The 130,394-nt window shown below is 36.2% G+C and overlaps 9 protein-coding genes and 2 long non-coding RNA genes across 16 annotated transcripts; 8 read left to right on the forward strand and 3 right to left on the reverse strand.

Annotated features, from left to right (window-relative positions):
• The first annotated feature begins 3,641 nt into the window (after window positions 1-3,641).
• LOC140770832 (WPP domain-interacting tail-anchored protein 1-like) lies at window positions 3,642-27,448 on the forward strand. The gene is made up of 5 exons (XM_073112124.1): window positions 3,642-3,838; window positions 5,561-6,081; window positions 8,539-9,707; window positions 21,502-21,666; window positions 27,175-27,448. The coding sequence occupies exons 2-5, from the start codon at window positions 5,577-5,579 to the stop codon at window positions 27,373-27,375; spliced, it is 2,040 nt and encodes a 679-aa protein (XP_072968225.1). The 5' UTR covers window positions 3,642-3,838; window positions 5,561-5,576; the 3' UTR covers window positions 27,376-27,448.
• An 11,414-nt stretch (window positions 27,449-38,862) lies between these two features.
• LOC140770340 (uncharacterized) lies at window positions 38,863-40,094 on the reverse strand. The gene has a single exon (XM_073111490.1). It carries the CDS (start codon window positions 40,076-40,078, stop codon window positions 39,038-39,040), a length of 1,041 nt encoding a protein of 346 aa, XP_072967591.1. The 5' UTR covers window positions 40,079-40,094; the 3' UTR covers window positions 38,863-39,037.
• Window positions 40,095-49,548: 9,454 nt separating this feature from the next.
• LOC140771191 (uncharacterized) lies at window positions 49,549-56,478 on the reverse strand. The gene is made up of 3 exons (XR_012106120.1): window positions 55,790-56,478; window positions 51,004-51,102; window positions 49,549-49,757 (listed from the first exon to the last, which is right to left on the reverse strand). It is a non-coding gene; the product is annotated as an uncharacterized lncRNA (long non-coding RNA).
• A 5,904-nt stretch (window positions 56,479-62,382) lies between these two features.
• Window positions 62,383-64,520, forward strand: LOC140770214 (phosphatidylcholine:diacylglycerol cholinephosphotransferase 1-like). Its single transcript, XM_073111278.1, has 4 exons — window positions 62,383-62,631; window positions 63,040-63,494; window positions 63,629-63,766; window positions 63,855-64,520. The coding sequence occupies exons 2-4, from the start codon at window positions 63,228-63,230 to the stop codon at window positions 64,155-64,157; spliced, it is 708 nt and encodes a 235-aa protein (XP_072967379.1). The 5' UTR covers window positions 62,383-62,631; window positions 63,040-63,227; the 3' UTR covers window positions 64,158-64,520.
• A 3,005-nt stretch (window positions 64,521-67,525) lies between these two features.
• Window positions 67,526-68,134, forward strand: LOC140769885 (uncharacterized). Its single transcript, XM_073110773.1, has 2 exons — window positions 67,526-67,663; window positions 67,769-68,134. The coding sequence occupies exons 1-2, from the start codon at window positions 67,526-67,528 to the stop codon at window positions 68,132-68,134; spliced, it is 504 nt and encodes a 167-aa protein (XP_072966874.1).
• Window positions 68,135-68,787: 653 nt separating this feature from the next.
• LOC140769886 (uncharacterized) lies at window positions 68,788-69,186 on the forward strand. The gene has a single exon (XM_073110774.1). It carries the CDS (start codon window positions 68,788-68,790, stop codon window positions 69,184-69,186), a length of 399 nt encoding a protein of 132 aa, XP_072966875.1.
• A 4,891-nt stretch (window positions 69,187-74,077) lies between these two features.
• On the forward strand, window positions 74,078-81,201 carry LOC140771476 (uncharacterized). Its single transcript, XM_073113053.1, has 4 exons — window positions 74,078-74,267; window positions 79,754-79,871; window positions 79,951-80,185; window positions 80,777-81,201. The coding sequence occupies exons 1-4, from the start codon at window positions 74,116-74,118 to the stop codon at window positions 80,803-80,805; spliced, it is 534 nt and encodes a 177-aa protein (XP_072969154.1). The 5' UTR covers window positions 74,078-74,115; the 3' UTR covers window positions 80,806-81,201.
• A 2,264-nt stretch (window positions 81,202-83,465) lies between these two features.
• LOC140769942 (F-box/kelch-repeat protein At5g15710-like) lies at window positions 83,466-91,998 on the forward strand. Its single transcript, XM_073110864.1, has 3 exons — window positions 83,466-83,604; window positions 83,979-85,973; window positions 91,434-91,998. The coding sequence occupies exon 2, from the start codon at window positions 84,009-84,011 to the stop codon at window positions 85,263-85,265; it is 1,257 nt and encodes a 418-aa protein (XP_072966965.1). The 5' UTR covers window positions 83,466-83,604; window positions 83,979-84,008; the 3' UTR covers window positions 85,266-85,973; window positions 91,434-91,998.
• A 1,785-nt stretch (window positions 91,999-93,783) lies between these two features.
• Window positions 93,784-97,207, forward strand: LOC140769943 (uncharacterized). Its single transcript, XR_012105966.1, has 3 exons — window positions 93,784-95,247; window positions 95,344-95,390; window positions 95,479-97,207. It is a non-coding gene; the product is annotated as an uncharacterized lncRNA (long non-coding RNA).
• A 481-nt stretch (window positions 97,208-97,688) lies between these two features.
• On the reverse strand, window positions 97,689-101,049 carry LOC140769940 (phosphatidylinositol 4-kinase gamma 5-like). 6 transcript variants are annotated; one of them, XM_073110862.1, is made up of 3 exons: window positions 100,862-101,049; window positions 100,499-100,626; window positions 97,689-100,257 (listed from the first exon to the last, which is right to left on the reverse strand). In XM_073110862.1, the coding sequence occupies exon 3, from the start codon at window positions 99,991-99,993 to the stop codon at window positions 98,050-98,052; it is 1,944 nt and encodes a 647-aa protein (XP_072966963.1). In that variant the 5' UTR covers window positions 99,994-100,257; window positions 100,499-100,626; window positions 100,862-101,049; the 3' UTR covers window positions 97,689-98,049. The 6 variants fall into 6 exon arrangements, with proteins under 6 accessions (XP_072966963.1, XP_072966960.1, XP_072966961.1 ...); XM_073110859.1 differs by having other exon boundaries at window positions 97,689-100,263; XM_073110860.1 differs by having other exon boundaries at window positions 100,499-100,648.
• Window positions 101,050-111,763: 10,714 nt separating this feature from the next.
• LOC140771376 (transcription factor BIM2-like) lies at window positions 111,764-124,333 on the forward strand. The gene is made up of 7 exons (XM_073112891.1): window positions 111,764-111,982; window positions 112,254-112,368; window positions 115,050-115,119; window positions 115,216-115,308; window positions 115,917-116,329; window positions 117,610-117,745; window positions 123,912-124,333. Exons 1-7 carry the CDS (start codon window positions 111,913-111,915, stop codon window positions 124,011-124,013), a joined length of 999 nt encoding a protein of 332 aa, XP_072968992.1. The 5' UTR covers window positions 111,764-111,912; the 3' UTR covers window positions 124,014-124,333.
• Window positions 124,334-130,394: the final 6,061 nt, after the last annotated feature.

Raw genomic sequence — 130,394 nt, forward strand, 5'->3', positions numbered from 1 at the left:
AGATGGTGCTTTATTTAGCATTAGATATTGACAAGATGTTTACTCTTATATATAGCTACTATTTTTCACCTCTTTCTCTCTCTTTTCTTTATGAACTAACTGGTGCGTGAGTTTTTGATACATCTTAATATATATATAGCTTCTAGGCTCTACCTAATCCTTGTAGATTATTCTATGCCCTTTTGTTTTTATCAAGAGAGAATCTATATCCCTATCTTTTAAATAATGAATCATGCAACTGAAAATCTTCTATCAAAAATAAATAGAAGTAAATAATACCTATATATATTATAATAAATTATGAATTTATAAGCTAATTATTATAAGTTAGACGAGAGATTAGCCCTCGGTGATACACGTAGATTAGACAATTAGTCTAAAGATTAAAATCTAGGATCGATATGGTGTGCATATAATAAAAGCTTGCCTGATGGTGTTTTTTTAAGCCATGGCACTAGTTTCCAGAAGATGTCACATCGGTGTTGGAAGCGGAGGTTCGAAGTCGTAGAGTGGGGTTGTAATTGTTGGTATTTACTATGTACTTTTGGAAAATTGCAATCATTGCTTCCACTGTGGCAAACTTTTTTTCAACTTTGACATATATATTTCGAAGATAATTCTGATTAAAAAAAATTATAAGAGGATATAGTCGTAGAAAATTGGATCTATCTCCGTGTGATTTAGTTCAATTTTTATTGTTATGTATTTTTAACTTAAGAATTTAGTATTCTTGTGCTGTAATTATTATTATTTTTATTATATTTGATTAAAGTTACTATCGAATTTATAGATCCTCGTTAATAACAAATAAATTTATAGATGATTAAATTAGCTTTCGAATATATCTATTTCAATTTCAAATGATAAAGGTATAATACATATATTGAATAAATATCTATTTTTTTGACATCTTTAATTTTTTTTAAATTAGATTGATATTATTTTAGTTTTTAATAAGGATAAAAATTTATCTCTAATATTAATTTTTAAACTTGATACGTGGTTTGGTCAAATATGTTATAAGGGATTGAATTTTATTCTAGAACATGAAGGGTAAAATGATATAGATAAAACTATAAAGATAAAAGTGAATTTAAAACTAACTAGAGGATAAAATATAATTTTTCTAAATTATATATAATGCTCTATATTTATATACTTTTTGGAACATAGGGTCTTGCATATATACATTACATGAATAATCCTTCAAGTTAAAATTTAAAAATGTAAGTATAAAAGAAAAATATCCTTGTTCTAACTTTCATATATTACTCTTAATTAAGAGTATTTTTTATATATTTTTTAGTAAATTATTGAGATTTAACTTGAAATAATAATCGGAAAGGTATATAGGTAAATATAATTTTTAGAGAGGAATAGAAATAAATAAAGAAGTTTTTTGAGGGTATACTTGCAGAAAGCCTTATTTATAAATAGCCTCTTATTTGCTAAAAACTAATGAGCAACACTTTGAGTTAATTTGATAAACACCTATTGAAATGGAATGAAAAGTAGAATATTTCATCTATTTTAAATGATATATTTTGTATTCCTAAAATATATTACTCTTATTTCACTCCTCTAATATAATCTTTGAGATTAAATAATAATAGTTTTGAATTCTTTGATTGTGAGATTAGTGTTTGGATGTAATTTTAGTATTTGAATGATTGATTTGATACTCCATATTTTGGTTTTGTTTCCTAGTTGCTTAATAATTTAGTTTTAAAATTAAATTAATCTTATGGTCGGATTAAATTATATCCATCTAGCTATCTACAAAAAGAGTGTGTTTTAGTAGTTTTGGATAAATATAGGGTTGTATTTATAAATAAAAAATGGCTTTATTTATAATATAGTTAAAATATAGTGTGTTATTTATAATTTTATCTTCTAATTATTAATTCTACGCAACACTAATAGTGGAATGGGGATCTTATTCGTGAGGGGCAATCAAAGTATCTCATAATATATAACTAAGGAGTTCTTTTTAAAATCAGTTGACCTTTTATATCAAATATATGGATCAAAGTCAAAGAGCTGATATAAAAATCAAACAAAAAAGTTATTCTCTTGCTCTATGAATGGAGGAATCACAATGATATATTCAATTTGATGATGGTATTTACCACATTTAAGTTTTGCAACTCTATATGGTAATTTTAACTTAGTTTAAGTAGGAGGTGTCATTTAACCTATCATAGTTTACTTTTGGGACTAAAATATCTTTACAATAAGGATTAAACTAATTTAATATTAAAGGCACTTAGATCCTCATTATGCACATAACAATCTTTTTAAAATAATAAAAATATCATCATATGATTTAATAGCTTAATGCACATTATATGTATTATATCATTTTATGTCCCGTAATGCAGATGAATTTTTTTTTGTTCATTATATCCATTTGGTTGTTTAATTCTTAAGTATTTTTTTTTTATATCACATCATGTATTATATTTTTATTATATTTACATATAATGTTCTATTGAAATTTTTTAAAAAATTTAATAAAAAATATAGGATATAAATTATAATAAACACACAAGGAGTGAAGTAAAGACGTTCCTTCTCTTGTAAAAGATTTGTTTGCCCAATTAAATCCTAGAGACAATTCACTTGAACTACATCTATTTTAATATACATCGAATATTTTTTTAATACACATAACCCTTATAAACTATTAAAAATATCACATATTTTTTTTTTATTAGTTTAAGATTAAGTTTTTTTATCCATAAGCTATCATATGCAAATCACGAGTGCTTTTTATCTTTATTGTTTGGAGAGAAGAAGAAAAAGAAGGTTTAATATACTAAACTATAGTTATCTTTGTTCTCAAATAAACATCCCATTTCCACATACAAAGTCCAAAGTCCAACCAAATCTAAGATCGTACATATCACGTAATGTAATCCACCCATAACTTCGTCTAAGTTAGAAATATATTTGCTCATCAACCTCTCCTCCTCTTCATGGACTTCACCATCCTTTAGGAGAGGCGTTAGGCAGTGGATTTAACCTGGGATTAACTCCAACTATACTTGGCAACACACTACCATTTTTCTTTTCTTTGTTGTGACTCTTTTGGTCTCTTAGAAATATACAAGCCTCGATCTAAAAATTTATTATTCCATTAAGCTAATTCAAAACCCTATTATTTCACTAATCATCTAAAGATTCTACATAAACTGCTTTAATTCGTTATGCTATATAAAATTTATACATATATTTTTATCTGTATTTATATAATATCATCTCACCACCGAGCCTATTTAAGCTAAACTCGAATGAGTTACTCTAACTCGGCTTTGCTCAATTGAACTTTCAAACCCAAAAATCCATCTTGGCTTGTTTCCTTTTTATTTTTTTATTACTAATAATGCTACACTATGAATAAATGGAAACTTCTTTTAATTTCATTATTTGCTCCCATTTAAACTTTCTTCTAAATAATCTTTTCATTAAGAACCTACTTTAATTTCCAGTATGTAATACATGCATACATACATACATATTACATACATACATAACTTGGTTGAAGCCCAACGAGATCCTAACTGGATCCAAACCAGTCAAACCGGCCTAACTACAAATACCTTACCACCTTCTCCTCCAAGAATCGAGCGGGGAATGGACGGTCGGTCACCCTTCCGTTCTCCTCTCCCGCTACCTCCTCCTCTCGGCTTCCCTACCATCTCTCCGAACCCACACGAAGCAATAAAAAAATACCTAATTTGCTTCCCTTCGATCTCTCTTCTTTCCGCTCCTAAATGCCGCAGGAATCTCGTTATCACCTTTAACTTTACGGAGCCGTAAAAGATTTTTAAGACACGTAAGTTTTCTCCACTTTGCGTTAATTTTTCTTTTTGGCTAAAATCTTATAAGTAGTTCTCATACAAATAGGTGAAATATCTGGAGCCCGTTCACCGTGTAGTAGCTCTCTTCAATCACGTTGTCATGTTTTCGATTTGGGTCCGATAATCTTCTATGAGGTTTTAGGACGCATTACATTATGGCATTGTACCTCTGATATCGTGTGCCAGAAGTATTCGTGAATTTTGATACAAAGAAGAAAGAATCGTGAGTGCATTAATTAAGAAATATATAAACCGTAGAACGACGAAATGATTGAATCTAGGTGGAAGGCTTTGCAATAGAGAGAGGTATTAGATTTTTGCCCTCATTGTTGGAGAGGATTTGTGACATTTGTGTGTGTGATGACTTATGCAAGATTTCTCATCCATCATGGTTTTCCTCAAACTATGTAAAAAAAGTCAAAACAACATGTTGTTTAGCTATGACTAACAAATAAATTTGCCTGTTTTTTTTTGTTTTTTGACGTTTCCAGTTTTGATGGTTATGATACTAGTAATAGTATTATTTCAAACATGCTGCACTTTAACTTGGTATTTGCAAAGGTACCTCATGTTCTTACATCTGTTGATATAGATCTCACTTTGGAGCCATATTTCTTCCCACTATTCTAATGGTTCGCCCTTAACTATCCTTAATTTAGTAGCTTTATGATCAAGAAATTTTGAGCTTCATGGTAACGGCTACTTATAAGTTTCATTCTTCTCGAAGCTAAACTGAACATAATCCTTTGAGACACCATTAACTATCAATCAACTTGCAAATCTAGTAGACTGATTTATCATGGTAGCAGTTGACAAAGTCTCATGAATATATAATACCCTCTAGCCTGACGCCTTTTCCATATCATTGATCTTAGTTTTCTATGCACTTTTTCTATATTTAATGCTATCTCTTGGTGGGTTTTACTTACATTTCACAAGTCACAATCTCATAGTTCAATGGATAAGTTGATACTAATAGGACTTGTAGGTTTTGTTGGAGTTTCATCTCTTGCTAAGCTTTCATCCATTGTCACCACATGCTTAAGTCTATTAGCCTATTTTGTTATGAAATAACTCGGGATTTAATTAATTAAGTCCTACACCATGCATTATATGGTCATGAATTCGATACATGGAGACATGCTCTATAGTAATCTGGGCTTGGTTTGCCTCCTAAGAAGTAAGAACCTGCATTAGCACGAGGCTTGTGCAATGGGGCACCCTTTGTATATTTACGGAATGGAAAACTAATGTCTCTGACCATTTATTTAACAGTTTGTCACTTAGCCTTGCACAATAGAAGTACCTGATAGACTTTATCAGCAACCTATTTGTATCTCAAATGAGTAAAAGAGATTATTAAGTAATATTTTTATACTAGATACTTTCAAGTGATTTCTCATCAAAATTCTACCAGGGATCTGTCATTAGTACAGTTGTTGCTTATCATTTCAGCTTCAAAACAAATTGCTATTTTTCCTAAATTCACTATTGTTCTGTGAACTTCTATCTGCGATTAGATGATTATCATTTCAGCTTCAAAACAAATTGCTGTGCTTTCTTTTTATGAAAAAGCGCAATTGTTAGCTTCAAATAAACCTTCAAGTATTTCTGAATCTCCTTCCGGTTCTATCTTGAATTTGTTTTATCATACTCGCTACATATCAATCGTTACATCTGCTTATCATGATGTATAGGAAGGAAAACGTGATAATGGGCAGTGATGATCAAGATAACGGCTATTGTCAAGAAGAGATGCCATCAAATGGAGAGAGAACAACTAGAGGAGGATCTCCTATGGAGGTTTTAACAAGAGTGGAACTTGACCTGGCATATTCTTCAGAAAAGTTACTGAACCTGGATATACTTTTGATGGAAGTGGCAGGCAGAGGAACTGAATTTGATGCCCTTGCATTGGGAAATGGCGATATCTCTAGTGCATCTGTTGTTAAGGCCTTTGAATTTGATATCCTGTCCGGAATTTTGGATTCTGAGGTTAAAGAGTTAGACAACTTCATGACTTATCTCCAAAAGGAAATTGTGGATGCCTGCCAGAAAGTTACTGATGATGACCACATTGAGGAATCATCAAGCAAAATAGAAGAGAAGTTGCATGATGCTGAAGTATCTTTAAAGCAGTCTCAGGACCTAGTAGCTGATATTAGGAAACAATCAGCCAAAATTGAAAAAGTCCTAGATTCTGGTTGGAACAAATCATGTAAGTTCTACACAATTACTTATTTTGTAGAGGAAGATGGCTACTCAATTGTTTGATTATGAAGGACTTAAAGTCCATTGCTTGATGCCTATTATTAATAATCTATAGAAGGATTCACTGTATATGCCATTCTTCACTAATGTGAACTGTACCTTGCGCTTTGTGTACCTACTTATGACCACATCAGATAGCAATTGTAGTAGCTTCCTTGCTTCTTAAGGAATAACTCATTTGAATTCTTCTTTGTGGGAAACGACTTAGGAAACCTAACTCTCAAACTACATTGAACCAGCCATAGGTCTTTCCAAAATGTTACCATGTTTCCTTTACAAATTTTCGTACATAATTCCAAATTGGTGATCCCGGTCCTGATTTTTTGGAACCTTGGTTATGACGATTTAACAGAAGTGTCAAACAGTGGTAGTTTCTGCACTTTCCAGTTCAATAGATCGATAAAAAAAATTCTTTCTTCTTTATCTTCTGCCAAATACACATGTTGCTCTTATTGAAATTAATTTGAAGTACAAAAGATTTTCTAAAGCAATACCGCAATTCTAGAGTTCTCCTACTCCTGTAGTACTTGATGAACTGTTAATCCTGTCATACTTGAAGAACAGGATATCATCAGTATATTGTACTATTGTGGATTGAGCAGACTATTATTTATAACTCCAGTATCCAGTCCTTTCTAGCCCAATTCCTTCACCCTCTTACATTATCTCTTTTAGTTTATTAGAAATCAAGCAAACAAAGGGAAAGAGAATCTCCTTTCTTATCATTTTCTGAATCAGAACTATTTCCTAATTTTCCATTCATAGCAGCTGTCGTTTGGCCTGATGTAATTGCCATCATGATCTGTTCCATTTAATGTTTCACCTAATCTCCTCAATCTCATTATTTCCTTCACATATTACCATCTCATTATGTTGTAAGCCTTCTCAAAGTCCAAGCTTAATATGTTCTTATTACTTCCAAATGAATAATATTTTATGTTCGTGAACCTTACTACCTGGAATTAGTTTATGTTTGATGAAGGCACCTTGGGACTTATCAATTAGCTTATCAATCATTTTCTCAATCTTATAGTTAATTAAAAGTGCAATTCAGTAGACTGATGGGATTGAGGCCCTCTTTCCTTTCTGCTCCTTTTGTTTTGGTATCAGGAACACAACATTGCACAATACATTTTTGTACTTTTAGTTTTTTACTGTCTAGTGTGTGCCACATTTAATAGTTTATTCTCGACCAAATGCCAGAATCTCTTGTAGAATCTCATTGTGAGGTCATCAAGTCCAGGAAGCTTTCTGTGTTCATTTAATAGTTTTTCTAGTTGTTCATTACTTTGACCACTGAGTCTAATTTATTTTTCCCATGGTTCTTTCCGACATCAGTTTGTGTTTTGTGACTTTTATCCCTCTTGACCAAACACGCTGGAATAATAGCTAACCGTGCTTTTCATTTGCTTTTGTTTCCCAGTCATCATATCTCTTCAGATATACAATCTAATTTTCATTTTCAGAACCAGCATCTTTCCTAGATACTCTTCTCCAAGTGTGGAAACTCCTTGTGGATTGCTTTTGTCTACCACTCTTTCCAGTTTTGCCACTTTTTTCTAGCTCTAAAGAACAAATGGATTGAATATATATCATTTCAATTGCTAGTAGAATGGATAGGTACCACTTTTATCTCTTCATCTTCTTCTCTATTTGATTTTTTTATTCGCATCCCTATCTTTTTCTTTCTTCTACACAATCAGTTTCCTGAGCCATGTCTCCTTTCCACCAGAATTACCCTCCTCTGGAATGACTCTCAAGTCTCAAGTACTACATACTCAATCCTCCTCACTTTGGGATTTGCCTGTCAAAATTATTGTAAGTTTCTCTGAACTTTTTTACTACCACCTCACATAGCACTGCAATCACTTTCACTTATCTTCTCTCCTTGATCTTTTATTTTTTGTATTTCCTGTAATTTCCTCGGATGTTTCTCATTGATAATTTATCTTATTCAATCTGTTGCATCTTCTGTGGTATCTTTTCCTCTCATATATTCATTTCCTTTATTTATTTTATTTACTACCACCTCACGTAGAACTGCAATCACATTTTCTCGTGTTTTTCTTTTTTTAGTTACTATGTCCATGATCCAGCTATATTCATTTCCTTAACCATCTCCTTTTCTCTGCTTCTCTCTTACCTCCTTGATAATCTACTTTAGATATCTTGTCTCCTTCCACACAAGAATACTAAATTGGAGCCATTTCTTGGATCTCGAGCTTTGCATTTCCTCCTTTTCTGCTTTCTTTTATCCTTTTCTTGGCCTCTGCACTTTCTTGTCTCAATTCTGAAACCAACATCAGGAACACTGTAACATTGGTGTAAGCTACAGTTAATTACACTAAATTAATAAGAACAATAAGGCTGCACATAACTGTTTCAAAGACATGTATCTTTGCAGGGAGCAATGAAGATGGGGGAGTTCAAAATGGTCACTTTTCATCAAACAATACTAAATGGACATTGCAGAATGCGGATCAGCGGAGACATGTTCTCCAAATGTTGGAAAAATCTTTAGCAAGGGAGCTGGATCTTGAAAAGAAGCTTTCTGATTCAAGATCTGCCGAAGAGGAACTCAAACTGAAACTGTGCCACGCAGAACAGGAAACGTACTGTCTGGAAGAGTCATTGCATATGATTGCAGGAAGGTTGTTTGAGACTGAAATTGCTGCTGATGTTCTTCTGGCAATTTCTAAAGAACTAACAGGAATACTTAATTTTGTCCAATGCAATCCTAGTGCTTTCATACACCAGGAATCGGAGATGCAGCTGGAGTTAGGGGATAGTGGTGCTTTGGAGAAGTTGAAAACTAGCTGTGCAGCACTTGATAACATCATTTCATGGCAGGAAAATGGTCTAAAAGACTCCCTCGCTGAATCTGCGAATGAATGCATGCTAGCTGCTCTGAGAGATAAGGTGCTAGCATTGGAGGAACGGCTAAGGGAATCTGATATCCGGTTGCAGTTGGAGAAAGCATCCACTGAAGCCAGTCAAGAGCAGCAGAGTATGTTGCATTCTGAACTAAGCGCCTTGGAAAATGTCATTGAGGTTCTTAAAGAAAATGTCTTGAAAACAGAAGGTAGGGCTGAAAGGGCAGAAGCAAAGTGTACACGGTTGACTAAAGCTAACATGGAACTAAATGAAGAGCTTGGTGTTCTTCGAAATAGTGGGTCAGATAGGGCAAACCTTTTAGAAAGGAAGCTCAAGGAATCAGATACTCAGATAGAACATGCAAAAGCATCTGTGGATGCAATTGCAGAACAACAGAATATTTTAAGTGCTACGATGATTGATATGGAACATATAATCGGGGATTTCAAGGAAAAGGTTTCAAAAGCTGAAAGTAGGGCTCTGAGTGCTGAAGTTAAGTGTACTTTATTGACTGAAACAAATTTCGAGCTTAATGAAGAACTGGGTTTTCTGAGGAGCAGAGTTGAATGTCTAGAGACCTCATTACACGAATATGATGATGCAAAAGTTTCCGCAGCCAAGGATATTGGTATCAGGAGTAATGTCATAGCTGACCTGGTCATGAAACTAGCATTGGAAAGAGAACGCCTCCATATACAGGTAGGCTTTCATTGTATTATTTCTGTGTTTCCATTTTTCATTTTCTTTAGCTTTTATTTTGGTGAATGGTTAGTACATTGTGGAAACAGGAAAGCCAATTTTATTTTGTGGATCATCAAGCATTCTTGAAACTTTGATTATCATATGTTGATGCAGATACTAGCTTGATATAAACTTTGTTAATAAAGGTCTTAGTTTTGTGCTTAAGGATCTATTAACCATCTCGATAAGAAACAAATATATCAGCCTCAACAGGTTAGTTATCTTCAAATTTTGAAATTTACTTTAGGACTAAGAACACAATTGATGCGGACATCAGTAATATATTACATGAGCACAATTTTAATGCAGTTCCTCCTTCATTAAATTAGTTTTAAGTCAATTATTTTTAATATACATTTGCTATTTATGTTTAGGAATATTTACTTTTTTTAATTGTTTAAAGTGTTATTTGATTATTATCATTTGTAAGATTTATATATAGTCAAGGTTAATGAAGAAATGAAGATTTTTGATATTTACTCTCATTTGTGAAATTGGTGCAAAATCATTGTTAAGGGTGGAGGTGTGAAACCTCGTCCTTCTCTTTTATTGTTGTCTCTTCTACCTCATTCTCTTCACCATATCATTTTGCATCATTTTGGTATTAGAGCAACAGTTTTTTGGAATTCAAATATTCTCCAAGTCACCTTTTTTGCCTCTATTGTCCATTAATCTACTCATGCTATCCATCTTCCCAATCTCATCACCATTTCCATTGGGTATAGACTGTGAAGCATGGATATGGATATGGGGATACGGAGATACGGAGATACGGATACAAGGATACGATAAATTCTTAAAGTAGGATATGGATATGGTATGGATACGCCAATAAATAATATATTTTTAATTTGTTGTCAACCAATATGACATATGGCAAAAAAATGATTATCCCATAAATGATAAGATAAAAGGAAAGAAAGCTACATATTTAATATCTACATGCCTAAAACTTTAAAATAATATTGTAGTAAAAACTGATATGAAACTTAAAATGTTAGTGAAATTTTGAAACCTAATTTAACTATTAGTCTACAACTATTGGATCTTTAAATAGGTTTCAAGTTATATGTTTAATTCATTATCAAATAAGCAGAGCCTTAAAGTATCATGAAGGATTAGACAATCGTATATACATATAAAGTATATGTTTTATATCATCTTTTAGCACAAAAAGAAAAAAAAAGGGATTGGATGATCAAGAAATGTATTGGAGTCGTATCCCACCGTATTGAAAAATTAAAATCAAATTTTTTTTTAATTTGGGTACTTCTCCAGCCGTATCCGATACATATCGGGCCGTGTCGGTGCCTTATTGGTATCTGATTCGTATCGGATATAGGTAAGGAGGGGCAAATGAAGTATCCGTACTTCATAGGGTACAGATGACTAGCCTCACGGGTTCTATGTCGCTCTACACTTTTCCTTTGTTCAACCACTTGCATCACGATCACCGGATCAACGGGAACTCTACCGAATGCCGAGTACGATGAGTTTTAAATCGCATGAGGAGATTACTGTTATAGAGAAACAAGAAGAACCCGTCATCAATGCGAAACCACGAAGCAAGATTTGACAGTCACCAAACGTGGAGTGTCTGTGCATCATCCAATAGTCCATCACCACCTAAATCAATCTTCTTCTCTGCTAAAGGTGAGCTAAAAAAAAAATCAAATTTCAAAGAATTTTGAAATTCAAATTTAGTGAATTTCAAATTTTGAATTTTATGAATTTTAATTTTTGAATTTCAAATTCTAGTGACTTATTCTTTCTTTGAGGTTTCAACGGATTTTTTTTCCTAATCCTCCCAACAAATCCTAACTATCCAAAAACTACCCAAGCTTATCTCAAAGTTAGCATCATCACCTCTAACATCGTCCTCCGCTGCCACCAACACCATCTTCTTTGAAGTTCACCATCTGTTATCGCTTGCTTGTAGTCAGTCGCCAACCCTCATCCACAACTGTCGCGTCCTCATTGACTTTTTTTCTCTTCCTTTCTATGAAAAGTACCCTTTTCGAAATGAAGGATAAGTCTTGACATCAAGAAAATCTGAGTGTGAAACTCTAGCTTGAGGGTGAATGTGTGAAATTTATACCTAAGTATAATGATACTTAACTTAATTGAAGTGAATTAGAACAGTAAGAATCTGATAGGCTAGAGCAATAAGAGGAAAGTCTTAATCCACTGCTCAAAATCACTAAGAACAAGTCTTATCATTAGGAAGATTTGAGTAAAAACTCTAGTTTGAGGGTAGAGGTGTAAAATATATCCCTAAATATGATGATATTTAGCTTGATCGAAGTGATTTGGAGTGACATGACAATATGGGACTGGAGCAATATAAATGCTGTAGGGGACACACTCGATAGAATTGACTTCTCTCCCACCTAGAGAGAATGACGCGGACATTAGTAATATATTACATGAGCACATGTATTAGTGCAGTTCCTCCTTTATGGAATTAGTCTTAAGTCAATTATTTTTATTATACATTTACTATTTATGGTGTTTAGGGTTATATTTACTTTTTGCAATTGTTTAGGGTGTTATTTTCTTATTTTCATTTGTAAAGTCAATATATTGTCGCGATTAATGAAGAAATGAAGATTTTTAATGGAGGTATGAAACCCCATCCCTCTTCTTTCATGTTGTTGTCTCTTCCATCTCATTCTCTCCACCATGTCGTTTTGCATCAACAGTTCCCAACCTTTCTAGATGAATGCAACAATACATAAAGCCCAAGCGTGATAATGGTTCTTCAAATTCTAACAGAACAGATTCCATATTATTATATTCGACCAATCTTTTTTTCTTTTGACATGACCTATTCTTTATAAAAATCAAGGTTCTGATAACTTTTTCATTAAGGATTAACAGTTTTCTTACAACCAGGATTCCAAAACTCCTGACTGTGATCGAGATTGACTGCTCAAAAAAATGATATGGTTTAGCCGTATTGGTCGTCCGTATTAGATTGGACTATGTTTTAATTATGTAAAATTCGAAATAATATTTAAAAATACAGAAAAAATTTCTAAAAAGTTAGAAAAAATTGACTATAAATTAGAAAATAATAATTACTCACATATAAATCCTAGAAAACTAAAAAAATTAAAAAAGTACTCACTTACTCAAGAAAAATTAAAAGAGAGAGTGGAAGAACTGAAAAAAAGGAATAAGAAATAAAAATCATGGTTTTGCTTCTGCTGCGGTGAAGAAGTAGAGGAGAGAGAGACAGAGTAGAACCAAAAATAAATAAAAAATATTTATGCTTCTACAGTGAAAAAGAAGAAGAAGAGAGAGAGAGAGTGGAAGAACCAAAAGGAAAAAAAAGAAAAAGAAATTGTGATGCTATGCAGTGAAGGAGAAGAAGAGAGATAGAGAGAGAATGGAAGAACCGAAAGAAACAAAAGGAAGAAAAACCACATTTTTTGTATCTACAGTGAAGAAGAAGAGAAGAAAAAGAAGAGAGACAAGAAAAAGAAAAAAAGACAGGAAAAAGAAAAATAAAAAAAAACAAATACCCGAGGTCGCTGAATTTTGTTGGAGCTGGATTTGCATCGTTGGAGTTCAAAAGACCTTGTTGGAGCTAATTCTTTGTGTTGGAGAAGCACTGGGTTTGGTTTGGAGAGAGAGAGAGAGGAAGAGGATGACAAGGATATCAATTATTAATGTCTTCGGGTTGAATATGGTCAGATCCGTTACGAATTTGACTTGACCCAAATCTACCGATCCTGACCTGGATTGGCTGATTGCCGGATTTGGATAAGGTTTTAGCCAATACATCCAATACCCGCCTGATACTAGTCAATTGATTGGTATCGAGCCTAGATCAGGATGGGCTAATTTTTGGATCCATGCTTATATCCCTTCCATCATTAAATTAATGAGATCATTTCATTTTTGGCAGTATTCAATTTTGCACCCAATCCTCTAACGATGTCAAGCTCCATAGTCCACAACTTATGTTGTTGGGTTTTTGGTTAATTTGCAACCCCTTCCAAAAGTTGTACCATTTATGCAAGTTTTCAATCTTTACACCACAATACGTGAGTTGCTGCTGTGTAAGTGCCACATAGATGACTGTAGGAGTATAGATAAATTACTAACTCGAAAAGCAAGTCAATACTTTCTAGACAACGATTTACATATAACCCCCTAGTATTATAGTTTACCAAAAGTTGCATTTGATGAAAGTGACTACCACAAGTGGTTAGAGTTTTACCTCCCCAACATAGAGGTTGGGGGTTCAAATCCTTGTGAGGACGAATTTGTGCCAAATACATCAAAGTTGGTTTGTTGTGGACCTTTTGGCATGTTTCTATAGGAGGGTTGATTTAGTTATCCAACTTAATTACCAGGAAAGGTTTGTTGTGGCATGTTCTATAGAAGGGTTGCCAATTACTCATTTTTGTGAAGCAATTTACTATGCTAACGGAAAACAACTTTTCATGAAATGGTAGTCGATTCTGCTAAATGAGTTACAAGTTACTGACGGTGAGAGCGATTTTGTAAACTGATTTCACTGAGAGCGATTTACTTACAAGCAAATAAAACACCTATGTGATGCTTAGCCACTTATGTATCTTAGTAAAAAAAGATTGAAACGGTAATAAATTTTGAGGTGTGGCACTTACTATCAGAATTCATGTTATTTCAGTAAATTTTTGATATAGTAATAAATTAACTGTTTTTACTCGCCAAACTACTCCAAAATATAAGCTATTAGAGAAATGCAGTTTTTTTGCCGTGGTTTCCAAAATCGGCCTATCTCAAGTCTAATCGATCAAAACTTGATCGAAAATAATTTTTTAAAGATTCAGGTTGAATCTAAAATATATCTAACCTAGAAGACATTAATAGTTGATATCTTCAGCAACCTTATTTTAAGTTTTTTAGTTTTTACCCTCTATTTCTCACATACTCTCCTCCCACTCTTCACACTTCACCGAGCTCATTCGGCAGCAGATCCGATAAGCCTCTCCAGCTACTCCACACTCTGATGAAATCAGGTATTTTTTATCATAATTTCTCCTCTCTTTCTCATCTACTCTTTAACTCATCTTTTCTTACTGTTGTAGAACAATAATAAAAAGAGAGATCTCTCTTTCCACTATTATTCTACGATAGCAATTTATTAGTATAGAAATTTGCTAATTTAAGTCAAAATTCATCATACTTTTAAGTGAGTTTTTTCTTTTGTTTTTAGATTTCATATAAGACTAATTTTTATTTCTATTGTTTTTTCTAAATTTTTAGAATTTTTTTTGCATTTTAAAATAAAATTTAGAATTTTTCTTAAACAGGTGGCTAATACGACTACTGCGGTCGACACATATCATTTCTTTTTTAGAAGTCAATCCTGATCTTGATACTGAGTTTTAGAATCTTACTTTTATCTATTATATTCTAACATTCTCCCTCAGAATTAACCCAAACATGCTACGTGACTCCCACATGAGGTGCACATGATGTCCAAGAGTCTAGCAACATACCACCATTGCTACTAAATATCCAAAAGGGCGGAAGTAAAAAGGAGGGGCCCTCAAAGGCCACAACAAATCCATCCATAATACAACTGTAAGGGTAGAGTCCCTAAATACAAGAGTATATACTGAAAGGAAGATACAACATGGGTAACATATTCCTACCAAAAAGTATAATAAGAGGACAAGATATAGCCCTAATGCCTTACAAGTAAAGGAACTGCTACTGAGCTCCTGTCATGATGGAATCAATCTGCATCACATATCAACTGTAAATGAGCCTAATGCCCAGCAAGTTGTACTATAACTAACAAAACAACATGAGCATGAAATATACTGATAGGAAAATCACCCGCATGAGCAAATTATAGGTCATCATGGTGTACAACGAATCATGCTCATATGTATCTAATGATAAACAACACAATAACATCATTCTAGACTATCTAGTCTTCAACTTATGCTCACGCAAAACCATGCCTATAAGTTACATTAACACTTACCCCTGATTACACAAATACCCTCAAGGGAGGGTAGATCCTAAAGGTAAATATTGCTTGTCACTCACCTGCGAATAGCCTGACCGATTGTCTGTTTTGCAGACTAAGGACTCCAATCGACGGCCTATGATTCGAAGACACTATTGCATCCTGATATTGCCTTATCTGAGTCATCAGCTCAATAATCATCGCACCGATGTGCGGAACACATGAGTCGTCACTCAAGGACGCAGTCACCTTGTGTCATTAGATACCGCTAGGTCTATATCATGATACCCTTAAATCTCTACTTAAATGTCCCCAAAGGGTTTGATTTTCGTCGATCGACAATAAGTCGCCCATTACCTGGAGAACGATATGTCTCAGGCATGGGATCTAGTACGTAAATAATAATAATATTTTCGCCCTTTACCCTAGCTAGGGAGGTGTTGGGTATTGTCAAGACACAAAAATTACTCCGTTTATGGTCGTGCACGTGTACGAGTGACATGGTATCATATAACACAACAAACATAATAGAACAGACGTCATCATCATGAAGTAGTACGTGTTGTCAATATAATCATGCCCATGGATATGCATAGTAATCAAGATATAAGAAGTTAAATCAAACTATAGATCTACATGAGCATATGCCACTATGCTAGTCAATCCATCATGTCACAGGTAGTTATTCTAAGCTATATCATATCATATCAAAAGTGAAAGCAAGGGTCTGTAGTCCACTTGCTTGGAGGCACTAATTTTCCCCATGTCGAGCTTGTGCTATCACTAATCCTAGTCCGCTCTAGGGCGGGCACTAGCTCCAGGGAGACTTGAGGAAAAGGTTAGGTCAAATATCTATCATTTCTAAAATTAAATTAAATAAACTATGCAAAAGGCCCACGAAAGGAACTGACCCAAGCTCGATTGGCTACCCCAAAATGAAGCCCATACGGTCTTAGGCTAGCCAACCCATGGCCCCAAGCTTAGGCTGGGCCAATTCAGCTCCGCCTGCCAACTCCCAAAACTTAGCCCGTTCTCGGGCTCGGCTCAGGTCTAGAGGGGTTCAACCACCCTCCTTACCCATCTTCCTTTGAGGGTGGGAGTCGCTAGAGGTTGGCCTATACCGGACTGCCGTATTCGAGGAAAGAGGGACGATAGGGTTCATCGCAAAGGTGCCCCCTCCCCCCACACTTTGTCGACCCCCAAGGGCTACGACTGATGAACAATGACCCGAGGGAAACATCCTGCACGGCCGAGATGGCTCCGACGCCGGGGAGAGGGTAGATGACACAGAGAAGCATCGAGCAAGTGCGGCGACGTCCTGGGAAGCTTCCCGAAGGGCTGCCATGACCCACGACAAGCACCCGAATGGTCCAACCTGCGAATAGGGCATCAGTCACCGGGGCTGCTCGGACCTCATCGGAGGTAGAGGGGCTCCACCGTGTCCCACTGCCTAGGGTGCTCATTGACCTTGAGGGCTATTACTCCCGCCACTGCTCGCTGACGAAGGGGCTTTCCCTGCTCCCAGCAGTGGACAGTTGAAATTGACCTCCCACCGGCTAAGACAATCTAGAAAAGAATGAGATGGGACGATGACTCACCAACAAGGACGACGACTACACCAGCCACGGCCATGATGACGGTAGAGGTAGGTATAGAGAGAGAGAGAGTTAAAGAACTAAACCCTCAGCCCGAGGCTACTCCCCTCACTCTTGTACATGTTGCCGACAGCGTGTGCAGGCGATCGACTACCACCTCCCTGATAGAGGATTAGATCCTCTATTGGGCAAGTGGAAGAAGATTGGAGCACGTGCCGTGCACACCTTACCCGCACATTTTCTTTAAGGGTGTTACAGTTTTAAGTGGGTTTTTTCTTTAGTTTTAAGGCTTCATATATGAATAATTTTTATTTTCTTATTTTTCTGTTATTTTGTTTCTAAATTTTTAGAATTCTCCTACATTTTTAAATAAATATTTAGAATTTTCTCTGATACGAATGGCTAATACAACTTATACGGCTGATACGTATCATTTTTTTAGCAGTCAACCCTGATCTCAATATCAACTTTCGGAACTTTACTTTTGTATGTTATATTTTAACGTTCTCCCTCACTTATAGGCTTGAGACATATGTGAGGCCCAAGAAATAGATTTGACTTATGGCCAATCTGACGGTATTTGAATTTAGGACCTCTTGCTTATGTTAACCAAGGTTCTAAATATTAGTTTTGAGATTTGAGAGAGTGGAAAAAGGGATGTTTTCAAACATAGAGAGAGAGAGAGAGAGGAGAGGGGAATGTTGCCAGAGATGGGAAGAAAATAAAAGAGGTTGTCAAAATTCCAAGGAGCAGGTGGTAGAGTTCGTCGGGCTTCGCAATCACTTGATTGAGTATGGGAAGAAGCATAAGAGAGGGGAAGAAAAATCAAAGAAGTTATATTAGCTGTATCGGCCGAAATGTGCTTGATATGACTCAGTTTTGGCATAAACAACTAAAAGCAAGGTTCCAAAAATCGGTATCGGGATCGGGATCGGCCGTTCAGAAAAACGATACGTATCGGCCGTATCGGCCGCCTGTATCGGATTGGACTATTTTAATTAAATAAAATTCTAACTATTATTAAAAATGTTGAGAAATTTCTAAAAATTTAGAAAAAATTATAAGAAAATAAAGAATAATAATTACTCACATATAAAGCCTAAAAAATAAAAATCTCTCTTCCTCCCTCTCTTCTTACCTATCCCTCTAACTGTTAGTCTGAAATATCCATTCTCTCCCATACTTTTTTTTCCTATCTTTCTCTCTCTCTCTTTCTCACCCTCTTTTTTTTTATCTTTCCCTCTCCCTCTCTCTCACCCTCTTTTATTTTAATCTCTCTCTCTCACCCTCTTTTTTTTTAATCTCTCTCTCTCACCCTCTTTTTTTTAATCTCTCTCTCTCTCTCTCTCTGACAGCTACTGTAGCTAACTGCTGTCAGCAGCAGCTGTCTGCTGCAGCACCCTGCAGCAGCAGCTGTCGAAACCAGTCGATCCCGGCTGGTTTCGGCCTGGATCGGGATCAGTTATAGCTGATCCCGATCCGTTTCGACCGATCCCACTCGGGATCGGCCAAAACTGGAATCCTTGACTAAAAGCTTGAAACTAACCTAAAATCAATTTTCAAAGTTAGATCGGGGTTAGCTATGGTCGGTCCCAATATATTTCAGTCAATTCTGATACGGATCCAACAAACATCAGATCCATAATGTTAATACTAAGGATTGTCGTGCCACGATATATGTCGACCGTGTTGTAAGAATAGTAAGAGGGTTGCCCTTTGTTTGTGTCTATATATTGGAGACTCACTTACCTCTATAGCTGCCCTACCTCTATATTGATGTAATAAAAGATTGGCCCACATCTGCTGCTACTCCTCTAGATCCACGATCTCTTTGGACTCCTCCGAACCAATGATCTCTCAAGTCCAGCATCAAGTGGATCGTAATTTATACTTAGCGGATCCGCTTGTTTTAATGTGGATTGTGCCAAAATTTTGTATTCTCTTAACATATTGTCTCCTCCAATGGTTTGGACGACCTAGGGTTTGGAATAATAGGAAAAAACAATGTGATTTGAGGGAGGAACCAACACCCAATGCCTTATGTCAGTACCTCTTCAACAGGTCTTTTGCCAGTTGGCATCACAATCTATAGTTAATAAACAAACTACTCTAAAAGCTTAAGTTGTTAAAGAACAATGACTTTTATCTTTTATATTTAAATAGCAGTAGCAGCAAATTAGTCAACAAAGATCATTTTCTTTTCATAACGAGGTTGTATCGAGCCATTGTCCTTGGCCCATGGGATGGCCCCAATATGAACATAATATAGTCCTTATACCTTTAATAACCTTAAAGTAGGTTTTCAAAGCCAAAATGAAGTCTTTTAGCACAAAATATTGCTACATTTGCTTGAATCATACACCACTTAGATTCTAATTTGATTTCCCTAGTTTGTATTTGAATTTTCCAAACTGGGCAATGAACTTGGGGAATTCTAAAATTTCTCTTTGATTCTTGAAATTTAAAGTGCCATTTATATATATCATACGTCAAAAGACAAAGCGCTGTCAAAAGGGATGCTTATTCCAAACTGACCAGCACATCAAGCCATGGTCCTATCTTTCTCTTGAGCATTCTTTTTTCGAAACCTAATTTGCTACTTACTTGGTATCTAAGTAGGAGGTCCTGAGTTAGAATCCTATCAATCATATTTGCAATTAAAAATATGAAAACCGTTATCAATTTAATCTAAAACAAGGATGGTCGTGTAGGTCAGCACGCCCTGTGCCGGTGGTCGCGCAGCACCTGGCACAGGTGTGCCAATGGCACACCCCTGTGTTGAGCCGTGCCATTCTAGTATGACTGCGTGCTAGTCATTGTGCCTATGTTGAGCCCTTTTTTTAAAAAGAAAAATTCTATTGTCATCAATTATCATTAAATGAAATAGTTTTAGTTATTGAACTATTATTAATTAATATTATTTGTTGAATGTATGTATTTAATTATATTATGGAGTATTCAATCATATTATGGAATGTTCAATTATTAATATTAGTTTTAATGAATGTATTCAATCATATTATGTGTTAAATAATATTTATATTTAACTATTATTTATCTTTGATAAATTATGTCATTTATAAAAATAATCTAAAGATAAAACATTATAATATAAGTTTTAATATATATATTTAAACAAAAAATTAAAGATTGACACGTTGAAGACTCGAAAACATCTCTAGATATCTTAAATTTTTTATTAAAAATATGTTAAATGCATGCTAGTGGCACGCAAGGGCATGCCACTAACACGCCCCATGCGGACCGCCATGGCATGGCACGTGCCACTGGCACTACCATCATTAATCTAAAATTCACGTACTTGAGTCTATGAAAATATCTCAAGTCTAGACATGAAAGGAAGCCCAATCTTTAGTGCGAGTATTAGAATATAAATTGAAATCACCAATCTTTATCAACTTATGTTTTCAGAATAGTTGGTGAGTTATAATGCTTAATACAATCAATGGAGGTCTGTAAAATCCAAATTTTAGTGAAATTTATATTTCTTATTTGTTTCAACTTTATTAAGTTTACTAAGCCAATGCCATATTAGATGCTTAGCTTTTTTTTCTGTAGGATCTGAATGTGAAATTGTGACAACTTGCCCAGATATAGACATGAAAGCAGTTGAGACATGAAGCAGAAGAAAACCAAAGTTTCACCTTTCAGTTCATGTGAATTGTAGAAGTTCATGATTCATGAAAATAATAGTCATGACCTTATTACTTAAAACATTACACAAAAGTGGCATATGCAAATATCCTAGAGGAGAACATGGTCACATAACTACTACTGTAATAAACTGATCGGCCAAGCACCAGACAAGAGGTGTTTTTAGGTAGATTCAGGAATTGCCGACAAGTATTTATTTTAACTCGTTACTTTTGTGGCTTTCAACAGATTGTCCATCTTTTTGTTTCTGTGAAGTTTAATATATATTATAGTCCAATCTGCAATACTGCTATTAAATTGTCACGTGTTTCTCTTCCTTCTTTTTCTCATCATGGAAATTTAAAATTTAAGAAATTATGTTGCATGGGTTTGCTGAATATGTCGATCAAAGCTTATATATTGTAGAATCTATTATATATCTAGATGTGAGATGGCATTAGGCAGATTAACAATTGTCTGCTGAAAGTCTGTTCCCTTCTAAAGGCTTATCTGCTTTCATGCTCAGATCTTTGCATTGAAAAAGCAGAACAAGGTCTTGGCCCAAAAATGCAAAAGAATTGAGGTTCCTGGTGTTACTACGAGCCAAAAGGGAAGCGATAGTAGAGATGACTTTGGTTCTATCAAATCATCTAATGAAGCTTTGGAAGAATGTTCATCTACAAATTTTCAGGTGGGTCAATTATAAGACTAATGTATTTTCTTTTTAGCATAAGAACTTTGTGATCTTCAAAACATGAACCAAGTTATCGCTTTCTTCAGTTTGAAGATGTTAATTTTGTCTGGTTTAACTCCTGAGAGGTTTTAAATTACTGAAAGTTATCTATTTTATGTGAAGTTTCGAATGAATATCTATAAAATTGTTCTTGGTATATTCTTATGCATATATGCATGTTTATGTAAGTTATATATGGTTGCACTTGCACATGAGATCAATTCATAAAGGCACTGGTTATGATCACTGTCCATTAGAAAACAATGTTCGCCAATTGGATTAAAAAGATTCAGGACAAATAAAGGAAATCTTCTGAGGTGCATTCAAATTATCAGAGAGATAGTTAAGGTCAAACTATTCAGTTGCATTTTCCTAGTTTTACCAATTTTGATCAAATTTGAACTCCAGTATTAGATATTCCTGTGCCATACGTTATAGGCATATTATGGTGAAGGTTTGTCTAAACTCAAGGTCTTCCACCACTAGTTTCTCTGGAAGAATGTGAAGCTTCCACCTTATTTTATTTACATTTAAATTGCTATTATTGGTAAGAGAATTAGAAAGATTATTTTCATAGTAGAAGGATTCATAGGTGCCTTGGAAGCTATCTTTTGGTTTAGGAAATAGGGTAGCAGTTTCTGATTATATAATAATGAACAATGCTAAAGATTTAGATCTTGGAGTTTGACTAAGACCTTCTGATTCAATCAGGGAAGATATTACTTTGCTCTAAGTTTCTGGAGGATGGAAGGGTTGGTTTTGGTCTGTAATATTTCCAATTCTGTAGGTTTAATTTGCTAGAACTGTAGCATCTCTGATTTAGGACAATTATAGGAGATCAAAGGATTCAAGAAAAAGATCAAAGATAAGAAGGAAAAAGAAAAATTTTATGTATTGCTACAGTACCGATGTTTGTACCACTGTAGCAGAACTTAAAAATGTTATTTTATTCTGGTTTTCTTGGGTGGAAAGAAAACTAAACAATAATAAAAGAGACATTGATAGAAAAAAAATAGAGCATAGACAAGGAAGAGAATAAACTAAGGAAGAAAAGAAGAAAGAGGAAGTAAACGATAGATTAAATGAAATAGATAACTACCAGACACTGTGGCTCATTGGAATCACACTGAAGGGTTGCCATCACACCAATCTACACTTCACGTGAAGGAAAAAGAAGAAGAATAATGCCACCTCTGTTTCTTTCTTTGAAATAAAACCTTAGCCATCCTTACAAAAGACCTCCGTCCCTTTTTGATAAGGGGTGGATAAGAAACCCTAAACAAACTCAAATTTCTAATTGGATTAGGTCAAAATTGTCCCTAACCATATAGGTACCAATACTAAAAGGCCTCAAATTGAGCCCAGACAAGACCCAAATGCATAAGTTACAAAATTACATAAAAATATGTCAAATAAATGATGAGATAGAAACTTAACCAAAATAATCTTAACTGTAACTAAATTTGACTCAATAAAAGACAACTAAAGACTGGTTCTCAACTCTCTAATGTGAAATATTTCTTTAGTCTTTATGCTCATGCATCAATCTCGGACAACACTATAGTAGCATCCTAGCAGAAGATATATTGGAGGAAAGGAAGAAATCACAGTGTGATGCATCACCAAACAAAAAAATCCTTGTAACTGTCAATTTCTTGAAGAGGCTATGTTAGCCTTCTCAGTAATAAATGTTCATGCTTAAAGGGTCATTACCTATTTCACTTACATCAGTGACTACCTCATAAGAGTCTCAAACAATATATAGAATAATAGAACTTTGTAATAGCCAGGAAGTGAGAATTTGTGGCCTCAAAATGCTCAGTGAAGCTCGCATACCATGATTGCACAGATATTACAAGAGAAAACTGGGTGTGCGACTGTGCATGACTTGAGCTGCCTTTAGAATAAGGTTTGAGATTTAGCATTATTTGACTATTAAGAATTACCTTGTCTATTCTCAGTTATTTTCAGACAAAGTAAATATATGTCTCTCTCTCGGGAACTTTTTGTTGACGATAAACAAGGAGTAAATATAAATTTTTGGTAGCAGCAAATCTACTCATTCGAGAAGAATGACAAAGCCCCTAATCTTCTGTAATTGGTCAGAGATTTCTTTCTGAAAAGGATGGATTTATTACTGCTACTTGAGATGCTACCTTAGGATTTCTTTTTTTGCCCAAGATATTTATAACTTCTGTCTTTCTTTTTTCTTGTTGCTTAATGAAGCTTATGAGAAATTGAGACTTCACCTAATCTTTTTTTAATTGGTCAGGGATTTCTTTCTGAAAAGGATGGATTTATGACTGCTACTTGAGATGCTACCTTAGTATCTATTTCTTGCCCAAGAAATTTATAACTTCCATCTTTTTTCTTGTTGCTTAATTATGAAGCTTATGAGAACTTGAGAACCACTTTGGTGAAGTCTAACCACATGGTTTGTTTATCAAAATGAATGACTGTGATGGCAGAATTTGAAATTGAAATTGAATAGCTGAGCAGTTAACACAAATTTCTTAGGGTGGAAATTTTGGAACATTACAAGAAGATTGACAAATGTTAAAAATTAAAATTGAAAAGTTGGAAACATCTAATATAAAGAAGATGTCACCTTAATAGCAACTATCAACCACTAGATACAACAAAATAGTTGATTTCATCTTTCCAAATGTTCTTAATATTTTTCTGTTAGTCCTTGATAAGTGGGAGTTGAAATTTAAAAGTACAAGTTTATCAAGTTTCCTAATTTCATGTACAATTATCCAAGATTTGGAAACTCAGTATTGGTCGTATCTGTCGTTCGTATCGGATATGATTATTTTTAATTACATAAAATTCTAAATATTATTTAAACAAATTAGAAAAAATAAAATAAAAATTAGTCACATATGAAGCCTAAAAACTAAAGAAAAATACTTATTCAAAGCCATAATGAATTCCAAGCTAAATTTAATTTTTTGTGCTCGTAAATTACTATTGCAAATGTGAGATGAATTCACTATTGTTTTGCACAGTAAAAAATGGGAGTTAAAGAATGGGTGAGAAAGAAAGGAGAAATGAGAAAAATAAAAATAAAATAAAGAAAAAAACACTCACCTAAGTTCACTAGAGTGTAGAATAATCAGAGAAACTAATCGGATTAGCCGTTAGATGAGCTCAGCAGAGTGTGAGGGGAGGGAGGAGAGTGTGTGTGATAAATAAAGGGTAAAATTGAAAATTTGCAAATAATGCGGCTGGGGACATTAATTACTAATGTCTCCTAGGTTAGATCCATTTTTTATTCAATTTGAATCTTTAAAAGATTTAGTTTCGACCGAGTATCAACTGATCTTAGATCGAAACCAATCACTAAACTAGTTTCAGGTGGGGATCGGGATCGACCAATTTTGCGAACCATGCAATTTTTTTATTTATTTATGTCTCACATACTTTTTCTTTTATAACGTTTTAAAAGACATTAAAATCTTAACATGACAGTGATTCTTTGAGATTTTTTGAAGAGACCTTTTTAGCAATTTAATCTTGTTATTTTTCTAATGGAATTTCTATTTGCAGTACAAGTATCACTTTATTTGGCATACTAGTACCAGCAATAGGCCGACCAACCTACTGTTATTCATGCTTATTGTCGGTACCCTTAGTTGGCATGAAGATATTTATTGTATACAGATTAATCTATTTTAGTCATATGAACTTGGAATTCAGTAATGGAAAATCTCCTATAGAAACTTGACAGACGTTGATTCTGGGATGATGGAGATATGTTTTTCTCAAAGGCTTTGTCAGATGGAATTAAGATCATGAACAACAGCCAAAGCTTTCTCATTGCATGCATATCCTAGTAAGTTGCACCCAGATACCTCCTAGTCTGATCCTGGGGATCCCTTAGAAAATATCCAAGCTACAAAGCAAGGTTTGATCTTGTCGAACACGACCTAAAGTACAATAGTTTACTAGTTACTATTTGAATGAATTATCATATGACAATGAAAGGTGCCAATGCTGTAATTCTTGATGTTTATGCATGAGCCATATCTTCACTTGTTAGTAAGTTTATGCTTAGTAATCTTCTACCGTTAACACATGCCTGATCAAGCAACTCTCGAGTGCATCATAATATTTTATCATAGGTTTTGGATAAAACACTCGTGGCAAAATATTTCCTTAACTATTTTCTGGATTTCAATATGCTTTTGACTCTTTAACTTGCAATGTTCTAAAAGAGTAGAAGGCGGTTGCAATATGCAGGCAGCCAAGGATGGCATAGAACATTGTGGTTTTGTGAGACAAAGTGTGGAGCACATGGGTTCGATAGTTAGTAGTTTTGAATTGATAAATATACAAAGCAAGTCAGAAAGCAGAAGAAACAAAAGATCTTGAAAAGAAATATGGATGATAAGACCTCTCTCCATACAAGGATATGTGTATACCTTGTACTACCTGTGATTAAATGCTTAACATACTAAGGTTCAGTAAATCATATGCAAGGCCTAACAATTGGCACAATGTGGGGCAGAATACTGACTGAGAACCCATATGAATAAGTTCTTGTAAGTGGTTAAGGAATCTACATCAGGAAAAATTATAGTTCAGCTCCTCCTATTATGTGCTTGTATACTTCATTTTTATATCTAAAATAGTAAAGGGTTGAATATGTATGGTCTTGAAATAACTTGTTAAGTTCTTATGGGTCGAGTAATGGGTTTACAGAAAAGATTCCAATGCCAGGGGCATGTGGGTATCAACATTCAGCGACAGATTTATGTGTTGTGCCGACTAGTGTGATGCTTGTAGACTGTATGGCCTAATATGCCAAGAAAACAATTTTTAGAGCTTTTGAAAAGTTTTAGGGGCTAAATTCACGTAGTATTAAAAAAGGTAGTTGTCCTTCAAGAATGTCCTAATGATTAGTTGTCTTCAACTAAGGAAAAAGATTCAAATGTCTTTTTTGTAGAAAAGTAATATCCAGAATTTGATCCAGCTGATGAAGGTTAATATATATTTCTATATACAGTACCCTGTTGGCTGCAGTTTAATGAGATTAATAATGGTTTAAACTGTAGGTTTGCATGAGTTAGTGGCATTAAGTGTCCACGTAATGGGTTAAAGCTCTTATAATAGGTTCCCCCTGGAAAAGTGCCCTTGTAAGAATGTCTTAACAATTTGTATTCAACTAAGGAAAAGTATTCAATTGTCTTTCTGGTAAAGAGAAAAAAGTAGTTTTCCAGGCACTTCTGGCTAACCATTGACTTGCAATATTAGTTTAGTTGAATTGATTTGGCTCTGCACCAGACGGTGAGAAGGTTAGCATATTTTTATATATACATATGCTGCTAGTGTGATTTGATTTGGCATGTAGATTTGCATAAGTTATCGCCAGTATGTGTCCATTTTTTGTTGTATCATCTGAAGTTCATTAAGTTTGTGGATATTTTCATAGATAATAATCACATCTTTCCTTCTGATTAGGAGGATCAGTCGTCTGCAACTATGCATGTTGGTGAGAGACGCATGGAAACAGCCATTGCGGGAGATGACTCCTTGCGTGCAAATTCCAAGCTTGGGACGGTGAGAGCTATCAAAGCGATACAGCTAAATTGGAAATACCTTTTAAGTGCAATACTTGTGTTGTTCGTGGCTATCCTTGTATTCTATGTTTATCAACAATAAACGATGATGATTGAGAGTTACTATTATATCTCATATGCTTGAGTGGTACACCTCTACTTCATGAGATGTTGATTCTTTTTGCGCTGTATATCCTTTCTTTGAGTTTCAAATTCCTTATATTTAAATAAGCTAACCTCGACAGCAACCAAGCAGGTTCTAACTTCTCTTTGGTGTATGTGTTAGAAATACTTACACACTATTACACGGAAAGGCAAACAATTAGGTGCTTAGATAGAGAGGCAGATAGGTTTTATCAAGCTTTAACTAATATAGTAAGCTTTCTAATCTAGACTTTAAGCCATATGTGTTGCTGAACAATTGTTCCGAACTAAATGCTATTAAGATATGCTCCAAGCCTTTATGTTGTCAGGTTATTTTTCCAAACCAACTGCACCATCGAGCTATCAATCGAGTCAAATCATTGAGCCAAGCCACCAAACCACTAATCAATTTTCTTTACAATAATTGTTTGATGTTAGAGTAGATCTTATGACTTCCTTGGTCATGAAGATGAGTATCTACCAACTCTACTAGAGTTAATTAGTTCCTCTTGGAATATTTAAAATCTTGACACAATTACTTGCTATAGATGTTTAATCAGATATGATGCACATGGCTTTGTTGAAAACTGTAGCAATTTGTTTATTAAGAAATAATAGGTGAAGCCCAGTTATGAATTAAGAGAGAGAATGTATAGAGTTAAAAAATTATAAAGAGAAGAGGAAAAGGAACTCGAAATGCTACAAGAGGATGGGTAGTAGACTACCATTTCCTTCGTAGGCCTACTAAATATAGGAGGAAGTTTATCATGGTAAGAGTTTTGGAGTTGAAGATTCTATTATTACATCCACGCCGCTTTTTCCACTAAATGATAGAAATTCATAGTTCCCACGATTTGCGAAGGAAAGGGGGAGAAGGATTCCGCGTGTTTAACCAGTAGTCATATCTCGAAAGGTAATTCGAGAGGAATCCAAGATCCAAGCTGAAGCTATTGATTATCCTCATGGAGGAATCTTGGAAGAAAATATAATCTATCGATTCAGCCTATTTCATCATATAGAGCACAAATAAGAGGCTCTAAATAACATTTTTTTGGCAAGGTTAGATATAGTGTGTCGCTCATCTAGCCGGAGTAACGAGGCAAAAAAATTTAGCTTGGACGGAAGAGGAGAGTGTTGTATCCGAATGTAGTTAACAAATCTCAAAACCTAAGAAGTTCAAAAAGTTATAATAAGATTTTATGAAGAGGAGAGCGTCATATCCTAATTTACTTAGCAAATCTCCACCTAATTTAATCAAGTAGCTCATGACATACAACATCTTTAGATCTTCTAAATCCCAAAAATGAGGAAGAGACTTCCGGAGAAGTCACCCTTTAAGTCCCTCTACTATAGTGATATTTAAGATCCTAGCAACTCGGAAGGTTGTGGGAAATTGAGATTTGAGAGAGATCTGTGGTGTTTATCTATCTATCTATCCAAATACGAACTTGAAGCTATATTTTGTCTTGAGGACTCCTCTTTAGAAATGAGAATAGGGGAAGTAAGAAGATTTGGATGTGCCTCTTATAATAATAAAAAAAAAAGACCAAAGTTTCCTAGCAAGGGGAAGCAAGAAGCCCTAACAGCTTCCCCCCCAATTTTCCAAGAAAAGCCTTGTCAAAGGTTGAGAACCTTTAACCCATCTTCGTTCTTATGCATATAGTCTTCTAGTTTATCAAGGAGCAGAATCATAGGAGTGTTGTCTTCTTTGCTATTAGAAGAATTTATAAATGTAGTCAATCTTGTAAAGGATGCCAAAGAAATTCAAAACATCTAAAGGAAATAAGAAGGAATGGCCAAAAGGATAGAGCTAAGAAGTGTAAGCCTTCTACCTATAGAAAGGGTTTTGAAAGTCCAGCTTCTATTTCATTTAGCTAGCTTGCTAATCACTAGTAACCGGTCGTTCTTTGTGAGGGGGTTGTGCCTTAAAGGGAGTCTAAATTATTTGATGGGGAAGGAGCCTATAAACAACCCAACAAAGAGGCCCACCGATGAAGATTATAATCGTCCGTTGCTGATAATATGCAAGATTCCAGAACTTAATCTTTAACTCTGAAATAATTTTTAAAATGTGGATGATTGTTTTGAGGTTAGAAACTGAAGAGACACCGTCTTTATAGAACAGGATCATGTCATCTGCATATTGAAGGATGAAAATAATTTTTTCAGATCCCAACACCTCCAGGAAGCTATTAAGACTAGCCAAGTTAACTATATGTGAAAGGAGGTTGGTAAGGATGATGAAAAACATCGAGAGAGAGAGGGTCTCCTTGTCTAACCTTTCTTTTCCAAGAAGCTAGAGAGGGCGCCATTAACCAGCGCTACATTTGAAGCCGAAGAAAGCATTGTAAAGATCCAATGAATCCAAATCGAGGGAAAACCCCTAGCATGTAGCAAGATATAATTTACACAATTAAAGACCTTGCTAAAATTGAACTTTTTCACATTATATTACTAATCATTTTCAACATAAATAGCTCTCTATAATTCTTTCACATTCTTCATGTAATTACAAAGATAAGATTTAAATTGGATGGAGATACTATAGATTGCAATTCTTGAGAAGAACATATACATTGCAAGTTAACTGCTAGAAAAATAAAAGAGGTGTAATTATAACTTAGGAGCAATTAACTCTAAATATAGTTATTTGTAAAGAATGTACTTTTACATACAAGGCATTTGTACTAGAATATTTGTAAGTTTTTAAAATAACAAGATTTTATTCTTATGCATACTTCCTATATAACTTATACATACTCTATTATATAAATATATATATATATATCTAAAATAGGAAATGGACGCACTTAGTTTTTAAGAGTCCAATCTTACTAGTAAAAAATTGTAGAGCTTTTTGATGCAAATGTTGTTTTACATATGTACATATTTTGATTTTTTATTTTTTATTTTGAAAGATGATGTGCTTGAAATCGTAGGAAGAGGTAAAAATTTGATGGGATGAAAAGAATGATTCCATAAATTAGATTTTTCAATTTGCACTTTTTTGAGTTTTTACCTAATTGCCTTTGAAAACTTTTAAAATATTATAATTCATACTACTTTGTCTAAAATATTATAATTGCCGCTACTTTTTTTAAAAATATTATAATTGCCATAAAATCATTTTACTCTTTTTGTCATTATGGTTAGTCTTTGATGGAATATTCGTAGAGAGGGTTTTCTCTTTTTGTCATTATAATTGCCGCACATTCCCTTCATCATGTCAAAGAGAGGGTTTTCTCTTCTAGAGATTGTATTTTAGTAGAAGAGAAAGAAGAGCACAAAAGAGCTAGGGTTTGGATTTCTTGGTTTAGAGAGATAGACTATTGATATGCTGAAGATTTTGAGCATTATCTTCTTACTTGGCTATTAAGAAGAAAATGATGTCATTTTCTCTTGTGGTGATAGGTTTCTTATCATTCTTGTAATCTCCAATGAGGTAACCCTAAATATTCTCTTTCCAATTTTTTTTAATTGATAGTAAATACGCTTATCAATAAACCATGAATGTAACCTAGATTTGGATGAACCATTAAAATTTTGTGTTGTGGTAGTGTCGTGATTCTCTATTTTCATTTGGAATTGGTTTGTTCATAATATTGTGTCAAGCCTGATCTAAATGGGTTAAAGATAAAGATGTCTCTTTTTTAAAAAAAAGTGGTATAAAAAGCTCAAAGATTTGCATATTTAATTATCAAATATGACTCTCATAGGTCTCAGATAGAGAAATTTGATAATAAGAGAGTTTGAGTTATGAAAGATAAAGATACATAGTGAAGAGCTTGACTTGAAATCTTGTTTTACAATTTATTTGTACTTGGCAAATGAGATTTTATTCAACATAATTGATAAGAAAGTGTTAAAGATTTAGGGTAAGTTGGAGAGTTTGTACTAAATAAAGTCACTAATAAATTAGATATTTTTTAAAAGAAGATTGTATTCCTATGAATGAATGAGAGTACAAAAATCTTAGAGCAGTTGAATAGATTTAGCAAAATCAAACAGTTAGAGAGCATTAGATGAAGATTAATAATCAAGACAGAGCGATTATTTTATTTTGTATGTTGTCGGATTCGTATGACAATTTTGTCACTATGTTGAGTTGTCGCAAGAAATATTCAATTGATTATGACTCATTTTATAATATTATTCTCCTAGATAAACTTTGAAAGAAAGTATATTTAGGTAGTTCGTTTTGAACTAAAGATGAAACACTAATAATAATAGGAAAATAATTGGTAATAGCAATTCATTAAGAAGTCAATCAAAAGTCATCTCTAATGCTCGGTCCAAGTCTAAGGCCTGATAAATTAGGTGTATGTTAGTTTTGAGGAAAATAGGATCACATGAAAAAGAGATTGTTTAAAGAGAAAAACAGGATCACATCAAGAAGTCAAATAATGAAGCCAATAATGAAGCTAATCAAATAAAAGAGTAAACATCAAGTTTTATAAAAATTAAGCACTTAGATAGTGGAGCTACATATTAGATGTGCTCACATCAATCATAATTCACCACCTATGTTGTGATGGAAATATTTCTACAAGGAACAATTATAAGCAAGGTCATTGGTATTGATTCTATAAGCCAAAGAACATTTGATCGCTCGAAGGATTGAAAATGTTCAGCATGTATCAAAATTGAAGAAAATGTTGATATATCTCTCATCTCTTGATGTGTGAATGGTTACAAATTTATCAGAAAAATAGATTCATCGATATTTCTAAAGGGGTTATAGTTGTAATAAAAAGAGTCAAGTTGGAAATTTATTTAGATTATTAAAAATTATTATCACTAATAAAGAAACAAATGTTGTAATGCAAAATAAAGAACTTACTTTCCAATTATGGTATCAAAGATTGGGGCACACGAGTGAGAAGGGTATGGAAGTTATGACAAAAATGAAATTTAATTTCTATGCTCAATTTGGAGAATTCGAAGTTGTGAACATTGCAATTAAAAAAAAAATATCATAAGAGGGTGTTCAAGACTAGAAAACATATGAGCAAGGGTATATTTTATTATAATTCACTTGAATGTGTGGAAGCATTTGTCGATGACATCTTATGGTGGCACACTACATATATTGTGACATTCATTGATGATTTCTCAAAAGATATGTGGATCAAGACTTTCAAATTAAAGGGTGATATGTTCTGTGCTTTTAAGAATATCAGGTGAAAGTAGAAAACTCTACGGTTTGGCTCATCAAAGTTCTTTGGGTAGGTAACGGTGAAGATTTTATATCTACGAAGCTTGAGAAATTTTACAAAAATAAGAAAATTATAAGACATTATACCAATACTTACATTCTTTAGTAAAATAGCATGACGGAGAGGATGAATCACACTCTTATTGAGTGTGTTCAATGTATACTAAGCAATGCCAACTTAGAGCAAGAGCTATACGTGAAACCTGTATCAATGACCTTTTATCTCATATCATTCTCCCTTGGTTGCATTAGTGATAAAGACTCCAAAAAAAAGTTCGACCTAGAAGTTAAGTGATTATTCAGACTTAAAAATTTGGGGTTGTAATGCATATGCACTTGGTCTAAATCATCAAAGGAACAAATTAAATCTAAGATTGACGAGGTATATTTTTTTGGCTTATATAAAGGCGTAAAATGTTATATCTTGTAATTTAAGTACAAAGAAAATAATCACAAGCCGAAATGTACATTTTGATGAATCCTCTATGCTAACATAAGAGATTGGAAACAGGTATAATGATTAAGAAGAATATAATAATTCTCAAGATTTTGAAGTTTACCAAGAATTATCTCCTTCAACTGAATTGCATTTTGATCATATTCCTATAGATTAATAGGCATGATGAGGAAAATAAAAATGATCAAGCAAAAAAAAAAAGTATTATTACTCCCAGGTGGCATCAAGACTATATAGATCCTATTATTTTGCATGCTTTAGTTGTTGGAAATGAAAATTCAACATTATATGTAAAGCCACAAAGGGATGATTATAGTTATTAAAAAAAAAGAAATATAGAGGAAGAAATGATAGCACTTTATAGTAAGAAGGCTTTGGACTTGATTAAGTTACTGAAACGTGAAAAAGTAATTAGTCGTAAGTGGTTACTAAGACAAAGAAAGGGCCACCTAAAAAACTTGAAAGATTTAGAGTAAGATTGGTAGCTTTCAAAAATAAGATATTAATTTTGATGAGATTTTTGCACAAATGGTCAAGTTAGTTTTTATTTGTTTAGTTCTTATGTTGGTTTCTATGCATGACTTAAAATTGAAACAAATAGATGCAAAAATAATATTTCTATATTGGGGAGCTCCAAGAGGAAGTTTCATTGAGAAAGGCAAGGAATGACTAGTTTGTAAGTTGAAGAGATTATTATATGGACTCAAATAAGCTTCAAGACAATGGTACAAAATATTTAATATATTTATGGTAAATCTTGGTTTCAAAATAAGCATGTATGATCATTGCTTAATGATTCTTACTTAATTTAGGTTTGATAATATGCTTCTGACATTTAATAAAAAAAACTAAAATTGATGAGCTCGAGACAAACTTGAATAAGAGGTTTGAGATGAAAGACCTTAAGTCGGTAATGCAAATTTTTAGTATTGAAATTTCAAAAGACCAAGAAATGGCTGTGTTGTCACTTTTTCAAATGGCATATATTAAGAGAGTATTAGAAAAGTTTGGCACATCATTTCAAATTATTATCAAAACAATATTCAAAGACTAGAGAAGATGAGCAAGGTATGGCTAAAATACCTTATACTAGTATAATTAGAAGCTTAATATTCGCAATGTTATACACAAAACCGTATATTGGATATGCGGTAGGTATGTTGAGTAGATTTATGAAAAATTCTGAAAAAGGCATATTAAGAGGCTACAAAATGGGTGTTTTGGTACTGCGAGGCACTAGTGACAGTGATATTACATATAGCAAGTTTTCATCTTTTATATATAGTTTTATTAATGCTAACTTTACGGGTGATCTTGATAAAGGAAAATCAACTACCACATTTATATTTCAATTTGGAAAATGATCAGGGAGTTGGATGTCAAGATTGCAAAGCCCGTTGTTTACTAGGGAGGCAAAGTATATAACGACTACAAAAGCATCAAAGGAAGTAATATGGCTTCAATGCTTAATATATGAGATCAGTGTTTTAAGCAAGCCTATGAAAATAGTGTGACAATATGGGTGCAATTTATTTAACTAGGAATCTCATTCATTACAAGAGGATAAGACACCTATTGGTGAAATATCATTACATTCATCAAGTTTTAAAAATGAAAAAAATCTAGTTGGTGAAAGTGAAGACTAAAAAAAAATTAGGTAATATGCTTATGAAGCCGGTGTAAATAAAGAAGTTAAAGCAAAGCCTCACTTCTCTAGGCTTTAAGAAAAATTGATGGAAATGCAAGCATGTTTTTTTAATCAAGATGGAGACTGTTGTGGGTGATTTAAAACTCATGTAAGGGGATAATTGCCTATTTTATTTTAAGCGCTCTTTGTACATTCTTTAAAACTTGTAATAGGATTTTCTAACCTATTCCTTTCATCATGTCAAAAAAGAGAGTTTTCTCTTCTAAGGCTTGGGTTTTAGAATGACAGAAAGAAAGAGGGCAAAAAATCTATGTTTAGGTTTCTTGAGTTAGAGAAAAACTATTGATATGCTTAGGGTCATGAGCATGATCTTCTTGCTTATCAAGAAGTAATTAATGTTATTGTTTCTTGTGGTGAGGAGTTTCTTCTCATTTTTATAATCTCCAAGGCAAATACAATATTTGTAAATTTGCTCTAATTGATAATCAATATGCTTGCCAATAGGCGATAAATATAGCTCGAATTTGGGTGAACTACACAAATATTATATTGTGATGGTGTCATGCTCCTCTATTATTATTTTCTTCCAATTATTATACATTGAATGTGAATCTTAGATGTTCATTTGGAGGTATTATGAGAAGCTTAATCTAAATAAGTTGAAGATAAGGATGTCTCTTTTTCTCTTCACAGGCTCAACCCTACTCAACATAATTAACATAATATATATACATATATAAAATTTTATTTCTATAATATCTACAATACTATTTTAAAACACTCATGCTTGGGCATGTTAATATTCGTTGGATACGAAAATTTAATGTTAGTAGAGCAGCTCAAGCCTAAGCGTAACACTAATCCTATTGTTCACTCGGTCGATAGGTCTGAGTATGAGTTGAAGTACAAGTACATAAAAGAGTAATAACTATAGATTGGTTGCGGTCTTGTAGTTGAGTTCAAACCAAATCAGACCGAGCAATTCTCAAGTCTACTAATCAATTCAGTTCAGAAAACATCGAGGTATAATAAATCTAATCAAGTGTCAAATAAGAGGTTAACCATGCAACTATTTTTTTAGTACTTTTTTAGAGAAAAGAGTGCATTTTGGATAAGATAAAGAGATATACGGACCCAATGTCCTACCCCTCCCACCAATGTCCAAATTGTACAAATGGATTGGCTAAGTTTAAATTTGTGTTTGGATAAGATAAAGAATACGGATTATATAACTTCACTAAATATTCCCTCCACCAGTCTTACAGGTTGAACATCACATCTAGATTGTGATTTCTTCTACACCTTTGATTGGCTAAGTTTAAATTGTACCCATACCACCAGTGTCCAAATTGTACAAATAGATTGGCTAAGTTTAAATTTGTGTCTGGATAAGATAAAGAGTACGGATTATATAACTTCACTAATATTCCCTCCACCAGTCTTACAGGTTGAACATCACATCTAGATTGTGATTTCTTCTACACTGCTGATGCGACGTTAAGCCAATAAAGGAGAGTCTAATATTACTTCTTCCTTTTTCTTTTCTGACCTAATCGTAGCAATAGACCGGACGAAATAGCACACAGAATCAGAAGGTTTCAAGTTTCAACCCATTAATCTTCCCAAATAATCTTACTTCCAAACTTATTATCTAACTAAGCCTATTTTAAACATAAGACAAATATTAAATTTATTAGCGTTTTATATAAAATATAATGTATTAATCTTTTCACTACTTGTACATCAAACTCATCCATTAGGGAGAGCATTTTAGTTGCCCCATAAGAAGGCACATATAATGGATTAGCTAATAACACTTAGCCAAAAAAATGAAAAAGAAGAAACACGGAAAATATTAAAAAAAGATTAATCCCAAAAACAGTTGTCTGTGTTAAAACCATGTACTTCGTTAATTTGGTTTTGCACCTATCTAATTCAGGATAAATTAGTTCATATAAAGTAATCGTTGAAAATCTAACCATATGACAACCAACAGAGTGGACCATTAGACAAAAAAACAAAACAAAAAAAAAAAGGGAGTTGAATTAGATGAGGGAATATTCCACAGATTCAAAAGTCAAATTATTTAATCCCCAAAATGCCTTGTGAGGATTTTTGGGTTAATGGAAGATAGTGTGTAAAGCTAAAAGGAGGGTGCTTTCATGCATATATATATATATATATATATATATATATAGATCTAGGTAGGCAATAAAATTCAAGCAGATTTACCTTGAACAACAAAACAAACATGAATGAAAAACTAAAGATCCAATTAAAGTAACTGACATCTAATTTGATTTGCTTGAATTTAGGCAGCAAACAGAGACAACAACCTTCTACTTCAAATCTAATTTAGATTTCTCAAAGTTAAGCTAATTGTCAACAGATGAGATTCCTGCAGATTGTGCTCCACAAAACACTTAAGATATGCATATGAACATTCAGAAAAACATAATACTAATCAATCTAAAAAACAGAGTAAACATTATCAATGTGCAAGAATCCCGCAGAGAATTATCTCCTACGGAACATTAAAAGAAGTCAATGTGCAAAAGCTACAAAAATGATCTCCTAAACCAGTACTTCAACCATAGTGGGGTTGCACAACCCATAACATTTTAAATCTCAGAATGCACCTTATGTCTACTTTGTCTACCAAAGAATAGATCGTGATGCGAGTGTAAAAGTTGTATCCCAAAATAGCAGTCTTTACAGCAACACATAGTTTTACAATGAATAAATAAAAATTAAACTGCTCTCTTCTTACTATCTTTCATTGTATTAAACATGCCTTCCTGCTTTCTTTACCCTACATGCTTCTTTCAGAAGTCCTAACTAAAGAGAAGTTCTTAAAGAAGGGAAAAGATGCCCCATGTTCCATCAATTAAATGCTTCTTTCAAAACACTTCATTACTGAAAATAGTTTCCAAGATTGTATTGAAAAATCTTAAGATTAGGCTCTGGTACTAATGACTTAACTGTTGATGGAAGGAACTTCACTTAGGGTAAATACAAAAAGGTTGGAAGTGAACAAATATTCGTAAAAATGTTGGGTAGGAAATATAACTTCCCCTAAAATCTTAAACTTCTTCTCAAACCCTAATTGTTAATCAAGATATCCAAGACTACTTCAGCTTTTCCTTGTTTCATTTCCTTCACCATATACATTCCACACTAGTTCTCGACTTGATCACTTGAATAGGCAGTATTGGTAAAGCCTTACAGCTTTACCAATACTGCAGTATTACGTCAATATGGCTCCCTATACATCATATTTAAAGTTAAAAGTTAAAATTCCATACAAATGTTCCCTCATCAGTCCATTACAAAGTGACAGAAGGAAAATTGCGTCTAGCATCAGATATGATTGGAAAGGAAATTAATTACCCCCAAAACACCGATCTGCATTCATTTGTTTTCCTCCTTCCTATGCATAAAGCTGAGATAAAGAATTAAGAAAGAGTTAAACTACATTTAGTATAGCTAGACTATCGCAAGCTTCACTCTCTTTACCATGAAGATAATTCGATGTCCATGTTTTGCAATACCTAGAAACTCTCTGATTCACAAAGTGAAAGAATATATGGCAGAAAATTAAAGGATGCTAGGAGGACGGCCACACTAAGAGATTCAACTGCAGATGGAACTCTCATAAATTGAATCATAAAGGAAAAAATCACGCAGATTTCTTACGCATAGTACCGACAATAGGAAACTTCCAGTCCAATAAAAATAATATTCTAAAACATATTAACTACGCTGACCCAGGACATGAAGGACACAAGAGCATGAACGCCCTAGATATGAAAAGCACTAGGCAAACCTGATTATGAAAAGTTGTTCTAAATGCAACTTGAACAATCCAATTTTTTCTCCACCAACAAGATAAAAGGTTACATCAAGCCACTTTCAGATAGTAAAAGAGAAGAACATAGTTATCCTCGAAATATAGGTGCTTTGACGGGCATTTATCAAATAGTATAACTTGTTAAACAAAAAGATACAAGTTAAACCCATTTTTCCCTGAATGCATAGTATGCTTGAAAGATTTCACAACAGGACGAACCGAATTTTGCAAACCTTACAGGGTAGAAAGAAAAATAAAAAAAGAAAAAAAAAAGCGTATAGAATAGCAATTCAAATATCTTTATCATCCAATGTAACAATTGGAGAACCTTTGACTCATTCACAAGCATGACTGGATTTCTTCGGTCGTAAACAAACAATAAAACATGCATGAACTCTTTTTTTTTTTTTTTACTTTCTTTCTTTCATGACCTCGATATGAATCACCACCATCACTCAATAATTGTGATATTCCTTTGCACCTCGACTAGATCAGGAAAGAATTCGAAATCAAACCTGTCGGCCGACTCCTGTGTAAGTCTGGCGGGCCCCACCCTTCTCACCTTCCAATCCTCATACTCACGATCATCTGTCGGCAGCTCGTAGCGGCAAACAGGGCACGTATTCCGAATCCTGAGCCACGGCAAGATGCACGGCCCATGGTAATGGTGTGAGCACGGCAGCTGCTTTGCCGGCTCCTCCAACGATATCTCATCCTTACAAATAGCACAAAGGGTGTTGCTCCGGCATAGGTCCTCCACCGTCAGGGCAACCGAAGGGAGACTCTCCACCACCGATTTCGCCGTTGGAGGATGCGCTCTGGTCGGGCTATCGAAGTACGCAAACTGCCGGGTCAGGAATTCGTGGTCCGACGCATCAAGGAAGTCAAATTCATCTCTTTCCAATCCACCGAATTCCCATCCGTCTACTCGAAGCATTTCCTCGTCAAGGGATCCCAATCCCGAGGCCGATGCCGAATCGATCTCATCACTGCCGCCGCCGACCAAAGCGATAAGGGCCTCCCTCCCATCGAGTCCGCCGTCGACGTCCTCCCAGTCCAAGTCGTCGTCATCGGAGTCCAACCTCCTGCGGTGTTCACCGTCTAGGCAGAAGCAATCCCAGCAGAGGGGAGAGTCCAGATCGCCCCGGTCACCGGAGCTCGAGCTAGCGGCGGCAGAGATCGGATCGATCTCCGAATCGGAGTCCGAATCCGAGAAGAATCCGGCGATCCGAAGGCCCGATCTCTCGTGGTCGGGGGTTGGATCCACGGGGACAGTACGGGGCGGCGCATGGGCGCGGCCGGGGAAGAAATCGTGGGGTTCGAAGGGAAACCCTAACCCTAACCCTAGATTGAGGGCGAGGTAGTCAGGATTCACGTCGTCTAGGGTTTCGTCGGGGACTCGTTCGCCGACGACTCGATCGTTGTTGTTGTTGTATTCCGCAGCGAAGACTTCGTCGAGGGAGTGGAGAAGGAAGTCCGCCATCTCCGCCATTAGAGACCGAAAAGAGAGAAGAAGACGAAGGTTTCGGGGGATTGGTGAGTTTAAATAGTTGCTATTGACGTGGAGAGAGATGGCGGACAGTGGGCACGTGGGGGGGGGGGGGGGACACGTGGAATTCTTCCTCAGTGAAGTTGAGTTAGTTGAGACGGATGCAGGATCACCTGCAATCTGGATTGCGGTACATCTTACATCTATCTGCTTGGCAGTATAAGATTGGCTGCAAAACAAGGTTTTGACTAGACTACGACTCCAAATAAAAAAGTTATTGACTAGACAGCAAGATAGCGATCGATTGTGGGACATAGATTTTTCTTAAACCCGTTCAGCTAATACTAACCATATTTAATAATCAAATGGTAATAATTTATCCCTCATTATATTCAAAAGGTTAGAGATAAGGATAAAAAACTGAGTCTAAGGTTGAATTTTTGCTAAATTACCTATAAATATAAATTTGGAAAATTTTGCATATGGCACCCTGACTTTTAATAAAATTCTGATTTATACCCTATATTTTTATGATTTATAAATTAAGTCCTATAATTTAATGAATATATGTACAAAACATATCTATTAGCTAAACTTAATCAAACATTTAAGTTCAGTTAACTATATTAAGAAGTTAATCAAACATTTAAGTTGAGTTAACTATATTAAGAAGTTACTATATCCTCTCAAGCAAACTTCTTTATTAAAATAAAAATATATTTAGTTACGATAACATTCCCTGAACTATACGTAATATCGAAATTGTACTTTGATATTTAAATTGCCATAACCAAACTTCTTAAACTAATTACAGAGTTGCAAAATAGTTACGTGTGATTTACTTATGGGATTTGTGACAAATATGCCCTTAGAATTTTTAAATATTTTACATTAGGATAAAAATAATCTTCTGCTACCCAAATTTTTTTATTCTTCTTTATTTCTTTTATTCCTCTTTCACCCCATTCGAAATATGTCAATCTTCTTCGTCCTCCTTCTTCATCCTCCTCCTCCAATCCTTCTTCTTTCTTCTCCAACCATTCGTCTTCCTCTGCCCCTTTCTTAAACTAATAACGTTTTTCTTCATCAACCCAATCAAAATATAAGCTCTTCTTTCTCAACTCAACTCAAATCAGATATCACATTCTTTTTTCTTCTTCTGTAGCCAAACAAATCATTTTTCTACAATATCTTATAGTGATAATAGTATCAATAGCTATTAAACTCAGATGTTAGATGCTATTGTGGAATCAAAGATGCTCTTAGGACTTTATTTACAAAAAGTAATCTTGGATGGAGGCTTTTTGGATGTATTAATTCCAAAGTTAGTATAGCTTAATGTCAATTATTACCAAGCTTAATTAAAGCTGCTGCTATTTTTTAACGTATTTACAGCTGCTACTTTTTAACTTATTTTTAGCTATCATTATTTTTACTTATTTTCAGCTACTGCCATTTTTTTTATACTTATTTTAGCTACTGTCATTTTTTCTCTAATTTTATTCATTTTAATTTGCAAAATAATAGTTCATGTGGTTTTTTCTGTTGGGTTGATACTCTTCAAAGCAATGAAATTCATAAACAACATGCAAACAACATCCAATCAGTATCAACATAAACATACAAACATTATCCAAAAATATTAAAAACACATTCAGAACATCATGTCCAACCCAGATTGCCATCATATTAACATCTTATTCATCCAAGACATTATCTTAAACACATCTAGAACATCCAGTCAGTATCAATATAAATCATTGTTTTAAACATATCCAAAATACATCTAAATAATATATAAGACCTTGTCATAAAATCTAACACACTCAATATTAAACATCCAACACATTCAAACATTTAGAAATGTTATTTCTTTGCAGTTGACTCTCGAGTTTCCAAAACATTTTGTCTTCCACCTTGGCTCCTCTAGGTACATCGAGATGTTTGAGAAGGCTTCTTAGTGCTCTTTGATTTTCTTACAATTCTCTTTCTTCTCCACCTTGTATATTTAGCCATTTATTTTCTTTTAGAAAATTCTTCACCCTAAGATAAACTATTGTACAACTTAGTTAAAGTTGCAAAGGATAGTAAGATAATTAATTAAATAAATCATTATCACATGTAATGTAGAAGAACTAGGTGCTGATCAGCCAAATAATCTACATGTTCTAGAATTGTGATCAATCTATTCGCACGTATTGCATTTGAGTCAGGCAATTTGTCTCCTAGCTAAGTAGGGTTTTCTTTGCTCATCTTCAGCTCTTCTATTTTTCTTGGGTTTGCCAAACTGTCTTTATAATGTGGAGGTTGTACATGATCTAAGTTAGTATATATACAAACTATTTGAATAAGGATCGAATAAATAATTTGATTATATATCTTAATAAATGCATCCTAATAATAGTACTCACTAACAAAATTCTTTGGCTATCTTTTATCTACAAATATTGCTACAGTGTCCTATGTACATGGAATACCAATTATGTTCCACAACTTGCATGTATATTTTATCTCTAATAAATTAACAATTTTAGTATTAAAACTACTGGTAAATTTAAAGATATTGTAGTCTACATATAATGGTTTACATTTTCTTGCTTTCATCTTTTTTGTTCTAATTTTTTCAGAAACTTAAGACAAATCTTTTATTTGTAGTTAACTCTCAATTGTATCTTCTCCTGATATCTAGTCATCAACTGCCTTCTAATATCTTTCACTATTATGATGATTCGTTTATGTCTGACATCTTTTAAGGATATATTGAACGTCTCACTCATGTTCACAATTTTGTCACACTTAATTCTAGGGTTGTGTTTGGATCTGGCCCAATAAGTATGGTTATCTTTTATCAACTAATTATAAGCTTCTTGTGTGAGACTTCAACTCATCTATTTTTTTTAAAATTCATATATTGTGTAACCCAATGTAATTATCCACATCATATCTTTAAATTCTTTTTCTCTAAATATTTTGCAAAGTTTATATATAGGAGTTTAGCACAATATCTATGCTCTACTCTACGCATTAGCTCTTCAAAAGTTTGTACAAGATTCTACAATAATAGATAGAAAAAAAACATTAAATTCTTAACTCTTATCAGATAGAAATAAATAATTAATTGTATAAAGTATATCTTTTGTTTATCTAAGATAAAAACCCACATTTTATCCTTAGGCCTTCAAATTATATAGTAAATAGATTCTCTAGAAATCATGTCTAACTATCTTTGCATTCTGCTTCAGCTACTTATATAGCTAATAGATGTATCTGATTGTTCTTATTTATCCCTACAGCATGCAATAGTTGCCCACATAATGAAAAGCCATCTAAACACTAGCTATGCATCCATAGTAGGCTTATCAACTTATATCATGGCTCTACCTTTAGGATTCTATTTTTTTATCACTTCACAATAATCTCACAGCTTACCATACTACTCCACTTGACTTCTTTTATATTTTACAAAGTTTTTTTCTTTGCTCTATAAACTTGTATTCTTGATATATTTGATATCTAGTCTCTCCTAACTGTCTTATTCATAAATTTAACTTTTCAATCTGGATTGTCAAGTTGTTATACATATTTTTTAGAAAGTCATAGACTTATTGTTGTCGCATTTTTATAAACTCTTCCACATGAATGAGGCCCTTTGAGACATTTAATTTGATAAGTGGAGCTAGCTACTAATAGTGATGCATGACACCTAAATCCACATCCTCTCTTACATATAACAATCACTCTAGATGACTCATTTTTAATAAATTTGTATTCATAACCTTTCTTGATATAAATTTTTTTAAGTAGCATAAATGCTTGCATATTAGGAAAACTCATACCAATAGATAATCTAAGGCTCTCGAAGTCCTTCTCACCTATATATTTTTTATAATCAGGTTGATCATCATCGCTTGAGCCCCTCTCAAAATTTTTGTCTATTAACTACTGACAAAGTCACAAAAACTGTACAAGTTCTGGGCCCTTTTTTTTAGGTAAAAGTAGGGGCAAATTACTAACATCTAAAAATTTACATTCACTTAGTGATTCCTCTAAATCTGGTTACTCTTCATTATTACCTGGTTGTTCGTCATAATTATCATAACTATCATACTCCTTATCACTAGAACTTTCATCATCCCACAAACTATCAAAATATACATTAATTCCATCTTTAGATGCATATGTTTCTGGCTCAAAAAGTATATGTGTTTCTGGCTTAGTAGGTTATTCTAAATTCTTCTACTGGCTTATATGGTTCATATACTGTCTCCATGGGTTTTGTTGGGTTAACTATATATAACAGTACCACATTTAAATGTGAGGCAGAATGCTTAGATGAGAATGGATGCTTAGATGAGGATGGAAAGAGATTAACTTTCGAAATAGAGAAGAGAAAGCCGGAAAGGTAAAGTTGTTGCTATTTCTTTTCTAATCAAATCACATCCCATCAGAGGGTAAAATAGATAATCCACATTTATTCTAATAACAGTCAATAGAAATAGAGATTAATACCATGTGGATAGGAATAAAAGAGTAATTCAACCATTTCCTATTAGTACTGTCCACTTTGTTACACCCCTAGTAGTTCCAGGGGTCTGGTTGTAGTGTTTTAAATGTCAGTGGGTAACTTCGATATTACCTTATAGTTCAAGATGTCAGAACTAGAAAAAAAAAGGGGTTGAAAGAGAAGGGTGCACGTGCTCTACACGTGCAGCCCCTCCCCTCTCCCTCTCCAGCACGCATCGAGGCGCAGAGAGAGAGAAATCACGCCTAATCCGGATCGGATTAGGTCTAGATTTCTCTTCTAATCTATAAATTAAAACCCTAATCTCTGCTTAACCATCTTAACCCTCTTCTCTCTCTCTTCTTCCTCCCCTCTTTCGTTTTCTTCCTCCTTCACCGACGGAGTCACGCCGTGGAATCGGCCTGTCGGAGCCAGCGGAGACCACCACATGACTCCTCCGTAAGCCTTCTCTCACCCCTCAAAGTTAATTTAAGAATAATAGGGTTTAGTGAAAATACCTAATTTGGGGGTTCTTCGGCTTCATCGGCAAATCTGGCCAGACGGCGGCTTCGAGTCACAGCTGGTACCTCTGGAAGCACCTTGTCGTTGGCCTCGTGCCGTAGGCAGTCATCGTTGGAGCCCTCATGGCTCCGGTCGCCGTCGGGCATAGGATCGACCACCGTTCGCGGGTTCTCCTCCACCTCGCGAGGACGGTGGCACCGTATGGGTGTTAGGGAGCTGAGGGTGCGCCGGCGAACCTTCGCCGCGGCGGCCGCCGGCGTCTTCTTCTTCTTCTTCTTCTTTCTCTTTTTCTCTCTCTTTTCCTCTCTTTTTCTCTCTCTTTCTTCGGCTTGGAGAAGACAGACTCGGGGTCTGATCTTCTCCCTTTTAGTAATTGGATTCGGGTCGGGTTGGATCCGAATCCAAGGAACCCAACCCGGTTCCATTATCTAATTGGATTGGGCCTTGGCCCAATCCATTTAAGAATTTGTTGGGTGGGCTGCGGGCCAACTGCAGCCCAGCCCAACTGATTTGGGCTTATTTTAGCCCAAATTAATTATTCTTTGGTTAAATTGTAGAAAGATTTTTTTTAATAATTATTTTAATTAAAAATGTTATTGTTATTTATTATTTAAGGTAGTGATTTTAGTACGTGAGCTAGAGATTTGAGATTTCGGTTGTCTTGCCTAGACTTAGGTGAGTGGATTCACTCACATGTTTATTTTATTATATTTCGTATCTTTGTCAGACCATGTAAATTTTCTGTGTGTAATTTATTTATTTCACCCTTATGTGTAAAAATTAAATTGTTGCAATTTCTATGTGCAAATCTATTTATTTCATCTGTACGTAAGAAATTTAATTGTTATATTTTCTGTGTGCATTTAATTATTATATTCAGTGCATCACCATACTTCGTGCAAATATTAAAATTTGTGAAAAGAAAAATGAGACTAGTATTGATACGACTGAGAGAACAGTCCCGGTATAAATCGTTTGCGATTTTTCGTGGTGACTCTAGTCTATCTGGAAGTCCAGAGGAAAGTCCTAAATTAGATCACTGTGGTGACTTTGGTGGGGTTAGAGAATAGTCCTAGGATGAATGAGAAAATTTCCTAGGTGACTCTAACTTCTCTCAACGGTTAGAGGAAAAGACAGAGTGTGTTAATCACAGGGTGATACCCTTTGATGACTATAACCGGATCAACTATGAAGAAAAGTCTTGAGCGTCATCTCGAGGTGACTTCTAATTGATGTGGATCCACAGGGTTTAGACCCATTGAGACATATGACAGTATAAATATCAAAAAGATGTTAATATGTTGAAAACGCGCAAGGTTACAAGTTGTGACATCTCTCTATTGTTATCATTGTTATTATTTAGAGAGCATACCTATTGCATATTGTGATGAATATTGTTGCTTTTAGTTTAATTTATTCAGCATTAATATGAATTAAAATTTAATTGGTTTTCGGGATTCCACTCACTGAGATATAGTTGTTGGCTCATGGGTTCTATTGTTTTTGTATTTGTTTATTTATTTTAGGTAATAGTCAGCGGGGCGACTGAGCGAGATGTACCCGGACTCCACCTCCACTTAGGATTCACCTATTTACCTTTCCACTCTTTTGATTTTATGCTTTAGATTAGATGTTTTATTTATTTAGTTTAGAAACTCAAAAACATTAACATTGTTTTTATTTTGATTGTAATTAGTAATAAAATTTTAAATAAAGCATGTTCTCATTTTATTTATATATTAGAGAGTATTAATAAGGCTTCGTGCATCTCAAGCATATTGAGATGCATGGCCGGTCATGATTCCTATTTTGGGTCGTGACAATGTATAGTTCAAGAGGTGTTACTATAATTAAATCATAAACATATTACCTTTACTTGTGAGCTAGTAACCATGTGACTTACAAACCCACAAATCCGTCGGTATGCAACCATGCAGACGTCTTTCCAAGGAAAAAAAATATCATGTAACTAAAAACAGCATGAGTATTTCTAAAAAATAGTAAAAATCATCATTCTCTAACAAAAAGTTTATAATAAAATTTTGACCTTAACATACTTCAAAATCAAAGGGTATTTTAGTCTCCACTTACATAATATATACTTAATTTTTCTTTAAAACTAATATTTTTTTAGTTTTTATGTCACACTAAAATAATAATGATACTCATAGCCTAATTCATGACTAAACACTCAATTTTTAATGTCACATTAAAGATAATAGTGATATTAGTTTCACATCAAATGTTAGGCTCCATTTGTAATATTTGAACTCTAGCTAGTTAGACTCATTTCCTTATATAACTTAAATTAGTTAAAAAATTAAGCGTTCGTTTATGAACTACACTATGTGTTATTATTATTTTTGATCTAAAATTTAAAAAAAAAAACTATTAGTTTTATTCAAAAATTGAGGAAATTTAAATCAAACTATTATCTTTTAGCAAATTGGAGGTTTTTTTACAGAAGTTGTGGACTCACGGGCCAGCAAGCTCATAAGCACAGAAGCGACTTATATAGTTTTTTGGGGATCGTTGCAAGCTTGCAGGATCGTAAGCCCACAAACAATCTTGTATAGTTGCTTAGTGGCCATTGTGGGCTTGTAAACCGGTAATATCTTATTAATCTTTGTTATTTATTTTTATTTTTATTTTGTTTTGGTTCTGAAAGATTTCTCAATATCGTTTGATAAGATGATTGTAGGTAGCATTTGGCTCGAGCTTAACTCAGCTCAGTTTAAAGTGAGCTAAGCGTAAACTAAAAACACTTAAACGAGCCAAGTCTTAGCTAGAGCTCACTTGCTCAAGATCGTCTCGATAAGCTCATAATATTTTATTTTTAGTAAAAACTATATAGGTTTACGAAACAAAACCCTGCTTTGCTTTACCATTTGGATTGGTAAGCCAACTATATAATTAAAACCGAGATATTTTACATCGAAGATTTTAAAATTACAATCCTTGCACATCACTTTCATAAAAAATATATCCAACTAATAGAGGTTACATAACAAAGCAAAACACACAACTAGTGCTAAGAAAGTTTTTTTTTTTTAAAAAAAAAAAAACACCACAAGATAGCTTTCAGCATAAGCCCTTCTCATTCTACATTTTGTTTTCCCTAGCCTACAGTATTAGCTTCGCCCTCTTCTTTGTTTTAACATTTCTAATCTCTACCTAGCAAATGAATATGGCATTAACTTGGTAAAGCAACTCAATAGGCTTTTTTCTTTTGTGGTTAAAAAATATTACAATTTCCAAAAACACTATATTGCAAGCCAATCACCATAACCTCCAACAACACTTCTTATACTTTACCATACTTTAGCACTTACCGGCAGTTCAAATGTCCACCAAGGTCTTTGGAGTCAGAAGGGTACCCATCCAGCAATCTTTAGCCATTTTCACCACTTCCTTGGTGGTATAGGGACATATAAGGAAGAAATGAGCCACACTCTCTTGTCTAGCACATTATACACATTTTAGATCCATAATCTAATTTTATTTTATTAAATCATTCTTACTAAGAATTCTGTTATTATAAGCAAGTCACAAGAATACTTTAACTATTAAAGACACATGATTCATCTATAATTTAGGGATGACTCCTCAAAATTCTCTCCCCATTATTTAAACTTTATAAAACAACCTCACGGTATATATTCTAGCAAATTCAAAATGCCACATAGACCATTCTAGGGCAGTAAAAAAAGCTCATGGACTCATGAGACTTACAAACTCGACTTTAAGAGCTTGACTAGAGCTCTAAATGAGTCGAGTTGAGCCAGCACTAGGCTCGACACAATTATGCTCATATTATATATATATATATATATATATATAAGATTTAGAACCGTTGGATCTTAGATCCAACGATTAGTATAATCTCTATAAGTGAAAGAAAAAACCCTAGCTTGCTCCAACCTTTATCTCCCCATTGGTGCCAGACCATCACCAAACCCTCTCCATCAAAACCCAAAAGCCAAAACTCATCTTTAGCGGTCACCACTCACCACCAAAATCTAAAATCCATCTCCATTTGCACCATTGAAATTCATCTTCACTGCTCAAGCTCGGGTCATTTACACCATCTTGAAACTTCTAGTAAGCTTAGCTCGTGAAACCCATCTTCACCACCAATGACCATCTCCATCTTCACCACTGAGGCACCGACCATTTCCATCTCTCGACGAATGTCTCTCTTCACTTGCCCATCACCACCTCCATCTATGTGACACCCAACTCTAAACACGTGCATGACACGAGCCCACACGGCACGTGCATAGCACCTGACCATTTGGTTAGATACCAACAATCAAGATAAACCTGTAGCAACATCATAATTTTATCCACAACCTCTAAATTAAGAATAACTCAAGTCTAACTGTCAACAGCATACAAGTAACTCTACATGGGCCCTACACAGGCCACAACATATTATCAAGAGCTTTTCACAACTATATATCCACAACAGTAGATTATACAGAATTATACAAGTACAATGTCACCTGCTAAAATATAAGACAAGGATACAGATACACTTTGGAGGATGTCCACTAGTACATTGGATAAGATAACTCATCTAGCAGAAAACACTAACCACCCTCTACTCCTCACTCACCGGCAAAACCTCTAAGGGAGTATCCTGCTCCTCTCGTTCACCTGGGTTTTTGGAAGGGAGAAAACAAGAGAGTCATGAGCAAAAGGCTCAGTGAATAGATCTTACCCCGAATCAGTGAAACCAAATAGAGAGTAAATCAAGTACTGGATAATATGAATCAGAAAGAGTATCATGTTATGAATGAGTAAATGAATGTGTCCTCAATACTACATAAATGAAATATAGATAACATGTCATGTCATAATTGATAAAATACATAATCCTCGACAATGAATAAATAGATCACCACGTCATATGATCATCATAACTCTCTATCAAATATGAGACATGATGCATGCCGACTATGACAATGCTATGATATCAGATACAATCATATATGATGTATATTGACCACTCAATAATCATGTATGTCAGCTAATAATGACATCATATGCATTTCTTAACATCACGATCATCACCGACATCTCGGTATAATACCATCATACTAGACCACTGTGCACAGTCAACATCCAGTACCCAGTCTCAACATCATGCCCGAAGGCTCAGAGCATACTCTGCCATCCGCAAGGAGTATCTCAAATATAACCATACCCTGCCATCCGCTAGGGTATCAACATCCATCCAGACCGGGCACCCTTCTAGCTGATAGAAATCTCATGAGGATAACTCGCCACATATGCCCTAGCGAACGGCATGTGTCCGAATGTCTGCTGCGCACACAGACTAACGACCTCGGACGTAAGGCCAACAGGATCGCGACCATGTCGAGCGATCAATCATCCACCAAGCGCGTCCTAACCCTCGCGCCCACTCGGGTATCCTCACGCTTTCTATCAACTATCCTATCAATCACATTTCATGCTTTCCTTCTAAATGACAGATCATATGCATATATCCAGTACAATAACAAGCAATGCATAACAGGAATTTAGGTGGAATAGGAATCAAGAGCAAAATGATGTAATGCAACTCCAACCATGTATCTAACACATGCATACTCATGCTAATCTATCACATGCATACTCATGCTAATCTATCACATCCATACTCATGATAGAAATCATCCCGACATAAAACCATAATAGCATAATCATCTCCAATCATCTCTATATATCACCAATATACTCATATCCCAGATCAGTCTAATCAACTGCATGATAAAATATGCTCGACTGAAATCATCTTTATATAAAGTCATATAATCATGCTGGAGGCCAAAACATGCATGTACATAATATATAATATAACCTAATTTGAGAAAGGGATCTAGGGGATAAGACTACTCACCCCACGGCAAATACCAAACCACCACTCGTTCACGCTGTTACGATAACGATCAAGCCTCGATAGCTAAGTCCACAGGGTCTTGAACAAGGGGGTCGGGATCTGAAATTATTTGTAACAAATATGTCAGTCTTTTTATTAATTAAAATTAACCCGACAAAAGATAGTATCTTGTTGTAAGTATGTACTCTTCATTTCTATATTTGGTTCATTATTTATTAACCATAATTATATTATTTAATAGTGTATTTAAAATATATTTTATCTGTCAATTATTCTCTTTGATAATTAAGAAAATAAGAATTAAGTTACTGCAAATAATTACGTAAGAATATACGTATATAACCCTAATAATTACTATTACCTACTTAGGATTAAAATAATAATTTATATTGCAGGTATTTTACTAAACATGATATAATTAGAATGATATACTAACTATGATATGATTGTATTTAATTTGTACAACTTAAATACATTAAATTACTAAGCTAAACTAATTGTGCACACACACACACACACACACATATATATATATATATATATATATATATATATATATATATATATATATATATATATATATATATATATATATATATATATATATATTTATATAGTGCTGGGCTCAGTCCAGCACCATGCACAGCAAGGCGCTGGGTCGAGCCCAGCGCCTGGCGCTGCAAGGGCGCTGGGCCGAGCCCAGCACCACTTGCAGGGTGCAGCCAGAGGAGAGAAGGGAAGAAGGAGGAGGAGGAGAGGAAGAAGAAAGAGAAGAAGAAGAAGAAGAAGAAGAAGAAGAAGAAGAAGAAGAAGAAGAAGAAGAAGAAGAAGAAGAAGAAGAAGAAGAAGAAAGAAAAAGGAAGAAGAGGGTTGGGCCATGGGGGAGGGGTGCGGCCGCTGGTGGCCACTCAGCGGCCGGCCTCTCGCCGATGGCTCAATCCTCCGGCGGTTCCGAGAGGAAGCCGACAAGGAGGAAAAGAGAAACAGAGAGAGAGAGGTGGAGAGAGAGAGAGAGGGAGAGAGAGAGAGGAAGGGAGGCTCACCGGAGCTAGGGGAGGTGGCGGCGGCAGTGGGTAGAGAGAGAGAGTGTTTGAGAGAGAGAGAAGTAGAGAAAGGTCAAAGAGAGCTCGAAAGAGAAAAAGAGAGAGAGAGAAGAAGAAAAGGGAGAGAGAGGTGGTGGGGAGGACGGCTGCGGCGGCGGCGGCGGCAGGGGCCCACCGCGCTAGTTGGCTCGGCCAGGTTGGTCGGGCCAGCGATTGGGGCGCGTGGCGCCCATCTCCGTTGCCACTGCATGGCACGACAGCTCGTGCCATGCAGTGCAGAAATCTTTTTTTTTTTTTTTAACCTTGGGTTATTACATTTTCCTTCCCCCCTTATAAAAATTTCGACCTCGAAATTTACATACCTCTAAACAATTCTGGATATTTGGATCGTATCTCATCTTCACGTTCCCAAGAAGCCTCTTCTACTGCATGGTTCCTCCACAGGATTTTTACTAAGGGTATAACTTTTGTTCTTAGTACTTTATCTCTTCTAGCAAGGACCTTCACAGGCTGCTCTTCATATGATAAATTTTGCTGCAGCTGAACTGGTTCATAATGAATCACATGTGAAGGATCTGATATATATTTCCTTAGTACTGATACGTGGAATACATTATGAATTTGTGCTAAATCAGGGGGTAAAGCTACTCTATAAGCTACAGGCCCCACTCGTCCAAGAATCTCATAAGGTCCTATATACCTAGGGCTTAACTTTCCTTTCTTTCCAAAGCGAAACACACCCTTCCAAGGTGAAACTCTTAAGAACACTTTTTCTCCAACCTGAAACTCCAAATCACGCCTCCTATTATCAGCGTAACTTTTCTGTCTACTTTGTGCCACCTTCATATGTTCTCTAATTATCTTTATCTTCTCAACTGTAGCTTGCACTAGTATTGAGTTTTCAACCTTCTTTTCTCCAACTTCTTCCCAATCGATTGGTGATCTGCATTTCCTGCCATATAATGCTTCATAGGGAGGCATACCAATACTTGCATGATAGCTGTTATTATAAGCAAACTCTATCAAGGGTAAGTATTTGTCCCAGCCCAAACCAAAATCAATTACACATGCTCTCAACATATCCTCTAATGATTGAATAGTACGCTCAGATTGACCATCTGTCTGAGGATGATAAGCTGTACTAAACTGTAGTTTTGTTCCAAAAGACTGATGAAACTGCTTCCAAAATCTAGACACAAAACGAGGATCTCTATCTGAAGTGATACTAACAGGAATTCCATGGTGAGCAAAAATTTCATCTCTAAACAAGATAGCTAACTTTTCCATTGAATCCGTAGTACTAATAGGTAAAAAATGTGCTTATTTGGTTAATCTATCAATAATCACCCAAATTGCATTCTTCCCTTTCTGTGTCTTTGGTAATCCTGTCACAAAATCCATATTAATATGTTCCCATTTCCATTCAGGAATCTGCAAAGGTTGTAATACGCCTGCAGGCCTTTGATGTTCAATCTTGACTTGCTGACAAGTCAAACACTTAGCCACAAATTCTCCAATATCTCTTTTCATTCCTTCCCACCAGAATTTCTTCTTCAACTCATGATACATTTTTGTTCCCCCGGGGTGCATAGCATAAGCAGAACTATGAGCTTCATTTAAAATTTCAGTTCTAAGTCCTTCACAATTAGGAACATATAATCTGCCTCTAAAACGCAGTATCCCGGTAGAGTCTATAGAGAAATCTGGTTTATTGGAATTCTGTACTTGTTTCACAATTTGCATAGCCTTAATATCAGTCTTCTGAGATGCACTAATTCTATCTATCAATGTAGGTTTGACAGTAAATTGTGCAAGTAAACCAACTCCACCACCCATGGCCACAATTGGAACTTCTAGCCTTTGCAGATCCTTAAGTATCATAGTTTGTTGAGTAATTAAAAATGCTAGACTCCCAGCTGACTTCCTACTTAAGGCATCTGCAACAACATTTGCTTTACCGGGATGATAATTTATGGTACAATCATAATCCTTCACTAATTCCAACCATCTCCTTTGCCGCAAATTAAGTTCTTTCTGAGTAAACAAATATTTAAGACTTTTATGATCTGTAAAAATTTCACATTTTTCTCCATATAGATAGTGTCGCCAAATCTTTAAAGCAAACACTACAGCAGCCAACTCCAAATCATGAGTAGGATAATTCTATTCATAATATTTTGACTGCCTAGATGCATAAGCCACTACATTACCATTCTGCATTAAAACACAACCTAATCCTTTATGTGAGGCATCACAATACACTTGAAATCCTATTCCACTAGAAGGAATAATCAGAATTGGTGCACAAGTCAATCTTCTTTTTAATTCTTGAAAACTATTTTCACACTCTCCATTCCACTCAAACCTTTGATTCTTCCGAGTCAACCTGGTAAGAGGCATAGCTATCTTTGCATATCCTTCTACAAACCTCCTATAATATCCAGCCAGACCAAGAAAACTACGCACTTCCGTGATATTAGTTGGTTGACTCCATTTCAACACAGCATCTATTTTGGACTAATCCACACTGATCCCTTCCTGTGATACTACATGTCCTAGGAAGACCACCTGATCTAGCCAGAACTCACATTTTGAAAATTTGGCAAATAACTTCTTTTCTCTCAAGATCTGGAGAATTAACCTCAAGTGATACTCATGTTCTTCCTCACTAGTTGAATATATTAGTATATCATCAATGAAAACTATTACAAACTGATCCAAATAAGGTTGGAAAACTCTATTCATCAGGTCCATGAAAACAGCTGGAGCATTTGTCAATCCAAATGGCATGACTAAAAACTCATAATGTCCATACCTAGTACGAAAAGCAGTTTTAGAAATATCCTCCTCACGGACTTTTAACTGATGGTAACCAGTCCTCAAGTCTATTTTAGAGAATACTCTAGCTCCCTTTAACTGATCAAACAAATCATCAATGCGAGGTAGAGGATATTTATTCTTTATTGTCACTTGATTCAGTTGTCTATAGTCTATACACAGCCTGAGTGTCCCATCCTTCTTCTTAACAAAAAGAATAGGAGCTCCCCAAGGTGAGACACTAGGTCTTATGAAGCCTTTCAATAGAAGTTCTTCCAACTGCACCTTAAGTTCCTTCAATTCTATTGGTGCCATTCTATAGGGAGCTTTAGAAATAGGTGAAGTATCAGGAGCTAGATCAATTGAAAAGTTTACTTCCCTGTCCGGGGGTAATCCAGGGAGATCATCTGGGAAGACATCAGGAAAATCTCTAACAACTCGGACATCTTCTAATTTAATCTGTTTATCAGTATCCCCTGACAAACTAGCTAAGACACCTGTACATCCTTTCTTTAGTAACCTACAGGCTTCAAATGCAGAGATTATCTTCATAGGATTGCTGGATTTATTGCCCTTAATTCTATATTCTGCTCCATCAGCTAAATTCATTACAATTTCCTTTCTATAGCAATCTATGTTGGCATGATATGCAGCTAGCCAATCCATCCCCAAGATAACATCAAAATCTGTCAGTTCTAGTGGCAAAAGATCTACTTTGAACTCTCTATCACCAAAACTAACTGTGCAAGATTTATAAGCAGAATCAATAACAACTATCTCCCCTACTGGTGTGGCAATCAATAGAATATCCTCTAAAGGTTCCATGAGTATATCGGCATGGCAAGCAAAAGAATTTGAAATAAAGGAATGCGTGGCACCCGGATCAAATAAAACTCTTGCTGTATGAGAAAATAAATTCAGAGTACCTGTGGCCACATCATTGGATGCCAAAGCATCGTGCTCCGTCATCGCGAAGATCCGGCCACCTCTAGACTTTCGCCCAGGCTGAAAGGAACCTGCCCCACTAACTCCTCTGCCTCGGCCAGCTGTAGCAGAAACCCCAATAGATGCAGTTCTAGAAGATGCTGCAGCAGCAGAAGTGGGGGCGGTGGCAGCACGCGGTGTTACGATCCTTCCTCGGCTATAGGCTCTGATACCAGATTGATACGAACCCTCTTTTGGTGCTATGGCTCTGATTCAAGATTAATACGATCTTGCACGGAACTTTGAGATCAGATCCCGAAATATCCCGCCGTTGGATCGCTGTGAAATTTTGATATGTTGTAGGCCCGGAAAAGACCTTTCCAACGGATCTAGTTTCAGGCGAATCGGAGATGGGGATCTCGAAATATCGTTCGTTTAGTGGACGAACATCAGGATACTCTGTTTTGGATTCCGTGGATGAAGGCACGAAATCCTGGGTAATGGTGGATTGTGGAGGGCCGGTGTTGATGGGGTGGCACCGGTGTAAAAGTGATGGTGGAAGGGTTATGGATGATGGAAAGGTTAGGGATAGCGATGGATAAATTGGAAGAAGGGGGAGAAGAGGGCCACTCCTAAGGGACTAGGGTGATTGGCCTGTCGAGGGAGATTAGAAGCGGCGTCGCCGGGGAGATTGAGGGAACGGGAGCGAAGAAGATGAAGGAGGCAAGGCAAACTCAATTCTCAATAATCAATCCTAATTTTGGTTGCCCTACACATACTTTTATAGGCTAACCAACAACTCAATCTTATCCTAAAACACAATCTTATCCTAAAACTCAATCTTATCCTAAAACTCAATCTTATCCTAAAACTCAATCTTATCCTAAAACTCAATTTTCCCCGATCGCATTCGAACTCGCTCGACCGCGTTCGAACGCGACTTACAGAAAACCTATTTTAATGAAAAATAATTACTAAAACATGAAAATAAATCTCTCCTAAGGTAAATCCAAGCTTGAGACGATGTCGGTGAAGTCCGAATCGTATCACGCGGACAGTCACGACGGATATGACCAGGCTGCCCACACTCATAGCATAAACGTGGGTTAGGGCAATCTCGAAGATGACGACCAAACTTCCCACACCCGAAACAGCTACGACTCCTCACTGGTGATCCACCAACAAATCCACTTCCTCTGCCCCCGGAGAGTGGTCCAGTCACACTAACCTGAGATACTGCTTGGCTAAGTCCTCCAGATCCCCGTGAATCAGATTTGTGAGTAGCTGAACCAGCACTGGAACTTCCCCGATAAGGATGGTAAGAAAGGCGACGCTGTGACTGCGAAGGCGGTAGGCTCTGGCTAGTAGAAGGAACTCTAGAACTCCCGCCTCGCCCAGACTGTGTCCCAGATCGCCGAGCTTCCATAGCCCTCTTCTCCTGAATCACCCCCTCCAGTGCCATAGCCCTCTCTACTGTATCAGCATAAGGGATGAGGCCTGCTGCCTCCAAGTTCTGACGTATAGCATAATTCAGCCCATGCTTGAAGCGTCGAGTTCTGGCTGCTTCATTTGGAACTTGATGGGGTACAAAACGGGCTAAAGCATTAAATTTGACCTCGTACTCTGCCACCGTCATAGGACCCTGACGTAAATGCAGAAATTCTTCTTCCATCTTTTCTTTCCTCCAGGCTGGAAAATGCTTTTGATCAAAGGCATCTAGAAATAACTCCCAAGTGATGACAGCATTCCCTATCCTTGATTTTATCAGTCTTTCTGTAGCTTTCCACCATTGTTCTGCCTCACCTCTGAGCATAAAAGTAGCAAAGGCTACCTTCTGCTGATCATTACATCCTAAAGTATCCAACATTTTCTCTATGTCCAATAACCATCCACTAGCCTCCAGTGGATCAACACCTCCACTGTAAATCGGGGGGTTCAACTGCATAAACTTATTTAAGGTGACGCCCGCTGTAGGAGGCGGCTCAGAACTCTCTGCTGATATGCCAGCTCCTCTACCCCGAAGGATTTCCTCAATAAGTCTTTCTTGGCTGTCCAAGAGGCGCGAAATAGGATCACGCTCCTCTACAGATGGAGGAACTTCTGGGCCCTACACAGGATTATACAAGTACAATGTCACCTGCTAAAATATAAGACAAGGATACAGATACACTTTGGAGGATGTCCACTAGTACATTGGATAAGATAACTCATCTAGCAGAAAACACTAACCACCCTCTACTCCTCACTCACCGGCAAAACCTCTAAGGGAGTATCCTGCTCCTCTCGTTCACCTGGGTTTTTGGAAGGGAGAAAACAAGAGAGTCATGAGCAAAAGGCTCAGTGAATAGACCTTACCCCGAATCAGTGAAACCAAACAGAGAGTAAATCAAGTACTAGATAATATGAATCAGAAAGAGTATCATGTTATGAATGAGTAAATGAATGTGTCCTCAATACTACATAAATGAAATATAGATAACATGTCATGTCATAATTGATAAAATACATAATCCTCGACAATGAATAAATAGATCACCACGTCATATGATCATCATAACTCTCTATCAAATATGACACATGATGCATGCCGACTATGACAATGCTATGATATCAGATACAATCATATATGATGTATATTGACCACTCAATAATCATGTATGTCAGCTAATAATGACATCATATGCATTTCTTAACATCACGATCATCACCGACATCTCGGTATAATACCATCATACTAGACCACTGTGCACAGTCAACACCCGGTACCCGGTCTCAACATCATGCCCGAAGGCTCAGAGCATACTCTGCCATCCGCAAGGAGTATCTCAAATATAACCATACCCTGCCATCCGCTAGGGTATCAACATCCATCCAGACCGGGCACCCTTCTAGCTGATAGAAATCTCGTGAGGATAACTCGCCACATATGCCCTAGCGAACGGCATGTGTCCGAATGTCTGCTGCGCACACAGACTAACGACCTCGGACGTAAGGCCAACAGGATCGCGACCATGTCGAGCGATCAATCATCCACCAAGTGCGTCCTAACCCTCGCGCCCACTCGGGTATCCTCACGCTTTTTATCAACTATCATATCAATCACATTTCATGCTTTCCTTCTAAATGACATATCATATGCATATATCCAGTACAATAACAAGCAATGCATAACAGGAATTTAGGTGGAATAGGAATCAAGAGCAAAATGATGTAATGCAACTCCAACCATGTATCTAACACATGTATACTCATGCTAATCTATCACATGCATACTCATGCTAATCTATCACATCCATACTCATGATAGAAATCATCCCGACATAAAACCATAATAGCATAATCATCTCCAATCATCTCTATATATCACCAATGTACTCATATCCCAGATCAGTCTAATCAAGTGCATGATAAATATGCTCGACTGAAATCATCTTTATATAAAGTCATATAATCATGCTGGAGGCCAAAACATGCATGTACATAATATATAATATAACCTAATTTGAGAAAGGGATCTAGGGGATAAGACTACTCACCCCACGGCAAATACCAAACCACCACTCGTTCACGCTGTTACGATAACGATCAAGCCTCGATAGCTAAGTCCACAGGGTCTTGAACAGGGGGGTCGGGATCTGAAATTATTTGTAACAAATATGTCAGTCTTTTTATTAATTAAAATTAACCCGACAAAAGACAGTATCTTGTTGTAAGTATGTACTCTTCATTTCTATATTTGGTTCATTATTTATTAACCATAATTATATTATTTAATAGTGTATTTAAAATATATTTTATCTGTCTATTATTCTCTTTGATAATTAAGAAAATAAGAATTAAGTTACTACAAATAATTACGTAAGAATATACGTATATAACCCTAATAATTACTATTACCTACTTAGGATTAAAATAATAATTTATATTGCAGGTATTTTACTAAACATGATATAATTAGAATGATATACTAACTATGATATGATTGTATTTAATTTGTACAACTTAAATACATTAAATTACTAAGCTAAACTAATTGTGCACACATATATATATATATATATATATATATATATATATATATATTTATATAGTGCTGGGCTCAGTCCAGCACCATGCACAGCAAGGCGCTGGGCCGAGCCCAGCGCCTGGCGCTGCAAGGGCGCTGGGCCGAGCCCAGCACCACTTGCAGGGTGCAGCCAGAGGAGAGAAGGGAAGAAGGAGGAGGAGGAGAGGAAGAAGAAAGAGAAGAAGAAGAAGAAGAAGAAGAAGAAGAAGAAGAAGAAGAAAGAAAAAGGAAGAAGAGGGTTGGGCCATGGGGGAGGGGTGCGGCCACTGGTGGCCACTCAGCGGCCGGCCTCTCGCCGATGGCTCAATCCTCCAGCGGTTCCGAGAGGAAGCCGACAAGGAGGAAAAGAGAAATAGAGAGAGAGGTGGAGAGAGAGAGAGAGGGAGAGAGAGAGAGAGAGAGGAAGGGAGGCTCACCGGAGCTAGGGGAGGTGGCGGCGGCAGTGGGTAGAGAGAGAGTGTTTGAGAGAGAGAGAAGTAGAGAAAGGTCAAAGAGAGCTCGAAAGAGAAAAAGAGAGAGAGAGAGGAAGAAAAGGGAGAGAGAGGCGGTGGGGAGGAAGGCTGCGGCGGCGGCGGGGGCCCACCGCGCTAGCTGGCTCGGCCAGGTTGGCCGGGCCAGCGCTTGGGGCGCGTGGCGCCCATCTCCGTTGCCACTGCATGGCACGACAGCTCGTGCCATGCAGTGCAGAAATCTTTTTTTTTTTTTTTTTTTTAACCTTGGGTTATTACAATCTATCCCCTAATGACTTTCCTACTTCACCCACAGGCGACTGCCTCCATCTTTTTCCGATGTGTCTTGCTTTGCTTTGTACTAAATGGTCTTCAATCTTCTCCACCCCCTGCCCAATACAATACCAATATCTTATTTTTTGTTTTGCACTATTGCCAAAGTTGGCGAGCCGAGCTTGAGTCTCATCTAGTTGGGCCTGAGTCAAGCTAAGGTGAGCTTTTCCAACTTGAGCCAGAAAAAAATTACCTATCAAGTTAAGTCGAGTTGGACCTAGCTCGCTTAAGCTCCACTCATTTACACCTAGACCATTCCTCACATTTGCCTCTAAAGGACAAGAGTCATTGATAAACTAAAACATGTGCTTCTCCTCAGCCTTGGGAGACTTAGCAATGGTAAGTTAATAAGTCCCCCACACATACATACATACATATTAAGGCACTATCAAGATTTTTTGTTCTTCAATTATTTTGTAAAATGTTGGATGTAATTTATAATTAAAAATATGTAGGAGATAATTTACAAATAAAAACACATAAGTTATTAACCATGAATAGAGGAAAATGTAGGGTTCAGCATATAAATCTTTCTTTAGTGTAAATTGAAACTTATTTAACATTTTGTAAGTTCCCCACTCATCCAGTACTCTTTAATATTTAAATGTACACATCTATGTGTTTCACTACAGTATCATGTAACAGTAAATTATTACGAATTACTAATTAAAATTACTCACAATATCTCATTCTTTGTACTCAAAACAAAGTACACTTTCTCCCTCTTTTATTGTCTCCCACCTAAGATTACAAGCTTCAAATATTCTATATCCCTTTATCACTATGTATTTTCATTTATCCCGTTCGGTTGAAGAATAAAAACCTCATCCATACATTAAAAATATCTTATTCATGATTTATAGTAAAATACTCTCAAATCCAGTATAATTAATATCATGATTAACATTCTTATGGATACCAGACCCCATGTTTTTGTTTTCTTATTCCAAACTTAAATAATCTAGAGGAAGGAAAAGGTGGAGACCTTTTACTTGTGTTGCGGAGATCTCTAAGTCTTCTTCCTTTGCTTTTAAATCCCCTGTTTCTTTCTCTTCTTGATCTTTTCTTAGAATTCCTTTCTCGTATTATTTTAAAACTTTTTGATATTATATTTTAGGGTGTCCAGTGAGCGTTAATAGCTGGGCTCCTCAGTGCAGGTGCAGCAGCTGTGATTGGTTTTAGGTTTCTTTCAAGCTACAATTGATGGTGAGTTTCATTTTCGTATACCGTCGGTTATAGCAAAGAGGCATTGAGAGAGTTCCTACTTCCTACCGACCCAAATAGAATTAGCTAGGCATGGGCGGTGGTTTTCTTTCTCTAAACTCTTCCTAATGAATGCGGTCATTAATTAAGTAGAGTCGATAAATATCTTTCTGAGGGCTATGAGTTCGATTCTAACCTTAAATAATATTATAGAAAAATTATTTAGTGATTTGATTTAATTCGGTTGATGGCTCGATAATGTGGTTAGCTTCGATGAACAGCTTGACAACGCGATAACTTAGAGCAGATCTCGACAACGTTTGATTTAGAATAATTATTCAACAAAATATATGATTCGAAATCTAAACTGTACAACTAAAAGCTAAGAGAAATTTATAAACTTATAAAATAAAAGAAAATAAAATAGGAGCGTAGCTGCCAGCTGGTACCCCTCGTCCTAGTGATCTGATTAAAAAATTGGGCCCACGCATTGGATACTCCGTCCTTACAGTATGTATAAATATACCAAATCCGTTTCCGCTCATCTCTCTCGCCGTCCACTCTCTCTCTCTCTTATCAACTTCTTCATCCCTTTGCTTCGAAACCCTAAGAGTCGCCTCCGGTTTCTCCTTTCTTCCCCTGTTTCTCTGCAAAGTCCCGTCCTTGACCCCGTCGAGGAATCGCAGACGTCGGCGTCGCGGTCCTCATCCATCACCGGCCATGAACCCGGAGTAGGTGCTCGACGCCGTCGGAGCCTCGTAGGAGCTAGCCGGCCCCGCCATCTGACTCGTTGGTGAGTCCTGTTTTCCTCCCCTCGTTTAATTTTGTTTCCATTTACTATTTAACCTTTCTCCGGCGAAATCACGCTTTACCTTCCTCTTGGCTTTTCTATCTCCCTCGCCCGTCGGCCACCCCGGCGGACGAATCCTCCGCTCTCTTTAGTAATTGTTTTATGTTACCTTGTCGTAATGTACGTCATCCTAGTTAATGCTTTGCTATGTTGGTTGAAGGAATTAAATTTAAGGAAAATTGATTAAAATTACCATGCGATTTTGCTTTTATTATCATCTATTTTATGGATATTTATCAATTCTATCCTATATTTTGGGTTTAACCCTTCAACCACCCAAGTATGTGACTAAGTAGAGAATATTATGCCCAAGTTAAATTTAATAGGTGACGAAATAGAAAATATTTTTAGGTGCATAATTGCTGGTTTGTATCGACGACTTCAAGATCGTGGACGAGACAAGAATTAGTCAGGTTTCACTCCAGCGAGGGACACGTGTATCTTGAGATTAAGTGTTTCAGAGCGTGCAGCCGATCCCTCTCAACAAACAGCCCCACCAGCATCGACCTTTCTCCAGAGTCCTTACTCATCATTCATCCATGGGGCTTCCATCTGAGAAGGAGAAAGGCAAAGGTCCCTTCTTCGCAAGCTGCTCCATAGAGGATGCTGTGGGCATGGTGAGGCACCATCCGATCCCTTGCATGTTTGGCCTCTCCCTGCTGTTCTTCATGGGGGTCGAATACACCCTTAGCATGGTCCCCTCCACTTCAGCTCCCTTGGACATTGGCTTCATCCTAACGCACCGTCTTCACACCATACTTGCCTCCAGGCTCGCTCTCAACTCTTTCCTTGCCGCTCTCAATACCGTAAGTATCCATTGCAATTTCGTATCTATCGTCATCATCCTCTAACAAGAAAGAGGGAGTGATTGTGGTTTCTTTTATTGTTTTTATCTTGAGAGCTCGTCTGGCAGAGTGATTTTATTGTAACTATTTCACAGGTGTTCGTGGGCATGCAGACGATATATATCCTGTGGACCTTCCTTGTTGAGGGGAGGCCGCGTCCGACCATTGCAGCTCTCTTCATGTTCACTTGCAGAGGAATACTTGGGTACTCCACCCAACTCCCGTTGCCTGAGGTAGCACCAGATTGGACAACTTGGTTGCCCTTTTTATTCCCTTATCGTGGCACTAACAAATTGAACTTCTCCAATGATCGATTGGTAGGGCTTTCTGGGGTCCGGCGTTGATTTCCCGGTGGGCAATGTCTCCTTCTACCTTTTCTTCTCAGGGCACGTCGCAGGCTCCATGATCGCATCGCTAGATATGAGGAGGATGAGGCGATATGAGATGGCGTGGGCATTCGATGTCCTCAATGTGTTGCAGGGGATTAGGCTTCTGGCCTCAAGGGGCCATTACACCATTGATTTGGCTGCTGGCGTCGGTGCCGGTTTCGTTTTTGACATCCTTGCAGGACAGTATGAAGAGAGCAAGAGGCACGTCGTCGTCCAGCAGCAGAAAATTCAATAATGCTGCTGCAAGAACAACGCTCAATTACACTACCATCTGTTCCATTCTGGACCGACCTCAAACCAACTACCATTGATACCAGCAACTTTATTAATCCTTCTTTCTATATTGGTGCTGCTAGGACATCGGCTCAACCGTGCGTTTCCTTTAATTAAATTTCCAGTTCTTAATTGATCCTTCTCCAACCTGCTAGATGATCGCCAGATCAAACTGGCCTTTTTCTTTGAGTATGCATCTAGTTTATGTGGAGCCTTGTCAATCCTTCTTTCGCTGCTTGTTTAATTGTAATATCAACCAACTAGTCTTTTTGTTGAATATCTAGTTCATCTAATGTTCAATCAATAGCTACAACAATTCTTCGTCCATTTGTCTTACTATTGAATTTTTTTCCTTTGGAATATAACTTCCAATATTAGATAAGAAACCAATATCTGCCTCAGAATTTTAAGTTCAACACTTTTATTTCCACAGTAAATTCAAAAGTAATAAACCATGATCCACATATTACCAGTTACAGAGTTAAGTAAAGATTAACCTACTTTTGTCTGGGTGTCCAAAATCTAGTACATAAAGATTTATAACTTCATCAATGCTCTTAATTTTTGTCATGTTGGTTACTTGGTATTTGGTGAAGTGATGCTTTTTGAGAGCCCTCATAAATTGGCATGTTTGCGCTACGATTTTAGTTGCAGTGACAATTTTGTGTCTGCATTGCCAGCTTCTCATTCGCGAAACAGTTTCAGAATTTGTGGATTGGAATTGAGCTTTAAACAAAAGCAAAACAGTGTATGATGCTTACTCCGAAAAACCAGGCGTAGTACACAAAGAGAAAAGGTTAAATCTAGGGAAACTTATATTTTACCCCTCGTTAGGCTTAAATTTATTTTACCCTCTTATAATTTTATTTGTATGGCTTTTACTCTGCTATGCTCAAGACTAAAATATAACCATCATTTTACTTAGTTATGATCTACACTAAAATGCCCATTATATTTTTTTGAATATATTTGGCCAATTTAGAAGTTGAATTTGAAAATTCTCGTCAGAGGCTAAGTTTGTAAATGATTTAATAAACTTTTTAACACATCTAAAATAATATAGAGCAGATTTTAGATAATAAAGATATAATAAATATTAAACATATGTATATTTTTATGGTATTTTTGTCATCTATAATTCAATTAGTATTATTTTAAAGATTTATTATATTAGCCCCTTATACTTTAACACAGTACCATTTATCTCCTTTTATATTAAAGTGTACTGATATCTTTTTATACTTTTGAAAAGTTATAACTAAGTCTATCAGATAACTTTTCTGTGAAATAAAAGTCACATATCAAATAAGTAAATTGTAAGTTATTTTTAGATAGGCTAGATTAATCTCGTGAAGGTCAAAAAATAATTCTTACGCAATTTTTTCCTCTCCTCCTTCCTTAGATAATTTATAAAAAGAAAAAAGATTTTGCTCTCTTCTTTCTCAAGTCATTTTCTTTTAAACCTCTCCATCCCCATCTTTAAACCTCTCCATCCCCATCTTCCCCCTTATTAGGAACAAAATGGGACAAAAGGAGGACCTTGCATCTCTCATTCTTTCTTTTAACCAGTAGATGTGATAGCATTCGGTGGGTTGAGAGGCAGAGCAATACATTTAATATTATCTAAAGTTAGATTGTTAATTTTAATTTGTAGGCTAATAAAATCTAATATTTTACTCTAATTATAGAAGAACAAAAAAGTAATTTTAGAACATCCGTTAACAATATCTAAAGAGTTGTAGCTTTTTAAAAATTTAGGATATATTTATATACTTTTATAGTATAAAAGGGTAAAATAATATTTGGTCAAAGTATAAGATGACAAAATATAATTAAATCTTATTTTAAATGTGTTAGAAATTTATCTAATATTTATAATTTTGTCTCTATCGAGAATTTTTTCAACATTTAGTTTAGTCAAATATTTATAAGAAAAATATCTAATATTTATAATTTTGTCTCTATCGAGAATTTTTTCAACATTTAGTTTAGTCAAATATTATAAGAAAAATAATGGCCGTAGTTTATATATATAATCATAAGAAGATAAAATGACGGAAATGAAACTTTCGGAGTGAAGTAAATTTAGACCTAATCAAAATAGTATAAAATATAATTCCTTCTTCAAGCATAATTATAAACTATTTCAAAAAGACAAGAGGTGGAAAAGCAGACAGTATTAATGTGATTTGTTGACAAATTCCAGGAAAGTACAAGACGGTGGAGATGAACATTTCCAAAATTTGAGCCATCTACAGCACTCCAAACTGTAGACTCCAGTAGACAACTCCACATCGTGATAGCAGGATTTCTGATGGTCCGTCTGCATTAACTATCTCCACCACATTGATAGAAGCCTGCCATGAAGTTGCCCTGAAACCCTGCTCCACCTACTCCTCTCCTTGATTTCTTTCTCACTTCGCCCCCACCCAAAGGTTGGATCATAATGCCATTATTCTTAATGGGTTCCTTCGAACCTCGAGCCTCTAAGATCTACTGAACATTAACAGCCTTGACAAAGTGATGGTTTTATCAATTTAGGACACCTCTCACTGTTGTATCCGACGTCGGCAACGAGGAGAGGAAGGAGTGCAAGAGTGCAAGAGAGAGTAGAGTGAGAGAGTGACCGAAAGAGAGATAGAGAGAGAGATTTAAAGAGAGAGAGGGAAGGCGGTGGGGCGGGGGGGGGGGGGGGGAAGGGGTTTGGCGGTGGCTGCGGCGACGCGAGGGGGTGTTTCATTTTTCTTTTTTCTTTTTTATTTTTTTATTTTTATTTTATTTCCTTAAGGCTGGGTTGTTACAAGTACACTTTAGGGAGGGAATGTGTTTTTCGGAGAAATGGTGCGAATGGGTGTATGCTTGCATCTCCTCCCCCGGTTTACTCTTCTCATAAATGGCAGCCCGTCGAACTGGATCGTGCCCCACCGAGACCTCTGACATGGAGACTCTTTATCACCATACCTCTTCATATTAGTTTCCTAGGTTCTCACCGGAATGATCAATGCAAGGGTTGATAGAGGGGAGCTACACAGGTTTAGAGTGGGAGATGTCCACCTGTCCCACCTGCTTTATGCTGATAATCTACTCTTCATGGTGGAGGCCTCTAGAGAAAATACCCACTGCATGCTAGATTGCTTAGGGCACTATAGGTATTTCACTAACTAGAAAGTCAACTTGGACAAGTCAAAGTTGTACCTGCCAAAGAGGATCGGGGTAGATGTTAGGGAACATATCAGTAAGGTGCTTAGCCTCCAAGTTACAGAAATGCTTTTCAGATACTTAGGGGTGCTTATCTCCAGCAAAAGGGTGAAAGTCAGGAATCACCGAGCAATGGTGGAACGCATTGAGAAGAGGCTAGCGGCATGGAAAAGGAGCCTCCTCTCCCAAGCCAGCAAAGTAACTCTTGTTAACTCTACCTTGATGCGGATTCCAGCGTACTGGTTAGGCAGCTCTTGGTTATCGGATGTCGTGCTGGAGATGATGACAAAGAGAGCTTGGTCCTTCCTGTGGAATAGAGGATCATCCCATGGTTTACATTTGATCAGTTAGGACATGGTAACTTGTGTAAAATAGGAAGGAGGGTTAGGTGTACGAAGACTCAAAGATGCTCGAACGGCAGACCTTGGCAAGCTTGTTTTCAAAGTCCTCAATGGTGAGCAGACGTCGTGGGTGAAGATCATCAAAGCAATATATGGAAGTCTAGACCCACGGGAGACAAAGGTTCCCATTACGACTTCTTGGTTCTGGAGGGCTCTAGTCCGCACATCTAGCAGGCTGAAGATGGGTTGCCACAAGTTAATGGGAAATGGTCGGAATACTAGAGCAGCTTTCGAGCCATGGCTGTCCGAAGTCCCCTGGTGTCTGCAACCAAGGATCATGGCAAACAAGCTAATGGATGAACAGCTGATGGTGGTAGATATAGTCGATGGGCATCACTAGACAGTGAAAAGGCTCCTCAAGGAGGCAGATATGGAGCTTGCCTTTGAGATCTCTTCTCTCCCCATGGGCATTGCCACCATTGAAGATACGTGGATGTGGTGGCTACACCCAAGGGGCGAGGCCTCGGTCAAGTCCATATATGCCTTTCTCCAACCTCAGCGGACAGAGCAATAGGCCGGATGGAAGACCTTATAGCGGCTCTCAGTTGCACCGAGACTGAAGACCTACTACTGAAAGCTGTTTTGGGGTAGGCTTCCAACAAAGGATTATCTGTACAGAATACATATAGGTCCGAAGGGGCAGTGCACTATGTGTGGCCTCGTTAGAGAAATTGTTGAGCACCTCTTCTACGGATGCAGATATAGCCTAGCCATCTAAGAGGAACTACAAGCAACGAAGGGCATGGAAGGAGGGATTACAACCGGCACAAATTGAATAACAATGGACTGGGGCAGAGGTGGAGCAGAAAGTCAAAAGACTAAATGAGTGATCGAAGCCACCTTATGGTATATATGGAAGCAGAGGAGTGCTATTGCTTTTGGAGGTATCGCGGTCACTGAGGTTGAGGTGGTTCATCAAGCTCTAGCACTTGCAAAGGAGTACAAGCCGCCTGATAAGGGCCCTTCTCAGACACCCAGCAGGGACAGGAGTAGATGGCACCCACCGAAGCATGGGTGACCAAAGTGAATGTGGACGGGGCATACACAGCAGGTGCCTGCCAAGGTGGAGTGGCGGCAGTGGCAAGGAATGCCAAGGGAGAGTTGGTGCAAGCAGTGCTAGAACCTTGTCCAAGTATATCGGCTTTATTTGCGAAGATGTGGGCAATTAGGCTAGGTCTAAAGATGGCCAAAGGAACCCACAAGTTGGTCACCGAATCTAATTGCCTAGTGGCAATTAGCATAATGAACAAGCAAACCCAAAACTCGTGGCTTGTTAGGAACGTGGCTCTCGAATGTCTTAGCATGGCTAGGAGGTTTGGGGAGATTAAGTTCATGCACGTAAAAAGAGATTGTAATTTTGTGGCTGATTGGGCAGCGGCAAAAGGTGGTTAGATCTCCGGGTGTTGAATTATCACCCCCAAATTCACCACCTACCCAAAATTTTGTAAACTTTTGGCTACCGATGCTTTAACGTAGAGGTAGCTATTATGAATTCTAGCTGAAAACAGCTCCTCAGTTCCAAAAAAAAAAAAAAATTGTTTGGTGGGAATAAGTGTAATACCCAAAAAGAATTAAAATAAAATAGGTGCACTAATGGTGGGTGGTGTAGGTGCAAGCCTAACCCTGTTCTTATCCTTATTTCTTTTTAACTATCTCTTTTCTTCTATCCCTTCCTCTATCGCTATCGTCTCTTATGACTCCTCTAAAAAAAAGTTAGACTATTCAATTGCTTCAAAATTGGAAGAACACAATTTTTCTAAAAATAATTTACAAATAGCACTTTACACTTTATCTATTTTGTGGTTCACACCTCATCTTTGAAGATTATATATTTTGACTCATTCTTTTTTCCTATAGTTTTCATTTAACATCATGACGTGTATTATAATATAATATTTCTTTGTTAATACCGTTCTAACTAGTTAACTTAGGATATTAAATAAATTATAGAGAAAAATAAAGTGTCAAAATATAAAATCTTAAAGATGAGGTGTGAATCACAAAATAAATAAAATATAAGACACGATTTGTAAGATTCCTCTTTTACAATGATAAATCGTGGACAAAATCACATTTATTTGAATTGTACAAAGTAGACTAAGATATATCATTAAGTTACATAACTTATAGAAGATCATATCATGCAAAGAAAACTCAATTGGTACAAAATTAACTTCCGCAAACAATGTTGGATGGAATGAAAAACATAAGGTAACTTAAGTGGCCTTCCGACGACGTTATCAAAGCTGCAAAGTTAAGTTTTATAACATTCATCTAAGTGAGAACTTAAAGAGAAATTTATGTCTCGACTTAGAGAGTTATCTAATTTTCTCAGAGTTTATTTTCATCATTGAGTGAGAAAAGCATATACACATGTTCAATTACTTATACAACAACTAAGAATGATCCACATGCGTTGGAAGAGCTAAATTGTTCATTGATATCTACATTATTGACATATACTTTTGAGGTTTAATCCATTATTTGGGTGCTTACCAAAGTGAGACGATCTTCTTCGTAGTGATGGTTAAGTTCATGTTCAAAAGATTATGTAATTATTGCAACATTAGAGTGTCGAGAGAGATTGTAAGTAAATTTTTTTTATGACTTAGTGAAATAAGATCAATCAGCTTTGGATATGTTTGCAGTTTTTCTTTTCTATGTGAGAGATTTTTCACATTAAAAAATGTGTCATAATATACCATATTTTTCTTTTCTTACTAGTAGTTGACTTTTGATTTTCTACTCTCAGATTTTTTACTTACTGACTTGAGTTTAGTTTTCATAGTTAGAGTAGTATTTAGATTTCATTTTCCTACTTGATTTGAGTTTTCAAGATGTAGCATATATAATGTCAAACAAGATATCAATGTAAATAGAAGTCTTATATCTTTCATGTTTTTTGTTAATAAAAGGTTGAGAGAACGTGTTTTCACATCCAGCTAGACGTGATCATCGGGCGAGCCAAGTTGGCCACTATGTTCGCTAACCCGCCCGCTAGTGGGTTGGGCTAGGCTAGAATTGTTTAGTACGTTATCGCCCGTCGGCCCATGAGAGAGCGAGCTAGCTTGGCTAGGCCAGGCTAGCGCAAATTTTTTAATTTTTTTTCTATTAACTTTTTTTTAAATATTAATGTTCCTCCCTTGTTTAGAAAAAAAAATAATATGTTAAAAGTTTAAATAGTACATAGTACTAAACAGGTGGGCTTTCATGCATGCCAAACGGGTGGGCTTTTGAACCAGGCTGATGGACGAGCTTCCGGGCCAGGCCGGGCAAGTGGGCAAAGGGCTGGCCAGTGCCGCCCATTGGTAGTTTGGGCTCCAACCGAGTCAAGCCCAAAGCGGGTTCGGGCTGGGCTTAGCCTAATCCAAATCGGGCGGATTCGGGCTGGGCCGTTTCATCAGGCCTACATCAAGCTAATTAAAGTGGATGTCATGATGTTTCATGTGGATTATCAACTCTAGGAAAGGATATTTCATAGGTTTCATAAATAAAAAAACTATATTTATATTATACTTTATATGTGCAGATACGGTTTTTCTAGATACATGAAGCCAAACTGCCACTCAAAATTTTAAAACATAATAGTGAGAGAGAGCTGAGTGGGGGGTGGTGGTGGTGATGGTGGTTAGGGGGTTGTCGCAAATTCTCTAGCCACAATGCGTGGCTCATTCGTCCTCCATCGTTGAAATAAGCTTGTTGGCTTGGTGCAGGGCTTTGAGCTTGGGTTCAAGACAACGACAGCATAGGTGCTAGTTTGTGGGGCTCATTGGTCAATCAGAGTCACATGGGAGAAGCAATTATTCGGATAGAACCAAGTTCACAACAAAAGAAGAGCCAAGGAAATGGCGCCAGATAAGAGATTGAACGAGAGGTTCAAATCTTGAAGGTGGAAGAAGAAGAAAAAGAGGAAGGGAAAAATGAGGGAAGATAGTTGAAACACCTAAACCTCCAAATACACGTGTAAACTGCGTGGGTAAATCCCCCCACACAGTGCATCACATGACGTGTCAGTATAAGAATTTCATAAGGCACATAACAGCACAAATTTACTATAATTAAACTCAACCATAAGAGTCCGGATACAAGTTCCACAGGCCAAAACAAGCCTTCCTAATATACATCCAAAATACAATGCTAAAGTCCAAAATACATCATCAATCATAACACCATCGCAGGGGCTTAATACAACTAATAGACATACTGAAAAGAAAGGCAGCTACTCCTCACTACCCGCACCTACGTCCCCTAGCTCAAAAATAATGCCATCAAGAGGTGGTGAGCTTACAGCCTAACGAATAGGATCCATACCATCTAAAATAATGAAATCATATGTGTATATACATTGTATGCTTATATTTGCTAGCAATAACAATATGCTTGTTGAGATGGCTTAACATGAGTTACTAAATCAATGCAATCGATAAAGATTATCGGTCATTATCCTGGAACATGCTAGTTCCTAACGTATCAAGATAAGTCCACATAAATATAAAGCTTGATACAATATCTTATCCGTACACATCTCAATCATAGTGTTTGCATGTTATGTATAGCAATAAAAGAGCAGTTTAGTCATCTCATGCCTACTAAAACATTAATCATACTTATCATCGCTCACCGAGCTATTCACCTCACAGGGTATATACTCTCAAGAAACAATCATCCATCATCTCATACATCGATGGGGGATATATACACATCTAGCGGTAATGCCATCTACACGTGTATGGCGACACTACAAGTGACCGGTTGTTTATGACCATCAGACTAAAGACCCCGGTTGTAAGCCTATATCTCACTCTCTCTAAATCATCACCGAGTCCTATGTTATTCTAAAATTCACATGATAATAAATTGTCATTACGGGGGTTAGGCTAATTAAATCAGGTGGAAATAGATAAACGGGGTTATAGGGTCCAAATGGCCCCAAATGGGCTAGGCTAGAGGTATTAGGTTAGGCTCAAACCTAACCCAATAGGCAAGAGGGCCTTGGTGGGCTGGGGGGCCCAACCACAGCCCACCAGGTTGGGTTAGTGGGCTGCAGTCTGCAGCCCACCCAACATTGGGTTAGTGGGCTGCAACATGCAGCCCACCCAAGTCCAAATGGGCTGTGGCCTACAGCCTACTCGAGCCCAAGTCCAGGTGGGCTGCAGCCTACAGCCCACCCAAACCTAAGTTGGTGGGCTGCGGCCTGCAGCCCACCAACACCTATCTCCCCCATCTCCTTTGAGGGAGGGAGACAAAGGGGACGAGAAGCGGAGGCTCGGCGCTGCCGGTGGCCCACGTTGCTGGCAGCCCGCCCTCAGGTCGGCGCCTTGCAACCTACGCCGGGGAGGGAAGGGAAGAAAAGCAAGGGGATAAAAAGAGGAGGGCGCGTGGAGGTTCGACGAGCGTAACCCACGTCGCGGAGGAGCCACCGTTTGTCCTCCCCGCCTATAGGGGAGTGGGAGAAGCTCGCCCCGCAGCCAAGGTGGCCGACGAGGCAGCGAGGCGAGCTCCATGGCCGGCGGCTATGGAGGTCCCTCCTCCCAACCCAAAGGCCCGAAGCCCGTCCAGAGAGACCCCTTCCCTAGAGCTCTCAGACCGACGGCCGGACGCGGGGTCGTGGCCCCACCGAGGATGATTAAATATTGAATTTTAACGGGGCTGAGGCTTACCGCAATCCGCGCGCTCGGCTTCGTTGGCTCCGGGGCTGAGGCGGCTCCGAGGCTTCGTCGGCTCTGGCATTGGCAACCCACAAGAAAGGGAGAGAGGTAGCGAGGTGGAGGAAATGGCGCGGTCGGGGAGGGGAAGATGGGGATTAATGGAGGTGGGGGGAGGGTAGCATGCATGGCAAGAGAAGGGGAAGAAGAAGGAGAAGAGAGGACGGGGGGTGGCAGGCACCTGTGACGCACGCACTCGGCGTCAGGGGAAATTTTTTTTTTTATAAATTGTGGTGTTACAATAGTGGTGGGGTCCATCGTATAGGACAGAGAAAAGGAGAGAAATGGTGAGGATATTTTAGTAATTTAATAAATAGAGTATTAAACTAAAAATTACTAAAATATAAAAGAGTATTAAACTGATAAGAATAGAAAATTACTAAAATATTCTGAAATAACTATATAAAATAGTTTATATTAATTAGTTAAAATAATATTAGAGTGTTAAATAAAAATTATAGAGATAAAAGAGTTGGTACAAAATTCTCAAAAGTGGGTGTAAATCACAAAATAAGTAAATGTAGGGTGTGATTTGTAAATTTCCAAAGAAAAAAACTTTGGTCGGCTTCCTCTGGTCGACTAGTCCCTCCTAGAGAGTGGAAACGGGCGCTCGAAGATGGGGCGGGAAGTGGCGGAGAGCTGCGTCGACGGCCTGATCACCGAGATGGTGTCTTCGTACTGCACCGGTTTCTACGCCACCAAGCCCGAGCTCGCCGCCCGCCGGATCGAGGCGATCGGCTTCCAGGTCGGCCACCAACTCTCGGAAAGGTACCCCCACCCCCACATCTCTCCTCTCCTTAAATATTTTTTTCTTTTTCTTTCCGATCTCAGTTTCTTCCTCTGCATCTGTTATTAATCTCGCAATCTGCACTGCAATGGGGGGTCTAATAATTGCAACGTATATGATTTTTCTGCGAATTAGAAGGTGTTTGTGTTGCTTCTGTCTTCAAGTTGGAATTTTGAGTTAAATCTGTGGTGGCATGGAGTGCAGAGTTGTCATTTTTGTTGTTCTTTTATTCTGGCCATTGCGTTTCCTTTTCTCGTCAATCCTCTCTTGCTATCTGAGTTTCTCGTTCTGTTTCTCTTCTAGATCCCTTAGTTGGCACAGGAATAAGGGCTAATATTTGTAGAATTTATAGTGAATCTCACAAGTATATGATTTTCTTTTTTGAATTAGAGGGTATTTATTTCAGGCTTTCAGATCTGGCATCAAGTTGAATATTGGGTCTATTTATGATGTTGTTCTGTTTCTATTCTAGATCCACAGCTTGCGCAGTAATTGGGTCTAATCTTGGAGAATTTACTGCATATCACATGTGGGTATATAATTTTTGTATCAATTAGTTAGTATATTATTTCAACTAGGGCATCAAGTTGGAATTTTGGGTCTAATTTGTGGTAGAATAGAAATGTTTTTATTGTTCTTCTGATTCTGGTAATTATGGTTCACTTTAGGAAACAAGCAGGAGATAATCTGTGATTTTTCCTGGACTGATATCCTCAATTTGGTGGGGACTGGGGAGATTGGTAGAAGGTATTGGGATTTCTAAATGAAAGGAACTTCTCAATAATTGATTTTCTTTTGTTTTTTGGGGATAGTTCCCCTGGAATTTTTTTTTGAACTTCTATGGGAACTCAATGATGATAGTCACACATAATTTTGAGCAGCTAGATATGTCAGTTCCAATTTTGAGCAGCTAGATATATCAGTTCTAGGATGGTTGAGTTGTGTTGATAAAAGAACAGAAGAAATAATACAGCTTTATTATCAGGGAGGGCAAAGTAAAAATTTCAAATCCCATTGATCTATCATTCTTGCAAACAACCGTTGGTCCTAATTATAGTTTATTTCATGGATTGATGCCTTTTGCCTGCATTTGGACCTTGGATGAGCTGCTCATATGACGACCTTGCATTATGGACCTTTGGCTCATTATCCTTTTTAAACACCCTCTTTAAGCTTATAAGACAAGCACCTATAACCTTAGTTGGCCAGGAAATATCGAGGTTTTCTATCTGATTCCATTTATCATTATTTGGTCCCTAATAAGGGTTTTATGCATGAATAAAACTGCCTTCTCAAACAAGCCTACATAAAAGAAATGAAGAAACAAGAACTTTATAGTACTTTTTATTTCTACAAATTACATATGTCTACTATCAAACAACTCTCTTGAAACCCAATTGAGTAACTATACTTGTAAGTTGTAATATCATTTTTAAATCCTTTAAGTGATGCAAAGGTTTAGACATATGTTGATGGAGGAGCAAAAAGGATAATTTTGTTCTATTCAAAGGATCCAAGATTAAAGGATCCAAGATTAAAGTCTGATTTATTGATCTATCCAAGAGTTATTGATCAGAAATCAAATATTATGGAGATATTTGTTTTAAAAAAGAAAAGGAAGTCTACTTGGAATAGAAACGGAAGTTGTGGCAAGTTCGGATTTGAATGAGATCTGGTATCCTAACGGAAAACGTGTCTTTGATCAAAACACATCACAACCAAAGATGTTATGATCCAAGATGGATTTTGATCAAATTCCATCGTCTCAGCATCAAAATCAGCGATTTTGCTATTTGAGGTAAGATTTGTTTTGCTTATATCTTTCAGTGTAGAACTCTGAATTTGATTCCATTTATTCCAGTGTGCTTAGTTTAACTTAAGCAGGATTTCATGAGTGTAGGTTTAAACTTTCCGTATATGGAAAGTTTTATCTTTTTATCGGAGTATGTTTTTGATCTTTTGTTACTCTATAAATAGTTATGTAGGCCTGTGGCCAAAGGGGAATTGTTCAATTTGGTTTATTTTCTTAAAGAAAATCTAGAGTATCTTCTGACTTTTGTGGTTTTTTTTTATTTTTGAGAAAATCTTCTTACTTTTGTGTTTCCCCAAGAAGTTGATGTCTTTGATCTGGTATTCCTTAGAATCAACAAATTAAGAGTTTCTTTCTAATATTTGCGCACGAATCAACAGATTGAGGTTTAATCAATCTCCATTGATGCTTTCGTACATTAGTTGGTATCAAAGCCCACATTTCATTACTGCGACTTGTCTAGGAGATGTGCCGCTACTGTTCTTGTTGCTTGTTGTTGTGGATAAGAAGAAACTGTTACTTATCTACATATGCATGACGACATGAAGCAGATGAAGAAACATATTAAATGAATGACACAAGTACACAACAACTCGTTGTTTGGATGGCTAGAGATCAACATCATCTTGCCGTCAATAGTCAGTAAGTAAGGAGATTGTTGGTAAGGATTTTCATAACCTTAGTGCAAATAATCTTTCTACGGTAGATCATCGAGCTGCTAAAGGTATCATCATGTAGAGGTTGATTCACAAGATTTGGAAGTAACTTTAGAGATTGAGTTTCATGATGGCTTCTATCTAAAAGGGTTTTCTGATTGTGAAAAAGATGATGATATTGATATAATTAAAGAACCTAGGTTTGGTGATCATGAAGGTGAACAACTTTTTGAGATTGGAAAACCCCTATTTGATGTTTATCATGAGGACCAATGCCTTGAGATTAATGAAAACAAAAGCACAAGTCCTTTGATTCAGGAAATTATGCTGACTTTTTAAGTTGAAAAGAAGAATCTGACGCACGACTTCATCAATATCATCCATGCCACATATCTTGAAGTTGCAAATTTGAAGTGTGGTACAGTTTATCCTTTGGTCGATAGGGAAATTTTTTTCTTTGAGTAATAAATATGTTGCTAAAAATCAAATAGAAGAGCCAATGCCGATTATTTGCATCAAGTTGAGGTAAAAGTGAAGCACCATCAAGACTTGAACTCGAGGGCAATGAAGTAGCAAAAAATGTAATTTTGTTCTCCTCCAAGGATTCAAGATTAAAATCAGATCAATTGATCTATTCAAGAGATATTGATCAGAAATTATATATTATACATATTTGCATTCAAAAAGGAAAAGAATTCCACTTGGAATAGAAAAGGCAAGCTGTGACAAGTTTGGATTTGAACGAGATTTCTTTCCCTGATAGAAGATGTGTCTCTAATCAAAACTCAATACAACCAAAGGTGGATTTCGGCCAAATTCTCTCGTTTAGACGTCAAAATCAGTGTAGAATTTGGGCTTTGATTTCATTTATTCCAATGTGCTTAGTTTAACTTAAACTAGGATTTTATGAGTCTAGGTCAACTTTCTGTAATGAAAAGTTCGTCTTTTTTGTCAAATTAGATTTTTGAGTCTTTTGTTAGTCTATAAATAGTCATATAGGCCTGTGGCCAAAGGGGAAATTTTCAGTTTGGATATTTCTTAATGAAAACTTTAGAGTTTTCTCAATTTTTTTACTTTTGTGTTTCTCGAAAAGTTGATGCCTTTGATCTGGTATTCCTTAGAAACAATATATTAAGAAAGAGCTTTCCTCTAGTATTCATGTGCAAATCAATGGATAGAGGTTTGATCTACTTCCTTTGATGCTTCCCCACATCATATGTAGGGGTGTAATTGAGCTAAGCTTGATCAAGCTCTGATCAAGCATGAATTAAAATTAATATTGAGCCTATATTTGCGATCAAGCTGAATTGAAATTATTTCAATTCGAGCTAACTTTGAGCTAATTTTAAGCTCAAGCCTAAACGAGCAGATCAATAAGCAATTTCAAGCTTAATCAATTCAAACTAAATTTCGAGCCTGATCTAGCTTAAATTAAATTAAGCTTTTGATTTAGGTTTGAATCAAGCTTAACATAACGCTTATTCAAAAATATAAAATAATAGAGATATTCATGTGTTTAGGAAAGATATAATAAGATCAAAATTTAGAACTAAACTCTACAAGATCAAAGTACGTAATAATCCACTTAAGTAAATTTTAGAATATAACAAAATTATTGTATAATATAAAAAGTATTACTCATATATATATATATATATATTATAATTATTTCGAATCTTATCGAGCCGGCTCATGATCAAGCTTGGCTTGAAATTATATTCAAGCCTTAGCTTGAGCCGACTTGATTATTTTGATAGCCCTAATCATATGTCCTATTATGCATATCTTGGTTTTTGTTAGAATCTTTGCTAAGACTCCCAATTTTATCATTCAGAGACTAGTAATGGGATATATATATATCACTCGTACTATGTGACAAATGTACATTTATATAAATGTGTACATTATATGGATTCTTATAGATAGTAATATGTTGATTGATACTGTTGACTCTGACCTAGAAGATTTGAAATTCCTAGAAGCCAAAAGTCTCAATCTATCTGAAGTACATGATATTAGCCCTCTTCATTGATCATTTTTGAGCTAATCTAAGTTTAACTTCTTTAGCCATAATTTATTTGGTAATCACCTATGTAATGGATATTATTTCTAGTTTACAAACTAAGTTCTAGCAGAAAGTTTATTTGTCTGAGACATATCATAATTTCATTGGGGCCAGTTTGATCATGAAGAAAGTATGGATGAAGTCTAAACATCATTCGTTACGTACTCTTGAAGCTTTATAGTTTGATTTGTCTCAAAGAGTAGTATGGCAGTAAGTTTTAGAATCATTCAGCTTTCATCACGTTGTCTCCCATTCAGCACAATGCATGCCTCCTGACATGTCATGCTTGCAAGCTGCCAGCAGGATACAAGAAGCCCTGCACATCCTAGTGTTATGTAAGGCATGCTTGATAGATAGGGTTTAGGTTTAGGGTTTATGAAAGATAGAGTTCACAAACAGGTAGATAGTTCCTACACTCCTACTTATTTTTTTCAATAACTGTTTTCTCGCTGTCAAGCTACCTAAGCAACTCTGCTTTTTTGGGTTTATTACCATCTATGAGAGGACAGTGAGTACAAAGAGGAATAGAGGATAGAGGGTCCTCTTTTCCTGAGATAGAGCTGGATTGCATAGCAGCATTGGTATATCAGATGCTGAATGGCTTGCATTTGAAACAGTCATCTGTCATAGTTAATCTAAAGCTTGAGTGTCATTTTTATGGAGAATATGATTTTAAACTATACCTCATTAAAATCATTTTGTCTCTGAATATACTATATTGACTATGTCTTCACATTGGATTAGTTTGTGTACCTGTATGGTTGATACTAGTTCTATGTTGTACTTTTGCTAATGCTCCAAGTACCAGTTAAATGAAGAGTATGGATTTGTACTAAATCTTACTTCTATCCTTTTGTTTGTGATCCTAAATTGACTTTGTCCTGCTTTTGAAATGAAAGAGATCTATAATCTAACTATGTCATTATCATTATCCAGGTACACAATGGAACGCCCTCGTTTCAGTGATCATCTAGAGGCAATTAAATTCATCTGCAAGGATTTTTGGTCAGAACTATTCAAGAAGCAGATAGACAACTTGAAAACAAATCACAGAGTAATTGAAAGAATATTGATAAGTAAAAATTTATCTGTATTTTAGAGTTACGAGTTTAGATGCGTGTGCTATATTGCAGGGTACTTTTGTGCTGCAAGATAGTCATTTCCGCTGGCTTACACGTGTATCTATTGATTCGTCACTTGAGGAAAGAGATGCATCTCAGCAGGAATCTTCTGCATCAATGCATGATAATACAACAGCTCAAACTGCAAGCCTGCATCTCTATTTCCCATGTGGAATCATAAGGGGGGCCTTGTCCAACTTGGGAATTCCATGTGCTGTCTCTGCTGATATATCTAGTCTTCCTGCATGTGAGTTCTTCGCTATTTCTTATGGTTCCAACTTGTGGGAATTTAATGTTCTTTTTTAGAGGTAGTGGAAACTTATGGTGTCCTAACTAAACCATAAACAGCCACCAGGAGAGTCGACCCGACCTCTCAGTGGAGAACTACGTGTCTCGGCCACTAAATACTAATCAAGAGATTGGTATTGCGTGCATGACTTCGTCCTAGTAAAAGCCCACACTCCAGTTTAGTCTTCCTGAGCTGTTAATAATGCTTATTAAGCATTTGCTTTGTTGGAAGATCAGCTGGACAATCTCCATTCCACTTAAGTTTTCTTTATCATGAAATGGTTGGAGAAGCAATCTTGTTATTTTTCTGATGTAATGTAGCCTTCACCAACAAAAAGTTGTTTGATTTTAATTTAGGTGGTGACATGCCTATTTGAAATAATTTCATGAATCTTGTGATCCCAGTTGCTGTCACCTCAAAGGATTTGCATTGTAGATTTTGTTTAACATGGTAGCTAATTTATTCTTAAAATGTGGTGTTTTAATCAGCTCCTTCAGAATTCTCTTATCAGACGATAATTACTTGAGAATCAAATGCAATTATATACAGGTTCTTTCGTGATACGGGTAAAAGCTTAATGCGTGGTAACTCAAGGCATGTACAAAAACGTATTCTTGTTGCTGAAGCAGATCGGAATATATTCCTTGAGGAAATTCAAGCACCGAGCATTGTGAGTGAGAAGCTAAAGTATAGTGCTCGGAGAAGAAACTATATCCATTGTTTTTAGTAGTGCTATTTTATTTATGCTTTAAAGAAGAGCCTTATTGTGGAAATAAGATTGGGATGCCAACCTTTACCATCACTGTTTGTAGAGAACTCTTACTGGTAACAGCTTGAGCTTGTTAATATTTGATTTATAGATAATGTTGAACCATGACGATGTCCACTCATACAAAAGAATTCTCCTTTTCAAAGTGTTGTAACATTTCACTTCTTATGTAATTAAGGTGTTGCTGTCTGGCTTGAAAAGGCAATTGATGCCAAATCCTTTAGCTTCACTGTTAGCTTGGATAGTTTTGTGACAAACTTGGGTTCTAATTTCTTGCATTCATGTTGTTGGACTTCTCCATTAAACAATTCAGCAATTATGATTTGGGGAAGCAAGAAACTTCTCTCACCCAAAGATCTATTTCTCTTGTGATAGTAAAAATGTATAAGAAGGGCATAGATCGACTTTTATTATCTCTATTTTAGAGAGAGAAATGCATCACTCCCTTATTTAGCGACCAACCAAACTGACTCTAATGCTAACCTTGTAAACATCTAATACTCATTCCAAGAATCTCTTGACATCCATGTATGCTTACTAGGAACATAGATATTGTAGGATGATCCCAATTTAGCAGAGCAGCTTGAGGGTTGATTCTGGTAGAGTTTAGTGATGGCAAGAACTGAAGGGTAAAGTAACTTTCATTCAGACAAGAGGGGTTAAAATATATTTAATTATTTTCTCTTTTGGCAAAGAGGCAATACATTTTGTAGGTACAATATTTTATAATGACAAATTTGTAGATACAAAAAATATTAGTAATTATATTATATAATCTAAGGTTTTATGTATGATTAAGTCGCACTACTTAGAAAATTTGTGCGAATAAATTAAAGAACAAATTGTAAAATACCAAAATTCAACAAATCGGTAGAATCGATTCAAATCGATTTGGACAGGGAACATAAGTTAGGTGCGAACCACAACTCAAATTGGTTCAAACCAATAAGTCAGAACTAAAATGAGTCCTTTTGTAATTCACTTAATACGAATTAAAAAAAAGATTCCAAACACTCAATATAAGGAGCAAACCAAAGGCATTTATCCCATTCAAGGATCCTTCATTATGTGTGAGGAGTTGTTTGTCTAAGTATTAGTCTTCTTCTATATGTCTTGAAGCATTTGAAGAAGCCAAATCAACTCGTCATAAATCATCTACAAATTAACTAAAATTAAGAAGTTTTAAGTTCATCATCTATGAGTTTTTGGTTCTCTTATAAAGCATACTTTCTACCAAAATATGAGGAGAGCTATTTTATATATCCAAGTACTTATATTACATCATAAACAGATCTAAAGCATAGATTGATTTGAGCTAATCATCGACAATCTACAACGACACGTTTTCATAGATGGTCGGATATGAACTAGGACACAAAAGCAATATAGTTTCACGAAGATATTTATTGAGAAGGCGTTTGAGCAAGAAAGAGACTTCAATTAATGATTGTTGGTGGTGTAGTTGAACCGATTATAACTGAGCTTATCCTTCTCTTTTTTTAATTTAAGTGAAATAAATTGACCCAATTTCTTTTTCTTTTTCTCTCGGCCGACTGTGATGTAAAGTACAATTCATAGTAAACTTTCATAGTCCTAGTAGGATTATGTTATAATTTTAACCTTTAGCCTTTTATTTTAATCTTATCTTAGTTGGATTATGATTACTATCTTCCTCAAATATATATATATATATAAAAGGTTTCAGAATGTTTCATATTTCTTAAGTAAAGCATCATAATGTATTCCTGTTTACTGTTACCTTCGTTCTTCCCTTCAGCATTTAAGATTTCCATTACAAATTTGCCATATTTTAAACCAAAACCAACACCCCCCCTAAAAGACGAGGCCAGAGACAAAGCCCACTGTTCGAACTCGTGCAGCACATCGGAGGTCCATCTAACCAATAATTGCTCCCCACGTAGGAAGAAAGACGGTTTTTGAGCTTTCTAATGCCGATTAACGACCGTTAGGTATTGAAATATATATATACAAAGAAAATTACACTCCCAGAAAAGGAAAGGATAAGATAGTAACCCACTAATCAATTTATTATTCCTATCAATATATTTATTGCCAGGTAAGCAATCATATAAATTTATTTAACTAAATCAGTCTTAGAGATATTAAAGTCGCTCTCTATTAATTAAAAAAAGTGTTTATCTTTATAAGATACAATATTGAGTAAAATTACTGTCTCAAAAAATGATTTATTAAATTAATTATTTACCATCCTAATAAGACATAGCTTAAAAACTAGGAATATTTTCATTTAGATCCGTTTAATTATTATTATTATTATTATTATTATTTTCATATACACTTTTGAACCTCCGAACTAGAAAAAATAATAATTATATGAACTTAATTTAAGATCTTGCCTTTCGAAATAATAATAATAAAAAAATTATGAAAAATATTGAAAAGTCTGCTGTTGGATAACGGAAAGGAGGTTGGTAACGTCAACGGAAGCTCCGCTGTATGAGATGACGGCGTTATAGAATTCAGGGTTACAGAAATTAGAACACAGAGCTCGGGAGAGAGGAGAGAGGAAAGAGGGGAAAGAGCGAGAGAGAGACTCCACCGTTCCATCGGCTAGGCGTCGCCAAAGGTATCTCTCTCCTCTGAATCCTTTCCGAAGTTTTGATCTTGGGAGACGATCATGTGATATCTTTCTTTCGGATCTATCTGAAATCGATGAGGTGGCTTATTCTCTGGTGTGTTTAGATTTGTTCTTTTTCTGCTTTCGGATCGCCTGTTGAGCTAAGATTCGCCATCTGTGAACGCTTTGGTTTGGATTGTTCGGTGGGTTTGAACTAGGGCTGGCTCCTTTAGGGTTTAGACTCATACATTCTTTTGCTCCTTATTTACTATTATCATCTGCATCCTGAGATCGTAATTTTTAGACTCATAGCTATTTAAGTTTCTTATCTTTTAGTAGAATGCTAGTTGTAGCGATTTATATTGTTGATGTTGTGGTATTAGGATTTCTACAGTCCTTGGGCTTCCAAAGTCATGGATAGAATAACAGAGGTTGTGATGCAGTCGGCGAAAAATGACATCTTTACTGAAGATGATTCCATGAAGCATGCCATTGCTGTGACACGATCAGGGGTTCGAGCCACGAGCCCATCTCGACAGAAGGTGATCAAGACTAAGCCTAGGGGATTTGATGAGGAGACAGTAACTACATTCACTAAAGTTATTCATACTGATATCCAAATGGAAGACAGCATTTGGGCTCTATTGCCTGATGATTTGTTAATTGAGGTTCTCGCTCGGGTGCCTCCATTCTTGTTATTTAGGCTGAAATTAGTTTGTAGAAGGTGGAGTTCCATCGTTCATGACAATAGTTTCCTTGCTTCGCACTCCAAAGTTCCTTCCCATGGGCCATGTCTTCTTGCATTCTGGAAGAACTCGTTAATCCATCAATGCTCTGTGTTCAGTTTGCCGCTGAAGACATGGTATAAGATCCCATTTGGATTTCTGCCGGACTGGGCATTCTGGTTGGTTGGTTCTTCAGGTGGTCTTGTTTGTTTTTCAGGGTTCGATGGACTTAGTTTTAGAACTCTCGTCTGCAATCCCTTGACTCAAACCTGGAGGACATTGCCAAGAATGAATTATAATCAGCAAAGGCAGCTGGTCTTGGTTGTTGATAAAATGGACCAATCATTCAAGATCATTGCTACAAGTGATATCTTTGGAGATAAAACCCTGCCTACAGAAGTTTATGATTCAAAACTTGACAGCTGGTCTGTTCATCAGATGATGCCGGCAGTTAACCTTTGTTCATCAAAGATGGCATTTTGTGACTCGAGACTGTATCTTGAGACTCTCTCACCTCTTGGTCTAATGATGTACAGGGTGGATATTGGACGGTGGGAACATATCCCGGCAAAGTTCCCACGTTCTTTGTTGGATGGTTATCTAGTTGCTGGTGCACGTAAACGGTTATTTTTGGTTGGAAGGATTGGACTTTACAGCACTCTCCAGAGCATGCGGATTTGGGAATTGGATCATGCTAAGACAGTGTGGGTGGAAATAAGTAGGATGCCGCCCAAGTATTTTAGGGCTTTGTTGAGATTATCAGCAGAAAGGTTTGAGTGCTTTGGGCAAGATAACTTGATCTGTTTTACATCCTGGAACCAGGGGAAAGGTCTTCTTTATGATGTGGACAAAAAGTCATGGTCATGGATTGCTGGTTGTGCTATCCAGTTGTGCAATAGTCAAGTCTGTTTTTATGAGCCAAGATTCGATACTTCAATCTATTGATGAAGCAACTTGTGTTTCAGGTGGAGTACGCATGACAATTGACAGCTAGTGATCTGAGGGTTTATCTGCACCTTACTTTCTGGAACATAATTTTTGGTGCTTGGAAAATAGCTTGAGATGACAACAATTCTCAGAGATTGCAAGTCTTTCCATATGCACAATTGCTGATCCTAATTGTTTGCATTAATCACTATCACAGAGATGACATGGTCATACCCAGATTTAAATGAAAATGCTATATTATTGAAATAGATGCTCACAAGACTTCAGTTACATGGTAATATATTGCAAATGTCTCATTGAACTGTCAGCTTGAAGGGGAATATAAGCATTGAATCTTTTCTTGGACAGTACATTCTTGCCATATGTATGTGCAGCCCATACCAACTTTGAGAGTAGATTGGAGCTCTACATGACTTTATTGTTGTATTTGCAAGAAAAACTTTTAAGACGAGCTCGCATTTGTCAGTAAGAAAAGGTTACTGCATTTTCTAAAAAAACTGGAAATTCTATATGAGCATCACTGTGAAGGGAATTTTATCTTTATTATTCAGTTTTACCTGAACCCAGATAGAGCCCTAGAGTGGGTGGAGTTTATCTCCTTAACAGATCTCATTTTTCTGACGCATCTATCGTAACCGGCCTGAAGAATGGGGACTTGAACCGGCGCTCAACTGATACAATATTTTCAGTCATATCTGTACATCTGTAAGTTGTAATTTTAGGAGTAGTATCATAATTAACAATTATTCCACTTAGTTATCTAATAAATATTCCTTTCCGGTTGTCAGAAAAGTTTAGTTCTCATAAATTGGCATTGTTGTGCTTGATGCATGACGTATCTTTGTTTTTCTCTCTTTTAAGAATTCTTGGATGCTTTCCAGAATCAATGTAAGTATAAGAAGGTTTTCTGGTTGTAAAATTAATTAATTATGTCTTTCATGTATGGTTTGGTTTGATCTTTTCAATGATTGCGGTGAGTGACCCTATCAGGTGCCTTTTTCTCCCTCATCTGTTCAAATCTTTGCTCTAAAGTATACACTTATACATAAAGAAAAGGATATAGTCTCATTAAGGAACAATACATGTGCTTTCTTGGTCTTGATTGGAGGCTGTAGGAGCTGATTATTTGAGTAGACCAAGTCTAAATTTCATTTCTTCAGTCTCCAAATTTCTTAGTTGATATGCCATGTTTAGATGGACATTTGGGACATCTGTTTTTTTGTTGAGGAATAATGTTCTGTACTCCATATGTAGATATTAGTTGTGTATTTGCTGATTTAGCATACATATACAGCTAGTTACAAGAGAAGTTCTTTAAAAGCAATTTGTGATGTCTCATCGAAATTTTGGTCGAAATCGCAATGCCAAAGATATCAGCAATACAAATGGCTAAGCTGGACCCGAAGGACACTACAGTAATTCGACAACTTGATCTTATTCACTATTAGACAGACCTCAAGCTTATCCACTATTTAGGTAAGATATTTGTTAGGGTAATTTAGTAGTTAAGTTTTCTTATCTATATAAAGGGCTTGAATTCACCTCTTGTATTTTATCTAAAGTTCGAGTAAATGAAAAAGAAGTGAGATTTTATTAAGATATATTCTCTCTAAGTATTAGTGAAAGCTTTCTCTTTTTTCTATATCCATACTGACTTTACTTTGAGGATTACTTTATCTTACGAAGAAGTTGTCGGACTTGCTAAAACGCTAAAAAACGTTAAGTCCATGACAGTTGGTATTAAAATCACCATCATGGACTTAACGTTTTGAAGCGTTTTGGTAAGTTCGTGTGGTGCTTCAACTTCTTCGTAAGATGAAGTAATCCTCGAAGTAAAGGCACTATGGAAGTAAAAAAGGGAGAAAACTTTCACTAACACTTAAAGAAACAATCTTGATGAAGTCATTTCTTTTTCGTTTACTCAAACGTTAGATAAAATACAAGTGGTGGATTTAAGCCCTTTATATAGGTAAGAAAACTTAGCTACTAAGTTACCCAAGAAGGGAAGGGATAAGATCGACGATGTGTCGTCCTTTGCCCTTATCTATCTAGTAATAGATAAGCTTGAGGCCTGTCCAGCAATAGATAAGATTAAGTCGTTATATTACTGTAGTATCCGTTGGGTCCAGCTTAGCTATTTGTATTGCTGATGCCTTTGGTACTACGATTTTGACCAAAACTTCGATGAGGCATCACACTCCCCCACAGAATGCGTAGTCAACTCAACTGTGTGACGGTTCTGAAAATTTGCGATGAGGCTTTTGTATTGCCATAGCAAGTCCATCTTTTTTCAATTTACTTCACTGCATGACAATCATTTCCAACGCACTAAGTTATCAATGGTTAGGGGGATTCCTTGACGTGGCATTGTTCGAGAGTCACTGATGGCTTCAACTTCTTTGTCAAGAGCAGATGTCATCATTGTTAGAGCATATCGCGACACTCCACAGTTGCGGTCTTCTAAGTCTTCATGGTAAGGTTTGAGGCAATCGACATGAAAGACTGGGCTGATTTTGAGATCTAGAGTTAACTCCAATGTGTAGGCCATCTTGCCCACTTTCTTGACAACTGCAAATGGCTATTCGTATTGACGAACGAGCCCCTTGTGGACCTTGCAAAAGGCCTTGATCTGGTGCAATTGAAGTTTGATAAGAATTTAATCGCCCACTTCAAACTCTAAATCTCAAAATCTACCTGATCTTCTATGTCGTTTTCATCAAACCTTATTATGAAGGCTTAGAAGACCGCAACCACAGAGTGTCACGGTGTGCCCCAACAACGATGACATTCGCTCTTTGACAAAAAAGTTGAAGCCATCCTTGACTCTCGAACGATGCCACGTCGAGGAGTTTTACGAACTATTGAATACTTAGTGCATTGAAAATGATTGCCACGTTGTGAAGCAAATTGAGAAATGATGGACTTGCTATGGTAATACAAAAGCCTCAATAATACCAGTTATCATGGACTTAACGTTTTTTAGCGTTTTGGTAAGTTCGTACGGCGCTTAAAACTTATTTGCAAGATGAAATAAGCATCGAGGTAAAGTCAGTATGGAAGTAAGAAAGGGAGAACTTTTACTGACATTTAGAGAGGTAATCTTGATGGAGTCTCCTTTTCTTTTTCATTTACTCAAACTTTAGATGGTGGGTTTAAGGTCTTTATATAGGTAAGAAAATTTAGCTACTAAGTTATCCTAACAAATATCTTACCTAAATAATTTGGAATTAAGGGATAAGATCGACGAAGTGTCGTTATTTGCCCTTATCTATCCAGTAGTGGATAAGCTTTGAGGCCTGTCCAGCAATAGATAAGATCAAGTCGCCGATTACTTTAGTGTCCGTCGGGTCCAGTTTAGCTATTTATATTTCTGATGTCTTTGGGACTATGATTTTGATCAAAACTTCGATGAGGCATCATATTCTCCTCCACATAATGCGTAGTCGTCCTGGTTGCGTGACGATTCTGAAAATCTGTGATAAGGCCTTTATATTGCCATAGCAAGTCTATCTTTTTTCAACTTGCTTCACCACGTGGTAATCTTTTCCAAAGCACTAAGTATTCAGTAGTTAGTGGGACTCCACGACGTGGCATTGTTCGAGAGTCAAGTATGACTTAAACTTTCTTTGTCAAGAGTAGATGTCATTGTTGCTGGGGCACGTCGTGACACTCTGCGGCTGCTGTCTTCTAAGTATTCATGGTAAGGTTTGAAGAAGGCCGGTGGATTTTGAGATTTAGAGTTCGAAGTGAGCAATCAAGTTCTTGTCAAACTTCAATTGCACCAAATCAAGGCCTTCCGCAAGGTTCACAAGAGGCTTGTTCGTCGATAAGAATGGCCATTTGCAGTTGTCAAGAAAATGGGCAAGATGGCCTACAAACTGGAGTTAACTCCAGATCTCAAAATCCACTCGGTCTTCTATATCGGTTGCCTCAAACCTTACCATGAGCACTTAGAATATCGCAACCGCAGAGTGCCCCAGCAACGATGACATCTGCTCTTAACAAAGAACTTGAAACCATCCTTAATTCTCGAACGATGCCATGATGAAGAGTCCCACCAACCACTGAATACTTAGTGCGTTGAAAGGATTGTCACGCGATGAAGTAAGTTGAAAAAAGATGGACTTGCTATGACAATACAAAAGCCTTATTACAGATTTTCAGAACCGTCACGTAACCGGGATGACTGCTCATTAGGTGAGGGAGAATGTGACACCTCATTGAAGTTTTAGTCGAAACCGCAGTGCCAAAGGCATCAGCAATACAAATGGCTAAGCTGGACCCGACGAACACTACAATAATTTGGCGACTTGATCTCATCCATTACCGGACAGGCCTCAAGCTTATCTACTATTAGATAAATAAGGGCAAAGGACGACACCTTGTCAATCTTATTCCTTCTCTTTTAAATAATTAGGTAAGATATTTGTTAAGTTAACTTAGTAGCTAAATTTTCTTACCTATATAAAGGATTTGAACCTATTATTTTTATTTTATCTAAAGTTTGAGTAAATGAAAATGAAATGAAACTTTATCAATATTGCTTCTTTCTAAGTGTTAGTGAAAGCTTTCTCCTTTTTTCTTTTTTTTTTTCATACTGATTTTACTTTGAAGCTTACTTCATCTTACAAAAAAGTTGAATCGTTGCACGGACCTGTCAAAATGCTTAAAAATGGCAGTTGCCATAATGATTTTATTTCTTAGACCCTAGACCCTATCTGCCATGGTATGAATTTTGGCATTAAAGATGTCTAAGTTCATGGCAGCTGCCATCTCTAGCCAAAATCAAGCATTAGTATAGCTATCGCATGTGTTCCTTCACCACCCCCACCCCCATCTTGTCGTACTTATCGTATAGTTTACTTTTGCTTCCTTAATACTCTCTAAGTGATTTTCTTTTATAAATGGTATTCTTACATAAGTTGTTTGCATTTTTTTTTTTCTCATAGTATGTTCTATTCTTTCAACTTTTCATAAAAGATGTTAAATTTATTGATTTTAAATGCCCATTTTAGGCTCAAGGTACCTGCTGTGGTGCCCACCATCCATTAAGAACTGTGCATCCACCAAAAGCTTGTTAAAACATGTCTAAAAGACTTACAGTGTGTAATCACTTACAAGCATTTCAAAGGAAACTGTTTGCGACATCATTGAAAATGATGAAAGTGTTAGAATGTTTTATTTCCTTTATAAGAAGCAACCATGACTCATTCTTCCTGAGGTGTTTGGCCTAGAGAAGTTTGGGAAGAAACGTTATTATTGTCTCTACTCAAGAAACCCACCCTTGTTACATACTTACATCACCTGCTTTTGCTGGTTCTGCATTCTATTGGATAGTTCTACTTATAGAGGACATCATGTAAGGTGACATTAAGGTTTGCCCCTTGCATCCAAGTGGTCATAAATTCAAGTCATGGAAACAAGCTCTTCAATAGTGAAGGTAAGACTACGTTGATCTTGCTCTCCCTAGATCCCATTTTGGCAGGACAAATAGGCACCGGTAATCTTTGTTAGAGCTGCTGCCTTTTCTTCAAACAAACCATGGTTAAATGGATTTTATTCCACCAATTTTAGGTAAATAGCTATTACTCTTTGGTGGGAAACACCCTTGGTCACCAGCATTGTGACAACCATATACTAACTGCATTTTGAGTTAATTTGAATTTTTTAATGTAGTCCACTTTTGGCCAAAGATTGAGATGTCAATCATGTCAGCCAGCTTCTTGTAGTTACGTTAGATTTAATCGATGGATTCAATATCATAAATCTAATTTCTTGGATTTGTTTGGATCTTTAGTTTATATCTTACTGCTTAATCAGCTGATACAGATGTTATCCTGGTGACCTGATTAAATGCACTTTACATAAGTTCAAGTGCACCAAACTTGCCCATTATATGACTTGTATGTGACGTCAAAAGACTTTTAATGGAGTTGGAACTGACCTTCTAGATTTTGGTTTGGTTATAGGTGTTGATTTCAAGTAATGATAATGCATTGATTGTAGTTTCTTTGAACAATCTGAAGTCCATATGAGTAAATTTTATCATGCTCTACTTGCATGGGCAGGACCATGCATCTTTGCGAACATGTAGAATTCAGACTGAGCTATTGAATTATGTTTTGGTTCTCTTACCTTTTCCACTGACTTAATTTTTTTTATTAGATGGCTTTCTTCTCCAGTGACGTCATTCTTACAAACTATTTGTAGTAGCTCGGGGACGGATATATTGCGGCATGATTCTGGAATATCCATAATATAATATAGTGATCTCTGTTGATCCTCTTGCTTAAGCAATATGCTAGTGGTTCTCTATTCTTCTTTTAGTGCATATTTTGAATCTGAAATGCACTAATTTGGGTGCTGGGATTGAATTCTGGAGCATCTAGCATCTATGGATGAACAAAACTTCCCAAGTACATGATACTATCAGTTTCAGCCCCCTAGCCTGAACATCCTCACGGCAGGTATGTTCAACCACTCTCTGTCTATTGAGAATGAATATGGCAAGCATTCAGGCAGTACATGGCTCTGCAAACAAGCGATGCTTTGCTTACTATTGAAGTTCTCATGCACGACTCAGCTGCTATATTAGCTTAGTGAATTCAAGTTAAACCTAAGCTTGTGATCTAAAATAGGTGTTCAGGTTAACTTTTTTACCAACCTAGCCGTGTTGAGCTTTCTTGTTGAATCTAATAACTTGAAATATATTGTGCCCGACTTTGTTTCAGATGGAATCAAGCTTAAAATGTTCGTCTTCAGCTCAAATCTTTTGTGCCACATAAAGGTTGATTTATTCTTTCTTTTTTATTGCACGGTTGATATGTTTGCTTAATGTCTGTGTGTCTTGCTAGGATTAGAAGAAATCCAACCGATGGAATCCTTTGATTTCCTTTAGTAGGGCTATAATCTGATCATTTCTTTTATTTCTTTTATCTAAGCATTTATTTTAGTAATAATAGTCATCCGAGCTGTATCCGAGGATTATCTCATGTTATCCATTCCTCATGCTCTTCTATTCTAAAATTAGACTTTTTTTCATATGTGCTTGTTTCTTTCACACTAATTACATTTCAAGAGATTTCAAGAGATTTTTTTTTTAATTTTGTGGGAATTTATTCATTTGATTTTTTTTCGATATGCGGAAATATAATAACACCTATAGAAATAAAAAAGAAAAAAAAACAAAACTTAATGGGAGCAGAGGTTTTTTTTTTTTTTGCAGTAGAGAGGTGACATAGCTTGGCTTGGATAAATTACATAAATCTCCAATTTGATGGTTATTATGTTCATGTCATTCACCTATGGTTTCACTTTCTCTTAATACTCACTCTTTTCTTGCTAGATTCAAGTATTTGATGCTATAAATATTATTAGTATAGAAGTAAATCTCTCTTCTTTTCATATAAGTGCTATCAAAGTTTCACAGTTTAAGTACAAAGGTGTTGGACAAATTACTTCAGTAGTGGAAAGTCGATTTGAGATGAAATAAAACATTTGATAGGAAGATTAAAACTTTCTTAGTTTCAACCATGAATTAAAAATAAGCATTTATCACCAGAAAATACAATGGTTAAAGCCTATTGTTGCATTAAGATGCTGCTCTTTTCGTGGTCACTTTTCATGATTCATGGCGATTATAGTTCTCTTCCTATCCGAGTTATGTCATCAACATATACATTAACGACAATGGAGCATACTATATTTAGATGAGTTCACTATTTTAATGATAAAATTAGTAAAAGTTATTATGAATTTATGTCATAAAAATAGCCTCAGAGTATACATCTTGCTCTTCTTAAAACTTTGGTATTAGATTATTTATTTTATAAGATGTTTAGATTATTGATAAGTCTTTTCTCTTACATCCACATTGTTATATGCTCTGGTCATAGAAACAACCTCTTTAGTAATGAAAATAAGCTTGCATATGATCTTATACTCTTCTCAAGACTTGGAATAAGATATATATATTTTTTTACTCTTAGTGTTATATTTAAGTTTCGAATTAGCCATCGTGATAAAAAAATATGAAAATAATCAAGAACTCAGAGTTTGGAGCCAACTAGTAAGCGCCAAGTGGCACAGGACTCCACGCTGATTAGCTGAGCTGGCTCAAATTTCAAAGAACCCCCCCCACTAGTTGCGAATTGGGAGGCGAGCCCTCGTGCTCCCAAAATAACCACGAAGGCGAGGGCTGGGTTTCACATTAGCTTTGTTTTGTGGAATTATTATTAATTATTTTTTTGGAAATTGGAGTGCTAATGATTCAATGGAGGCCATGTTTCCTTTTGGCTCTTGATTTGATGACTTTGGCGCAGAGTCGGTGTCCTCTTTTAACCCTTAATTAGGACGCATTCATGAATGGGAAAGCTTTTGGGGTCTTTTATAATATTTTTTTAAAAGGAATAATTATACCATTTTCTTTTTATGCCACATAAACACTTTGAAATGCTTATTAAAAAAAAAAAGAATCTCACATGACCATAATTTTAGAAATAAAATGTTGAAATAAAATAATAATTTGAGACCAAAACGTCACAAAATAAATAAATAAATAAATGGGTTTCTAAGAAATAGCTTATAATTTAAAAAGTCTAGTTGTTCTGGGGGTCAAAGCGTCACAAAAAATAAAGTGTCATTTGATACCACTAGCGATCCCCTTCAAAATGAAACAAGTTTAAAACATTCCTCCTGTTGACAATTACTACAACCATTTTGGTGATGTTCTTCTTGTTGACAAATACTAACATCGGTCAGCCTTAAGACTGCTGTGTCTGTCAGATTTTCTATGAGATTTTCTAATGTTCCAGACATTAGAATAGTTTCAACAGTTGCAGTCTATGATTACAAACAATTGTTGCAGTTTGATGGAGAAGAAGTAGACTCACCTGTTACAGAAATATTCAACTGCACAAAGGTATCGGAAAGTACTGCAGCATTAAGCCAATTTGTCTCGTTGACAAAGCCTGAGTTCATTCATCAGCCATTCATGCTACTTAACATGATGTGATCAACAATATGCAGGGAATTGTTCCTTCTCTACCTATATGAACATTGTCCAAACCTGTTAGGTTACCCTGAAAAAATATTTGCTCGATTTATTCTACAAATCTTAGCGGTCGCAAAGAGTTAAAACAAATGAGCATATAAAAGTCCATAACAATGAAGGCAAGAATTCATCACTTTTGCTGACTAAACAAAAACAAAAACTACACATATAAGAGTTAGTGACATGCATGGAACTAAGATGTTTTATCGTAAAACACACATTAAAGTAAAATGAGCTACTAATGTCAAATTGAATAATGTGAACAGTTGTAGCTGGTCAAATGGTAGGAGTACACATACTGTGTATTATACTTTCAGCACTAGGATCAAGAGCAAAGGGCTACAACCCACTAATATATTTGAGTGTGTCAAAGTTCAAGTAGGGGCTTCTTAATCTTTTCAAACTTCCGCACTAATCTCATGACCATAAGAAGATAAAACAATAAAGAAAGAAAGAAACCCTACACCATGGTCCACACAACTGCTCATATGGGGAGTAGATCCAAATAAATATGAAAAGATCACCAAGCACAAGGGTTTTGCAATAATCTTTGACCAGCAACTTTAATATCCCTTCCTGATCCTCTCATGCATGGCGGCAGACAGGCCCAGAACACTTACATCCTTGAGAAGTGGTTCATAGATCACAAGTACAATAAAAATAAATATAGATCAAGAGGGCAGTTAAGTATTAATGAGAAAGGAAATTGTTGGAATCATATCTTTGACCTGCAAACTGTGTGCTCCAGTTTATAAAAACCAACCTGTATGTCTTTTGACTGCCTCCTCCCTTTACTAGTGTCATTCTATGACAGACATACCTAAAGGTCAGTAGTTATGCTGCAGTTAAGGTTGGGAACCATTTCAGTGATAATGTTGTTGTTCCTTCCAGTTGCCATAGGACACTCTTTCACACCTGCTCACACAGGTAGCATTCTTCTCTTTTCCATATTCTTTACAAAACTCCATGAAATGATTTATCAATGATACTGATATGCATCATTCAATTACTTGTTTGTTTTAGAAGCTGTGATGGCTGCCAACAGTGAGAAGGTCCTCAAAAGTTATCAGGTAACCTATAACTCTTTCCTTTTCATTGTGACTATGTCTTTAGATAAATCTTTCTGAAGGCAATTTTATGAGCTAAGTTAACTTATAGGAACCTTCCAAGAAGTCGATCATGATAGAGGACACAAGAACAAAAACATTTAGAGGACGGAAAATGGGAGTAAGCAATAACACAGTCATGGAGGTGAAGCAAGTAAAGGTCCATTTTGCAAGTGTGTTACCTATCACCTTGGATTACCATTTACCTAGAAACCACCCACCAAAACACAACTAAGCAATGCATTACCCCATAAGTGATTCAAAAGCATTTTTCTTCCCTTGCATTTACTCTGTATACTTGTTCAAGCTAAAATACGCGAGAATTTGTTTTTGTCATGTTGCTATAGTTGTTTAAATGACAATGATATATAACAAGGGATCACATCCCAATTTTGGTCAAGTAATTAATTTACTCTGGATATGTGATTGAATCAACATTTTTAAGCAAAGTGTTCTAGTATATCTTCGAAATCTTGTCAGCAATAGAATACAACACTGCTGTGGCCACATAATCATCTTGTTGCGGTCGTTGAAAGTACTTGAAGCTAACTAATGTTGTTTTAATTTGCTTTATGTTTTACAGTGAAAAATAAGAAAGTGGATGAATTTTTGTTTACATAGTATACTTTCTGTTCTGTAAAGCAGGAAAGACCAAGAAGTCCAGCATTATTTCACTTGCGTCATCAAATATAGTTATAAATAATCATCACCCTCTCTCCCTCTGTTGTGTGTATATGCAGGTGGCAAGCTATGCCACAAGAGACAATTAATACAAAAGTAATAACAGTTTATAAGCTTAGTTTAAGCTTTGTCATAACCTACTATCTTAATTCATATGAATGATGTACTTTTGTATCTAATATATCTGTCAAGCTAGATTTTAGATTTTGCCCATTCATTGATGAGATCCTAAGGTTTTAAATGCTTGCTCACTAGCATCTGCATAATAATAGTTCTCCATTGTAGTTTAATATCCCATTCGCAAACCAAATACTATATCTGCCTTCAGACTCAACTTACCCTTCAGATCATCAATATTGCAAAGAGAACTTCAAAGTAGTTAATTAAGCAAAATATTCAGTACATTGCTGCCTTTTTAATACAAGAAGACAAGATATCACAGGCCCAAGAATTCTCTATTAGCAAGACCTGAGAGAATAATCTCACAATTTTGGAATAGACTACTTAAACCTTCGGTTGCCAAATCCTATTATGAGATCAACCAATCACAGAAGTAACTTAACTTTATCTCAATTTGAGAACAATCAATCTTAAGAATTGACTTAACTATTTATCCAAATAAGGGAACCATTTTCCCGCTGACTCAATTACTGATGTGGCCCTAGTCAATGAGAACATACTAAGTCTTGTATGATTAGTCCTTTTTATTGTGCTTATGGTTTAATCTTACATGTTCAATCACTATCCTTGATGGATAGAAAGGCTCATCTCTATGTACATAGATGGTACCCAGTCTTGGCAAGACATTATATATTATATAGAGACAACTCTGTGAACTCTCATCTAATATGTAGAGAGCATCATATCTAAGAGATTAAATTAACCAATTTGAATCTGACTTGATTAGAGTATGAAATTATTCGACTAATAGATGGACCAGGGATAGGTTGTGAAAGTTTTGTCTTGTGTTTTTTATTTATATGTTGGTTTATTTATTATTTTATTTATTTTATTCCTTTTTGTTGACATAGTGGGAGTTTATGACATCCCAATTAAACTATAAAGAAACTCAAATAGAGACCTGTTTTCAGTAAAGAAACTCGAACCTTGTTCCAGCAGATGAGCTCTGATGAATGCTTTAGTATGTCCATTGTCCAGAAAAATCAGCTGTGACTTTTTTCAGTCTGGCTGCGCCTGAGTGATAGATGATGAAGATATATTCATACAATTTAGTGAGTAATGTCTTCAATTTGAATCAATCAAATAAGCATAGGAGTCAAGAAAATGTAAACCTCAGAATTCTTTAGATGTCAATTTAAATGAGCAGCATGCAGTAATAATAAACATAGATATGATATAAGAGATAACATTATGTTAACAAGATATCATATGTACACAAATGTGCTAGCCACTAACAAATAATCACTTGATCAGTAAGAGAAGAAGAGGACAGAAAGAGTTGCCGTCTGGTAAAAGTTGGACATTCTTCCTGACGCAACTTCTATTAATTTTATAGCACCATATTCTCGAGCACCTTCTTAGAAAAATAACCATTAACAACACACAGTGAGCACATAAATATATTTGCCAAGTACAGAAATTTTATAACAGCCAGAGAGTTGCTTACCATGATATTGTATTCAAGCAATATACATAGCACCTAGAAAATTTTATTTTCAACAACCATCTCCAAGCGCACGTAGTAAAAACAAGCATGCCATCACACCCATCTTTATAATTAACATTTAGCTCACACCTAGAGGATTATATACAGGAGCAGTACTACCGCATCTGGCCTTCTCATAGTCGAACTTAATCATATGCCTGGTGTTATTAATAGGCCCCTTCTCCATGCTTTACACCTACAAGAAAGGGCTGGACAAACGATAATATGCAAACACACTAATCAAGCACACTGTTCTTTCTTCCTTTGCCCTCCTACTCAAAACTTGCAAGAAGTGCCCAATCTCTGCTTCTGCCTCTCCCCTGCAGCCGCAGACTTGTGATCACAGAATGCACCATGCAGTAGCTCCTGGAACTTCTCTAGGAATGCCACCCACTCTTCTTCACCCATGTCTGCCAGCTTCACGAAGCTCATGCTGGCAGGGAGCTGCTCATTGGCACTCCTACTGTTCCCAGACTTAAGGTCCCCATCCCTAGTGTAAATTTTACTACTACAACTGATCCCTTTTGAAACCACTGGTTTGTATCTTGAAGTTTTCTCAGCAAGGCTTACACCCTTCAATGACACTGACAGGTCTGCAATCTTTGGACAATGGCCATGAACCGGTGGGAAGCGGGTGAGTCCTTCCACACTATGTTCACTTTCCTCATCATATTCCTCTTCCTCCTCGTTGCACTCCTCTAGTTTGGATAGAGGGTTTCTGGAATTCATACCCTTGAATCCATAGTTATAGGTTCTTGGTGATCTGAAATCATCTTCTTCTACAAAGTCGATGTGAAATTGAAATTCATTATCCTCACCTTGTTCAGATCTCGGTGAAAATGTTTCTCTCTCTGCTATTATCCTTCTTGCCTCCATGCAAACAACCTCAAGCTCACTTGGTTCTTCTTCAATCCCCCTAAATTCCCTACTCATCATCTCACCAATCTCAGCTAAGCAAAGCCCAAAAGTGGCAGCTTCCTTAAGGAAAATAGTGCAGAGAACCAACACACGGAGGCAAGCTTCACGAATCATAGGCAGTTCCTTCCGGAGAATTTCTGAGTCCTTCATTGGATCAAGTTTTGCAATGTATGCAAGCTCATCCTCAGAAAATGGAATTGATGCCTGTGGCCAGTGGATCCACTCAAAATAGGGATCCTCCAAACTCTCTGGCAGACAGAGACCATGATCGATAGGGATCAATTCCACCAGGCCTCCAAACCTACCAATCCCGACATCAAGCTTCCTCACCAAAAGATTGCCAGCATGCCTGTCTGTATTTAAAATTCTAACGTCAAGTATACCGATCCTGTGAACAGCAGCAACAGGGAAGCTTGATGTGCCATGGTCACTAGCATCAAAGTCGTGGGGAATGAACTGCTGGAATGAAGCGATCTTACTAATAACCTGTTGCTTTCTGTCAGAAGTTTTGGCATCCTTACTAGTTACACGACCATTGATGTGGAACACTGAATGGGTGATCTTGACAAGGGCTGTAGGAGGAACCCTCGCAAAGTGGTCATAGTCTAGAAGGTATGCAGCAACCTCCCTAAACCCCGTCTCACCAACTCGCACTGACCTTTTAAGACCTGGCTGACCAAGTGCTTTTCCAATGAAACCTTTTGGATTGTTGGGAGCAAAAGGCTCCTCGTCAGTCGGTTTCACTATTGCAACACTTTCTCCTTTACTATTCCTGAAGTAGTATGCACCACCAAGACCACTGTTAACTGGAATTGGATCTACACCACTTTTAATGGCCTTCACAGCATCCTTAACAATCTGTTTCATTCGATCACAGTGGCTTGAGCATCCCAAGATCTCAATTACGCCACTTTGATCCTTTTGCTCAAAATCCTTAGTAATGGGACATAAACATGGAGTGGAGCAACTTCTATGCATTGTGTTCCTAGTGAGAAGCAATGCGGAATCACGCCGTATAGCGGTAAGATCATTCTTTAACTCAAGGTCACCAAATGTGAGCGAGCTCTCCTCGATGGGGAAATTAAGGGCTACCCGTAGCCTCCTTTTCACTGTGTGAGCATTATCCCCACGGTCCAGTTCCATGCCCAGGACGCAGCCAGTTTCAGTTTGCACAAACACACGTCTCCTGCCTACAGGCTTTCCCTCATTTCTCATGTTCCCATGACCCTCGCCACTCAGGGAATGATTTAGGACCGCGACAGCCATTTGGGTCCTAACAGGGCTGTCTAAGTTAGGAGACATGAAACGAGCAAGAGTGTACTGCAGCGGAGATAACCGCCACAAGGAACACCTTCCTCCTCTTCTTCGTGCGCACGCCAAACACAGAGGCTGACGCGGTTACGGAGAGAGGAATATGCCCACTAACGATCATGTATTGGACGCAGCAATCACAAGCCTCGCATTGACACAAGCACAGCAGGTAATGAAAAAGGAATGGGGGAGGCAAGTATCAGATATTTCCTTTCAGCCATCTAGCTGGAGCTCAGATAAAATAGAGTCAATAACCTGCAACTGAAAGAACAACTTCTTTAAATATCAATAAAAAATGAAAAATAAATAAATTTCCTTATCCCTCTCAGAGCATTTATACACAAAATAATTCTACTTATCAAGTGCAGGTTCATCAAAAATTTCCTCTATTGCTTTAGTTATGGGTACAGGAAGTAATTCAATGAGTGAAATTTCAAGTTTCAACAACAACTGAAGAAGGAAGGAAATACACGTCAACGAAAGTAAGAAGCCATACGTTTGCCTCGATGAAACCAAACATCACCAGATCCGAATTCGACATACTTTGCGACGATAAACACGTCGACCCAAAGACATAAAAATTTGCATGTACTACGCTTGCATCCAACATCAAATATCTTCCCCCTTCAAAAGTTATTTAATCAAACTGCGAACAAAACCCGTAAAGATTTAAAAAGACGACTTAAATTGAGTACAGCAGCAAACTTAATTCACCAATTAAGTTTGCTTTCCCCAATTAAAGAACAAAATCGGCCCGATATGCACCACAGATCGAGTCAAAACCAAAAATTGCAACCGATGAGCGTAATTAAATCTAATTCTGAGTGAACAAATGCTACCCGATTAGGACACAACTAACCGGAGGCCGAGATCCTGAGGGAGAGAGCGACAGGATCGAGCTGGAGAGCGCCGGCCGTCCGATCCACCGGCGGCACGGCGATCTACGGCAGGGAACCGATACAAGTACGAACCGACGGCCGAAATTTTCCGGCGACAGATCCCCTTTTCCCTTCCCCTCCAAAATCTATCCTACCCTCTCTCGAGCTCACGTCACAAGAGGAGATGGGGTTAACGAACTGACCACGGTTAGGTAATATTCTCCGCATATAACTTTGTATGAGTAGAATATCTTCAACCGTTGGCTCTGCAACAAACGGGTTAAAAGCCATATCTTCGTACGTAAACTTTATGCGGATTCTGTACGAAATTTCGTCCCTTTTGTTACTTGCGAGTGGAAGAATCCAGAAGAAGCAGCAGACCGTTGGATGCGAAGCGGAAAGAAATCTTGGCCCTTAGATGTGTAGCAATTGGTTGTCTCGATCGTGACGTGGAAGAAAGCGATCGGCGCCAACCCGGACGGCGTGGCGGTGGCCGCGTGTTCTGAAGGCGGCAGAGATTGGCGTTGGAGTTCACGACAGCGGAAAGACACGACTTCCATGTGTGTGTGTTTCTGTGTCTTTCTTTTTAAATAACATTTTACTTTTACGTAGTTTGGCTCAATTTTACTCTAGTCTCTCTCTGTGTATCTTCAACTTAAATATTTAACTCAATATAATCATGAGTAAAATATTATTATTATTATTATTATTATTATTATTATTATTATATTTAATTACACAAGAAGTCAAATTTGAAGATTCTCATTGTTGACCGAGTTGTAAAGAATTTGATAAATTTTTCATACATCTAAAATAATACTATCAAATTTTTTATTATAAAAATAAATAAATATATTAAAATTATATATATTTTTATTATATTTTTATCATTTAAAATTCTATTAGTATTATTTTAGATGTATTAGAAAGCATATCTAATAAGGATTTTTAAATTTGATCTTTAGTGTAATCAAATATGATGAAAAAATAAAGCTTATATTTTAGTTTAGATCATATAAGAGTTAAATGCTTAAGTTAAAAAAACATAAAAATTTATAAAATTGAGCGAAACCATAAAGGGGTAAATTGTAATTATTCTTTTCTTTAATTCTATGAAAATTATTTTACTGCCCTTGCTATATGCTACACATTAGTATAATTATTATATCCCTTTCTTTTGGTGTTACCGAAGCATAAAATGAACTTGCACTCTTTTTTATATGGTTTTATATCGGTATTTTTTATCATTTAAAGTCTCAAATATAAGCTAAACAAAAGTTTAACATCTTTTGTATAAAGTTATTTAGACCCCACTAAGCTTAACTAACACATTAAGCCATTTTGTCTAAATATGAAGTTATTATATTGCTGAGCTATTATTCTAAGCTAAATGTCACTTTATTGATCTTCCAAGCCAATGCACAATTGACCCATTGATCCCAACTAAATCCGCAAAAATTTTGCCAAAATAAATTTGTTTGGAGTTAGACTTATGCTTGGAAGAGACTCGAAAGTCGTAGAGATACTTTAAATTGAATGGTGGTTTTATATTAGTTGATATTACCGTGTTCAATTTTCTATAGTAACTTTTTAGAAGTAGATAATATGTACAACTAACTAGTTTCATCTATTTAGAGCCATATTGGTAAAAAGAATTTAAAAATTATTTAGGAATAATTAAAATTGACTAGGACAATTAGAGACAAACCTACTTCTAAAATTGGATAATCTTAGCATGTATTTATTCAACACATAAACGAGGAGAGTAATAAGAACATATTTTATTTCTTCTCTTTTGTAAATGGTTGAATCATATTTTAAAGTGAGTCATTGGAAAGTGGTGATTTCGAAAAGACCAATATGAAGCGAACTTTGGCTTCTAGTGAAATTAACGTTGCATAGTATTCTAGGACGACTCTGTGGCAATTTGGGGACTCTTAGACTCTCTGGCTTCTCCCCCTTTTACTTTGTCTACTTTTGCTAATATCTCTACTACTTTTGATCCTTCTCGTTCTTTCTATTAAGAAGCCAAAAGGAAATTTTTTCCAAACCTACCTTGATTTTCTCATGGGTTAGGTTGTGAAAGGAACCTCGATGAAAGTTGCGCAAAGAAGCATCATTTTTTATGAGATGTTGGCCAAATTGAAGCTATTACTTCGGAGGTTCTCATCATTGAGCCATCACTACAAGAGGAAAGTCGGGCAGAGTGAAAGAATGCCCTATTTGGTCAGTTTCTAAGTAAGACTTATCTTCTTTATATTGTTAAAATTGTATTAACTAGACAACGGGGGGGCTTGGAGGCCTTGTCCACATTGCTGACAAGTCGGAGGGATTTTTTCTGTTTCAATTTAATAGTAAAGAGTACGCAATAACGATCCTTACTAAAGAGCCACGGCTGGTTAGAGGGTTAGTTCTAAACCTAATTAATTAGAAGCTGAATTGTTGTCCTCGTGAGGAAATGATATCCAAGGCTCCTGTGTGGGCTAGGTTCATTGATCTTCCGAACAAATATTGGAAGCCCAATATCCTCATTAATGCTGCTGACATGGTCGAAAGACCTCTACGCATTGATGACACCACCATGGTAGGTGAAAGAGGTACCTATGCTAGGGTTTGTGTCAAGCTAGATATCACTAAATCTATTATTTATGAGAATATTCTTTCTGTTTACTTTTCATGTGGATTATAGGTCATATATTGCTGGAATGCCCTATGCAAAAGATATCGTCAAAGGAAAAAGCTTCCGATGCTACCAACACTGGTCAGAGTGTGGATAGTTCACCTATATGGAGATCTCAAATCCCTTTAACTAGGAGGCACAAGATCGAGCTACTATCACCTCGCCCCCATTATGCTATCCTCCTTCAGGGTCGTACTAACTAGATATTAGTGCTACTGATGAGGACCGAGCCCTATAAGCCATGGATACTAGTCAATAGGCGCTTATCTCAGGGCGATCGTAGCGAACAAGGTGGTCAGAGCTAATTCGATGGTAATTGGAGGGCTAATAGTAGAAATTATGACATGGGTCAATCAGTCAATGAGGACGGGCCAACTAAGGCAAACCCCTTCGAGTGGGGCCTAACCTGGCCAGTGTGGCCATGATACTTTGGTTACCTCTATCAATCATGTGGCAATATGAATCCCACCAATACGAAGGCTAATCTCTTGAGTTGTGCCTTGTTTGCCAAGATAAGAAAGGTGATAGGACAAGTTGACAAGGTCATCAATGTTATGTCCCCTTCTTAAGTTCCAACAACTAATAGGGATGCCTCTTGTGATCAGTCTCACTGCCTTCTCAAGATCACTACTACCCCTAATGCTCAAAAGGTGGAGGTTCCTATCCAAAGAAAATCTACCAAGTTTTTCATTGTTAGAGAATTCAAAGTTGCCTACTCCGAGCTTGCTCCAAAGCTGCAACTGATGATGCTTGCTGAGGGAGAGGAAATAGTCAGCCATAGTATGGATCTCAATGAATCCATGGCTACTTCTAGATCACGGTCTAAGGCAATCAAAATAACCTTAGAATCCATAGTTGTGATGTCGTTGACCTCTTCAAATGGCATAGGTCAAGCATTCAAGTTGACACTAGTAATGGACAAACTAATCCTATTCTTGAAAAGGTGGAAGTTTATGAAACGTATGAACTTTCAGTTAGTCTTACAAGCATCAAATGAGATTTTGCAAAATAGAATGGAATAAACCGCATAGTAAAAAAGCCCAAGCTATGAAAAGAGGCAAATCGCCCTCCTCTGCCTTAAAGGGAAGTACTAATAATGATTAATTATAAATTTTATGTTTTGGAACTGTATAGAAGCTCTGAAAAGAGCTACTCGTGATAGATACTCTAATCTTATTAGGACTTATAGAGTTGATATTTTCTTCTTATTGGAAACTAGGGTAAAAGCCTCGGGAGCTAGTGCTATTGCCCATAGACTTAGTAGAAAATGGAATTTTTTTGCTGTCTTAAGTTAAGGATTGTCAAGTGGCACTATGATGTTGTGGAATGCAGTAGAGGTCATGGTTACCATACTCAAGGCTTCATCACAGGTAATCCATAGCATCATCACGACCAAATTCTCCAATAAATCCTAATTAACCCCAGGTGTTTATGCTAGCACTCCTTACATTATTAGGAAAGTTCTCTTGGATGATTTAAATACTTTTGGTAGTGTTAGTTAACCATGGCTTTACACGAGTGACTTTAATATTTGCTTAATACTAGTGACAAAAATGGAGGAAAATCTTTCACCCTTAATATGAAAAGTAAGGGCTTTGCTAATTGCATTGATTTTGCAAATCTAGCGAGCTTGATTTTTTAGGTTCTCCTTTTACCTTGTCTAATAATCACCTTAATGAGGGTACAATCTGATGCAAACTTAATCGTGTCCTTGTCAATCCTGATTACTTAAAAAAATTCCTTTTGCTATTGTGTTTCATCTTAGTCAATCACCTCTAACCATGCGCCTCTTCATATTAATGTTAACCCTTAGTCCAACTTTGTCAAAAGACCTTTTAGGTTTAAACATTTCTGATTTAATTATCCTAAAGTAGAAAATATTGTGAAATATGCCTTTAATTCATCTGCTACTTCTGTTGGCAATACTTCTTTATATTATAAACCCAATTATGTCAAGAAAAAATTTAGATTCTGGAACAAACATGATATGGGGAAACTTAAAAACTAGATTGATGCTCTGTATGACCAAATTGTTTATCTTAAAAATACTGATATGGTGGGTCATACTATTTTCCCTTCAAATTCTAATCCTACTTACCTCTACAACTACCATGCTACCCTCTTGAGGCAACTTGAAACTAAATAGCATACTAAGAGTAGGAACTTGTACATTAAAAAGAGTAACCAAAATTCTCATTATTTTCATCTCTTTACTGTCATCAAGAGATGACGCAATAGAATGCTTTCCTTACTTTGTGAGTTTGGTGAACGAATTTTTAATCTTGAAGTTAGCAAGCATGCTTTTATTAATTTTTATGCTAATTTTGAATCATTCTTGAGATAGAGTACGATTATCTTCTATTCCTTCCCATTGCCATGATGATTTGATTGTATCATTTTCGAATGATGAAATTAGAAATGCTTTGTGGAGTATGCATCTTGACAAATCTCTTGATAGGTATCATGTAGAATTTTATAGAAAGTATTAGACCATTATTGGTCAGATTCTTAGCAGGGCTTTGAGAGAATTAATTTCAACTCAATGGCATTTTGACGCTATTGTGGAACTAGACCTTCATTGCACTTATTCCTAAAAGGTCGAGTGCAACTAGAATAACTGAGTTTTGGCCCATTTCTCTATGCAATGTGATGTAATTGTGCATTCAATTGGAGCAAGATAAATTCTCTAATCTTATATTATAATTAAATTTAATATGGAAAAGGCTTATGATTGATTGAATTGGCATGCTATTTTACAAACTCTTAAGAAAATAAATTTTTTTGCTAAATGGATTGGATGGATTAAAGCTTGCATCATCATGGTAAGGTATTCCATCCTTATTAATGGTACTTATACTAAGTAGATGGCTGATCAATGTGATATAAAACAAGGTGATCCTTTATCTCCCTACCTACTTATTATTAGGTCACAAATTCTTTCTATTATGATGAGTGCATGTATGGATAAGGGTTCTCTTTCTAGTTTTCCTATTAGCCCTAATTGTAGTATTTGGCATCTCATATGTACTAATGATTTTCTGATTTAAAGCCTCTTCTACTAGCTGCAAGATTATTAAAATAATTTTTGATTGATATAGTAAAATAACCGATCAAAAGATTAACTTAGACAAATCTGTTTTCTATCTTCCTAGTTGGAGTGATCTTGGATTAGTAGGGACATTAAAAATTTCTTGCATGTTAATCATGGTAGCTTTCGTTTTTGATATTTGAGTGTTGAAATGTCTCCTTTAAAATTTGTCCTAATGGATTGCTAGAGTGTTATTGATAAAGTTAAAATCAAGCTTAATTCTTAGAGAAGAAAGACCATTTCTCAGGCTGATAGAATCACTCTAATTAATTTTACTATTAATGCTTTGCCTACTTTTATGCTTAGTAATTCTGTGATACCTCTTAATACTCTTGATATTATCACTAAGAGTGTTAAAACATAATAAAAAGAAGGGACCCCATTTAATTAATTGAAATACAATTACCTTGGGCATTAGCGTCAGAGACCTTAGGCGTGCTCATATTGCTTTTGTGGATCTTAAGGTTGCTAACCTTATGGGTGATAAGGATAGCTTATGGGCTCATGAAGTATAAGTATGGTAATTTGAATTGGGCAAAACATAATAAAAAAAAGGGCACCTCGCCTATGTATAAGTACTTGCTTCATGCTAGTAGAGAGCTTCATGATAGCTGTTGCTAGATTTTATTTGTATTTATATAATTGACAAATTATTTTAAAATATAATTTATATTTATGTAATGTCTCTAGATTTTATGTATAGGCATATGCACAAGATATGAGATATTTAATAAAAAATATTAAAGTGAAAGATTAATTTTGATGTTAATGTATTCAAAACAATTTTAGAATTGTTATTAAAGAACTTAAACGGTGTCATGATAGTTAAATAAGTATGAATTTTTTTCTAAAGACATAGGAACAACCACTTTACACTCAACTATTTAGTTTGTCATTTGAATAGGGCATTCAAACACACTCTAGAGCCATTCGAATGCACCCTGCAACCATTCACACAGCATTCACACATTTAGAGAGCTTATTTTGGTCGTTTGAACATACCCTACAATCGTTCACACATATAGATGTCCATATTTGGTCGTTCATAGTGCATTCACACATGCATAGAATATCTTTTGGTTGTTCGAGAAACTTGAAGGCCGTTCAAATGTGATTGTAGAATTTTGCAAATTTGAATCAATCAAAGGAGTCTTCCTTACTTTATGGGACAACGCATACATACTTCGACACAGTAAAGATGGGTCACTAAATTGCCAGGATATGATTATGAAATCTAATGCAAGAAGGGAACGAAAAATAGAGCGGCGAATGCACTATCGCGCCAACCCGATATCGCCAAGCTTGCAGCCTATTCTTCTCCTACCTTTCTCTTCCTTGACGAGCTGAGGTATGCGTGTACATCTGACCCATATATTTTGAGATTATTATAGGAGGTGATGGATGATCTGGAGCGCCATCCAGAGTTGGAGAATTGAGGCGATTTGCTACTAGACTGCGGATGCATTCGAGTGCCCGCAAATGATAGATTATGGCAGAAATTATTGGAGCACTTCCATCATACTCCAGAGGCTGGTTATGAGGGTGTTTTGAGAACTTATAGAAGGATATCTTAGAGTTGCACGTGGCCAAAATTGAGGCGGGATGTGAGGAGTTTTGTCCGTGCTTGCGAAGTCTGTCAAAAGGCTAAGGCAACCACATTGAAACCAGCTGGATTACTACAGCTTTTACCTGTACCGGATCGTATTTGGGAAGACATTTTTATGAACTTCATAGAGGGTCTTTCGCTGGTATGTGGTTATTCTGTTATCTTTCTGGTGGTTGATAGATTAAGTAAGTATGCGCACTTTTCGGCATTGTCACATCCGTTTTCAACCAAGTCGGAAGTTGAAATTTTTGTTAGAGATGTTGCTCGATTACATGGCATGTCACGCACAATTATCTCAAATAATGATCGTGTATTTATGAGTGACTTTTGGACTGAGTTTTTTAGATTTCAGGGGATTCGATTGAACTTCAGTTCAGCTTACCATCCACATACGGACGACCAAACCGAGGTGGTTAATTGAGGTATTGAGCAGTATTTGAGGTGCTTTGTTGGAGAGATGCTGAGACAATGGTTGGAGTTCTTACCATAGGCGGAGTAGTCTTATAACACCGCCTACCATAGTAGCATTGACATGACTCCATTTGAGGTGGTGTATGGACGCATGGCTCCGACATTACGCATTTATGATCCAGTAGTATCTGCAGACCAGATGGAGGTAGACTTAGTGTTGATGGATATAGATGCCACATTGAGGAGGTTGCATGCTCATCTTGGACTTGCTCAAAACTGCATAAAGCAAGTTTATGATTATAGCCATAGGGAGTAGGAGTTCGACATTGGCAGTTGGGTGTTTGTGAGGGTGCAACCGTACCGACAGGTGACCTTGCGTCCGATACGTAACCAAAAATTAGCACATCGCTACTTTGGTCCGTTTCGGGTGTTGGAGCATATTGGTCCGGTTGCATATCATTTGGAGCTGCAGGAGGGGTCAAGAGTGTATCCTGTCTTTCATGTTTCATTGTTGAGGGAGCGCATTGGAGATCATGAAATCATTGAATAAGTTCTACCGGAGCCATTGGAGGAGATAGAGATTATATAGCCAGTTTATGTACTTGCTAGACACCGATGACGACATGATATTAGATTGGAGATGGAGATTTTAGTTGAGTGGCTTGGCAAGCCATCCGATGAGGCGACATGAGACTTGGAAACTGATATCTTGGAGGGTTTCTCCGACTTTTCACCTTGAAGGCAAGGTGAGGGAAGCATGGTGGGTCGATACATTTAGTTATGATCTTTTCTTATTGCATTAGTTGTTTATTTTCATTAAAATAAATTCCTATAGGTCGCGTTCGAATGTAGGAGGGATCGTGTTCAAACGCCTTGTGAACGCTTGCATCAGGTTCACAAATACAGAGAACGCATATTGTGCGTTCGAACGCGGTCGGGCGAGTTCGAACACCTGCATCGTGTTTGCACATATAGAGATGGAGCTTTTGGGTGCGTTCAAACGCAATCGAGCGCGTTTGAACGTTATCGATGGGAATCCTCTAGAATTAGGGTTTCATATTGTTTTAGGACTTATTGACTAGCTTCTATAAATATATGGATGGCAGCCAACTTCATTATACTATTAGATTATTAATTTCTTGCCTCCTATCTCTCTCTAGACTCTCTCCCTCCTCCCTCTTCACCATCCTTCCACCTTTACAATTGTTAAGGTTTTTCCTAACTTCTAATCTCCCTCGAGTGTCAAGCCACCCCTATTCTTTGGGATCTCGACCACTTCGTTCCCTTTGTCTACTTACCTTAATCACATCCACAGTCCACCCTCATCTTCATACCTATCCATAACCCTAACATTCACTTCGCCGTCACCACCACTATCACCCACGTTCTTTTATGTTTTGGTCCTAGTTGTAGTTCGAATCTGAGAAGGGCGTAAATACAAAAGTTTTAGATCAGGAAGTTACGAATCTAATTCACTTAGTTTTATTATTTTCTAACTACTGGAGAATATTTGACGAATATTTTCTTATGATTGTGCAGATTGTTTCGTACAATAAATTTAGATCTTAAGGAATTGTTCCGTAGCCGATCTTTTGATACAAGAACCCATCAGATTGAGTTCCAATTGTCTAGGCACTCTCACTAACAAGGTTTGAAAAAATATCAGCTGATATTTACTACTTTCATTAATTTGATTTCTTCACACGATTTGATCATCTATAAATTATGTGAATTTAATTTATGATATATCTGAATTAAGTGTGATTTTGTCCATAAATTTGTTATCACAAAAATATTACTCTTGCAATCTCTCCCTTGACGATATCACGACAAAACACAATTCTTAAATAGTTCTTTTAGAGTTTACAAAATTTTCTAAGATCAAGACCCGCAAAAATGAGAGATATTAGAGAGACCTCATGAAACACATGTATAAAGAAGAAATGATTCAAAACAAAATTTTCATACATAATCCAAAAATCAATTTTGACAAGTCAATTTTAGCATAGTAACCTATATGGTTAGGTCAAATCCTGCCACATATATCATATTAGGTGTTTTAAAAAATAAGCAAGCCAGTTCCAAACTTTACAATTAAGATTTAAAAATATCATATTTACAACAAAAAGAATGTCACAGAGGAGTGTTGCATTTACAAGGAATGTTGTAATCACCTATTTAGAATATTCCTAACAAATTATCCCTAAATTTATAAAATACATTTTAAAAATAGAAATTATAATTTTGGAAAAGAAAATTGATAAAAAAAACACCTGTATTTTGTTTTTATTATTGTTTATACCCTACCTTATGAATATTATCATTCAATCATCCTATTTTGATTTTAATCCTCAAGACACTTCCAGTTTTTTTTGAAAATATGACAACAACTGACTGAATAAAAAATATTTTATTAATTCGAAAATACCTAAATTACCCTCCATTTCTCTCTCTCTCTCACTCTTTTAAGATACCTCACCTCACTATTTTTCTTAGACCCTTTCTCTTCCCTCCATCTCTCATCCCTCACTCTCCTCTCCTTCTCTCTCCGATCCCTCACCTTCATTGTTCTCTCTCTCCCTCCCATAGATGTCTCCTTCTCTCCTCTCTCTTTTTCTTCTTCTCGTTATCTTCTCTTCTTTTTACCCGTCTCCTTCCTCTTTATTTCTCCGTCGTAGGAGAGAATCTCCCTCTCAGTTTCAGTGGCGCCGCCGCCGAGGTCAACGTCAACACTAATCCTCTCTGCCATCTTTTTTTCTTCTCTTCTTCTCCTTCTCCTTCTCGTTTGCTCTGGGACAATTTTGAGAGAGAGAACCAGAGAGGAAGGAAAAATAACAAGGGCATTTTAGTTATTTTATATATATATAGGGTTAAGTTAATTAATGTATACGGTTACTTACAGTTAAAAATACTAATGGTAGGATGTTTTTGAGATTAAACCAAATATACAGGGTGGAATGATAAATATGCATAAGGTAGAATGTAATAGATAATAAAAACAAAAGGCAGCCCTGCTGCTGCATAAATTCGATAGATTACAGGGACCTATGTGCAAAAGGAGAATTGTTAGAACATATTCGAATAAATTGGATAACGAATACTTAGGGCTTCCGTCCATTGTTACCCTCTCCTTTTTCTCTTCCAAGGGTTTTTCTCTCTGTCCTCTCTCTGTCCTCTCTCATAACTCGATCTCTAGGGTTTCTCCAAGAGCTGGGCGGGTATCTCGCACTGTAGGAGAAGTCGATTAATGGAGTCGGCTTCGAGATCCAGCGAAGACGAGGACGAGTTCGGGAGGAGACAGAGCTCTTCGCACCAAGGTCCTCCTTTTCTTCGTAATTCTTGTAACCTAGCACTTCTTTTATTTTTGGTTCAATTTGATCTGCCTTTTTAGCGAAAATATCCGTTTCCTTCGTAAAAGGATAATTTGTTTTTTTTTCCGTAGGAGAGAAGTTTCTTTTCTTCCAGTTGATCGAAAATTTATCTTTTGGAGATTTCATTTATCTGAGTGTGAAGAAATTTAGTTGCATAGTACAAGAGTAGATGATAATATGACACTGATTTATTACTTCATGTGTATTTTTGGTGTAGATTTGATTGTGAAGGTGGATGGGAAGAACAGCGAGCAGAAGCCGGGCACTCCAACCACACCGAGGTCAAAGCACTCTGCAATGGAGCAGCGACGGAGGTGCAAAATCAATGATAGGCAAGTTGTCAAAACCATCTAGTGGTTTACTGCATAAATTGGCCTTGTAGATTTTTGAATATTTGTTTGACTCCTACTTTAATTCTTCAGTTTTCTCTTATTGCAATCATTGCGATATAAAATTATTGAATTTCTCAAACATCCACAACATCAACTATCTTTAGTTAGTAGATCTTTTAGATTGTTGATTTTCAGTTAGGTCACTCGAGCTCAACCAAAATATGCTTTTGATCCTTATCAATTGATGGAGTCCACTATTATGGTGAAACCTACCAGTGGAAGAAGCATGTCTGAATTTTCAGCTGAAATAAAAGCTTTCCAAGCAAAACATTTCAGTTTCAGCCACTCTGATCCATAAGACCATAACTATCTCTGAAACCAGCAAGTTGCTGTCGTTATGTAAACAGTGTATGCTAGTAGAATTTAAACCATTGTGGATCTGTTTTAGTTGAAACTAGCAGAAACAGGCCAAAATGAGCCCTACAACAACCTTTTTTTATTTAACTATGTTTCTGGTTTTGTGCTTGAGTTGGCATCACTTGAACCAATAGCAAATCTAAGACTACCTATTGCTTGCAACTTGCAAGCTATTAGATCTGGTATGATGGAATGAAAATGAAAAGTAAGAAGAATAAATGCACACAGATTACATGCTTGGTTTGCAATCTGAATTTTTTTAATACTTTTATTTCACTTCGCTCCTCTCTGCTCGACAATTTTCCCACTGAAAACCTTAGAGGCTAAGAATATGTTCCACTTGTCAACATGGATTTGTATCATTCAGTTGTGCAAATTCTTCTGACACCGTTCTCTACTTTTGATTACACAATTACGATGACAGGCAATATTTTGACTATTTATCGTCAGGTTATGAGAATATTTCTATCTTCTTTTTCCTGTTGTTTCAAATATTCTTCTATGTTTTGAAATTTTCTATTATATCTGTAAAACCGATGACTGATATGATTGAAAACAGCTAAAATCGATGAAATTTTGGAACAGTTTGTTTTCCCGTGAAAGTGAAACCAAAATTTCGAATCCTGGGAATAAGATGATCATGATAAGAAAAAGCAAGATGCATTCCTGTCTTTGGACAACACTAGAAATAAAGAAAATTAGAACCAGACAGTAGAGAAGATGAGAAGAAGAGAAGAGAAAGGGTAACCAAGCCTTCACTTTTTTTATTATCAAATCAGTCTTGAAAATTTCATATTTTCAACACATTATAGGCTAAACTAAACCTTAACTTGGTGGAATGAAACTTAGTTATCTAGATCCTAGACCATCTAAATTTGTTTTTTGAATTGTAGATATTCCTAAGTGAAAGGGTAGAAATGATATTATAGAAAACAACTACTAGGTTTAAAAGTTAAAAGTTAAAACTTCCCCAATGTGTTAGGTAAGTAGAATGACCTAAATGCCAATACCGCGTCTCCTGAAAATGTAACACTAAGACTCACATAGCAAAAATTATAGAACTAGAAAAGGTGCAAAAATATATGTATCTGTATTCGACTCACATGGTTCCTAAGTATTGTAGTTAATTGGTATAAATGTTTTAATTTTGTCTTAATCATACCTTTAATGTGAAGAGAAACACAAAATTCAAGTGTCATCTTCCACCTTTTTCTGTACTATTCTTTTCTGCATATCTAGAGGGCTCCAATGGAACTCCATCCATGAGATATTTGGACGACGAAAAAATCTATGATGAAAGTTAAACAAAATTCTGCATGCGAGTTTGAAGATACTTGTGAATGAAAATGTATGTCTCAATGTCAAGCAAAAGAGACATCTTGTAACAAAATTCAAGTGTCATCTTCCACCTTTTTCTATACTATTTTTTTCTGCATATCTAGAGGGCTCTAATGGAACTCCATCCATGAGATATTTGGACGACAAAAAAATCTATGATGAAAGTTAAACAAAATTCTGCATGCGAGTTTGAAGATACTTGTAAATGAAAATGTATGTCTCAATGTCAAGCAAAAGAGACATCTTGTAACCAAATAACTTTTGTTAAAGTTTGAATCTAAAAGAATAAAATTTGAAAAGGCCTAAAGCAAGTGTTATGAGCTAAAGTTTAACAAATAAATAGGCAAAACTGTGAAAAGGGACTTAGGGAAGTCTTGAAGAAGGATCACAGGAAAATATTAGAAAGCAGAGTGAGAGATTGAAATAAAGAAAATGGGTTGATGTTGAGAGAATCTTGTTTATTTTTATCATCTCATTGTTCATTTGCGTACTGTTTTTCCTTTGAAAATGGGTCAATGTTGAAAGAATTGGTCGTTCTCTTCTAGTAGAAGTTTTATATTTCTCTAGTAGAAGGATCTGTTGGGCTTTTTATAAGATGGAATCTTCATTAAAAATAGCAATCTGGACTAGATGCTTTTGTATCTTGTCCATGATTCCACATCTTCAGTCTATGTGCTAGTAAGCATTCATTTGGATTGAGCAAGGAGTTTACTATGTCTAATTTGTTTAACAAAGTTATCAGAATTTTACTGTACTATTAACTTTTTGATATCTGAAATATGATAAGTTGTTATTTGTTAAGATTTAATAGTTTTTGGAATTCCTTTCCTGGACTTCCAACATTGAAATTTGAGTCTCATTTTTCCTTTTCCTTTTTTATAAGATGCTTTATGATATAGTAGTAAGGGCTAGTAAATCCGTTGCAGATTTCAGATACTTAGAGACCTTATACCACATAGTGATCAGAAGAGAGATAAAGCTACATTTCTTCTGGAGGTACGCAATAGTTTCAGACGACTCTATGCTGGTTATATATTTCTTTTCCAGCAGCATAGTGAGTTTTGTTACTTTTTTATATCTCACCTTCTACAGGTTATTGAATATGTTAAGTTTCTTCAAGAGAAAGTGCAAAAGTTTGAATCATACCCGGAATGGAATCAAGAAAATGCAAAATTAACACCATGGGTAATGATATACCTTAGTTTTTTCTATGCGTTTTCATGATTTACAGTACAGATTGATGCATTTGTACTCTGTTGTTTTAGATCCAGGGTATTTTCTCTTTTTGTGATTATGTGAATTAAGATGTCTTGTGTACGTGCATGTGTGGCCGCTTTATAAATGTTTGTGGTTGATGCCATTTTTTAATATAGCCACCAACCTAAGGACCTTTTTCCTGTTCGGAGCCTAGTGTAGTGGATGCCTTTTTTCAACCAACCATTTTAGGGAGCAATTTTGATCATAATATGTATTTTGGAGTAAATTAGAATATTTTAGGCGATAAGTCATTGTTAGGCTTTCTGATATACTCCTATTACACTTAGTCAAAATCATTCTGCATTTCTAGGTGCACAGACAATATGATTGCAGGGTACTGTAATCCTCTTAACAAGCTGAAAATTGTTTTATAGAATCCACTATATTTCTTCCATCTGGTAAATGTTTTTCCTAGAGCGCATAAAATGCAATGATATGCGACTTCAGAAGCATGATTTAACAGATTGGTGCTTTGCTTAGGATATTGAATAATGAATATCTTCTCTTTCAGTCTTAAACTTTTATCCTTGTAACAGAGTAACAGTCGAGTACCCGCAGATGGTATATCTGACCTTGCGCATGCTAACAAAAATGGTCCTGCTCCTGGATTTACATTCTCTGGAAAGTTTGTGGACAATAGCATCCCTGTTGCCCCTACAATGCTATCAAATGCACATAATGTGGGGGAGTCAGACATGAGTACTGGCACGCCTTCAATGCCGGTTCCCTTGCAGCCGAACATGTATGCCACTGTTGGAGGTGGTGGTTTTATTCAGACTCAGCAACCATTAATTTCTGATTCAGATAACATGGCATCTCAGTCTCAGTCTCAGTGGCAAAGATCATCATGTCCAACTGATTGTACTGTCAGCAGTGATATGGGGATTGACCAAGAGGAGCTAGCAATTGATGAGGGAACTATTACCATGTCTAGTATCTACTCTCAAAAGTGAGTTTAGGTCAATTAACAATCATCTTACTACAATTTGGTGTTCAACTTCGCAAAGAAACTTAATTTTGTTTCGATGCTCACTTTTCTTTGCTATATCTATTCTAATTCAAGAATATATTGTGCAATCGGAAGTACGAGACCACTATGTTTAAAAAAAAGAAAAAAAATCCCATGAGTTTTCCCTCTTTTTTCTATTGTAGTGCAGTATCTGATATCTAATAGTTCCATGTGACATCTACAAATTATCCTGTTTACTCATTATTCATGATGGGTTGGGGGATGGAGTTGGGAGTTTGACGAGCAAAATTCCTTGTGTTGCTGTTTTCAGTTTTTTATTTTTGGTCTAAGCTAATTCATTTATATTGATATATTGTCACTATAAGTATATAAATAAACACAGATATTTAGCTAGTATCTTCTATAGTAATTGATGCCTTTATCCACTTAGAGGGTGTTTGACAACAACAAATTTACTAGAGTAATGTGACAAAACCCTAGAGTTTTAAATTCCAGAGTTCTGTTTTCCAAATAGCTTTTTCGATGCCTATAACAGAGCAACCATATTGTCCAGTTTTGGTCAAGTATCTGAAGATTTTAGAAAATTTTGTAGTAAAATATAATCCACTCAAATCTATGTAATTTGGATTACAGAATTTATCATCCTCCTACAACCAACCTCAACCCATCATAGAAAACCCTAAACTCTGGTGAGATCGTCTAGAAATGGGATGAGGACCACTGCTAGTAGGAGGAGGATGACGGCATTCACTGGAGGAAGAGAAGGATGAAGACGATATTCAATGGAGTATGAAAAAGACCATGATGTTCGCCAGAGTATGAGGATGGATTTCATCAAAAAAAGAAGAAAAGGATGGCAACATCCACCAGGTGGTTGCGGATATTGGCAAACTGTGGATTACTGTAGGAGTAGGAGGCCGAAGATTGAAAATTTGGGAATAAATGTGTATTTAATTGTTTGATATGCTTGGACTTCATAAATTTCATTCATTGCAGAAATAAATTTTCGAAGAGGAATTTATAGTTAGGAAGTTATAATAACTGCATGAAGTTTTCATAATCTATATGGTTTTTTGGGGTGGGGGAGGGGGGCGGGTGGTAAATATATAAAGCTTTATCAAGCTATAACTTTTGTAAAACTTGAGCTTGTCTAAGTTTGTTATCCCTCCTTAAGGACTTTCTATATAGCTGTTCTCTCTTGAGGTTGAAACGGAATCCAAATGTTTGACCTAGACTTGTGGTTGGCTTGTGTTGGGCAGCTTATTTGCAGCGCTAACTCATGCAATGGAGAGTTCAGGTATAGATTTGTCACAAGCCAATGTAACAGTGCAAGTCAATCTCGGCAAAAGAGCAACTAGAAGACCTACTTCTACTACAACTATGTCAAATGCTAAGGTATAATCTATGCCAGCAACTTCACAATCTAATAATTGTGTTTTTTTTTTCTCAATCTGTTTTAATTTGGAATCTGTTTTCAATATTGCTCTTATGCATTTAATTGATTTGCAGCTGTGTCCAACAGTAAAGTTCTATTTCTTTCATCCATTTCCTTTCATTTTAGTTTGGTTGGATGATAACAAATTAGCTTGTGGCTATGAAATTCTTGGTGTATTAATACCCAACTATCTTATATTATTGTGTGTGCAATTTGGCTGTCTACTTCATGTTCTTGGAATGACAAATCTCTTCATATAAAAATTAAAAGTCTTCTCCTTCCACACTCCTTGCATTCCGAGGGAATCTTGGTGAATTTTCCTGTATTGCAAGAGCTTAGCTTGCAATTTATAAGGTAAGAAGTTTGTGTAGATTAATCCATAGATATATCTTATTTTGGTTCTTCAAGATTAGTCTGTTTGCGCCTTCATTTAGCTCCAACCCTGCTTGAACCTTGTTCTGCGTAGGTGTTTTTGGGTTAGCCATTTAAGGTTCTAGATAGATTATCATAGATTATTTTCCTCATACCTAGTGTATTGAAAGGTGTTTTTGGTGGCCACAAAGGTTGATGCCTTGCTAACTCAGAAGACGCCGAAAGAAGGCAGTCACCCATCTTGGCGGGCCACCTTAGCGTTGAAAAGCGCTTGGCAGGTCAGGCGACCCGCCAAATCAGTGAAGCTGGTCAGCCCATCTTAGTGTTGAATAGGGTCGAGTAAGCTAAATTGGGTTTGAGAACTAATCCAAAAAAAAAAAACATCCAAATTGCATTGTCAGTCTCGAGCCTTAGAATTCATTCCTTCTCCTCTCTCCCTTGCTCATTTGTCCTCTCCTGAGCTTCTACGCTCTTAGATGACGCATGGTCAGCGGTAGTAAGCATTGCAAGGTAGTGGTGGTGAGTCCATGTTCCTCTCTAATGCAAGTTGTCTTTTCCTCCCAAGCAGCGTGACAAGAGGCAATATTGGCGGCTAGCAATGCCTGGCGATGGCTCAAACGGTGGCGTTGATCACCTACTAGTAATCTCTCTCTCTATCTCTCTCAAAATGAGAGCTCTATGGAGGGGGAAGAAAGGAATGTCTCAAAAAAAAAAAAAAAAAAAACAGGAGGTTTCTAGATTGCTATAGAACTTTAACAAGCCATGTGCTCACCCATGTCTTCTCTCTCCCTCTCACTAGTTGGCTTCAATGAAGCACGGGCATAGGACATGGACACGACATGATAGAGACACGATGATACGATAAATCCTGAAAAAATAGGATATGGACACGGCTAGGATACGACAATAAATAAACCAGTAAATAAATTATAAATATACATGTAAAATTTATATATTATCGACCTATAATTAAAATACAAAAAAATGCATACCCTGTTTATATGACAAACAATAGGTGCACAAAGCCACAAAAATATCATAACATGACAAAATATATAAGAGTTTATAATAACTAAAAAAATAAGTGAGTGACAATATTTTAGTTCTATAGTTCCGTCACAAATTACTGTAAAGAGTTCTATAGGTAACAATTTATCACAACAAAAAAAATATTCATCTTTCATTTTTCGATTGGTGTCTCCTCGTTCTCATTCCCTTTATTTGTAAATATAAGTCTCCAAATCTAGCTCATCAAGAGAGAGATTGACAACTTTTAATATTCCCAACACTATCAAAATTGTTAAAGTCATCTCTTCTTATGTCTCACATCTTGGTTTCCCTATCAAAATATTCTTTAGACTTTCTTGATAGAAGACGAAGATTACTATATACAAGTATTAAATCTTCAGCTTGTTGTAGAGTTATTTTATTTCTTTTCATTGAATGAATAAACGAGTACATGCACTAATTCCTCTCATACCACAAAGAAGAGCAAGGTTGCCTAATTAACCTAAGTGCTAAATTTTGAATTACAAATGCATAGGCGTCATGATTAGAACTCACAACATTTTTGGATCAAAAGAATTTCTTTCTTTAATAGACAAAAGAATTGGCAAATTCTTCAACACATGTAGAGAAATTAGTATAGTTCGCATATATAATTCTTTTTTCCTCCGCATTGGTAAAGAATCTCCTTAAGCATTTGTTCCTTATATGGGAGATTTTTAAGTCCATATGCAGTGCTAAACGATTTGAATCATCTCCAATCCATTTTAAGCTATAATACCTATTAAGATTATTGTTGGAATCCTCTCCTCTCCAATACCTTGCATACTTTCACAATGGAATATTATCATCCACATTGTTAGAACTTCTACTAGTTCCACTACATTTTAAACTTTGATTGTTCATTTTTTTTTCTAGTCATTGCAATCACTATAATATTAAAAATAAAATAATTAACAAAATAAGTGTCACTAACTAATGGTATTTACTACCTAAAAAAAAATTAACTGTATTTACTATTTAAACAAAATTAATGTCACCCAACTAGATCATGACTATTATTGTTTAAATAAAACTAACATAAAATTAAATAATAAGTGATTTAACTCACTCTCATAGTTACTATAAATACTATTTAAATAAAACTTCAAAATATTTAGATAAATCACTAACTCACAATGCTTAAATCACTAAATAAAAATTTAAATTTTAAGTTGGTGTCGCTACTCACTGTTGTAGTGTTGTATTAATAAAAAAAACCCTCACGTACTCACTAATTGAAATAAAAACCCACCTACCCATTCCTTCTCAACTCAGTCAGAGAGAGACCTCAATAGGAGTGAGGAGCATCGGCATCGGGAGAGGAAAAGTCCATTGTCGAGGGAGGAGGAGCTTATCAGGAGCATTGTCAAGGGAGGAGATCTGAGGTAGGTTGCAATTTGGGACTTTTTGCTTGGATTTTAGTTTAATAGGCTATTGTGTTTAGGGAAAGAAACAAACCCTAAGCCCAAACTCGTTACCTGTGACATGTTCACCCGGCATGTTCATGGCATGTCCAATATATATATATATATATATATATATATAATTATTAGATACTCGGCAGCATATTGGGGGAGGGGGGTGTTCATGTCTGACCACAACACCCATTTTGCTACGTCTGTGCTTTGGAGGCTGGCATGCACCCAGAGACCCACTATTATTGATTCATTTTAGATGCATTAATAAAATGCATTGTACACACACATACATATACACATTTGTAAATTGTTGTCATATTTTGTTATGGTTGTAAATTATACTATTAGAAAATTTAGAAAAATTTGTATATAACACTATATCTTTTAATGAAATTATGGTTTACACCTATATTTTCACTATTTACAAATCAAACCCTAAAATTTAGCAAATATGTGCAGAAAGCGCCTCGTCGTTAGATCTATTAGTTTAATTAAACTAAACATCTGGGTTAAGTTAACTATACTAAGAAGATTACAAACATATCCTCACCCAACCCAACTAAACCTAACTAACTAAACCCAAACCAACTAACCAACTAAACCCAACCCAAACTAATTAACCAACTAAACCTAACCCGACCCTCTAACCAACTAAACTCAACTCAACCTACTAACTAACTAAATGCAACTCGAGCCTTCTCCACCGTTTGATCTAAACCTAATCCTCTTTCCTTTTTTCTCCTCCCTCATCATCCCTACCTAATACTCCCTGTTCCCTCGTTCTCTTATCATTGCCACCTAACCCTCCTCCCTCATTATCTTCACCTATCTCGTTGGGATCCGACGTTCGTGATGTGATTGGTGGATAGTGACGTGGTAGTTAGGGTGTTGGACACCGGGGTCTGGTCTGAGCACAAGATCCCTCATCAAGCGCAAGATCTCCTCGGCTACGTTGCCAAGATCGCACTAGATTAGGGGCTTCGCCAACTACTTCCACGACAGCGTGGCGATTAGGGCCTTCTCTACGATTATAAGGGCCGCCTCCATACTCTCCAACAACGGCGCCGTGGATCACCATCTTTGGAGCCAACACGCTCGACCGTTGCGAACGAGGAAGAGCTCGTCGTCGACGCCCACCTCCTCCTTGCCGCCAGAGTAAGCTAAAAGGCTAGGATGGCAGGTTGGCGTGAGGACCTCGCCCGTGGTGGCCATGCTCTCATCCCACGGGCCCAACCTCAAGGTCAAGCCAAACATGATCGTCTCCAGGGTCAACAAGGGTATTTTAGGCATTTTAGGTATTTTAGAAATAAAATCTCTTAATTAACAAAATATTCTCAGTTAATTTAAATCTAAGTGTTTTTTACATATTCACTAAATCATAGGGCTTGATTTGTAAATAGTAAAAATATAGGGTGTTAATCACAATTTCATTAAAAGGCAGGGTGTTATATGCAAATTTCTCAAAAATTTATATATGCTATAATAGTATATATTATATAGGGGAGATTATAATTACCTTTTCTATTGTATTTAATTAATCTATAAGTCAATTTAAAGATACTCATTAGAGACAAAGTTGTAGATAATTGGATGAGTTTTTTAATGTATCTAAAATAATACTGATCGAATTTCAAATGACAACGTAGGTTAAAAACTTACATAAATTTAATATATTTATTATATCTTTGTTATTTAAAATTCGATCGGTATTATTTTAGATGTATTGAAAACTTATTCTATCTTATACAATTTTGTATCTAATGAGCATCTTTAAATTCGATCTTTATATTGATTAAATATAATTGAAAATGTAATGGTTTCAATTTGAATATAATCATAAGGGGGTAAAATGATATAAATAAAATTATAGGGGATGAACATAAATATAGATCTAACTACAGTAGGTAAAATATAGTTTCTCCTATTATATATTATGTAATATTATTTTTAATTTTTTGAATATTAAAAATGCTAGATCATCTTGATGTTCACTTTGGCACTAGACGGTGGGGGTGATGGCCCGTCACCTACGACCTTATTATATTGCTCTTAATTATACTTCAACCACTGACTTAGTGTTATCTTTGGGATTAAGAGTGTTTTTAATAACTCTGAATATTAACTTTAACTTTTAATCATGTATTATTTTCATATTTATCAAGTTATACTGTTATTCAGTATTATTGTCCGATTGCTGACCAAAACACATATGTCATCGTTTACGTTTTGGACTAAGGTCAATTTAGAATATGTATTCCTTTTTATTATTTTCAAAATGAGGTCTTTATTTTAGAAATAACTTTTTTTATTTTTACTTATATTCTGGAACAAAGGTATAATAATTATCTTTGATATGATATAAAGGGAATGAAAAGATAAAAAAATATTTTATTTTTTATAAAATTATCATAAATACCTTTTGGTTTGATATAAAGTTAGTTGATGGGATATATATAGAGAGTAAAAAACTAATTGATTTAGCATGTGGTAGAAGATGTAATTTTGATGAATAGTGTTTGTATTCTAGAATAAGGTTATTATGATTATTATTTGGGAATAAGAAGAAGTATTCTAGAATAAAAAAAAAACTATTCCTAAATTAAATGGGGGCATAGGATGTCTAAAAGGGTTATGTTATTTGATTTCTCACAGCATCATGTTAACTGCCTTAGTCATCAGCCTGGCAGTTTGGCTGCTCATTTTCAAAAATAGGTTTTTGTTTACTATTATTCAGATTGCTGATAAGTGGAAAGCTGCCACACTATTGTGCCATAGAGAGCTGGTTGAGCTGCCCATGAACTTCTCGAGCATGGCGGCTAAGTGAGCTTATATTTCCATTAATTTGCTTGTTGATGTTATGTTTATGGAATGTGTTTTCCCAAAGTATCGAAGTTTGGGTACTTTCTTGTCCTCTCCAGTGTTGTACATCTCCTTTTTCAGTGCGTCAGGTAATGGCTTTTATTTTTGTTTGCAGTGCTTGCAAGTTCATATGAAGCACTCTCTCCAACTACAGAAATAGCAATATTCTGAAAACATGAGATAATCTAGGATATGTTCCTTAGTCAATCTAATCTAGTTCAGCGGAAGATAAAAGTTGTAATGCCCTGAATCATTTAAATGTGAAAAATTACCGTATAAAGCTTCTTCCCTCGAAGCTGCACCTTTTGTTTGCCAAGTATCCGTGGTTCTTTATTTTCCTTTTCTTTGGTGTGTGCTTGTCAAACAATTTCCCCAATATGCTAATTGGTTTCATTAATGCTAACTTGGTTTAGATACTTTTTGGTTGTAGGATCGTGATGTGTCACCTGCAAACCAAACAATGGAGGATTCTGGAGCAGTTGGCGAGGAATCTGAACAAGCTTCAAAGAGACAAAAAGCAGATAACAGCTAACTCTATATGTGGCCAATCTTATTACCTCATAATCTGTGCCTCTGATTCTGCGCTGACTCTATCTGAGGACCTTTCTATATATCTCATTTTCATCCTCTGAAGCCTTGGCTGAATGTACATGCCCCGCCTACCCAGTTTCAGACATTTGCGAAGGCCTCGTGTATTCCTGTACTTGTATCTGTGTAGTTGCACATATCACAAATTGAAGTTTTTTTTCTTCTTTTTTTCCTCCCCTTCTCAGGCTTCCATTCCTGTAAGGAATCCTTTTCATTTTGATGCCACTCTGATCATTGTAAGGTGCTGTTTTGAATCTTCTTTTCTATGGTTTTACGGTTTATGCTTGAATTAGGGTAATTATTAGATTGCTGCTATTCATTAATCTGTTATAGTGCATTACTCTGGTTGGGGGTGAATGTAACCAAAGGCTTCTTATGAAATTGATTTATAGCATCTTTATCACCTGTGGTATAATTACAGTAGCAGGTCACTGTTTCAGTCACATTTTGAGAGTAGTGTTCATCCTATCGACTTTAAGGTGTGTACAAAAATCTGATCACCAGCTTTATCATTGATGTCTTCTCCCAATTATTCTAGTCAGCTAGACCAAACGACTCATTTTATTTGGACTGGTCGCTGTTAGAAGAGTTGACAAACTTTATGTCAAAACTAAAGAAGAATTTATAGTGCTTCTTTAGCCTTTGGATCAACGGAAAGATAAAGTACACTCTTTTCATCTTCGGATAGAGTTTTTATTTTTAAAAAAGAATGTGTCCACACTGTGGATGAATATATAACGTCTAATGACTCCTTAGTCCTTACACAAAAAGAAAAAAGAAAAAAGAGAAAACTGTATATAACATCCTGCCATTTCACAAAATTATGGTATATACTCTACATTTTCATTTATAATTTAATGAATATATATAAAAAAAAACATAGAATATTCTGTCAAATTTAATTTTTTTAAATGACTAAACTACTCTTGTCTTTTTTTTTCTTTCTTTATTTTAGGACACAACGTGAATGCTTTTAAAGATCAAGAAAAGGTAAATATTTCTCCTCTAGAAACTCTCTTTTCTTCTCCACAAATTAGGTTAGCTTAGGTTGGGTTGGGTAGGGTTGGGTTGGATTATACTAGGTTGGGTTTTGTTGAGTTGAGTATAGGTTGAGTAAGTATAACATAGCTGAAAAATATTTTATAATTTTTCTAGTATAGTTAATTTAACTTAGATGTTTAATTAAGTTTAGCTAACAGATCTAATAACATTTGTTTACGGCACATATAGTGTAGGTCATCCTAGTTGAGCAGCAACACTTCTGTCTTAGTCGTACCTCCTAGGCTCAACATTTTAAGGCTACCCAAGTTCGTTCAGGTGCGCCTGCTACCAACTAAGATTGTGGCTCCCTCCTCCAACGTTTTTAGTTGAAGTCTTTGGGTAAGGTCCATCTCGACCACGAATGCTTGAAGAAAAGTCTGGCAGAGTAAAGGTTCAACCTTATAGGCAAGTTCTCCGAGTGGCCTCCCCCCTGGCCTACTTAATCAAAGAAACTGCTAGAAGATGAAAGCTTTTGGTTACCTACAAATTATAGACATGGCGGTAGGGTTCTTCACTTTCAAATTCTATTTCGAGGAGGATATGCTAAATATCTTGAGAGGAAGCCTATGGTCTTTTAAGGATCTTGTACTAAATTTAATCATTTAAAGCCAAAATTTTTAGCCACTTGTTGAAGAGATTAACTAAGCCTTTGTCCGGGTCCAATTTTAAGGTCTCTCTAGTCTATCTTATTATCATTCCCATTAAATTGGTGTCATACTCCATTAGTGATGCCCATGTGACTTTTGCTAAGGTGGTTACTCCTATTGCTTCGAGTACAACGGTGGTTGAGGTTAAATACCCCTCATGTGCCCATTGCTGATGTGGTAGGTCATGATAAGCCAAATTGCCTATCTCCCTAGTCAAAGTCTTCCTATTGCCTTCCCATACTTCGAACTTGATGATGATTGACTCAACTTTTGTTATAATCTGTCTCAAAATTAATACTATTATTGATGTTGAAACTCATATCACTCCTAATCTAGCTGTTCTGCCTTCTAAATTAGTGTTGACCCAACTGCCCTCTATCATTGTTGATCAAATCACCTCGATCCCTATGCAGATTGATTTGAACCCAATAAGCCTATCTCTTGATAAATCCTTACTAAGTGAGAATGTTGTTTTCATCTGGCTCTCTCTTACCCTACCAAGTCTTGTGCGTTGGTTTCTTATGAAGGATCATCATCTTTTGCCCTCATCCACTTCTATGTCCCTCTATCCTTCCGATTCCCCTCTCGCCTCTCTAATCTACCTTCATAATCCCTTGATCATGAGGAATTTGTTTAGCCTCTAAGGCTATTGTCCAAGCTCAGCAAAAAGCCATGGACGACTCGTTGGATATTTCGAAAGAACTTCTTAGTCTAGACTTAGTGCCTATCATCTCATCTCCTTTAACCAAAAGAAGTTGTTAAAGGCATGGATGGCTATACATGGGGCATGCCGGCGACGTACTGGCACGTGGCATGAAGGGAGCATGGCACCCCTCCTAATAGCTTCGCTGCTAGGACACCTAATGAAGCTCGAGCGACGGCAACTACAAAGGCGAAGGTGAGTATCTCTTACATTTTTCTCTCTTCTTACATGCACGTGTTGTGCCTTGTCGGTCAATAGTCGGCACGGTCTGTGCCTATGGCAAAAACATCGTTGTTTAAAGGCACACTCGCTTATCAAGGTTGGAGCCATCCTCAACCCATATAAGTAGAAGAGTGGCTTCAAAAGGCAATATGTTGATGAAAACAGAAATGTGACTTCTTCAAGTACTCAATCAAAAGACTGCTTCAGTAAAGCATCCCTTATACTAGAACTATGAAGGCATCAACAAGAAGAACTTTGATATATTTTTTTTTGGAAAACCACACTTACATATTTGAATCTTGTTGTATTATTTGTAAGCTCAGATCACTATGGGATTGCCTTTTCGTGTCAAGGATTGGAGCTACGGGTAGAATTTTGATCTACTAGGAAGCTGTAGATTTTAAAATATCCATTATACACTCCTCTCCCCAAGTCATGCATAATATTATCTCCTAATCAAAAAAAGCTTGTGGATGCTTTCTGCGATCAAGTTAATACTCATTTGTTAGTCAAAAATTGGCTTTAACATGAATTAGAATTTATTAACACTAGCATGATTTAGTTGGCTAATTCAATTATATGGTTAATCAAACAATAAACTTGAGGTGCTTAGTTTTTTATTAACTTTTCTAAGTGTTTTCCATGATTTTACTTTCAAATCTACGTTAATTGACTTGGGCATTCGGGGGCTTCCATTTACTTGTCCTAATAATAGGCATGGGAGCTCTTGGGTTCATTTGGATAAGGTTTTGGTTAATAGTGTTTTCTTTACTTTCTTCTTACAATATACGTTAATCATTTACCTTATATTACCTCTTATCATTGCCTTTTAAGCATTTCAGTTGGTCCCGTCGAGAAGCGGAAGAAAACGTCGTTTAGATTTGAATGGTTCTAACTTGAATAATACTTGGATGTTAGATAGATTGTTGCTGATATTTCGGCAACAAGTGTAGACCCAATTTAGGACTCCCCCCTTCTGCAGTTCATAGGGTCAACTCTATTATTAAGCATGTGACGCTTGATTAGAATAGACGCTCTTTGGGTAAACTTGAAGTAAATCTTGCTAATGTTAAATATCAAATTAGGGACATAGAAAATGAATAATTTTGTAGCATATTGTCTTGTACTAATAGTATCCATTTGTCTATCATGTATAAGAAATGTGTTACTCTTCTTCATCATATTAGTTTTAAATGGCAAAGTAAATCTCTTATTAAATAGCCTGTTGATGGTGATGATAATACTATTTTTTCATTTATCTTACTAAATTTCATTATCAAAAAACTTTAGTGCTTGAATAGGAAGGTTATTTTAGATAACTAAGATCTTGAGCTTTAATTTGTAGCCTTTTATAAGAAGATTTGGCTTAAGGGTCGGGGAGTTTGTTTCTTCGGATGATTGGCTTTCATTTTCCAACCTAAAGACTGTCTGTGGTAATGACTATACTAAGACATTTAGTGAGGCTAAGGTGAAGGAAGCCCTATGGCTTATGCCTGCTAGGAAGGCCCCTAGGCCTGGTAGGTTTCAGGTGAAATTTTTTAAAACTTATTAAGATATTTTGGGTAATAATTTGGTTAATGTTATTAAGCATTTCAAGAAGACCTTGTATTTTCTCTTTAGTTGAGGTCAAACATATATCACCATTATTTCTAACTGGGCTAATCCGGCTAGAGTTGTGGATTTCAAGGTCTAACTCCCTATGTAATGTTATTTATTAGATTATGGTTAAACTCTTTACTAGTAAGATTAAGCCTATCTAAATCGATATTATTAGTTTTATGTAGACGACCTTTGTGGCTGGTCGGCATATCCATAATAATATCACCACTACACAAGAAACTGCTCATTCAATTAATTAAAATTCTAAAAAAATTTATTACGATTAAAATTGATCTTTAGAAGACCTATGATCGAGTAAACTAAGAGTCTTTTATCAAGATTGAGTTTTCCTGTTATCTTTATTCAATGAATTATTGCTCGTATTTCTATTACTAGCTCTGCTTTTAATGTAAATAAGAAAACCCCAATGGTATTAGGGTGAATGAGAAATCCGTCAAAGTAACCCTTGCCACCTACTGTATATTATGGTTTTTAAAAAATTTGTACCTAAATGCGTGATGCTATTTTGCAAAATGATATCACTCCTTTTAAAGTTAAGAATAATTGTCATGCGTCTTATTTGATACATGTGGATGACTTGTTTATTGTTATTTATGCAAATGCTATATCCTATAAAGCCTTGATGCATGTATTTGGTGATTATCACAAGACTACCAACATGCAAATCAATTTTGATAAGTTTGAGATTTTATTTTCTTCCAATTTTTCTAGTCAAGATAAAAAATGATATTTAGAATACTCTCAACACGAAGGGATTTTCTTTTTAAATATCTTGGGGCTAAAATTTCCCTCAAAAGACTTCTAATTAAAGTTAATAATACGAAGATGTTTTAGCTAAAACAGGATAAATTAGTAAGATGGAAATATTTCACGTTTACCCAAGCTGGACATATTGTCCTTATTAACTAACTCTATGTTAACTAAAATGCTGGTTCATTTGCTTTCTTTTTCTTGGACTCATATAGCTGTAATTAATAAGGGAAGAGGGGTTCTGGGGTTTACACTTGGTTAGGTTGGACACTGCCACTCACCCCTGACGAGTTGAGTTGGCCATTTGCAATCCTAAAGTTGTTTGTATCTCCATTATGGCTATAAAAAATCTTTTGATTCTAAACCATGCCCTAGATCGATGGTCTTAAAGAGATAGTGTCCAACACTAGACTCGACTATTCAAAATTTTATATTCTATAATCTATAAGTTTATTTAATTATTTTTTATCGGATTTTTTGTAACTCTTTAGAATTAGATTATTACTGCCAACAAGTACTAGACAAGTATGACGCTCCACACCCTTGGAAGCCTACTTGGCCACATTGTTAAGCTTGGAGTTGGTGTATGGTTCTAAGCTTGCTTATGACCATTAAGGAAGGACTACTTAAAATTATTGGCAATGGCAAAGTCACTGACCTATAATCCTCAAATTACCTCTATACCCTTAAGCAAATGACCTATGTTTCTTAATAGCAATTATTGCTTTCCTAATAATATTGTTTCTGAGTTGATTACTAATTAATAATGGTTGGAACGAGGACAAAATTCTTGCCATTTTTTTGTTCTGATCTTTGTGAATGTATCTTTGCTATCATTTTGCCTCTTTCAACTGTGGATAGTCTTTTCGTTCGGCAGCCTCACCTATTTGAGATTGCCACATCTAAGTCAATCTATTGCTTCCTTTGCCTCCCACACCTTGCTGGGATGGATGGACATGCAACCTGCCCCATCTATTTCAATGGAAGCTCCAGTGGAGTAGGTTACCAATTGGTGATCTTCTCTCTACGTTGCACATCGTTCCAGTTGCAACCTGCCCCATTTATGGGTTCGAAGAAGAATATCTCGCTCATCTTTTCAATAGTTATAATTTTGCCACCCCACTTTGAGATCTTGTCCTGGCTCATTTCTATGGGAATTGGGAGCTTGATTAGTCGTGAATAACTCCCTTCTTGTGAAGCAAAAGACTCCCTTTCTCTCTTTGATTAGTATTGTGCATTGGCTAATATGAAAGTGGATGAATAGTTTGGATTTCAATAACATCAGGGATAGCCCTTCTAAGGTTTGAGAACTAACCCTATGTCTGTCATGAATATTTTGAAT

Source organism: Typha angustifolia, chromosome 11 (assembly GCF_048772165.1).
Source record: "Typha angustifolia cultivar Huaian chromosome 11, ASM4877216v1, whole genome shotgun sequence".
Classification (NCBI taxonomy): Eukaryota; Viridiplantae; Streptophyta; class Magnoliopsida; order Poales; family Typhaceae; genus Typha; species Typha angustifolia.

What these genes read in the sequence shown, in the direction of transcription:
- LOC140770832 (XM_073112124.1), top strand. Translation starts at nt 5,577, where the DNA reads ATGGGCAGTGATGATCAAGATAACGGCTATTGTCAAGAAGAGATGCCA. An exon ending in GAGAACGCCTCCATATACAG is followed by an intron (nt 9,708 to 21,501) that starts GTAGGCTTTCAT and finishes TTTCATGCTCAG; the next exon opens with ATCTTTGCATTGAAAAAGCA. An exon ending in GTTCATCTACAAATTTTCAG is followed by an intron (nt 21,667 to 27,174) that starts GTGGGTCAATTA and finishes CCTTCTGATTAG; the next exon opens with GAGGATCAGTCGTCTGCAAC.
- LOC140770340 (XM_073111490.1), bottom strand. Translation starts at nt 40,078, where the DNA reads ATGGCGGAGATGGCGGACTTCCTTCTCCACTCCCTCGACGAAGTCTTC.
- LOC140771476 (XM_073113053.1), top strand. Translation starts at nt 74,116, where the DNA reads ATGGGGCGGGAAGTGGCGGAGAGCTGCGTCGACGGCCTGATCACCGAG. An exon ending in GGCCACCAACTCTCGGAAAG is followed by an intron (nt 74,268 to 79,753) that starts GTACCCCCACCC and finishes ATCATTATCCAG; the next exon opens with GTACACAATGGAACGCCCTC. An exon ending in TATATCTAGTCTTCCTGCAT is followed by an intron (nt 80,186 to 80,776) that starts GTGAGTTCTTCG and finishes AATTATATACAG; the next exon opens with GTTCTTTCGTGATACGGGTA.
- LOC140769886 (XM_073110774.1), top strand. Translation starts at nt 68,788, where the DNA reads ATGGCACCCACCGAAGCATGGGTGACCAAAGTGAATGTGGACGGGGCA.
- LOC140769940 (XM_073110861.1), bottom strand. Translation starts at nt 99,993, where the DNA reads ATGTCTCCTAACTTAGACAGCCCTGTTAGGACCCAAATGGCTGTCGCG.
- LOC140769885 (XM_073110773.1), top strand. Translation starts at nt 67,526, where the DNA reads ATGGTGGAACGCATTGAGAAGAGGCTAGCGGCATGGAAAAGGAGCCTC. An exon ending in GCTCTTGGTTATCGGATGTC is followed by an intron (nt 67,664 to 67,768) that starts GTGCTGGAGATG and finishes TGTGTAAAATAG; the next exon opens with GAAGGAGGGTTAGGTGTACG.
- LOC140771376 (XM_073112891.1), top strand. Translation starts at nt 111,913, where the DNA reads ATGGAGTCGGCTTCGAGATCCAGCGAAGACGAGGACGAGTTCGGGAGG. An exon ending in ATGCAAAATTAACACCATGG is followed by an intron (nt 115,309 to 115,916) that starts GTAATGATATAC and finishes TCCTTGTAACAG; the next exon opens with AGTAACAGTCGAGTACCCGC. An exon ending in TCTAGTATCTACTCTCAAAA is followed by an intron (nt 116,330 to 117,609) that starts GTGAGTTTAGGT and finishes TGTGTTGGGCAG; the next exon opens with CTTATTTGCAGCGCTAACTC.
- LOC140770214 (XM_073111278.1), top strand. Translation starts at nt 63,228, where the DNA reads ATGGGGCTTCCATCTGAGAAGGAGAAAGGCAAAGGTCCCTTCTTCGCA. An exon ending in TCCTTGCCGCTCTCAATACC is followed by an intron (nt 63,495 to 63,628) that starts GTAAGTATCCAT and finishes ACTATTTCACAG; the next exon opens with GTGTTCGTGGGCATGCAGAC. An exon ending in CCCAACTCCCGTTGCCTGAG is followed by an intron (nt 63,767 to 63,854) that starts GTAGCACCAGAT and finishes ATCGATTGGTAG; the next exon opens with GGCTTTCTGGGGTCCGGCGT.
- LOC140769942 (XM_073110864.1), top strand. Translation starts at nt 84,009, where the DNA reads ATGGATAGAATAACAGAGGTTGTGATGCAGTCGGCGAAAAATGACATC.